A 144,179-nucleotide genomic window follows, 5' to 3' on the forward strand; every position below is an offset into this window, starting at 1 on the left:
AGTTTGCCTCCTGTTGGAAGTCCTTTTCTGGCCCATAGACAGTCGTCTAAAGGGGTCTCTGATGATCGTACTCGTTGAGTGTTCTAATATTGCAGATGATCTTCCCTTGAACTTTTTTTTTTTTTTTTTTTTTTTGGGTATATGCTGTTGCTTCATGTTACATAACTTTGAGAGCCTTACAACAGTAAAATAAAGTACCCTTTAGAATAGCAGTAGAATTTAAGTGTCAGTCTCACTGAAATGAATTTACCCTCTGGGCTAAGTTTCCCATGTGAAGTGCCCTTCCAAGGGAATGAAGCCAAGTACTACTACTTGTTTTAGATGTGAGAATTTGGGGCTGTAGTCAGGTCAGAGGACAAGGCACTATATTAGGTGAGTTTCTTAAGGACAGGATTCTGCAGAAAAAAACAACGCTATATTTGAAAAAAAATAACAGATGTTTCCAGAAGAATTCAATGTTTCTTGAAACTATTCATGCTTAAAGTGAAAATGTTACCAAAATTTTAACATTGAAGATGTCCAAATTTTCTAGATGTCTAGGCTTCACAGAGTCACAGAATCATTTAAGCCAGAAAAGACCTCCAAGATACTCAAGTCCAATTTTTACCAATCTCCATCTTGTCAACTAGGCCATGGCATTAAGTGCCACATCCAATTTTTTCTTGAACACCTCCAGGGATTGGTGACACTACTGTCTCCTTGGGCAGCCCATTCCAATCCTTAAAAACCCTTTTCATGAAGAAATTCTTCCTATGTAAAGTCTAATCCTCCCCGGCACAGTTTGAGGCTATGTCCTCTTGTCCTGTCTCTAGATGCCAGGGAAAAAAGAGGCTGATCCCCACCTTGCTACAACCTCCTTCCAGGCAGTGGTAGAGAGCAATAAAGGTCCCCCCGAGCCTCTTCTTCATGTTAAGCAACCCAACTCCCTCAGCTGCTCCTCCATGGACTCATGCTTTAAACTCTTCACCATCCTCGATGCTCTTCTCTGACACATTCCAGCACTTCAATGATCCTGAATTGATGTACTCAGAATTGGACACAGTACACAAGGTACAGCCTCAACAGTGCCAAGTACAGCATGGTGATCACTTCCCTAGTCCTGATGGTCACACTATTGCTGATACAGGTCAAGATGCCATTGGCCTTCTTGGCCATCTCGTCACATTGATAAATGCATTTGCAGCCAGCTGTTGACTTACATTCCCACATCCTTTTCTCTTAGGCAGCTTTCCAGCCACTCTTCCCCCAGCCTGTAGAGCTCCATGGGGTTGCTGTGACCCAAATGCTGGACCTGGTACTTTGCTTTGTTGAACTTCTTAAAGTCAGTCTCAGCCCACCAATCCAGCCTGTCCAAATCCCTCTGCAGAGCCTTTCTACTTTCCAACAGATCATACACTCCTGCCCAACAACTTAGTGCTGTTCATGAGTGGGCAACTGAGAGTGCACTAGATTCTCTCATCCAGATCATCAATAAAGATATTAAACATGGCTGGGCCCAATACTGAGCCTCAGGGAACCCCACTAGTGAGCAGCCACCAACTAGATGCAGCATCATCCACCACATCTCTCTGGGCCCAGACATCCAGCCAGTTCTTAACCCAGCAGAGAGTGCTCCAGTCTAAGCCATGGGCTGACAGCTTTTCCAGGAGAATTCATTGTGAGACAGTATTGAAGGCTTTGCTGAAGTCCAGGTAGACACATCCACAGCCTTTCCCCCATCCACTAGGTGGCATATCTGGTCAAAAAAGTAGATGAGTTTGGTGCCTTTCCTAAACCCATGCTGGCTGGGCCTGAGCCCTTGGTTGTCCTGTATGTGGCACCTGATTGCACTGAAGATGATCTGTTCCATCACCCTCCTGGACACCAGGGTCAGTCTGACAGGCCTGTAGTTCCCTGGATCCTCCTTCCAACACTTCTTGTGGATGAGCCATTGGCCAGCCTCTGGTCATCTGGGACCTCCCTAGTTAATCAGGTCTGATTATAAATGATAGAGAGCAGCTTGGCAAGTTTTTCTGCCAGCTCCCTCTTGTGGGTAGCTAGGCTGAAAGGATAGTGCAGGAGGGAATCTTTCCCAATGACTTGCAGCTGTACTGATCACCAAGGAGTGGAAACACCTGTGCTTGCCCAATCAGCTGGGGGGATACAAAAGAGTGGGTTAGCTGACCACTAGTTATAGGCACTTGTAATTTGAGTTGGAGCTTGAGTCTGAGAGTCTGCTGAAGTAAGAACAGGAGTCTGCTAGGTGCAGTGATGAGGTAAGGGACATGTGGTCATGCAAGAGATAGGCAAGGTAAGAAGATGTTGTGTGAGGGACAGGGTTAGGTGGCTGGGAAAGGGACAGCTTGGGTTTAGCCAGTTATAAAGAGTGAAAGGAGTCAATGCTATGTGGAGCTGCTATAAGGGAAAGAATCAGTACTGTGTGAAGCTGTCTATAGGAGAAGGGGTCAGAGTTGTATGAGAGAAAGAGGCCTGTGAAAGAAGGCATGTAGAGCTTGAAAATACAGGACTGGTAGGTGTGCCAGTAAAAGGGCTGGAGGTGATACCAGCTGTATCTGTCTCAATATAACTGCAACACCCTCTCATGAAATCTGTCTGAACTCATAGACTTATGAGTGTGTAAATGGTTCAGCTGGTCACTAACTGCTTCCTTCTGGATTACAAGGGAGCTATTCTGATCCCCATTCTTGTCTACCAGCTTGGGGGACTGGTTGCCTTGATGATAACTGGTCTTACTGTTAAAGACTGAAGCAAAGAAGGCCTTAAGTACTTCAGCTTTTATTTCATTCTTGGTTGCAATGTTTACCCTTGTGTTCAATAAAGTATGGGGACCTTCCTTGGCTCTCCTTTTTTTTTAGATGTATTTGTAAAAAACACTTTTATTGTCTTTCACAGCAGTGGTCAGATTGAATCCTTGCTGAGAAGGGCTGCTGCATTTTTGGCCCCAGACCTTGGGAAAGCCAAGCCAAGGTGAGAATGCACACCAAAAGGCTCTAGCCCACCTGCTTTATCTGCTGTGGAGAGGAGATTGATGCCAGAGAGTCATCAAATTTTTGTCTGTTTGCCTGAACTACAGCATGAAGTTCCTGTTAGGTTTCTTTTCCTGACAGAGAAGCTGGCACTATCTTCTACCACGTGGCATGAGCCAGTACTTTTTTTCCTGGCATTTTGGGGTTTTGTTAGTTTGATAAATATATTAGTGTGTTTTTTGTAGTTAGAGTGAATACTGTGTGTTTTGTAATGTTGACCTTTGTAAAAGGAGTTTTACCAAAGCTTAGAGTAATTTTAATCTGAATGTTGTGTTACGATGCTAATGTTGTTTGGGAATTGTTGTAATGTTAACATTTAACCAATGAAAGAATCGAGGCCCATTGAATATATTGAAAAGTAGCAGATGACCACAATGAGGATGACTGCACATGCTTTGAAGGGCGTGTTCTGGTTTCAAAGACAGGTGTTTGTTAAGAAAGGTAGGAGTCTTTCTTGAAATGGACAGTGTAAACCCCCTCCCTCCAAATTATTATAATTTTGACATTAAGGAGCTCTCAGGCAAAGATATAGGAATAGGAATAACAGCTCTTTACTAGGGAAAGTTAAAACAGAAATACAGTATTACAAAAAAACCCACCAAATCCTAAACACCGACAGTCAGAATACAACCAGACACTCCATCAGTCAGGGTGTTGGTAGGAATTGGATTAAATGGTGACTACAGTCCTCCTGGAATGACAGATGTGGTTCTGTTGAAGCAGTGGCCCTGTAGAAGGGTGCAGTTCTCCTCTGAAAGTCCAGTGATGTAGAAGTGTCTGGTTTTCCTCTGGAATCCAGTGGAAAGAGGCTGCTCTGATGTTCCAAATGTAGGAAATGCTTAGCTCCTCCCTCTGGGTGGAGAATCTCACAATGTCTTGATGTAATTTTATCAGTCATGCAATGGGACTCAATGGCCCATTAACAGAAGATAATTCCCTCTGGAGATAAGAATCACTGTCCCACCTAATTTCAACAGATGGTGATAGAATGCATACTTTTGATTGCATCCTCCTTTGTAAGCCAAGACAAGAGGAGGGACTGAGGAGGAACTCTGTTAAAATGATTGAATATGTATGACTATTTATGAATATATATTTGGCTGATGCAATACCCAGGGTCTCCAAGGGGTATTGCTGTGTTGACTGGTGTGCCTCTGGCTGTGGCTAAGCACACAGTGCTGTTCCTTTTGCTTTATTGACTTTGTCCCCGATAGTCTCTTATTAAATATTCTTTAAGTTTTAGCTAAGGAGTGGGCTATACTTCTCACAGTTTACGTGGGCAACCGGGCAATTTAATATTTTGACAATTTAATATTTTTGCCATGCCTTGTGGGCATTGTATTTGTTAATAAACTGCTTGTGGGGTTTTTTTTTCCACTTTCACCCACTAGTATTCATTTCCTATTTGTCAGGCAATGTCAGCGGCTTATGTACAAAAGGAGACAGAGGAATCCTATAACTATTCTAATAAAGGGAGAGGCCATGAGGCATTTCCCATGAGGTTTCTCAGATTGCTAGAGGATGTAGCCTCCTTTTTATCCTAATTTCGTGGCCAGATTTCCCTCTCTCTTTCCCAATTGGCTGAGGTACAAACTTCCTGAATCATGTAATAAAGACCCCCTTCTAATGTGTATCTCCCCCTGCCCTTCTTTCTTTGTGTTTTTGCTTTTTTTCCTTTAAGTCCAGGAATTTAGCACAGCCTTGGGTGAGCAAGTCCGTGCCAATTAATGGAATTCCCATGGAAGGTATGGCTCCTATCACTGCTTCTTTCACCTGTCAGTATCTGGCTTTATCTACCGGCAGGCCCACAATTTGTTTGTAAAGACACCTCCCTCTCATTCCTTTCATACTGGTGGAAAGGGATTCTTGGAGTCTTTTTAGAGGAGACAACTCATTCCAGAGTGTTTTCTCCAAAAGTTGTCTCTGAGACACCTCTGAGGTTCTGTTTCTGAACATCAGCTCTTAAAGAGACAGTAATAGTTTTGGATAGATGACACAGCCCAGCTAGTTATAGAATACAATAACATCTTGGGTTACACAGGACATTGGCCAATCTGCTTAACTCTTCTAAGGGTGAAGAATCTTTTATCCTCCCCAGTCAGAATTATTATTGTTTCTCTTCCAGTCTGTTGCTTCTTGTTGTGCATCTCAGAGAATGGCTTGGCTCATTCTTCTCTGTAAAACAACTTAGTTGAAGACAGCAATCAGATTTAGTCTTTTCTCTCAGCTGGATTAAACTCAGATCAGCCTCTCACTGTGTAAATTCCCCTAGTGGACCATTCCTCCTGCTTGTCAAGCATTATTGTGAATGACAGGCCTGCCTTTGCATGTCATGCGCTCCCTGCAGTTTTGTGTCATATGCCAACTTGCTCAGGGTCCTACGCTCCTTCTGTCCCCTTTTCCAGGCCATTGGTCATGATGTTAAACAGTCTCAGCTTCAGTACTAACCCTTAAGAAATCATGTGTAACTGAGCTGCCAGCTCTATGATCACTTTTAGTTAGTCATAGTGGAGTAATTTATCTTTGGCTGTCTGGTATATCCAAACATTTTCCTATTTTCTTTCTCTCTCCCTCCCTCTTTATACAGATATGTACACATTCTGCAGAATTAAGAGGATTTTTTACATAAAGTGACAGTAAAGGAATTTGACAAAGAATATTCTAATTTTTGCTTTTCTGTTCAATTTTCACCTTTTTTCACATCTTTTGGATTTTTGCTCTAGTATAAGACACTAGTTGAACTCATCTACTGGGTTATCACTGCATAGTATTCAGAGGGCTGAAAACAAATATAGAGGAGTTTTTTTCAGGAGAGTGTATACACCAGGACACAAAAAAGCTTGTTTTCTATAATCTCATGGACATTGTGTAGGAATCTGAGTGAGTCAACTTATAGTTCAGGGTGACAATGATATATTTTTATCTCCTTTCTCAAACTTTCTCCTTTACCACATTTTCTGATTGTTCTGTGCATATTTCTTCAATATTGCAATACCTCTTTTTTAGACCTTTTTCTCTCTGATTTGTCAGATACTGGAAAGCAGCTCTGTTGCCACTCATCATTGCTAATTTAGAGGTACACTTGCTTTTGATTATGAAAATAACTCAGAGGGGCTTTGGTTCTTCATTCTGTTACCATGACATCAAAGATTTTTTTTATGTGCAATTTCTGAAGTATCATTCTTAGTGCCTCTTCTCAGTGTTGGGAGAACATCCAAGTGGTAAATTATCTGGCATGGTCGTCCTGTATAGTTTTACTGTATGCAGTGAATTATTGCATGTGGTTTCCATGATAAAGGAAGGAGAGAATACTGGTTAGAATGATCTATTAAAAACCCCTCATGATTAAACTTTAAGAGATTTCTTGAAGAAAGGTTCACCCTTATTGCAGTAAATTCTATGCCGCAATATTGGTAGAATCCTCTTGTATTCTTTTCCTGGAAATTACATAAAATAGGAAAAGCTGACTAGAAATCACAGGATGTGACTACTCTTTGCTACATCCACTGTATGTCAGCCATACATGTGACAGATGAAATGGAGCAAGTGCTTGTGTGCTGGTTAGAGGTGTAGTTCTGATAAGTAGATTCATGGCAAGCCCAGTATGTTGGATTTCACATGGACATTGGAGATGCTTTTTGTTCATACTGGGGATCTCAGCAGAACATACCAGATTTTCCAGGCAGAACTATGGATGTGTATGAACTATTAAACTTTGAGGCAAGATACAGTTTATAGCTAAATTCTCTGCCCAAAATAGGTTGCCTGCTGCAAGCAAATTAGAAGTTGTGACAGACTGAAATGTTATAGTTAATGGCTTAAACATTGTTATGAAGGATATTTTGTTCATGATGGCAAAACTGTATAAAGGAGCTGCCACCACCTAAGTTCACCCCTCTCTGAATAGTCTTCTTGACTGGAAGTTTGGAATGTGAGTTAAGCCACTTCATGGAAACTTGAGATAAGATAAAGGTGACACTATTATCCAATAATCTCATGTCTAGGAAGAAGTAACAAGGCTGAGGGAGAAAAATGTAGCTACAAAGAAAGCCAAACCCAGCAGCTGTCCTGAAAATCAGCTCTGGCTGGGTTTGGGGTGGGGAGGCCATAGCCCACAAATTCATTGTCTGAGGCCAGGTTTGCCTAAACTCTATCCCAACCAAGGGGAGAGGAGGAGACTTTTGGGTGTGTGGCATAACCTCTGGTTAGAGAAAATGAACATCCATCCTCCCTTACACAAACTGGCTCAGTTGTAAACTCCCTCACAGCCTGGGAAGGCCCTACCCATTCAGGACATTCATATGAGAGGCAGCTGAGGAGAGTTCCTAAACTATTAGACCCTGAAAGAACCCCTCAGACTCATTCTCTGAGTACCAGAGGTCTGCACACTATGCAAACTGATGGAACAGATCCAGAGGCTGCTGCAAGAGACAATGTCAAACTTGCACCCTGCTCCCAGGGGTGTTAGCTGGGCATTCCCATCTAGCCCAAATGTGTATTAATCCATTGAACTCTCTTTTGCAGGACCCTCACCACTAAGAAGACTAGAAGAAGAGGATCAATGGGACACCATTGGGATCCAGGGGATGGTGATATTTTCTATTTAATCTGTCTTCTCTGTCAGTCTCTCTCCCCCACTCTTCTCCTATTTCTCTCTCTCCCCCGCCTTACATTCACTGTAAATAAAATCCATACTATTGACTTCAGCATATGGTCTCACTTGCACCTTAATTCAAGCAGAGACATCTCTCTAATAATTTTAATAACTGGATCATAACAGAAGTCAGCTGTCAGGTGTCCTTTAGCATAAAGGCCTTTGGTCTTATGTGCCAGCATGTCTTCATAGTATGCTGTGCACATCTCCCTTTCCTTACCTCCCTCTGGATGCCACACTGAAATGATACTTGCTCTATACCTGCAGACTGCTGATCTGTGCTTAGTTCCTGGTAACACAATGTGCTGTCTCTGGGTGATGCACATTGCCACCTCATTTGCTGCTTTCCAAACTGTTGAGAAATACATCTGGTCCTCAGCTTACTAGCTGCAAATTGAGATGCAGATTGTGCTCTGGGTAGGAACCTGAGACAAGAGGCTGTGAAATGCCTTTTGGATAATGACCTCTTGGATAACACATTTCTGTGTTACTGCGCCCTGAATAAATTGCTTTTTGGAACTCAACACTGAGACTCTCTTTTATGGAAAACCTGGGGTCAAAATGGGAAGGAAACCTGGTCTGACTGCATGTGAGTGGGGTCACCTTCACCTACTGCTGGAGCCACTTGCTGTAAAGGGCTTCAGTCCAAAGAGTTAAGTCTTTGCCACTGGGAGTGTGATTACCAGAGAGTCTCATACATGGGAAGACTGGGGAGTTTTCTTAACACAAACCAGACAGTTTTCATCACCTACTTAGGCCTGGGGTGGGGGGGGGGCCTGCTTATATCTTCCTTCTTGGACAGCAGAGCTGCTGCTTGCTGGAGCCTTCAAACCAAGGTGCAAACTTTTCGGAGCCACGTGGGACTGCTCTGATATCTCAGCAATGTGCAGAAAGGAACAGCTGCTGTGGGCACCTATATTTGTCTGGTTAGAAGGGCTATGTAGGGACTTCAGAACTTGTCTTTCATAAGCAGGAAAAACAGTTAGCACCCAGGACACCAGGAGCAAAGGCTATGCACCTCAGAAATCAGAAGCGGGTACAGAATTTCAACATCTGAAAAGTCATGTTTGAGACTCCCATATGGACACAGCCTTTTTACTGACACTCAGATTTCTCAAACCAAACTGACTGATTTGTTACTACAACCATGTTATTAGTACCCTACCATTATGGTAGGTAGTTTAAGTATAGTTTAACTTCTATTATTTTTATATTTTACTCTCTGTCACTGCTTCCTGGCCAGGACTTAAATGATCTTTAATTCTATATCACCTCTCAAAGTCCTTTCCCCATTCCTCTGTCCTTGGAGAAGGAGGAGCCAGGTTTGCATATAATATTTATCAATTTATGTACTGTCTTAGTGTTATCTCTACTTATTCTTTACTCCTTCCTTAGCAAAGTCTAATAATTTGATTTGCTTTTTTTTTTTTTTTTTTTTTTTTTTTTTTTTCTTCACACTTCTGAGCATAGCTAAAACATTTTCATTCAACTACCTGTCTTGTGACAGCTCAGGGCCCTTCCTTTTAAGTGTGAAGATGCGTTGGTTTCTTCCCACATAACCTGCTTTACAATGAGCTTCCCTAAATTCCATCTTTTTGCCCATACACCCAGTACTCAAAGATTCTTTTGCCTGCAGTTCTTCTCAGCCTGCCATTGCCTATGTTTCCCTAAATAATACTGCACTCTCAGCAGACTGACAGTGCCATTTCCAGATTCATGAGAAATACATTGCAGAGGTCAGGTTCTAAAACACTTCCTTGACTCTATTGATGATCTCCTTTTCCTGTGAAAAAGGACTATTGATTGTCTTATTTCCTATCTTTCATTCAGTTATTTACCCTGAAATTATTTATTTCTTGCCAGTGTAACTTTTAAGAGCTTTCAAGGACTGACCTCTCCAAATTCCTTCCAGAAGTCCATGGTCAGTATTCCAGGATCTCCCTTAGCCATGAGGGACCAGTATTTCAGTAGGATTGTGAGGCAGTTCTTCCCTTTATAAAAGCCCTTATGACTTATCACTATTACAACATCTTTATGCATGCTCACCAGTTCTAATCTATTTTACAGTTTCCACTAAATTGACTGCTATGGACATCAGGACTATACTTCTCTAAATTTCTTATGGCATTCTTTTAAAATCAGCTTTCAAGAGCCAGCTGTATCTGACATAACCCTGCCTTCTGCTACCAAATCAGTCTTGCACTAGAGGTTTTTCAGGACAGTTTGTAGTTCACTCCTGAATTTTTCTAGAATTGCTGGTTGTATACTGCCTGGTCCTTATGATTTGTTATTATTTATTTTGCCTATATGTTCCATAACCTATATGTTACATATGGAATCTTTCAAGACACAACCTCTAGTGAGTCCCCTCATAAAAAAGAAGAGCTGGCTTGGGAATCTTATCCATCTTTGCTGAAGTGAACACAGATGTAAGGAATTAATTTAGATTTTCTGTTATTTTCTTTGTATGCTCTTTTAAGTTTCTTTCAAATTTCCTGGTGCTGCAGTCTGTCAGGCAGGCAGACAGCCAGTGCCTGAATATTTGAGAGGGGATTTATTATTAGATTTTATTCCTTATGCAAGTTGCTCCTCAAATTCTTTTAGATAGTCTAATGGTGTAGTTTACTTTTTATCTGTCACAAGTTTGGATTCTGTTTTCAATTTTATGCCCAACTGTTGCTTTTGGAAGGATGTCTCTGCCCCCAACACCTTGGGTGTTTGTCTGGATGAGCTCACACCAACTTCAAAGGGTGCCTGCCCCTTGTTCTTTCTCTCACTGCTTTAAAACACCTGCTTTCTTTCTTTCTGCCTGAACTATGTTGCAGGTATACTTGTACCTAACCTCTCTGACTTTTACCCACTGTCTTGATTTCTGTCTTGAGCTGCCCTGTCACTACAGGCTTGCATGGCAACTTGGTCTGTTGCCTGGACTGTTGGTGAACCTACTTTGCTCTTTTTGCTCAGGTACTGAGTTTGCTGACTCTTAGTTCCCAGCTCTACATTCCACATGAAGAAGTCTGTCCCTGCTACATCCTGACAGTCATATGTTCAGATGAAAAGATGAAGCCACTGAGCAAAGAAATAAGTGTTAAATGGCAAAAGGATTGAAAGATAAATATTCAAGCATGACAAAGTAGAAACAAAATAAACAAATGTATGTTCTAAGAGAGGGTGTATGATACAGTGGGGAGATCCTTTCCACTATCACTGAAATGAAAAGAAGAAATTATGAGGAAAAGATAAAAAGGCTCTTTTGGCCAAACTAAAGAAGAAAATAAAAGCAGATGCCTGTAGAGAAATGCTGGACAGTTAAGTTAGGCTATCAGGAATGGCTGGAATTGACCCAATGGAAATCTAAGACAGGAAAGGAAAAAAAAAGCATAACTGTTTAGATAAAAAGGGAAAAGGGGAAACAAAGGAAAAACTGTACAGACCTAACCATTAGCAATTGTGCAGCAGAACATACAGGAAAATCTCCTCAGCGCTTTCCAGGCAATGACTGGTTTCTTGATGATAAAAAAAAGAGTGTGCATACTGAAGTGGTAGTGCTGTGGCATTCATGAAAAGCAGTGTTGAAATTTTGTAGCAGTTCTATAGAATATTATGGTCATACCTTTACAGTGGTGATAGAGAAGTTTATGGGAACTAGAGGACTAATGCAAGTTTCTTGACAGCAGCAGGAAAACCATACACCATCTCTGAAGGGATGCTACTGACACATACCTTTCTTTGTAGCCTTAGATGATCACCATGTTTACACACAGCAAAGCATTTCAAGTACATGGCATATCATGTAGCATCTTCTAAAGGACGTTGCCATACTGGTTTGCAGGCTTCCTTTGCAGCAATGGCAGGAATCTGGGGGCATTTCAGTAGCCAGTGTTTCTGCAATAATGCCCAAGTTCTTTAAACACTTTAAAGCCATGAACTTTGCCCACTATGAACAGTAGCACTATGCAGCAAGTGGAACTTTGAACAGAGAGTTTCATTAGGAAAGTGGGGTGTGGAGGTCAAAATGCAGACAGCCTGTGTGCAGCACTGCTCCTGTCCTGAGATGTTGTTCTTTGGAGTTGCTGATGTTGCAGAGCTATGAACTTTCTCTGCAGTCTCTGTAAAAATCAGCAGCTCTATAAAGCCTCTGAGCTGTTCAGTAGATGTACGGTAACCATGGCACTGCAAACCTCTGCAGGAAGGTGTGAATCATAAAATAGTTAAACACTGGTGCTGAAACCCGCAGTATGACGAATCATGCAGTTCTATGGAGTATTTGTAGCTGGAGCTAAGATTTGTCTGCAGCACCAGCTGTATTATGGGAGTCCCTGTGTGAACTTTTTATGTCTCTGCTACCTCCTTCAAGACAGCCTGATAACACATCCCTGCTTTCTATTCTGTGCCTAGAAAAAGCACCTCTTTTATACATTGGGACAGAGGGCAGAGCTGTCCTGTACCCACCCTCCCGCACTCGGCCCGCTCAGCCGGGCTCTGAAACGCTCGAGGAAAGCCGACTGCCAAGCAAAAGGTCAATTTATTGCCAGAGCTCGCATTTCTTGCTCACTGGTAATCTTCCTTTCTTCCTCTTTTGCGCTACCAAACAAGGCTCCCGATTCCCAGCTCTTTCGGGCCACCGGGGCAGCGGCGCTACTGGAAACGCAGCGCTACGCACCCCTGGACCCGCCGGGCCGCGCTGAGGGACCCGAGCCCTGCTCAGGGGGCCGCGCTCAGGGACCCGGACCCTGACCCTGCTAAGAGACGCAGGCCCGGTTGAGGAACCCGGGCTCTGCTCAGGGGGCCGCGCCCACGGACCCCGGCCCTGCTGAAGAACCCGCGCCCTGCTCAGGGGCCGCGCCCTCGCCGCCGCCCGCCCCCGGCTCCGCCCCCGCCCCGCCTCGCGCTCGGCCCCGCGCTCCCGCTCGCCGCTGCACTGCGCCTGCGCGCGGAGGGGCAAGGCTCCATTGGCGGGGGCGCCTGCGCGGGCCGCGCGCGTGCGCGGCAGCCGGGACGCCGGACCGCGGCTGGCGCTGGCATGGCGGAGGCGCGGCCCGGCTCAGGTGAGCGCGGCTGCCGCGCCGGGGGAGGGGGGGCTGAGGAGCGGGACGGCTGCAGGATTGGGTGGGCGCGGTGAAGGGGAGGAGCAGCCATCGCTGCCCAGCGATGCTAGCGGGGAGAAAGTCGCGCCGAGGCGGTGGCCGCCGGACGCTGGCGGGCCGGAGGGTGCGGGCTGCGGCAGCACCTGTTGCGGCTGCCCCGCCCCTGCCCGCCGCGACTTGGCGGTGCCTGTGGCGCCCAAAATGTCCGGGGTCGCCTGTGCCGCAGGGCCCGTAGGAAGAACTTTGCCCGAGGAGGAGCGTGCTTGCTCCTGGTATGTGACAAGCGTCCCTGGTAATGCCAGAGGAGATGCATAAAGAAGAGCTTGGTTACTGGAGAAGCTGTCTGCTCTCTGCCCACCCGGAACCCAGGTTTCAGGCTGCCCGCACAGAGCAGTGACAATGACAGCGTCTCAGGCGTGTGAACTGCTGTAAAACCGCGGCTTTTTGAGGGTCTCGGAGGGATCTCTCAGTAGAAGTCTTGGACATGCAGGAGGTTGCTCCCCAGAGCAGGTGCTGCCTGCTCAGAGGGTTCTAGGCAGGGGCTCAGGGGTGGAGAGCATCTTAGGGACACAGCCTGGACAGGGATTGAGGGCAACATGCCAGAAAACCCTTCTTCTGTCATTTTGCCCTGCTAGCTTGTATGGTGCAGGTTCAGATTAACTTTATTTTTTGGTTGTGGTTGCTGAGGAGTGGGGAGGAAACCTTTCAAGATCGATATTTCAGCCTTGCATTTAGTTATTTGTCCTGTATTCCAGGTACTTAACAATATAAGAACCCTTATGTAATTTTGTCACGAGTATGTATCTAGAAATAACACTGTTGCTGAGAGTAATTAATGATACTTAGTTTTTTCATCATGTTGCTTAATTTTATTGTAGTCCAGGTTGACCTCCTCTGGTAGTCAATGTCATATTGAGGTCGATTTATGATCTGGCTAATTTCATTGTTCATAGAGTTGTTGGATTTCTGTCAGGGAGAATCCTGGGCATTTGTGTTTTGGATAAAGATGAAAGTATCATTCTCTACTTTTGCAGCATCCTGATGTTAATTCAGATTAAGATTATCAACAGCCAGTGTCCTTAATAGCATCCCCTGTTCTTGGCAACCTGGCTATCATGATGGAGAAGTTATTTGAGTTCATTTTTTGGTGGTATGAGAATGGGTCCACAAGCTGCCTTGTCAGAAGTGAAATGGTATGGGACATGGTACAGAGAGCACAGACATAGCTTCAGTAATGCTGGTGCAGTCAAATTTCTCGTTGTCTGTTTATCTTTCGTGCTGTCAGGCTGCAGGTCAACTCTGATTGTGAAATCTTTTGTATAGTGTATATGTATTGGAATAGTCTTAAGTATAGTGGGCTAAAAATTGCTTTACTGTAAGGCAGTAGCTTAGTCTGGACGGGGCACCATTTCTACTCTTGCCTTATAATACTTAAAATACACAGATATTGTTACTTGGGATTAAGTTCTGGAGCTGGTTCATTTTTTGTGGTAATTTCTGTGCTCTCAAGAAAAATCTCATAGGTAGGTTTTGAGTTGTACATGTGCAGTATTAGAATGGCAACTGGGTTTTGCAACTTCAACTTCATGGATGGCGCAAGTGTCTGATTTTGAAAGCTTAAAATGGAAAGATGTTTCTGCTCTCAGAGTAGAACAGGGGTCAAAGAGTGACACTTTTGGGTCACTGCAGATGTGCTACCTATCCAGGATATTTTGTCAATAGTGAAGAGTTATTGAGACCCAGCAAATGATTATAAAAGACAAAGAGAAAAATAAAAGCAGCAAGGCAATTGTATAGTAATTCTTCACATTGGTACATCTTTCTAGTTTTACTCCCTGTGCACCTAGAAGGGACAAGTGTATTGTATCTAATAGCTGTTAGTGGATTTTTTCCCATCAGTTGCTGTAATTGCTGTTGAATGTAGTTTTGGTTTTTTGCCATCACAGTGACAGGTGGGTGTTATACATGATACAATGCATCATTAAGCTGAAGATAATAATGGAATTTCTATAAAAAATTGTGTAGCCCACTGTAAGGGGGAAGAGGAAAGTGAAAACTTAAAATATATTTGTTTTCCATATGCAAAATCCATAACCCATTTTGTTAGGATGATGAAATCACTTATGACAAAATCCTACTTTCAAATTCTCTCTCATGTCATCTTGAAATGGGCTGGCTAAAACTTTAAAATTCCATTTAAAGTGTGGATGCACTGAATTGGACATGAAACTGGATGATAGCATAGAAAGACAATAACACTGTACACCAATATACACAGGGGACTAACTAGCTGGAAAATAGCTTTGCAGAAAAGGTGAGATGAGGCCACCCCTGGAGCACTGTGTCCAGACATGTACATACTGGACTGAGTCCAACAAAGAGCCATGAAGACGATTAAGAAATTGGAGCATCTCTCACATGAGGAGAGGTGGAGAGAGATGGATATGTTTAGTCTTAAGTCTCAAAGTGATCTTAGTGCTGTGTATAAATATTGAAATGGTGGGAATAAAGAATATGGAAGCAGATTCTTCTTAGTGGTATTAAATTAAAGGACAAGAGGCCACAGGACAAAACATGCAAAATTCCAGCTGAACAGAAGGAAAAGTGAATTCTAATAACACTGGAACAGGTTGCTCAGAGAGGTCATGGCCTCTCTGCCCTTCGAATACTCAAAATCCAGCTGGTCGCAGTTATGAGCAACTGACCCTTTTTGGGCAGAATTTTTGGTCTCAAAATGAGCCATTCTGTAATTCTATGGTTAGGCTGATTTTGCATGTTATTCTCTAATAAGTTCTGGCAGGAGTTGTAGGAAGGGAGCATATCTTTTATGACATGAGATAATACAGTTGAAATAAACAATGAGTTTTGGGCATGCAGGTTGTTTTGCCTGGAAATGGGTTGCACTGCTTGAGTTGTTAAGCCTGAAACAATGTAATTCCTGTTTAGGAAGAAATTAAACATTCTGTAAATCTGTGTCATCTTGAAAATGATAAGATGCTATAGGTGAATGTATAAAGTGATCAGAGAAGACAGAAAATATGAACTTGGTAGTCTGGTTTAAAGCTTCCAGTGCTATGGGAAAAGCCTCAGATTTCTCGAATGCACCATTCCTTTTTTGTTTGTTTGTGTTTTTGTTTTTTGTTTGTTTGTTTGTTTGTGGGTTTTTATTTTGGGTTTTTTTTTTGGTTGTTGTTGTACTGTTTAATGCAGGCATTTTAAGAGCTGCAGGAAGTGTCTTCTATGTAACTTGCGCTTCGTGTGCAGCTGACTGAATCATCTCTTGTCTGGATATATGTAATGCTGGCACAAATAGATTGTTGTGTGCACATTCTACTGTCTTCTATCTTTAGGTGAAAGAATAGGTTATTAGAATTGCTTTAAAACTGAAGACATCCATCCTGAAATTAGCTTTGTTGTATAGATGAAAGACAGTATATAAGTTCTATTATAAATATTATAATTTATATAATATTCAATCTATTAATAGAATATTGTAAGTGGAAGGGGACTCACAAGAGTCATTGAGTCAAATGCTTGACATCATGCAGGGCAATCTAAAAATTAAATCAGATATCTAAGTGCATTATTAAAACAGTTCTTGAGTACTGAAGAGCTTGGGGTACTGAAGAGCATGACCACTTTCTTATAAAACTTTTTCCAGTACTTGACCACCCTTTAATTGAAATTTTTCCTCATACTTTCCAATCTGACCTCTTTGTGACCAAGCTTTAAGCTTTCCTTCGTGTCCTATCACTGGCCACTGGGGAGGGGAAATCACTGCCTCTCCACTTCCTCTCATGAGAAATCTGTAGGCAGCAATAAGGTCACTCCTCAGTCTCCTCCAAGCTCAACAAAGTATTTTCAGCTGGTCCTCATGTCATTTAGTCCTTTCACCATCTTTGTTGTTCTCCTTTGGACACATAATATTTTTGTATCCTTTTTGCATTGAGGAGCCAGGCACACAGAAATTACTGAAAAAACTGTTTTTGCACCAGTGTAAGGCACTATTTTTGGCTGAATTTATAGGTGTCTCATTAAAAGCAGTCAGTTGAAAGATGTCTGAAGTCCATTCAGAAAGAATGGTAATAATCAATATTGTTTGTTTCATTCCAATTTTGTATTGATAGGAAACTTCAGAAGAAAATCAGTTCTTCCTGTCTGGGAGATAAAGCTGAGTTAATTTAAGAATAAAGTACTAACTCCAATGCCTAAGGGGCTGTTCTGTGGACTGTGTTAGATCTTTTTCTGATTAAGTTTTTCATATTAACTTTTTTTTCTGATTAACGAATATATTTTTTCTCTTATATTTAATTATCAACTTCATACTAATTAAAGTACCTTATTTAATGGTTCATAAAAATCTAATTGAATCTAGCTTCCTGAAACTGTGAAACTCTTCAAAAATATGTCACTTAGGCATAATGTCTTTAAGTGGCACCTTCAGATGTTATCCTTAATGTATTCATGAAACAAGTACCTAAGCTATTGCTGTACTGTTCCCAAGTATAAATTTTGTTTTTGAAGATGAGCTTGTACTTAATAAAATGAGATTATTTATTAATTTGTTTCATATTTTTAAATGTGTCCTTATAAAATTATTTTTCTGAAAGATCGTTCACAAGGCCTACCTCTTTGTCAGGGCATTCTGACTCTGTCAACAGTTATTGCTGAAAGGGTTTAATGTTATGGCCCAACAGGCATGAAACCATATGGCTTTCATATGCTTCATTCTGATTTAAAACAAAGTTCCTAAGGATGTTAAAATTATGGAATCATAGGTTGGCTTGGGCTGGAAGGGACCTTAAAAGTCATCTAGTTTCAACCCCCCGGTGATGGGCAGGGACATCTTCCACTAGACCTGCTTGTTCAGAGGCCCATCCGGTGTGGCCTTAAACACTTCCAGGGACGAGACCTCTGCTTTAGGCAGCCTGTTCCAGTGCCTTACCACTTCACAGTGAAGATTTTCTTCTTTATATCTAACCTAAATATCTCCTCTTCCAGTTTGAAGCTGGACCCCCTTGTCCGGTGACTACACGTCTTTGTAAAAAGTTTCTGTCTGTTTTTCTTGTGGCCCCCTTCAGGTGCTGGAAGGTCGCAGTTAGGTCACCTTGGAGCCTCTTCTCCAGGCTGAACAAATCCAATTCTCTTAGCCTTTCCTCACAGGAGATATGCTCCATCCTTCTAGCCATCTTGGTGGCCTCCTCCACACTTGCTTCAGTTCAACAAGTTGATGTCCTTCATGTGCTGGGGACACTATAGCTGGATGCAGCACTCTAGGTGCAGAGTACTCAGAGCAGAGTAGAGGGGATGAATGAACTCATTTGACCTGCTGGCCACACTTATTTTGATGCAGCCCAGGATGCAGTTGGTGTTTTGGGCTATGAGCACGTGTTGTCAGGTCATGTCTGCCTCTCATTCATCAAGTCCTTCTCAGCAGTGCTGTTGTTCTTGATCTGTTCATTCCCCAGCCTTTATTGATATTGGAGGTTGCCTTGACCCAGGTGCAGCACTTTGCCCTGGTTTTGTTAAACCTCATGAGATTCCTGTGGGCCCACTTCTTGAGCTTGTCCAGGTCCCTCAGGGTGTCATCCCATCCTTCAGGTGTGTCGGTTCCACCACTGAGCTTGGTGGCATCTGCAAATTTGCTGAGGGTACAATATATCTCTTTGACTGTATAATAAATGAAGATATTAAGCAACTGCACTGGCTGCAATACAGACCTGTAAGGGATACCACTTGTCATTGATGTCCATCAGGACTCTGAGCCATTGACCATTCCCTCTGGATGTGACTTCCTAGCCAAATTCTTATCTGCCTAATAGTCCACCCATCTCTCTGATTGTGAGAGGAGGATATTGGGGGAGACCATTTACAGAAGTCCAGCTAAATAATATCTGCAGCCCTTCTCTTGTCCACTTATGTAGTCACTCCATCCTAGAAAGTCACTAGCTTGATCAGGTGGGGCTTGTCCTTGGTGAAGCTGTGCTGGCTGTCCCAAATCACCTCCCTATCCTCCATGTGCTTTAGCATAACTTCTAGGAGGATCTGTTCCATGATGCTCTCAGGCACATAGGTGAGACAATATAGAAGTTTTTTCTAAAGGTACTATGGTATTCTGTGTTTATTTTATAGAAATCCAGGCTGGAATTTAGCTTTGCAGCATCCCTTTTACTTTGAATTTTTGTGTATGTATGTGTAAACATGTCAGAGACAATTTCAGCCAGTGTTAGCTACTTATTATTACACTTGTACATTTATTTTGCAGTTTCTTGTCTTGGCAGACAGAAATCAGTTTTAGTAGAATTTACCATGCTGGAATTTTCTTCATTTTGTAGAAGCTGATAGCAAGAATAGGAATCTTATTGATGTAAAAAGTTCTAATGAATTATTCATATTTTGGAGGTGCCTTTAAATATCTGAATCCCAGTTTCTCATTTTTTTCTGCATTCTTAATAGATTATTTGAAAAGTGCTTTCAAAGTATTACTTCCACAGTTACATTTCAAATCCTGATTAGACTTCTTGGAGGCCATGCCCAAAGGTCAGTCTGACTGTAATTCCTTCATTCGTTTTACATACCACATCTCATAACCAAAGAAACAGCAGTCTTTAAAAATAGAATATGCTTTTTAGAGGCAAGCTGTGTGGGTTTTGCAAAACCTATTTTTATTAAACTTTAGCTATCCATCAGACTTTAAAATTTAGAGAATACAAAAGAAAACCTAAAACAGCTAATAAAATGGGTAGTTTCAGATAAGTTTTGCATGTAATTATAGGATTGCATTCTGTTTTCAAATAAAAATGTGTGAAACTTAAGTAGTCTATACTGAATGACTGCTGTTAACATTATAGTGTAAAAGAACCATAGTTTACAATTGTACTGCTCTTTATTAGTGATAGAAAAGAAGCTGTCAAAACGCTGGGAAAACTGAAAGAAAGTGTAGCTGCAGAAAATGGACAACTTTACATTTGGAGTTCTTTGCACAGCATACATATGCTGAGAAAAATAGATGTTTCTAGCAGGATGCTTGCAGTCCAGATTCTTTCATATGTATAAGCCTGATGTTGGTACCTACTTGGATTTGCACTCCTAATGATAGATTAGTACAGCTGGAAGGCACTTAACTGTGGTTGTTGAATCCAGACCTGACCACTAAAGGGCTGACCAAAAATTGAAGCATATTAAGAATGTTGTCCAGTTGCCTCTTGGACACTGGAAGACATGGGTTGATTGATCACCCTTCTGGATAGCCTGTTAAAGGTTTTGACCACACTGTTGGCAAAGAAATGTTCCCTCATGTTGAGTCTGAACGCCTCCCCATCCCTCCCCCTAACCTTCTGGAGGTCACAGCTTTGAACCATTCCCACATGTGCTGGCACTGGGTACTGGGAAGAAGAGGTCAGCACCTGTGTCTCCACTTCTTTTTCACCTGAGTTAAGATTGGTTCTTAACTCAGTCTCAGGCTGTTTTGAAGACTAGACTTCTGTCTGATTTTCTCATTCTGTTGTCTCAAAATCAGGTTAGTATTTCAGCTTTAAAAACCCCATATTTGTATTTGCCATTTGAATCTAGTTTTTTTATAACCTATAATACAGTAGAGAATGGCATATAATAATATATAATATACTAGTAACATATTGTCTTGTAATGTAACATTGTAATAGTAATATATATGGACATAGTAAATATAGATAATATTATATTATATATATTATGTAATAATATATAATACAATTTTTGTAAAGACAAGAAACCTCAAAGTTATTTCAACTGCTCTTTAAAAACTAAAGTATGAATTAGGCAATGTGGTTAAAACATCCTGAAATGGAATTTTAAATTCTTAGTTTTTATTAAGGTTAAAGCTTCCACAAAGTTGTATGTTATATTTTTTCCTTTGGCTGCCGACTTTCACATTGCAGCTATGACCATTCCTAGAGATTTAAAAAAAAACTTATTTAATTTGAAAGCAAATTAAATTCACTGGGGAAAAAAAAAAGTTAGTGCTTTGAAATGTTCTGGTTTATTCTTCTCTTCAAAATGTTGATCTCCACAATCTTTGTTGAAAATTAGTAGGTAGTTCAGGAACCTAGATATTAGCCTTTTGGGGAATCTCTTGGCCTAAGTGCTTGATTATTTGTTTCAATTGTTATGAACCAGGAATAAACTGTGCTCTGCCCTACTATGTGAGGTAACTTACCCAACCAGTAAAATGGGCACTATCTCTATGAGATTTTATAAACTACTTTTTTTTACATTACTGTGTAAGATTTAACCAACCTGCCACAACCAATTAAACTATCCCTGATATTCACCTAATAATTTCTGTTGCAGGCAGGCACTGCTGGCACAATATCACAGGAAATTGAGTTACATGGAATTTCTCTTTCTTTTATCTAGAGACATAGAAGTTACAGAAGACCTCTGAAGTAGAAACGTGGTTCATGTTGATGGTCTCAGAAAAATAATTTTGCACGGCTGCCCTGTGCCGTTTAGCATGTCTGTAGAGCAGTGTAATCAGAATTGATGCACGTATTTACTACTGCTATTGTAAATTTTTATTCAAAGTTCTGTATAATATTCAAATCTCAGATGTAGACATTGTATTTAAAGTGCCCTTTTTTTTCAGGTTCTTGTATGTATGTAAATATGCAAGAAAAAACTTTAGATATTAGACACTGATTATCACACTTGCATATCTTTTCTTCAAAAATTTTCCTTCACTTTCTATTTTTATATTCTTAACTCTGGGTTATCATAGTCCTTCTGTAAAAATGACAAGAAGGCTTCTACAAATCACTGTATGATTCAGTTCTAGTTTCTGAACACTTGTTTACGGTTGTTCTGTCAAGTGTGGGATTGATTGAGCTTCTGGACTTTTGCATGCATGGTAATTTGGTTGAAAAGAAGTATTTACTGTTTAAGTTTTATGAATTTGTTTTTGTTTTGTTTTGTTTTGTTTTTTTTTTTAGGTACATTGAATTTCAGTTCTGATGCTGCTGATTCTATTCCTGGAGAAAGACAACCTACAGATGCAAACTGGGTAAATAAAGATAGAAAAGGCTCTAACAGCAATCAGAACAGAAGTAATATACCAATTCCTAGTCTGTCTTCTGAAAGAAGTACTGATTATGAAAGCTCTTCTACAAAGCATCATGGCCTTTGTAATCCAGAAAGTCAGTATGGGAATTCTGAAGACTTCCACCAATATTTTGGTGCCAGTAAAAGTTTGAAGAATCGCAGCTTGCAAAGTCAGAGATTGCACAGATTAAGAAATGATAGCGCATGTGCTAGAAATAAGATAAGGCAAAGTACTACTGATGCTTCTACAGGTCCAGGAATTTCAGATGCTGCACTAATACCTGGTAGAAGAGCACCTCCTAGAGGATACAGCGATTTTCTCTCCTCAGAGAGTGACAGGGAGGTACCTAATCCGGATAGCAGAGGGGCAAAGCCAAAGAAAACACATCTGATGCATACATCTGGGAGAGGTTTCAGGGAGAAGGGAAAGCAGGTACATGACCGTGAAAAGCGAGTGAGCTCTAAACAGAAAGTAGAGCTGTTTGAAAGTTTTCCATCTTTGGATTTGACACAGTCTGACTCTTCAGAATCATCTGTTGGAAAGGCATTCTGTGATGCACCTTTTGGAAGTGGGGATGAGCAAAAAGGCTACAATAATGTAAACAAAAGATATCCCCGGAAGCCTGTGTGGAATAAACCCCCAGCAGAAAAGGATTGTCAGAAAAGACATGATTCTCATCGTAGTAAAAATACAAAAGTAGGTAAGAAATCTTCTGTTGCGTATACCCCGAAAGATAAAAATGAAAGGAAGAAAGAACTTGTTGCTCACAAAAATGATGAAAACTTGACCAGTGAAGTCAGACATCAGATGTCTGAGTCTCTCAGGTTCAGTGGAAGAAAGTTCCTGCTAAAGGGGGATCAAGTACCTTCACTTCATTTCAGCTGGACCCAGTACTGGAAAAAGCAAAGTGATGTACCAAAAAATAAAGAAACTCATACAGGTAAGTTTTTGAGACTGTCTTGGACTCCTGTATGAAAGATATGATCTTGAATAATTTAAACATAAATTCTTCACTTCAGCTCCTGCCTTGAGTAGCTGAAGAGGCTTATTATTTCACATTAAATTGGTATTGGTTTACAGAGGGTAGAATTAAATGTAAATGCATGGTTTCTCAGTGGGAACATAACCTGTAAGTTTAAAGTTTTCTTCTGTTTTGCTGCCAAACTGCAGACAATAACCTAGTCAGGTACCATATTAAAATGTGTATGTTATGGGAGTAAAATTCTGAGCATTCTGAACAATGGGACCTGAGAAGGATAATGCTGAAACTGACTTTTGTAGAATAGGTCTTCTCATGTCCTTCTTTACGTAGGAGTAGGAAAATGCTAGACAGAGAAACAGTATTCTGCTGTTCTAACTGACTTTTAGAGGCTTTTTTTTTTTTTGCACCTTTGCTGCCTTAAAGAATCTATAAATGAAACAACACACTCTTCTGAGATAATATTAGTATAGGAGGTAATATAAAAGCTGGTCTTTATTGTAGGAGGCCTCCAGGGACGAATATGGAAAATGTCCACAAAAGCCCCTCTACCCCCAATGGGTAGATATGGTTTTATAAGTTTAGAAAATTAGAATACTTGACAAAAATCACCAATTAGGAGCACAAGTGGTGATGCAATTCCTCCCTCAGTTCAAGCCCCTTCTAAAAACTCCCACTTCAGATGGGACTGAACCTTGTTGATGAAAATGTGTCTTGAAGAGCTGTTTTTCAAGCTTGGTTTCTACGGAGAACTAAGATAGCATAGAGGTCTTGGAATGTGTTTTGTCTTTCTGCCTATCAGGGCAGGGAAAGGTACTGGGAAAACTAGCTGTGAATGCAATAATAAGCTAAGTTTCAAATCTATGTGTGAAGAATACAGAGAATATATAAAAGAAAAAAGACAAAAATGTTAGGTGTCAACTCAAAAGGTAATTAGAAATAGAGGCAATATCTGGATACTATTTTTGGAAGTTTGAGGATAGAAACATGTTGTTGACAGTGTAAACCAGACCCACAGTTTTTGTCTGAGTGAATTTTATGCTGACTCATACCACAAGTGACTGAAAAACATTAAATGGAAATCAGCTGAATTTCTTCAGTGCTATGATACTGGGTTTCTGTTTCAGCAACAACTTAGGTAGCTTATTACTGTTTTTAAGAGGCTTAAATGTTCAGAAGCAATAAGGAGAAGCAACCGTGAATTATATTTATTTGTTTTTTACTAAGCATCTCAACCTTATCTTCTGCAGCACAGAATGATAGAGATAGGGAGGCTAGTTCCAATTATCTTAACTGTGATATCAAATGTATTGAAGGCTTTACTTCTCAGCATCTTCTGTTTCTCAGCGGAGAAAGTAATGGCATAATCAGGAAGCATAAGACATGTCTAGCTGGAACTTTCTTGCTTTAGGAGGATCAAGATGTTCCGTGATCCTCTCTAACCTAAGTAAATTAACTGTCATGCTCCTGGGTTCTATTTGAATCATAAAATTGAAGATACCTCAGTCTTTTCCCCAGCATTATTATTAAATTAAAAACATCACATGCAATAAGCAGAAAGATAATTAATAGTCTTTCCTGGGGAGCTTAAGGAGCTTCCCCCTTCAAAATATTTGCATGCTTTATTTGGGAACTCTTTTGGAAATGCTGTCTGCCACTGTTTTCAGGGATCTAGGATTGTGGGTTTTTAACTGTTTCTGGGAAAGCTACAGTTTCTGTATGGTATAGCTTTAGTCTTCGGGAGAAAAGTAGTATGTTTTACATTAGAATTTTCCTTTACAGCAGATAATAATTATGGGGTAACAACTAGAAATTACTCTTAATCCTAAATGTTGTGGGGCTTGATGCAGGAGGGATAGAAAACAAACTTGAAAATCATATTGAGGAGGGCAAACAATGTTAACACTTGCAAGCCATAGACTTGCTTGCAGTCACATGTGGTACAAGCACATTTTGAATTGACAGTAATTTTTATCTATTATTTTCCTCTTGTATTTCCTTCATTATGAATTTGAACTTTCTTTGTTGTTGTGGTCCAGTCTAATCACAGAGGAGCAAAGAGAACTCTCTGTGAATAAAGCTGAGCATACTTGGATTTTAATCCCAAGAACGAGATTAAAACACAAACGAGGTTAGATGTTGATACTTAAAAAGAAAAATGTATTTTACTTAATAGTAAAAGAGGCAAAAAGAAAGAAAGAAATAGAAGAAGGGGTCTGGAGGGGAGGACAGGGTGACAGAGACAGATTAAGGGGAAACATACCACCCCGCCATGGGTTCCAACAACATCTTCTTGTTCTCCTCCCTCTGGTCTTCTGGCCAGGTGGGAATGCCCAGGTGCCTCCCCTGAGGGGGGCAGATTTGACATTGTCCCCTGCAAGACTGTGGATCTATTGCATCATGTGCAGTGCTCTCTGGTGCAGGGTCTGGGAACCCCTTGGAGTGGACCTTTGATGGGCCATGACATCTCCTCTGCTGTCATTCACACAGATGTCCAGTAGATTTGGCTTTCCTGGGGTGGGGTGCCCTGCATTTGGGCAAGTCTGCACAGCAGTGGATGGGCATTCACTGCCTCTGACTAGAGGCTATGTCATGTATCCAAAGCCTCTCATCCTTCCCCAGTTTGGTGTTGGGGTCTTTGCAAGTCTGGCCTCAGATAAACCTGGGACTATAGCCTCCACCCCAAAGCTTCTGGACATCCCTGCATCCCGGGGATGCATGCTCTTTCAGTTTTATCCATCATTTCCCAGATGCTTTGAACAACAGTTTTCTTATCTCTATCCCTTAGGCAGTTTAACTCACAGTTGAGAGCCTCAGCCCATGGACCCCATTCAGAGGGCAGTGGTCTTCCATGCAGTTTTTGTTATACAATTTGCTGTAATAGGCAAAAATCCATAAAAATGTTTAAGCCATAAACCATAACATTTCAGTCTCTGACACTTGTCTTAAAATGGTACATTTTTACACTGTACACTTGTAGTTAATATATTTTAAAATCCTGTGGACATTACTAAGGTGTATTTGGTAGCCTTACCTTGGTGGGTGAGAAGTAATCTGACAGAAATGAAGCTTTATGTGGTGGCTGTTTTGACTTTAATGTGGGGTTCTTGCTTTATATTCAAAGTACTTTTTTGCATTTGTTCATGTGGCTCAAAAGACCCTGTACTGTTGTTGCCAGTAATTCTATTCCTAAAGCACTCTTTTATAAAGGGCTTATTCCCATAATCCAGGTCCTTCACTATTAATATTTGTTGTGTCATCTGGGAATATAGGATAGGAATTAAATGTAATTTTGGCAGAGATTTGTGTATGTAAGAACTTTCATCTTTTTGGTTTAATTTGTGTGCAAAGATGAATTTCCTATGTAAAGTGATGAGTAAAATCTCAAACTTCTGCCAGTCTTAACACAATTAGTTAATTCATTTATCAATTCAAGATCAGAGTAATTGCTATTTGTCAAAGTGGAATTTGCATTGCCACTTTAATAGCAATCTTATAGTCCTTCTTCCTGCTCTGAAGCTAAAAAAATGCATAGCAAGTATCATAGTCAAATCTGCCAGGAGTAAACTAATGCCTTATTTGTAGCTACAGAGGTAAAATAAGTTTTGCTATCATTTAAATGAAATCTTGGAATTTAATTTGGATTTTTATTTCTCAGCTAGCTGTTCTTTTATGCACAAGTAATATATTTTATTTGCAGGGTCATTGATTGAACAGTTGACCACAGAGAAGTATGAGTGCATGGTATGCTGTGAGGTGGTCCGAATAGTAGCCCCAGTGTGGAGCTGTCAGAATTGTTACCATGTATTCCACCTGAATTGCATCAAGAAGTGGGCACGATCACCAGCTTCACAAGCTGAAGGTTGGTATTTTCTCAAATGTATATTTTATATATATCCTATATTATGTATACATATTGTATATGTAATATATATTGTATATTCTGAAGTATATTTAATAGCCAAATTAATGTGTTGCTTATGTAGTGAAAACTATTTAGAAATAATGTTTAAGCTAACCACGTCTGAGGCAAGGCAACCAAGTTCGTTGTTAAAGGGATCCCTGGGGGTGGATTAAAGCAAAACAATACCAACTAATTGATGCAACAACAGATTTTATTAGAACTGCTTTGAAACCTTAAGTGGAAAAAAATTTAATGGAGAAGGGATATTGTACCCATTCTGAAGTTTATGATCACCCTAAGAGAGGAAAATAGGAGAGAGAAAAAACAAGAAAAGAGAGATCTATTGCCACCTGTAGCTCCAGTGGCAGGGCAGGGCAGAGGGTCACGGTCCATGGTCATGATGTGCAATCCAAGTGCATTGGAGATGGGGGCATGCATGCACATCAAAAATTGGGGTTTATAACCCTGGTTCTTCTAGTCAACACTCCAGTTCCTCCTCCAGGAAGTATGCAGAGTCTTTTTTCTGGAAGGTTCTGGCAGTGTCAAACAGAGGGCCTTGAGTTGTGTTTCCGGGTGTACCTGGAAAAATTTTCTGAACAAAGATCCCAAGTTCAGAGTTTTGCGGCTGCATGGTGGTGGCTTGTGATGCAGGAGAGAAATTGGCATAAAAACCCCCTCTCTCCTGCCTCTGTAGTATCCCTTCCTTAACAGTGGTTTCTCCTTTAGTTCAAAGTTTCTCCTTTAGTTAAACAAGCTTACACAGCTTGTTTAAGGCAGAATTTATCCATAAGTTGCAATGGTTCATTACAAGCAGTAAGCTATACACGGGTTTTAAATCAATTTTTTTTTCATTGTTCTGTGTATGCCTTATTCAGTCCTCGTAACTCATCTCTTTCCAGTGTTCTATCTAAACCTAATTTACAGATTTGGATACATAAGATCGTTGAATGAAATCAGTGCATCAGGACTCAAAATGCAGTTGCTGTGTTTTTACACACCAAGAAATGTCTCATCTCTCGTCTGTGCTTTGCTGAGTGGTCAGGCAGAAGATGCACTTCATGCATTATCTGTCTGCTTTTACTCAACCACTTTTTAGTTTGTTTCTCAGATAAAATACTCCTGAAATCCATCCCTCATGCCATGCAATGAAAGGGAATTCAAAGAAAACAGAAAGCTTCAGCCTTTTTCATCAGCTTAAACTATTTCAGATTCCTTATATTACACCGCTTTTTGAAGCTCTTAAAACTAGTATGTATGCCCTTTGAATCCTTTGATGTAAGCTAAGGCTGGATTGCAGCTGCTGCTCAGTTCAGTGGAGTGGTGTAGACACACTCTGAAGATGATTATTCTGAAGTAGGCATTATTTTTTTCTGTATCTTGCTTGTCAGTATTTGCCATTCTTTGTGTGTCTTTCCGTATCTCTCTGGGCAGGCTGCAGAAATACAATGTCAACTAGTTCCAAATGTTTGACAGAAGTTCTTACAGACTGTAAATCTCCTTCAGAAAGGATTGGTTGCAAAGTTCTTTTTGCAGAAGATGCATAGTCAGAATTCTTCATAGGGCTAGTGGTGAGCCCCAGTTGTCACTTGACGAGTTTATTTCAAAAGGGTTTGAGCTACTACTTTACCCTGAGGTGGGCACACAGGAGAAATGCAGCAAGATTCTCAAGAGGTTAAAGCCCAGACTTTATTGGCAAACTTTATAAGCCAAACTCAGAGTGACTGTTGAGTGACTCACCTTGCTTACAGGGGCTTTTATCTTTCAAGATGGTACCCTCAGATGCTTGAATCTTGAAAGCCTTTAAAAGAGCAAACTTTTGGGCCATTTGCTTTTCATGTAAGAATTTGTGGACTAAATATGTTATTGTATTCTGCATATGACAGAACTGGAGCTAATCATTAACTGAAGTTAAAGGTTGTGGCCTCAGTAGAACTGATGCCATAGCTCCAGTAAAAACACCAGTACATATTTCTTGACCTGCAAGGCTCTGCTACCCCATCTTGTTTAGATTTAGTGTTTCAGAGTGTATTTGTTTTACCATAGGTTGTTTCTGTGTATGTTCTACTTTTCAGGCTTTGGATAATAAGCAATTCACAGAATCCTGGCAGTTATTATTGTCTGCTGTAGGAGAAATGGGACACTGTAGTCTACCTAATTCCATAATTTGCTGGGTTTTGGAAGGAGAAAAAAATGTCTTTTTTTATTTTTTTGGACACTATTTCCTTTTATTCTGCAAATGTTATAATGAATTCCAGAAAATCTTATCTAATTCAGCGGCCAAACTTTTTGCTGGTACAAAGGTTTCACTTCCAGGCTATTTTGCTAGTAAGATGCGTTTTGAATGTTCATTTTATGTTTCACAGGAGCTGAGTGTGTCTTGGTTTGAAAGACAAGGGGAGGCAGGAACCTCTCTTGGAATGGAAAATATGACTCCCTTCCCTCCAAATTATTATAACTTTGAAATTAAAGGGCTTTCAGGCAAAAGGTACGGGGAAAGGAATTACAGTTCTTTATACTAGTATGTATAACAAGGCGAACAACAGCAAGGGCAGCACAACAAACAGAAAGAAGCCCCCCAAGTGCAGTGCCAGCCTTCTCTGGGCTGTGGGGCCCTTTCCCCTCTGGTGCAGTTCCGGTCACAGCCGCCAGGGGCGCTGGTGGCTCCCGGCCGGGCAGGGCGGGTGCGATGATTCCCCCGCGCCTGCAGGGGGCGCTGTGGGCGGGCCCAGCTGGGTTTCCCTCGTGGTAATGATGGGCAAGCTGGATGGTGAAATGGGCTGTAGCAGGAACCTTGGAGCAGCAGCTGGGATGGCAGAAACAAGCACACCCCCTGGGGTGGCAAACAAAATGTAAAAGAAAACTTCACAGCCTTCAAAGAGGCTGAAGGAGTTGCGTGGACACAGGGTGCTGGTTTGAGTGTAGAAAAAAATGGAAGGCAGTAGCATAAAGCAGTGGGACTGGGCAGCATCCACTGGACTTCTCCACAGCAGCTGTCATGGGCAGTCAGAGAGATGCACCCTCTGGGAAAGAGGGTCCTGGATTTTCCCCTGAGGCAACCAAATAGATGGTGGGGGTATTTTCCAATCAGATCAGGTGTTAGTAAGTAAGTTCCCAATTCAATGGCTGCTCTTAGGAGCAAAGGCTTGCCCACAGTAAGGAAGAAACAGTGCAGGGCTGAGTGCTGCAGTGGCAGTGAATTCTCCCCACAGTAAGCAGCAGCTCAACTGTCCTCGTCAGATGCCAAGAGTGAGAGAAAGGGGCTAAACCAGGCCACTCAGCCCCCAGCCAAAACATCAAAGTATCTCTTCCCTTCCCAAGAGAAAGGCTCTCAGGTAAGAGACTAGTCAGCTGTGCCCTTCTGCCACCTTGGACATTTCTTTTGTCTCTCTTAGGTATCAGTTGTTATTTTCTCTTAGCAGCAAATGGGACAAAATTCCATGAGAGAAAGAAAATGGAAAAAAACAAGGAAAAATCTTAACTTTCAGTAGTGTTTCAGTGAGAGTGGCTCTCCATGTAGGGCCTTGCACAGAGAGCAGCTCTTAACCTCTGTGGTTCATAGTAGAAGAGTGAAAGTGTTTATGTGTGTGCATAATTTCTCTCAACTTTTTGTGATCACCGAATTGGATCAGAAAAATCCTGAATACTTGGATGAAGTAGATAACATCCCTCATGGGGATCTCATATAGTTCCATCTTCCAGAACAATAGTGACTTGTGTCTGTTACAAGAGAAAAGTAGGTATGGAACCTTTGGGGGGCAAGGAACAATGCTCAGCAAGGGGAAGCTTTGGCATTAATGAAAGCAAGGCATTACCAGAATGGGAGCCCTGCATCACCAACACTAATTAAATATTGGGACACTATGCAACGGAATGCTTACTGGAACTGAAAAACAGAAGGAGTGTACAGCTCTGCTTTATAATTTGTGCTTATTACACATTGTACGTATATACCAGACTCACTGATGCAATGCAGGTGTTATTGTCTGAATTTTGAGATCCACAGCAGGCCATCAGATTGGCATTGATGGGTGGGTGCAGTTGAAAAGGAAAGCGAAGTATTCTGGGTTATCATGTCAGTGTGATAAAACGTGCTTATGGCTCTATGTACTCATATGGGAGGAAGCAGTGAACTGTTTTAGGTATAGATTTTTAGGTTCCAGAAACCAGGTTTCTGTGTTTCTAGAACTAGGTTACTGTAACAAAGTTTTCTCACACTCTGCTGTATCTCTCTTCTTGGGCTATATTGAAGATGTTTTCCCTCAGAGAATTCTTTTCCTTCTCTTGTTTTGACAGTCACCTGAAAAATGACAGCTGGTTTGTCCAAGGCAGGTGAAAGTGTCTCCTGGTCATCTATGGGGAGTCAAGGCTTTGCACTTTCTCGGTCTGCTTGCTCTGTGGTGTGTTAAGGAACCTTCCCAGTTCTCCCATTCACAAGACCCTCTAGCAGTCATACTCTCAACACCATACTGGGCCCAAAGCCCCTTCACAGTGGACAGCTGCAGTGAGCAGCCAGTGGGTGCTTCACTTGACTCTCTACTCTGCAGAACATCACACTGTGAAAAGCCAGTGGCTGTAAAAGAGAAAGAAGAGTCATGCAGCTTTATTCAGATGAAGGGAGAGAGTCCACTAGGCCAAACTCTTATAAGATCTCTTGAGTTTTTGGAGGATGCAGCCTCCTTTATCCTAAACTCCCAGCTTCATGTTGCCTTCCTCCTTTCCCCATTTGGTTTGAGGGGCTAGGAAGGTACAGACTTCCCAAACTGCCTACAAAATATTTCCCCTTGAAAATGTGTACTCCCCCCAGCCCCATCACACATTGTAGGACCATTAAGACTAGCTGTAAGCCCATCCTAAGTGGAGAAGCTAATTTCTGTAAGTCTATTTAGCCTGTGCATTTTCCCCCAAAGTTCAGAAGTTTAAACTGTGCTTGGCTCTGCAACAAACTTGGATGGCTTGATGTTTCCATGATGTGACCACCACACCCATTCTTCCAGAACCTGATTGGTCCTTTCAGATCGAGTCATTTGTGAAGACCTTAATACCCATTTCTCATATCATTAGGTTTGTAATGACTCCCACACCCATTCTTCCAGATGAAGCAATTTGTGAAGACATTAACACACATGTTCCCCATCTTTATTTCTACAGTGTAGACTATCAGCAGCACTCAGAACTAGAGAATGGATTTTTATTGTTTCTTAGAGATGTCCTGGTCAGGAGGAGGAGCTCTGCTGTGCTTCACGTTGACATCATGTGGAAAGTTTCTTTCCAATAAGGAAGCAAGCATTTTACTAACATTTTAAATTATGTCTTGAAGGAATGTGACCTTAAGGTTTCACACAGCTAAGGTCAATCTGACAAAAATACCTGCACTGCACATAAGATCTTTGTTTACATAGGGGAAATTGTTGTTTCTTGCCCCTTTCCTTCTTCTACTTTTAAAAACTGATATTTAAGTAGTGTTTAACTTGTGTCCTTAATTTGATAGGATAAAATTACTTAAATGTTTGTTCTTTTTTTGTAGAGAAGATAGTTTTACTGATATTTTCCTTTTGACTGGAAGGACTGCAGATATTTGATATTTGCAGATATTTGAGGTATTACAAGTGTCTTTTTCTGTTCTGCCCTTGGGCTCCACTTTCAAGTGTATCGGATCTGTACCAGTCCAGTACTGGCCTCTAACACAGCACTTCTAAACTTCTGAGTTTCAGTAGTCAAAATAGAAGTTACCAAAATTTTTGGTAAATAGTTTCAAGTAAGGAATCTTTTTATCATAGAAGGAATGAGAGGATAGCAATTACTAAAACAATCTCTAATAAAAGGGAATAAGGTGTCTTGATTCTGCTTAGATGACTGTCCTTTTGGTATCTTTGGGTCACTTCTGTTCATCAGAAGATTCATAAAAGTGGAATGTTCTTTCTGTAGGATTATCCTCATTCTCACTTTCTTTAATCAGGATTTGTAAGGGGTGCTTACAGGACCACTTCATACAAATGTATATGTCAGGAGTCATCCTACCATCATTCTGTACTACCGTAATTGCACCTGAATCCTGGAACAAAACTTACTACTTCTAATTTTGAAGGAGGGCAACCATGCACATGTCTTGGGAGTGAACATCCATTGATTTGCTTTGAACAAAGAAATCAGTGATGATCAAGAAGAAAATATGTCTTGCAAGGCTGTGTTTAATAGGTTCCTATTTTTGGGGACCTTCACTATAACTCTAGAGAAGCTGTTGCTTGTAGAGGACTAGGCATCCAACTCCAGGGGAGCTGTTGATAGGAGAGGTCTTCTGCTGGCCTTCTGAAGATTTTAGGGTAGACTTATCTTCACAGCTTTTGAAAACATAACATGGAATAAGATTGAAAGAAATTGTTAGTGCAGTAATTAAGTATAAAGTACCATACTATACTGTAGTCTCATAAGGCATCCTGTAGTATTTAGTGTGCTGGCTTTAGGAGCCACATGAGGTGCTTACAGTTTTGTCAGCAAACACACCCTTAGTTGTTTACTGTCTGTTTTGCCTGTAACTTTCAGCACTTCTCTTTGAGTTGCTTCTTCTGAGATCCTTCAGTTTCTAGCAGTCAAAAGAAAAAAGTCTCAGTCAGGAAATGCAGATTGGTCTTGACCATGAATATGAGAGTATATGCCTTGTGCCACTATCCTTGAGCTGCTCAGCCCATAATCATACAGATGTCTGCAGCAATCCTGGTGGCACAGTAATATGAGCCGGGATAAAGAGGGGTATGAATAGTCATGAAGTATTGAAAAGAACAGATGGGTATAAAATTTGGATTTGTAGACTGTCAAGGCAGTCTGTAATTTGGATCATTTCAGTTTGTGAAAATAATTTCCATTGTACATTATGAAGGGTAACAAGTTCAACCCTATTGAAGATGAGCCGAGGTGTGCCTCTCCTTGCACTGTAGTTCTTTTGTCATAGAGTTGCCTGTTTGCAATCCCTTCTGCTTTCATAACATGAAATGATCATGAATCTTGGTCAGATTTCTTCATAGTGAAAAGCAGCTCTAAAAATCATTTTTATTAATTTACTAGCACTGAATTGATTAAGAGAGACAGAAAGTGTTAATCAATTATTTTTCTTTTCAATACCTATACGTAGATATAAAACCATATCTCTCTTGTTTATGACCCCTTTTGTGTTTGGTAGTGCTCTCAGATTCATATTCTTAATAGCAAGATGTCCACTAAATGAAAAATCTTCATTAGTGTCACTTTTCTTCCACTTTACTATTCTTCCTATACTGCTAACCAACACCCTCCTGAAACACAGAAACAAGAAAACTTCTATTTAATAAAATAACAACTTGAAGAATAATGTCTTAGTCAAAATCTAGATATTATCAACTGTAAATAAATAAGTTACATTATTCTTGTTTATATAACACTAGTTTATTCTGGACGTGAAGCAACACTAAATTGGTCTTCTACAAAACACATGAACTCATGAGAGGATAGTGAAAACGAAAGTACAGGTGGTGCTTTGTGAGGTAATTATGTTTTCCTCACCAGTTTCCCTTTCTTAACACTTTTTTTTCTTGCAGCTTTAGATATGGTGAAGACTGTCTGTATTCTAGCTGTATGTCCTATAACAAAGCATATGATAATAGAAAAACTGGAAGTTTAAAATCTGGCTTTGCTTCATTAGAAAGTTGTAGCCTATGGAAATTAAATATCACAGCTGTGTTGATGTCAATACTGTATAAAATGTATTTTTATTAATGTATTTTCTCACCACTTCTGAATAAGTGGAAAAATTAATTTATTTGCAACTGTGGCAAGAAACAAAGTAGAAGAACTTGTTCTTGGCTTGCAGATTAGGTATTTTATTTACTTCAACTATTTTTTATCTTCTTTTAATCTACAGATGGCAATAGTGGTTGGAGATGTCCAGCTTGTCAGAATGCTTCTGTGCAAGTTCCTAAAACTTACACTTGTTTCTGTGGTGAGTTTCTCACTTGCTTTTGCAAAGAAAAACAGTTTTGTCTTTTTTATTATTTTTTGTTAATATGGATTTCAGTATTGGTGCTCGTTTGCTTACATGCCTGAAATTCAATTTTTAAAAAATTCTCTTGGTACTGGAAGGTGGCAGCACAGAGAATCATGTGTATGCCGCTTGAAAAATAAAAGGAAAATACTAAGTCCCTAGTGGTAAATATTTTCATATCATTATGCAAAAATAGTGATTTTTACAGAATAGTGATAGATTTTGGCTGGTATCTTGTGAGTGTTCCTTCTGTAGAAGTAGTGGAATAACCTGCCTGTGTTATGTCTTTCTTTGTGGCAAGATACACCAAAAAAAATACACAACTCAAGGATACAGCTACCTAAACCTTTAAATTGATTTAGTAGTTTTGTAATTTATGTTTCTCAGAGACACATAGAGCTTAAATAGGGAAGAATATTTATATACTCTGTGTAGATATGTATTTAATAAAAAAGGTAAATGGCATCAGTAACAGCCATAAATACAAAAAAAAAAAGTGAAATGAATTATGTTACTTAATTGCATAGATATGAATAAGTTTTCTTTGGAATCTTTACTTCTAAGATCTATATTGTTTTCACATAGCTTTCTTTTCCTTAAATCATAGACACCGGAAACTTTCACCTCACTTTCTAGAAAACAGTGTTCTGAAGTTGAGACAGAAACTGTCAGTAAACTTGCCCAAAAGAAGCTAGATTTGCTAAAATAGGAGAGTTTTATCTTTTTATCTAAAAAGATAAAAAGTGTCAGTGAATCAGTTAGGAACAGTGCAATGCAGTTAAGACAGTTTTTTTATGACAGTGCATGAAATCTTATGATTAGAGGGATAATAATTCAGTTATTAGGAATAATAATGCAGTCAATTAGAATGAAATTACCATGAATGAAAATTAGACCAAATGAAAATTGGACTTTTTAAGACAGGACATCTTTCTGTTAAATAGAGAAGAAATTCTCCTGAGCTAAAGACCGTTTCATGGTTTAGGAAATCTACAGTAAGAACCTTAAACTGTCTGCAGAATTATTACTCACAGAGCATCATGTAGTAACATAGGAGTTTAATCTTCTGGTGATAATTTTACATTAATGATATATAATTTGGACATCATCAGTCGCTTATGCAAAGCTATCTTCTATTTGATGCAAATTACTGACTATGTGCTGAGTGTGGTTAAGTGTGATTTTTTTTTTTTGCCTTTCACCCATGAGGAAATTTTTAGTTTATTTTTCTTCTGAAGCTTCAGATTTTTGTGACTTTGCTGGGTATTCAATTAGTTTAATTGGAACTCAGGTGAATAAATATTATCTGTAATACTTATTAATATTTTCCTAGCTTAATGCTGTATAATATGCAAAGATATATTAAAAAATTAAAATTACGTAACTTTGTCACCAAAAATACATTTTCTTTCTGCTTTTGATTGTCACAACTCAAATTTGTAACATTGGCTCAGTCGCTTCACTGTTAATTTAATTCCTCTTTTGCAGAAAGCCAAGGGAGTGTTAATGATGGCAATTAACCCTGATGACCATCTCCTGCACTTAGAGCTATTAGAGATTTGATGACAGTATCTCAGATTAATAAAAATGCGGTTTAGTGCTTATCTGAAATACAGAATACTTGAAGCTAACATACTTCTTGTTTAAGACTTCTGCTTCATTCATCAAAATTCATCAATCTTTAATATTTTGATTAATGTAGAGCCTGCTTCTTTTTATAGAAGTGACTCATAATTTGCCTATTAATTTAATTCCCAATTCCCCATCACCATACCAGTAGAGCTTACTTTCTGGGATTGCTGTCTTTTTACTTCGTTGTTTTTTTTTTACCTTCCTGCTGCGTTGAGACAGCAAGGGACTTTCACCCTTCAGTTTTCTTAGCTACTGTGTAGCCTGACCAGCTACAGGGGTCTTTTGGTTTTCAGTGGTACATTCTTTTAAAGAAGTTGTCTGTGTATCAGTACAGAAAAACATAAACATTTGTGCAATTTTTTTGTCAAAGAAGACTACTTGCCAGTATTTAAAATAACACTTGTCTCTTTGGTATGATGTTTTTCACAAGTGAAGTCTGGTATTCAAAGCAATAAATATCTTTTTGTGTTTGCCATGGTTTAGGTAAGGTGCAAAATCCTGAATGGAATAGAAATGAGATCCCACATAGCTGTGGGGAACTTTGTGGAAAGAAGAGGCAGGGTTTGGACTGTCCACATCTTTGCAACATGTAAGTAAATGTTTATCATACAAACATTGAAATGATTGAGAGAAAATTTCTGAAGACTGTATTTGCTTATTTTTTGTCTCCAGGATATGCTTAGAGATTTAAAACCTGTAGAGGTTTGTTGTTCAGCTGAAACCTGAAAGAAATGAAAAGCCTGAAAGCTATTTGTGTTGGTATGTCTAAAGTGAGTTTATATGAGAGCATGAACAGGGGGTCTACAATAGTTGTAGCAACATTTCTATCATGTTTTAGGAACTGAACCAGATATCTGACTTGGTCTCAAGAATTTTCATTGAAGTAGTGAAATAATAGTACCTGAAAGTAACTCTGAACATGGTCCACCAGATTTTTTTAACTGCTGTTGTTCATGTAAAAGTGTTTGAATATCTGAATTTGAAATAAGTGCTACTGTTTAAACTGAAAGACCACCTCTTTCCTTTGTTTCCTTTTCTTTTTTTTTTTTTTTTTTTTTTTTGGCTTGCAAACTGTTGAGGATAAAAGGGCATTTTTATTTTTTTATTTGTTGAGACCATCAGGTAGTTTAACCAGAATCTCTCATGGAGATTTTAGCCAGTTTATATAAGTCGTATTGGTTTTGCTAACATTTTATTAGTATAATTCATTGAAGAGAGGCGAAGGAGGTCTCTGTTCAATTTTGGATGTTTTACATTAGTTTTTTTTTAGTGGTGTAGTAGCATTGCTAAGATTAACACCATTATATGATCTTTTTCAATGTATAGATATGCTTGTTAGTCAGAAACAAATGATAGGTTGTTCCTATTGTATCTAGCTTCAATTTCCATGGAAGTTGGTCCTTAACATCTGTTCATATTTCTGGTTTTAGAAATTTGTGATAGAAGCAGTTGTTTCTGCTCTTGATACACAGTCAAAAACTTCAAATAGATTGTCTTCTGACACTTTTTTCAAGATTTGCTAAAGCTTGAGACTTTCCTAGAACTTTACTCTTAACTTTGCATTTAATATGTTCTGTTTAAAATATATTTCAGCATTTTATTGAATGTCAGGATAATTCTTTAATACTTCTTTCCTGTACATGAAAACGTTCTATTAGATTTCTTTTCAATATTAGATTTCATTTGTATTTATGCATTATGTATTTATGCACACAGACTTGCATTTTATTTCATTTAAGTGTCTTAGCTGTTTGCTTGATTTATAGAATGGTGCTAGATCAGATAAATTTTTAGACTACACTTGATGTAGCTGATACCCTGAACAGAGCACTGATTTTCTTGGAGACCAGCTGCAGGCCTCCACCTCAGGAGAGGCTTGTGTTTATGGACATATCTTTTGCCCAGTCAGAAATAAGCAGGCTTATTAACCGCTTTGAGAACTACCTGTCTGCAGTTTGTTGCCTGACAAACTTTCTTGTAGGGCCTGGAAGCAGATGTTCTTCTCTTCTTTCCTGTCCTGGTCTACAGCAGAGGCTCAGTCTTTGGAGTTCTTTTCTGGGAGTTCTTCTTGAAGAGTAGTGACAATATTGTGACATTGGGGGTGCTACAAATTCTTAATCTCTGAAAGTCTGATCTGCATAAAAGCTGTGAAAATTGTGTTCAAATTTGTGACCAGTTAGAGCATATTTTAAAATGTTATCTATTCAGCTTTATGTTTCACTTCAATAAAACTGTGATGAGATCATCCAGTCCTGGAGTTAAGGCAACAATAGGCATGCAGATCAAGATAATGGATGCTCTTGACACTCTCTAACTTATGATAGTGAAGTGGGAGGGAATGAACTTGCAACATCAGTGTTACCCACTTTTGGACATTCCTCAGTATGTTTTGGGCACTTCTTTTTCTCATACGGGAATCTTCGGTATCTGTGAGGACACAGGCTGCCATCATCTGCTGTATCAAAAAGCAAGTAGAAACTTGGTTACCTCTTGCTGTATCAGTGGTGGAGTTAGAGATGCACAGCTCTATTATTTGAATGTAGGTGATAAGTCTGGATCATGATCTATGTTTGTGCAGAGATTTTCCTCAGGAGAGTGCTCAACGTTAGATGTTGCCATCTGAGGCAGGATTCTATTTCATAATTCCTGCTTAAGTTTAGATGGTGTCAGAACTTTTTCTTGCAAGCATTTATTTCTTTGGATTGTGGATTTGCTGTGTGCCATTTCCCCCTCCTCCCACATGTTGCCATAAGGTGATAAGGTTTGAATCAGAACTGTCATTCTGTTTGCAGATATCTTAAAAGCTGTTTTGTTTCTCCTTTTCAACACTACACCCCATTTTGGTAAAAATGAGTAAAGGTAATTTACACTGGTGTTCTGCCAATTGACCATTTAAAGGACACAGACAGCAATGGAAAGAATGATCTTTTTTTACAATGAATATTAAGGTAATACAAAAGTAAAATTATGCATTCAGTTAAACCATGTGCTTGGCTTTAGCAGCAAGCAAAAATAAGCAAGGTAATGCACCTAGTCATTACTATATGAGAGAAAGGATAGTGATTGAGAAAGATACATCAGCAGTTGCCTACATACTTTACCATCATCCAGAGTCCGCAGTCACTGAGAAGTCCTCTTTCACAGTGGGGACCTGGAGAACCCTTCCCTGCAATTCAGAAAATTCCTACATGGTGAGTCCACCTGAGGTCTCCAAATTGGCCCCAAAGGTGGGTCCAGCTTTTATAGGCCCAAATCAATAAGTCAAAGTGACTTGATTATATTTTTAGCCCAGAAACACCTGAATCTGATGGCATACTTCCTGGCCAGCCAGGGCCAGGGCTTGGACAGAGCCAAGGCCTTGGCTGGGAGGATTTTCCCCTAAAATACCCTACAAGCAAGCCTCTATTCCTGTCAGTTGGGAAAATTTCTTAAAATGATACATTTCTTGCAGATAGTTGCACAAGGTTATGTGACAGTTTCTAAAGCAGGCAGTTTGGTGTTAAACAGTGAGCATAAGATCCCGGTCATCTGTTTTTAGCTAAATAAAGCTGATAGTGTTAGTCACACAGTGCTTGGGATCCAACTGGTAAGTCAGTTTGGCTTAGGCCTGCTGCTCAGGCCTGAGCACATCAACTGGTTTAGTAATAAAACTAATTTACTCAGACTTGGTGAAATGGTAACCATTTATATAGACAGATGATTTGGCTGTTTAGGAGCAGGCAAGCAGCTGTTTGAAAGGGGAATGCTTTGCAGACCTTTTGCTAGTGTCATGCTATGGCATGCATAGCACTTCTCAAGGTGAGTTCTCTTCACATTTTTAGTTTAAAAACACTGAAATTGATTTTGCGGTGTTAGGTTCTACATCAAAGAAACATCTAACTTAATCTTCAATAAAATGTTCCTGATAATAAAGTTCTCCTGCCAACTGGAACTATGTAGAGCCTTGAGAGCATTTGAAAAAGGTCTTACAAAGGCAGTAAATGAAATTTTCTCTCTGTTAATTTAAATTTTTGTAGCTGGAATTCCTTCATAGGTCTTTGGTGCTGTAACCTTTTCTACAGCAGTAGAAGTCTCTTTTTTGCTCAGTTACAGTATCTAGTATTTTCACTGTCAGGCAAATGGAAGTTTAATTTTTCCTCTGTCTAGATGTATCTATCTTCACAGCTTTCCTTACTTGCTGGTTCACTAGAGCAGCAGCAGTAAATTGCAAAATTATCCTCCATGCTTATGATAGATAATGAAATTTCAGTTAAAAAAACCTCTGCATTCACCAACCAGAAGTTAATACTGAAGTCTTCAGCCTGTCTTTTTGAGTTTAGTCTGCAACACTGTCATTTAAATTAGCTCTTTGCTTAATCCCCTGAACCAGGGTTAAGACTCTAAAGGTATCACCCATCTTTATCATCTAAGGTGCATTTTCTGCACTTTCTGTGCATGTCTCTGTGCTGAATGAAATTTGAATTTCAATCTTAATTGTTGTTGTATGGATCAAGTATATTCCAGAACTGTAGCCATACTGTAGCTTCTGCCTAAACTAAATTGTACCAGAGACTTCTGCATGTGTATCTGTAGAGATGTATAAAGAATAATTATTTCAAAAGTCAGAAGTCTGATTTAAAAAAATTAGTTTTTGCATTACTAGAATTTTTTTGTTCATATTAACAAAAGGTCAGAAAACTGTCTCAGGCACATCATCAGAACTGAGATATCTGAAAATTAATTGTGTGATACTGTTCTAACAAAAGGAATCCTGCTATAAGACTGCAGCCTACTATTACTGGTGCTTACAGTTTTAAAGCATTTGTGATCAGTATGAATTGCTATTGTATGATACAGTATCATCAGAACTTGTGCCAGGAGTGGGGCTATGGAAGAAGTCTTAACATTGCTTGTATATGAGAGTGTTGAGAGAAATAATACACCAGGTAAAAAGCTTAACATGGCAAGATTAATGAAGATGATACACCTTCTTACCTTTCCAAGTTATGATCTAGATCATAGTATTTTGAATTTATATCTACTTTAGTCTGATTCCTAAGTTCATAAGTTGGCATCTAGGTGAATATAGGCTAGAATTCTACATGGATCTGTGAGAAATTAAGTCAAGACAGTGAAATATATGGTGCAGTCATTTTACAAGAGGTGTTCTTGTAAGATAGATACTTTTTCTCCCTTTCCTTGTGCCTACTCTGGTGCTTTTTCAACACTTCACTGTGTCATAAACCTGACCTATCAAAAGACAGAGGGTTGTGATTGTTTTGGTTGGTTGTTTTCTGGATTTGCTTTGTGATGGGGGACTTTTCATTGTTTTGAATTGGTTTATTGTGTAATTGCTTGGCTTTGCCAGTTAGAAGTGGCATAGGTTGAGTGATAGATTGGGCCTTATTGTCAACTGGGAGGAGTGGTAGAGGAAGAAAGGAAGCCAGACCACTCTTGACAAGCTGGAGGCATGACTCAACTATATTGTGTATGACTGTAGTAACTGGTGTACTAATTAGTGTTTATATAGTTACTGTTCTTGAGGAATTTAGTAGTTACCATGTAGGTGGGTAGTCTGTGTTTATGGGTTTTCTGCTGTTTCTGGGTTTTATCTTTTTCTTTTGGCTAGGATGTCTGTGCTGGCCAGTCCTGGCCATAATAGTTGCTCCAGATGAGAGCTGCTGTTTTTGCAAATGAAGGGAACTGGGAGCTGGCTAAGAAAGAGTACAGACAAGATAGTTAAGTATAATTTACAAACCTGAGCTTGTCTATATGCAGCTAAGGTCTTACATGCAGATAGGGAGCATCTAGTGTTCAGCAATGTTTCTTGAAGGCAAGGTCTGATATGTAAAGGATTGGCATTGATGTCAGTCACAGGAAATTGCCCTTGATAGTAGGAAAAAACCTGAGGCAGAATTGCTGAGTCTCCCATGTGTTACAGAAGATGAGCAACACCTCTTACTGGTGGCACTAGAAGTGCTGAGTTCTGAGATAAAACCACCAGCTAAAAAGAAATGGTTAGAGAAGTTTTCATCTCTGTTGTGTTTAAGATCACTGAAGAAATAAATATATTAATAGTTTGGACAAAAGATGGTTGTTTTGGGTGTTATCAATGATGAACACAGTTGAGTTGATACATGTTTCCTGGTGAAATTAAAAATGTCAAATGTGTCAGTAGCAGAGTTGATTTGTTAGTAGTACTGTTGATTTGACAGCAGCAGGAATACAGTTTTTCCTTCAACATTACTGGCCTTTGAGACTGATACAATTCTAATAATCAAATATTTTTTTTCTTGTGTTAGGACTGCTTTCACACCCTTCGGGAGTGAGTGTGAGAGTCCTGTGTGATGTTCTGATAATGCAATGATGTTGGGTCTTGGTGGATTGTGTCTCTGGGAGTGTAATAAAGCTAAAGTTAATTTTGCTTTTTTGACTTACTTCCAAGTCTGTGCCACCCAGGACCTTGCCCTTCGTGCCCAGCCTTTGTGACAAAAACATGTGAATGTGGACAAACAAGGTAAGAATACTTCTATGCAAACAAAAGTTTAGTTATTATAAACAAACAAAAGAACAGTTTAAAGTTTTATATGCTATTTTTTTTTCTTTCTATTAATTTATTAAAAATATGCTGAAAAAGGTTTAATCTGAGCTGTATCTTTTATTTGTGGTTTAAATTATTTGGAGAATTTTTATTTTGAAAAAGTGCAGTTACTTTAAATTTTTCAAGAAAGAAAAAATGACAAGAGACTTGTCAATTTATGATACATGTACCTGAATTGTCTGAGCAGTCAGTGGGTTGATTTGATTTTGAAATCCCGTACTGGTATTTATTAATTTTATTTGCTAGAAGACTCAAAGAATTTAGTAGAAAAAGGTTCTCATCTTTTCTATCTGAATGAAACGAGGTCTTTAATTACTTAATTTCAAAAATAACAATTTCAAAAATAACATGCTTTTCTCAGAAACTGTGCAGAGAAGTCTATAGTGTATTCCAGACTTGAAAGTGATCTTTCCTGGCATGTCTGGTGCATATAGTGTCATTGCCAATAGCAGTATGGTACTGCTTATACTATGTGTGGTCTCTCATCATCAGTTGGCCTGAGTCTTTAGAATCCATTTTTGTGGTTATCTAGAACTGATTCTATGTAATAAATTGTTTGCCTGAGCTTTTTTACAGAACCAAAACAAATATTTCACTGTTAGCATTCTTGCTCTGGGAAAAAGTTTTTTTCAGATTTTTACAATTATTTCTCAGAGTTTGAATCTAATACTACACAATCTTAATTTTTTAGAAATTAATTTCTGAATTTCTGTGGCAGTATTTGTAGATAAAAGCACCTTGTCTTCAGTAGAAAAATGGATTGCTTGTAGATTACTGAATTTAATCTTCCATAGTAATATTACCTCCCTTTATTGCTTAGGGGTGTTGCCTTTTTTTGTTTGGGTTTTGTTCATTTTGGTGTTGTTTTTCTGCCTTCTTTCATTTTAAAGTTTAATAGATGCAACAACTTCATTTTATTTTTTTTCCCAGATGTCAGTTACTCCACTAGATTGCTGATTTTGTAATAGTACTTTGATAGTTAAAACCTGCTTCAAAAGTAGCATTTCATATGTACTGTATAAGCATCCATGGTGTATGGCATGGCATCACCAACTTTAGGATGTTTTAAAATTACTATTTCGAGTACACCTTTTACAGCCATTGTATGGGCCATCCAGAGTTGAAGAAAATAGGAGAGTTGATTTTGTCCATTTTTTGACAATTTAATTAAAAACTCAATTGTTTTCATAGACATCTGACCTACTGTTAAGGCCCATATCCCTATCTTCATTGCATTCAATGGATTTAGGATGTTTAAATCTTCAGAAACATGTCTGTATTGGAAATACCTGCTTTTCTGACAATACATACATGAGTTCATACATTAGGTTCAAGTTTTAGTGTCACCTTGAGTTGTTTTCTCCTGTTTTCTTCAAAAAAAATTCTGTAGACTAACTACTGTGATAGGTGCTTTACTCTAGTGAGGTGGAAGAGAGGAAGCAAGGAAAAAACTAGGGGTGTTATTTCCTAAAAACTTTCGTTAATAAATTATGCTGCCATTAGATGATTCTGGCATTTTACTGAAAATGCATTTCCCTTTTTATTAAATACTGTATAGATGTTAAGGTAGCTGACAGGCTATGGTGTCATTTCTTTACAGTCATTCAGTTCGCTGTGGCCAGTCAACAAAAATCCATTGTTCTAATGTGTGTGGAAATACTTTAAACTGTGGAAAGCACAGCTGTACTCAAGTGTGCCATGCAGGAAAATGTTCACCTTGCCAGTTAACAGTACAGCAAGGTAAGTACTGAAATGCTTTGCAGATATCCACCCTGTACAATTAAAACAAGAGGGTGGAAAGGATCAGTACCAAGAGGCAAGTGCCAGTTTTTATTTAACACAACCAAAATCTGTTGTTGGAATCCTGCCATAATGATTAGACTGTTGGAGCATGTGCCTTATTAGGACAGGCTGGTGATACTGGACTTCCTTAGCTTGAGAGGGCTGAGTAGTGGCCTTTCAGTAGCTATTAAGTGAGTTAAGAAGACAGGGGCAGGCTATGCATGTGTGGAGGATGAGAGACAATGAGCTTAAATTCCTTGTAACCAGCTGTAAGGGAAACCTCTTTTATTGGAATTTTCAAAACCAACTGAATAAAATACTTGAATAATGCGGTCTGATCTCATTTGCTGACTGCTTTTGGTAAGGGTTTGGACTAACTAATCCTTTCGTACCTGAATTGTCCTCTGATCCTACAGAATCTTTTACTATAATTACAAGAATTAATTAGACAGTACATGGAAAAAAAACAGAAAAAAGTATAGGAAAGCACATTTCAACAAACTTCTCATAATTTCTATTAAAAGTTTTCTAAACTTAGTCTTTAATGGAAATTAAATTGACTGAGTATGTATGCCAGTATAAAATAACTTTATAGAATAGTTTATACAGAAAATCACAATTTAATTTTCTCAACTATTAAGGTAATTATTAACTTGTTATGTAGACTGCTTTACTAAATAAACTTTTTGTGCACATAATATTTTATTAATAAGAATAGTGATGGAGTTCCAGCTTCTGTAGGTCAAAAAACTTCCATTGATGAAATAGATCTAAAGAGGAGCAACTTGTTCTATCCTTCTAACATTTTTTTTTTTGCCTTTTTGTATTTGCTAGAAGTGTTTTGTCACTGATATTCTCTTGTGTTGTTTTCTTATGGAACATTGCTTTCTTTCAGTGTGTTACTGTGGAAGCAACTTCAAAGAAGTATTGTGTGGGTCAAAGGAAGAATTCTCTGATGGTTTTGGGAGTTTCTCATGTCAGAATATATGTGGCAAGTAAGATCACTATAACTTAGGCTATTATAAAGAAAAAGATCATTTATTCACAATGACTTATTGCGATACTCTTAGATAATTCCCCTTTTAATTTTTTTGTGTTTTCTATTTTGTTTCTTTGATTTTTTTATTCCAGAAAATTAAATTGTGGGAGGCACAACTGTAAGCAAGTATGCCATCCTCAGCCTTGCCAACTCTGTCCACGACTTCCACAAGTTGTATATCGTTGTCCCTGTGGTCAGACTCCTCTCAGCAAGTTACTGGAACTAGGATGTGTTGAACGTAAAATTTGCACAGATCCTATCCCATCGTGTGGAAAAACATGTGGCAAACCTCTTTCTTGTGGTAGCTATGGTAATTAGAAATTTCAGTATCAGAGTATTCAGAGTATCTCATAGTGTCACCGAAAGTCAGGTGAATAGAACTCCTTGACAGGATGCAGCATTAAGAAGCAGGCATTCTTTATTGTGGCACCAGCTGCAGGGTGGATAACTTCAGCTAGTGTGCATTCCAGTTCTCTGCAAGCTTACCTTAATTACATACATATGCTTCACAATTCACAGAATTCTCACACATACTACAATTGCTCATTACCTTAAAACTCTCCTCCTGGCTCAGTCTTTTTATGATCTCATTTTGGCTGTGGTTGCATTCCTAAGCCAGATGTACTCACTCCCCCAATCCCTTTATCTTCCCTCTGTCCTTGCTCTGGAAGCAGGGCACACCTGTTTTTTTGTTAAAAGTACACAGACACAGTCTTTGTTCTTAGATTAACCCTTTGATGTCAATAGCTTTGAAAACAGAACAAAAAGTGGTCTTTAAATCTTTAATGTCAAGAAATAAGTATTTCACGATTTTGAGTTTTAACCAAAGTTATTGTAAAAACCACTGCAGAGCCTGCAGTCTGGATGTACGTTCATAATAATGCTTCAAAATAAGGAAATAAAACCCAGCTGTGCATAAGCTTAGTATCATTGACCAGTAATGCTCATAATAAATATGAAGTTCCACGTCATAGATTTTTAGAATTCTTAATATGTGTATTTTCATTTTGCTAGAGTTTGTTCATACGTGTGAAAGCCTTTGCCACGAAGGAGACTGTAAACCATGCTCTCACACATCGAATATTTATTGTAGATGTGGCTTCAAAAAAAAGGTGAGTGTGTAAGCACAGAAACAGGTAATCTTTTAAACTGCTTTTTAAACTCTGGAGAAAAAGGAGCTGAAGAAGCATAAAGAAGTTTGTGTTCCTTAGTTGCAAGAGCCGATGTTGTATACTAACTGATAGATGGTATCTAATTTATACTGTGAAGTGGTAACATGCTTTTTACTATTAAGGCATTTTTAAAAATATTTTGGCAGAGTTTGAACAGAGTTCTATTAGTGTAAGCATTCTGCAAAATCCTATATTCTGGAGTATTTTTTGTACCATGAGGAATTGGTAGTGTTGCCAAGAGTAAACTGAGAGAAGAAAGGCAGCCTAATTAAAACTTTATAGTAATAGCTTGTAGTCTCCATGTAGAAGTTTTTGTAGAGACTATGTTGTTACTGATTCCTGTTCTTTGTACAATTATACAGTCATCCTGTTATTTAGTAATTATTATATTTTTAAACTATGCTACTTTCTGTAATCATAGCTTTGAAATTTTTGGTTACTGTCACAGAAGCTTTGATGACTTTTCTAACCTGTTATATATATCATCTGCAAGTAGAGGTAGCTCTGGAGTATATAAGTCTGTAGGTGCATTGAAATGACTGAGATTTTGCTAGAGGTTGGAACATTTTTCTCCTACAAGTTTGATGAAGGTAGTTACGGGGTAGAAGGCTTTAGATTGCATTTTGAATCCTGAAATAAAGTAGTGAGGTTTTAAGTTTAGTTTATGAAGTTTGTCACACGCCAGGATGATGCTGCTTTAAAAAGAGTGAACTACAGTGATAATTTAAGTCAATTATGAAAAATGTGATACTCAGAAGTGACAGCTTAGGATATAAAGCTGTGGTGAATGGTTCAAATGTCAACAACCTTACTTTCATCCACCACATTTTATTTTCATGTTGAGGTCTTTAGGTGTAACTTTGTAGATTATAACATTTGGCTTCCTTTCTTCTGTCAGACTCACGTTTTTGGGAAAATTGGTCAAAGCACAAATTTGTGTACTCTTGTCAGTATTCTCTAGGAGAGCTCTTTCGGTTTCCATTACGCAGATTTCTGATTTCTTGGGACAAGCCTGATTCTCTCAGTTTACAGTGACACATAATTCTGCTGAATTAAGTGGAGAATACAAAACTACATTTTTTTTAAATTGGTATTGAATCTTTAAGGAACAAATATGGTATTAAAAGATTTGAGGATTTTTTTCCCTGTTTTTATTTCACTTTTGTATACAGATGTGTTATACACATGAAAACTGAATGTGCTTCTTTCATGTGACCAAGTGTTTTCTAGATAAGTATGTTTCAGTTTTTAAATCTATTTTAATCTAATGGCTCCTTGTTTGTTTCCTAGGAAATCCCATGTGCTCTTCTCAGAAATAAAGGTACAAGGTTATGATACATAAGTAATGAAAAATTGTTAAAAAATTATCACAGCCCATAGTAATTTGGGATTTGATTGACCAAGTTGGCAAACAGCTGATCTGTACTGCATCTTTTATCCTCACTTCTCTGCCAAGTTGGTTATTTCTGCTGCTCTTTCATGCTATTGATCATGCTGCTGTGTTTGGGAAAAGGTTGGAAATAAGCATCTTTAGTTTTCATTCACCTTCTACGTAAGGAAAGACTTCTTCACATTTGATCTCAGAGATGTCTGTTTTGTTTTCTGCAGTTTATGTCACCTGCCATATTCAATAGGTTGCCATCCCCCTCCTACTCCCATCATCTTGTATAACTTTTGGTCAGCTTGCACAGCTCAGATTCAGTGTAACAGTTTTGCTCTGATTTTGCCTCTGGTTCTGGCGAAATACAAGCTTTGATTCTGCTTCACATTGTGTGGTGCTGATCTTTGCAGCTGGTCTTTGCATCTGACCATGGCAGAGAATTCCCATTTGATGCTTCTTGGTATTCTGGATGTAACATCTTAAAAGTCCCCTCAGTGAAATCTTTACTTGATTGACCCCTGTCTACTGAGATATTTATTTACAAAATATATAAGGAAGTAATATGTATATTTTCTAATTTGAGCTTTTGTCTATGAAGACTTTGCTCTTATGGAATCCAGAAGTGATTCCCTTTTGTTAGCTGTGTATGGTAATAAGGATGGTCTTTGCTAGCAGTAGTTTCATAAGCACATAACAGTAGTTGTTTTTAGCTGACTTTTACTGCCCCATGAATTTAAGCAGTCTTAAATTAGATGTTCATGGTACTTCAGTGTATCAGAATATCCTGTTTTCTTTGTTCTATTGTGTGGAGTTTATGGTGTGAAGGTTAAGGGGAAATAAACTAGCTTCATGTATTCTGCTTTCCAAAATCCTTTTGAATAAGGCTTTCTTCAAAGAAAGGCAAGTGCCCACGTGGGGATAATTGTGAGGGAGAAAAAAAAATTGAAAAGTTTGCTTGCTGGTTTACCCTGTGTTTTTGTCTCCTAGACCATGCCCAGCAACAGCCTTAGCAGAATACTGTGATTGCAGGTTTTATCCTTTTTGCATACACAAAACCCTAAAAGTTAGGACTTTGGGGAACTTTCTTTTTTTTTAATAGCTGCTATTACATTCATGTGTGACAAGCGATGCAACAAGAAGAGATCGTGTGGACGACACAAGTGTAATGAAGTTTGCTGTGTGGTAAGTGTATCGGTCTTTTTATAAAATTACTTGATGTGATGTGATGTGATGTGTTTGATTTTGGTTGTGATGTTAACAGTCTTTTGTTCTTTTGTATCTTTCCATTTTTATGCATCTTCATTCTCTATTAGCTGTGTGTCATGCTCAAGAAGTTTGTGTGTGTGCAGTTACTTTGCAAGTTTTATTTTATATGTATCATTATAAATGTCAAAACACATTTCAGCCTAAATGCAGTTAAATTGGTGTCAAGGTGCTTTTTGTCAATGCAGTGATTCCAGGGAGAATGGAGAGGGAAAGCATATTAATAGAAGAAGCATAAACCTTTTAGATATGTCTGTAACAGAAGTCTTGACAGAATCTTCTTTAAAAATTGTGTATCCATACAGTAATGGAAAAACTGTATAGACCTGGCCTAAGCTATTTTTGTACTATACAGTTTTATCAATCTATTATTAGAAGTAGATTGCAATGTCAAAGAGAAAAAAATAACCAATGGGGTTTATAGTTTTTCTTTTTTGTCATCTCTTAGGACACAGAACATAAGTGCTCTTTGGTTTGTGGTCGTAAACTCAACTGTGGGCTTCATAGATGTGAGGAACCCTGTCATCGGGGCAGTTGTCAAACATGCTGGCAAACAAGTGAGTTATGTGCAAAAATACATAATTGTTATTTATATCTCTGTCAGACTCAGACCAGTTAATGTGATCTGTTTCACGCTGGTGAAAAAGAGAAAGGCAGGTGATATAGTTTGTAAGAATACTGTTTACAGCTCAAAGTGTCTTAACTGCAGTAATATATGTGTCTCTTCTATATTATATGCACGTGGACATAGTCAAAGACCTCCATTTTATGGAGACCAATGTTTTATGGAAACATCCTGGAAAAGAGGAGGTGCTAGAGCTTCTGAAGCTCACTGTGCTTGAAATGGCATTGTAGTCTGTCTTAATAGCCTATGAATATGATGTGCATGTTGACTGCATCTCTCATTAGAAAAAGAAATGTTTCTGTGACCAAACATTTCTCTTGACAAAGCAGAATAGTAATCTTAATGTCTCAGAGGTCCTGTTAGTGACTTCTGGTCTAACAGAAGTTTCATTTGGCTTAAACCCCTGTGTCCTTGAAGTTTCCCATTCTGAATCTGTCCAGAGGTTAATCAAATAAGCAGTATCCTTAAAGATTTCATTCTTGCTTTCTCTGGATGCTCTTTGTTGAGATTTCAGAGGCATACATTGTATGATTCTGTATGATTCTTACCCTGTAGTTGATGGTGAGTCCTTCTCAGCACTCAGAAGGCCATTCTAAACTCTGATTCACCTGTCTAGCCAGCACTTTGCAGTTGGTTTATGTTAGCCATGGTATCAAATGCCATGGTATGGTCAGCTGTAAGTTATTTTCCTACTCATTAGATTGGATTTCTTGCCCCTGCTTTCATCTTCACTGCTGTTTTTGCTAGGAATGGTGAGGGCTGACATCAAGGTGCAATACTACATTACATACTACAATACTACATACACAGAGCACTTCTATGCCTCTCTGTGCTTCCCAGGTGCTTTACTTTTCCAGTGTAATTTCCTCAGTGCTGGTAAGTGTGGTCCCCTTCTCTGCCAGGGTCTCTTCATGCCTACACAATCTACTTCAAGACAGGAATTCATCTCTTGGGGAAAAGAAATACTGTCAACCTTAGAGACAGTGCATTAAAAAAAAAAAAAAAGGTTTCAGATACTGTATTTCTGCCCTTTGGATCAGACCTCTCTGCATTCTGTCCCCATTATCCTGATTAGTGCAAGTAAGGGATTTCTCATTACAAAATTCTTCACTTGTCATTTCTCATCAATAGCAAGCAACCAGTGTAGCTGTCTACCATTCAGGTCTTCCAAAAACCTTGGTGTCTAGTCTTTCATCTTCCTGGACTAAGGAAGATTTGTAGCTTTGAAGCATAGTGTTACAGGTTGTTTCCTGTAGTGAGGGACAACAAAGCACTACTCTTTCCCATGCTTCCTTTCCACAGGAAGTCCGTGGACATTATGAATCTTTTCTACTTTTGCTTTCTACTTCTTTCTTATAACCCATAACGATTTGTTCTCCCTAGCATTATTATTTGCTTATTATTGTAATTTAGTCTCCTTAGACAAAAATTGCAGTTCTTTTCACTGGCTGCTGTACTTCAAGATACATGGACAAATGAGTAGGATCTGGCCTGAGATTTAACTGATGGAAAAAATCATAAAAAAAAAACAGATTTGAGAAATTTCTGAACATAACAAAAAACATTGAAAGCTGGAAAAAGTTTCAGATAGGAAATTTCATATCTGTTCCTCACCATATGGGTGAGAGTTATCTGAGCAAGGGTAGAACAGCAAAGCTTTCAACTTGACAGGAGCATTTTGCTTGCTCTGGTTCAAAATATTGATGTGAAAGAACCACTCTAAAAGCAAAGCATAATTCCTAACCAAGTCATCATAGTCTAGTTTTCTTGTACAAGCCATGAAAGCTAATTTCAAATATTAGTCCTTAATATTAAAAAAATGAAGCTGGAGTAAAACACCTGCATGTTATGTAAAGATTTCTCGTAGATGAAACATGCAAATAGATATAGCCATTAGGATATATTTGACTTTTTTTTTCCAGGTTTTGACGAGTTAACGTGTTATTGTGGTGAATCTGTGATTTACCCCCCTGTTCCTTGTGGCACTCAGCCACCAGAGTGCAAAAAAACATGCACCAGGCCACATGATTGTGATCATCCAGGTAAGTCAAGCTATTCAGTTTTGATTGGGGTTTTTTTGGGTTTTGTTTTTTTCGTTGTTTGTTTGGGTTTTTTGTTTGGTTGATTTTGTGTGGTTTTCGGTGGTGGGTTTTTTTTTTTTTTTTTAAATTATTTTAATTTGGGGTTCTTTGAATTACAATGTAGAAAAGTGTACATAGGTCTATTTGAAAATACATATCCAAGGGTCTACACTTAAAAACCAACCAGCTAAAGACTTGCAATGAATACTACTACTGGTACTTCTCACTGGTAAAAGCACTGGCGTTTTCTCTTTTTAGTCACACATTAAATGCTGTATTCCAAAGATCAAGTGCTCTGTTGAAGCAGTAGGACAATCTAGGGAACAGATACTTCCTGTGTTCCTTGGAATTACGTTGGCTGATCACAAAATAAATAGCGTGGGTCAAACAGTTTCTGACAAATTTTGCCTGAGAGTTTAACTCTACTCACAAGCTAGAAGATTACCTGCTTTTTAACTTAGAGTGTGTAGAGAATATTCACCTAAACACTTGGCATCATAATTTTAAAAGAATACATTTTTCTTTAATGATGCATCATCCTTCTCATAAATTGTGTAGTTTTGAAATGCACACTCACATTTAATGTGAGTGTTTACTGTTTCCTTTTATGCATTCAACTGAAGTATGCTAATAAAACTGTTATGACTTTCATATTTCTGTGACTGCAGTGTACCATTCGTGCCATAGTGAGGAGAAATGTCCCCCCTGTACCTATCTCACTCAGAAATGGTGTATGGGCAAGCATGAAGTAAGTCTGGACAATTACTGTTTTTGAATACTAAACAATTTTTAGGACTGTAGGCTTAGATTTTTGTGTTTTCTTTGAAATGGAATATGTTTCTGGAGTTGGAGTTTAATGTGATTAAATTGGAGAAGTGTGGCTTTTATTCCATATGTGTTCAAACCAACTGCTGTGTTGGACTATAGTATAAAACAAAACTCATTCTTTGACCTAAGATTGTTTAGTATTGAGTTTCTTATGTGGACAAATGAAGGTGTGAAACATAAAAGCACTTTGAGATTTCCATTGATAATTTTTACCATTAGTTGTCATCTTCTTCCGTTCACCTTTCAGCTGCGAAGTAATATTCCTTGTCATCTCACTGACATTTCCTGTGGACTTCGCTGCAATCAGATGTTAAAATGTGGGATGCACAAATGTAAAAGAATCTGTCACAAAGGAGAATGTCTTATAGATGAAGAGTGTAAACAGCCATGTATTATTCCAAGGCTATATTGTAATCATCCATGTATGGCTCCGTGTCATCCTTCTTCACCATGCCCAACAACAGCCTGCTCTGCAAAGGTTAGATACCCAAAGAAAATTCACTGCAAGGTCACAGGTGAATTGTATAGTTTAATTATCAGCCAGTTGGAACATGTTTGTATACTGATAGCATGATATTTTTTCCGTGAACTTAAAATACTGATTTTTTAAAAATAAAACTATTTTTCACTTTTAGTTAGTCATTATTCCACTAATATAGGACTTCTAAAATGAGTAAGTTTATATCCTTCACACCCCTCCTTGGCTATAAAAAGACAAAACTTAAAAATGCTGCTCACTTGTGTGATATGGCAGGTTGATCTTCAGTGTGAATGTGGAAGAAGAAAGGAGAGTATGATTTGCTCAGAAGCATCCAATACATATCAAAGGTTGGTACAGTAATAATTCTTTCAATTCCTTACTGGACTTACTGCTTTGTAGTTTGATTAAATTGCAGACTTGACTAAATATATTTAGTTCACAAGCTTTTTCATTGCTTTTTTTGTACTTTGAGATATGGTGATTTTGGTGGGGGAGGGTTGGTATTTGCCTGAGCTTTCGTGCTAGCTGTGCTGTATTAGAACACATTTATTTTTTTCCAATGTTGTTAGTCTAACTGTGGTGGTGTGTCAAAGTTCGACTCTCCCACATGTGGAACTCTATTCTGCCCACACAGAGAAATTAGATACAGATGAATTTATCAAGTCCAGATTCAGGCTCCTGAGTATAGGTGGTTGCAGTCCATGTGTGACTTGCTGTCCAAGTTTCCAATCGTATGTGATAGAAACTAGTCAATGAAGATGAGGGATGCTGAAGGATGATTTAAAGTAATTCTGAAATAGGTAAATTTAGGCAGGAGAGCTTTGGCACCTAAATCTTAGGGCTTAATATGCAAGCTGAGCCCTACCCAACTCTATTTATAGTAACAATCTCCAGATCCTATGTTGAAACTTCCTTTTCTCTCTCATAGGAGAGATAGCAAGGAATGGACAAGGAAAAGAAGAAAAATGGGGCTTTGGAACTTTTGAAATGAATATAGCAAAACACTAGTGGTGATGATGATAATAATAATAATAAATAGTATTCTGAGGCTGTGATTGAAAGAGAGTAAAAAAAAGTTAGTCTAGAGAGTTGGTATGTGGTCAGAGTTCTGCTCTGTATCCTACTTGTTAGGTGACCAAAGTCTGAAATTCTTCCTGTCTTTCAAAGAAAGCTTCTTAATGATGGTTTTATTTGGAACTGGTATCTGAGGGCCTTTTTTTTTTAATCCTAGCCCAGCTTAGGGTATGCTGCTTGGTTTCTGCTGAACACTGTCCATATTCAAGTTCTGACAGAAAATAGCTTAGCTTAGGTACTTAATATTACCTAATGAAAACAAGGATAAAAATGTGCTAATTAGAAACAATCAAGTACAGTTTAGGCAGTACTAAGTTGAATGCAAGATACATGTACAGAAGTTTGGTATTTTTGGTATTTTCATCACTATGAATACAAATCAGATGATTACCTGAACTTTGAAATACCAGTTTAAATTGACAAATGCATGTCATTAATGATAAGTTCAAAAGATAATATACAAGTCCAGATTTTTGAAGGCTGTTATTTCTCTGCTGTTTTATAGCTCAGGCACTGCAAAAATATTCATGCAGGGAAAATGGTTCTTTGAAGCCAATGAGAGTTCTTGCATGTGTAAGGTGAATACATATATATTTATTTCTCTAATCAGAGCCCAAATCTAGAGGAAGGGAAAGAAACTGTTCTGTTTAAAGCAAGTGTTTATATCAGTTAAAATGTATTCATATGTGCTTAAAATTAGTCTTGTCATGGTAACGAGCCAGCTAAGTTTGGTACCTCCAGTAGTTCAGGTTCCTGAAAGATTATTCTGATTTTGTGGAGATAAGTTGGCCCTTTTTTTCCTACCTATCACCAAACCAAAACAACAACAAAAACCATAAACAAAAAAAATTGCAGTAAAGATCAGCAAATTAGGGGAGTATCCAAGTTTTTCCAGAGATTTTACAGAATTTATGAAACATCTTTGGGCTTTGTCAGTGAATAAATTTTGAAAGAATGCCCCAGGGTACAGGAAATACCTGTGCTGCTATATTTGTACATATGGCACAAATGGTAATGTCATATCATCTAATGTCCCATTACCTAGACTTTGGCATCAGATGATTAATATGAAGTACCTCTCAATATTTTTTTTGTTTTATGTAGTGTGATTAGCCTCCATCCTGATAGGTGGTTGGTTCTTTGAATGTGATGAAAAGCATAAACATAGAAACAAATGTATCATTTTATCCGAATGGAACAGAAGAGAGAGTTACAGAGGGTACATAGTTTCATTTTTAGGAGTTTGTTTGACAGTTACGTGGCATCTTTCCATTAAAAATTCCTTTATATTTTAGTTATACAAATTTTAACATGCAAAGGAGACTGGGAAGACTTGTTATTGAAGGGAATTAGGAATAATCTTTATTAAGAAAATAGTAATGATCTCAGTAGGCATTTTGTCCTTTCCTTGTGGATTCTGTTAACCATATTTTCCAAGCAAATTTCAAAGTACTTTATGAATTCACTTTACAGGTTTTAGTTGCACACAGTTAAGGAAGAATCAGATAAAAGGATAGTTAAAGCTATATGATCAGCTGTCATTTGTATAATTAGCAAGTGAGGAGAAAGAGTATTTGCTTTGCATAATTTCAACTTGTATAAGAAGCATGTCCATTTGTTAGTGTTGCTCCTAGTTGAGGGAGAATGAGAGTAAACTCTTGATTTGTGTAACTAGATTAGACTGCTGAAGCTTGGTGATGTAGAAATAGAGTTCCATTCTGTAATCTAATGAGAAAATGATCAATCTGTCTTGCTTCTTCCACCTAGAGGTTAAATGTGCACCCCTGTGTACCTTTTTAGAAGTTTTATATGTTGCCTCAAACGAAATCTACCATATTCTTTTTCAGAATAGCTGCTATATCTATAGCAACTAAGCTAACAGATCTACAGCTTGGGGATTCAGTGGAAATCAGTAGGCTTATTACGAAAAAAGAAATGAAGCAGGCCAGGTAAGGAGATACATGTAGTAATGTATTTGAAGCCTTTGTGTTTACCTGAAGCATAGTGACGTGTAAAATACATTAATATGGTGATAAAAATGCCTTCCTATGCAGCCTAACTCTACTTCAGCAATACTGCTATAAGAGTATTTTGCAGTTCTGTGGTGGTTCATGGTTTTGGTTTCATGTACTGTGTTTTCAGAGTTTTTTATATTCGGCCAACTCATTGGAGTTCCTCTGGATTTTTTTTCAGATTTCTAGACAGGACAACAGACTTTATCTTCTGTTTCAGCAATCCAGTGTTCCTTTCTGGATTATTGACAGGCCATATTTTCTTCTAGTCATCATCTTACTATTTACAATATTTTTGTATTACCCTTTTTAGAATTTTTCACGTTTGTATTTTAGTTTGGTTGGTGTTTTGGTGTTGTCACCCTGGCTGGCATCACAACCTGATGTTAATTTTGTGACATAAGTTTTCCTGATGTTCCTCAGGATTGAAATAGCTTGTCCTTTTCATATAATTTCTTGATGAAGTTGTCAATTTTCTCCAACATCCTTCTGTCAGAACCTTGACGTACTGAAGTCTTTGCCTTTGAAGTCCCTAATCTCTGGTTTTAGTTTATTTCTATTACCATTTCTTCTTTATTTATATTGAATTTGATTATTTCAAAGTCAGTCTATTATTGTGTAAAGTCAAAATAATGACATTTCCCATATAGTTGCTTCATGACCTCCTGTATCAGAAGGTAGTGCCAGCATACCTAAGAACTTTTGCTGTTGTGTTGTAGTCACTAACACATATCTTTCTGTGTGGACAGACACTGCCCTTTCCTTGAACAGTTGAAATTACTAGAAATGATTTTTTTTTTTGTACAAGCCTTTCCTAATATGATTATTCAAGGACTGTCGGAAGAAGTATTCTCCCTTCTCTCTTTTTGTCTACTGAATACTGGGAAAAGAAATGGTGGTACATAAAATATTTAGTCTGAAATTTCTAGTTTACTGTCAAACTTCAGTATTTTCTACATAATGTACAAATCTGCTTCATTCATTTACAATAATAGAATATTTTCTGCAGGCTGCAGGGATTTTCTTTCTTTGTTTCACTGTCTTTTCCTGTCTGTAGACATTTCATACTTCACCTTAGATTTCTTATTAGAGCTTGGGATTTGACAAATTTCATTAGACCTAGAGTAGCTCCTCTAAGTTGGTTACATTCCTCTTTTAGTGAGGAGAAAATAATTCTTCAAGTGAAGGACTTTAAACAGTACCAGGTTGATGTTAAGAGTGCAATTATGTTAGCTTTCCTCTGTCTCCTTCAAGAAAGCAATCAGAAGTTCTGGATCCTGGTACTATTTATCTCCAAAGATAATACATGCCACTGAATAAACCAGTTTGAACCAGTTTCCCCTGTAGTTGTGTTTTGGGTTTGTTTTTGGGTTTGTTTTTGTTTTTTTTTTTTTTTATGTAAGGAATTATTATAAAGATGATTAATTAACTTATGCAGTCTGGAGGAAGAAGTTTGTAACTGCCACTGAAATTCTGGGGAACTCCTGACTCTCCTACATTTTTATCCCTCAAAGTAAAATTATGAAATACCTTTTAAAGATGAGACAGAAAACTGAAGTTCATAACTCTGCTGACACTAGAAGTTAGGGGTTCAGTTAAAATACTGGTGTTTATGGTTCACCTTAATCCTCCATAGACATGTCTGACTTTCCTCTTTTTCCTGACTGATAATTTTTCCTGTTTCATAGGAGTGACATCTTCTATTGCTGATTTCCAGTCCTTCTTAGCATCACCTCAGTGCTCCTATCAACTTCATTCTTCTCTTAAATGATAAAATTTACCAATATAACATCTAGTTTAGAACCTTTTTTTCTCAGTTCCTATACAACTTCGGTTATTACTGCTCCTGTTCAAGACATAGAGAAGGGATTGGGTGCTCAAAGATCTTTGCTTGTTGCTTATTTGTTTATTTTTAGCTCTGTCTGTTCCAATACAATAAAATATTTTTATATACTTTTGTTACTCTTTTAGACTGTGATAATGACACCAACAATCTACAGCTTGATAAGTATGAGTGGCAACAGTGATTCTAATTGTATTTTTCTTTCATAATTCAGGTTGCAATGTGATGAAGAATGCTTAGCTCTTCAGAGGAACAGGTGGGAAATTAACTGGTGCTTTTTTTTTTTTAACAGAAGTAGTCTAGGTTTGGAAAGTTAATGCTATGTGGAGAAGAAATCTTTTTCTATGTGACCTAGAGAACAGATAAATGTGGAGATGGTTCCTGTTGTAAAGATCTATATTTAGTGATCAGAAATCTTGCTTGAATATTCTAGTTCTAAATGAGTAGTTTCAAATGTAGAGACCATATCTTTTGCAAAGCTATTAATTTGTATTAGTAACCTGTAACTTTATTCTTTGATGACCTGTGTGGAAGGTTTGGGGGATTTCTGTGGGGTTTTTTTTTTGTTTGCCTATGTTTTTGTTATATTTTGGATTTTTTTCCTCCTACCCTCAAATTTAGGCGCCTTGCTGAAGCTCTTGAAATAGATGATAATTCAGATCCTTTTAATATCCGTTCTTCTGGACCAAAGTACAGTGACCTTTTAAAAGAAGATGCAAGGTATGAGTTTTAATGATGGCAGGTGTCGTAAGTCAACAGTGTTGAGAGCAAGATGGGAAAAGCAGAACAGTTCTGTTTACTCTTCTAAAAATAGCTACCTTGGCAGTAGTAGTTGATGTGCACTTCTCAAGACCTCCCAAATGAGAATCTGAAAAGTAAAAAGTGCCTGACAGGTTGCTTTTTTCTGTAATCAGAATAGATTTAGAATGGCAACATCATTTTACACCATTCTCACTGGGAATCAGTACCTGTACTTCTCGCTTTTCTACTGCTTTTAGTCAGAGCCAGCTTCCACTTCAGTGCTCCTTATTGACATTTCGAAACAAAGACAAGAGTGATGGCTAAATAATGAAATAAGCTCTCATAGCTGGCTGTTCTTTCCACCAGTAGCATTTATTTTTTTGCCTTACTGCTTTTATTTTAAAAATAATGAAGTGGAATTAATAAAAGGTTGGATGCAGAGCAAAGCCTGTGCAAATGTGACTGCATAGAGGTTGCTAGACTGAAACATCCTAAAATGAGGCAATGTGAAATCAAGGTAATATCAAAAACATCACACCAATAAATACTTTGCAATCTGGAATGACAGGGAGGGGTCAAACACATTTTTTAAAATATATTTAGATGATGTGTCATTTAAGAGTTTTTACTCCTGTATGTGCTTGTAGGCATGACACTAGTTTTTACCAGGTCTGAATTTTTTAGAACAGCTTAGTATGTTTAGTTCTTGCTCCAGTATTCTAATGCTGTATAAATTTCATGGTTTTGTAAGGCTATTTGCTGCTTGAAAATCCTTTATTTGATTTGCTGATATGTTGAGATAAGTGAAAATTTTACATAAGCAGCCATTCAGAATATGCTTTAACTTTAGGCAGTTAGTTTATCTGTGTAGCTGATACATTGTCAAGAGCTGACAATGAAGAAAACTTGAGAAAGCTGTAAGAACTGATTTTCAGGTGTAATCTTCAATTACAGAACCCTAAATCTCCCAAAATGCAATATAACTCCAGGTAACAGGAGGAAGATAAGCAAGTGTTAGCATGCCAAGTTAATATGTCTCCTTTGTAGGCCAGTGACAGGAGAAGGGGGCACCAGGGATAGTGTGGTAATGCTTCTGCATGCTAACCTTGCTGATGTGTCAGGATCTGATAAGGAGTCAGAAGAAGTCTCTCCACCATATAGCTTTACATGAGGAGATATTCTGCTGCCAAGGGGAATCCATCTTGTAATATGGAGATGGCTACTGACTGAGCATGGATCGGGGGGGTACAGATCCACTGGCTGGTCACCTCAGCACTGACCTTTCTAAGAAGCTCCAGAAATACACACAGAGTGAGAAAATGCTCAAGTTAATCTGTTGACTTGGAGGATAGACCAGCACAAGTATCACTGTCCAGTTGGTCATTGTTGATGTTGAGGCTGCTATTTGATGAATTTAAAACTACTGGAGAATGAGAGAACATCTGGAGTATCTAGCCACGTGGAGCTACACAGAAGAGAATTTTCTTATTTTGTCACTGGCTGTGCAGGACCCCTCTGTATGGACTATGAAAATCTCTTGTGAATCTCTTGTTTTATAGGCTCTTGAAGGGCTTTTATTATTTTTATTTTTTAATGTATCCCCCAGTGTGTTAGCTGGTTCCTTAGCATGCTTTTAAATATTATACATCAGATATTTGGGGACCCTCTGATTGGATTGTTGATACATTTTTTTTTAACCTGCCATGATCACTTCACCTTGAAATTTGGGTGTTCATAGTTGGCATACTGTGTAGTATGTGCTTTTTACCTCTCTGAGGTAAATCCTGAAGGCATCAGTGGGTTACGTTCAATTTTTTTTGTTGTTGAATTGGATTTTTTGTTTGGGGATTGGGGTTTTTTGCTGCTTGCATTCTTAATAGTTATGCTAGGTGAGCTGAAGACCAAAATCAGTCAACTTTGTCTTGGAAGTTTTCCACTCTGTTTACTCTTCCACTTTGCTTACCCTACTCGCATTTTTGTGTCACGTCTTATATTGTAATTAAGTAAATTAATGACAAGTAACTTAAAAACGTCAAAATGGCAACTTTAAAATCTACATTATTCATTTGTAAGTGTAGTAGTTTATTGTCAGACAATAGAACCATGTCATGGAATTTTATTCTGGGTTCCAGTTGTTGAAGAAGAAATAATTATATTTGTAATAGTGATGACACGCTATTTTAATGTGAATGAAGCTTCTGCTTCAGTCAGTTGTGTTCTTTAATTTTGTTCTTGTTGAAAAATACGAAGATATTTTATCTTTGTACACTCTCTTTCTTGTTAACCTAGAATGCTGTTCTTGCAGGAAGGATATAAAATTTGTCAGTGACATTGAGAAGGAAATGAGAATGCTTGTGGAAGCTGTGAATAAGGTCAGTATATGAGTTTGATATTACTAAACATTATTAATACTCATAGTTATGAGTTGACAATAGATGTGCTTGGGCTTCAATATAGTGCACAGTTCATTGTAAATTGAACAAAATTTTTGGGAGACCTAGTAGTTCAGGATCACTTTGGTGCCAAATAGCTTTTAAGGATTCAAGCAGTGGTAGGCTTTAATTCATCAATGTATTGTCATCAATTTTTGGATCTCCATTAATAAAATATTGTCAAAGATGTTGATTAAACATTCAGACTTTTAGAAGGACAGCCTAGGTACTTCTGATCCCTCTAGTGGAACTTGCTCACAAATTTTTTTATACCTTCCTATATTTGCCAGTGCATGAGTTATTTTATTTATTATTTTCTCCTGTAAGAAAACCTGGATTCAGCCACAGTGTTTGAGAGACTCCAGTATACTTAGAGAGGCTGATACCACAGATGCAATCGTATGTTTTTCAGTGATACCACCTTCAGGTATAAGGTTAGCTTGCTGCTGCTTCATAAAAGACCCAATAGATGTGGTTCAAAGGACCATGTAAACTATAATATTCTCAGTTGCCCTTAGCTCAAGAAGGAGCTAATATTCTGTAAAAAGCATAATTTTGATACCCCTAGGCCCTAAGGACACTTCCTAACTTTATTCCTTCCAAAAATCATGGATCATGTTTGTTAAACAATCTTTGTGCTTGTCTATCTGTCTCATGTTCTTGCTCATTGTTTTCATCATTAGAATGAAAGACTGAAATGAGTCAGTATGTGTCTAGTTATCAAAGGGGCCCCAGTGGGGTCATCCAGTCCAAGCTCCCTGCTCAAGCAGGGTCATCCTAGAGCACATTGCATGGGATTGCATCCAGACAGTTCTGTAATATCTCCAGTGAGAGAGACTCCACAACCTCTCTGGGCAATCTGTTTCAGTCCTCAGTCACCTGCACAGTAAAGAAGTTCTTTCTCATGTTCATGTGGAACTTCCTGTGCATTAGTTTCTGTCTAATGCCTCTTCTCTTGTTGGTGGCACTATTAAGTGGCCAACTGTTAAGTTGCCTGGTTCCATCCTCCTGACTTTCTATCTTCAGATACTTATTGACAAAAGAAATAATAATAAATTAAATCCTATTTGTCATCTGTTCTTGAGGCACAATAGACCCAGCTCTTTCAGCCTATCCTTGTGAGATGGTCCAGTTCCCTATCATTTTTGTAGCCCTCTGATGGACTTGCTCCAGGAGCTCCATTCCTGTCTTGTACTGAGGAGCCCAGTACTGGATACAGAATTCCAGGTGAGGCCTCATGAGGGCTGAGTAGAGGAGCAGGATCACCTCTCGTGACCTCCTGGTCACACTCTTCCTAGTGTACTGTGTCATTGGTCTTGCACCACAAGGGCACAGTGCTCTCTCATGACAGCTCATTGCCTACCAGCACCTCCACATCCTTGTCTGAAGGTCTGCTTTCCAGCAGCTCAGCCTGTACTGGTGCATGAGTTCTTCTTCCCCAAGTGCAGGTCTCTGTACTTCCCTTTAAAGAATTTCAGGAGATTCCTCTCTGCCCATCCCTTCCACCTGTCGAGATCCTTTTGAAGGGCTGCACAATGTTGGTGTGTTGGCCCCTCCTCCCATCTTTGGGTCATCAGTGAACTTGCTGGGGGGGTATCTGCCCCTTCATCCAAGTCACTGATGAATAAGTTAAAACAATATTAGAGCCAGTACTGACCCCTGGGGAGCACCACTAGTTACAGTCCTCGAGCTTGACTCTCTGCCACTGATCACAACTCTCTGAGATCTGCTGTTCAGCTAGTTCTCAATACCCCTCACTGTCTAATCATACGGCTGCACTCCCTGAGTTAACCTATGAGGATGTCACAGGACACAGTGTCAAAAATCTTCCTGCAGTCCAGGCAGACAATATTCAGTGCTCTCACCTTAGCTGTACAGGGGATAGATAATTGTTTTGTCATACAGACAGATTGGTTAAACATGATTTTCCTTTGGTGAATCCATAATGACTACCCTTGATCACCTTCATGTCATCCCACAATGACTTTGAGGGTGAACCATTCGCATCACCTCTCCAGAGACTGATGTGAGACTGTGTTGGTTTTGCATGGCCTGGGTTTTGGTAGCAGTGGGGTGGAGGGCTGCAGAAGTGGCTTCTGTGAGAAACTGCTACAAACTTGCACCATGTCCAGCGGAGCCAATCCCTGGTGGCTCTGAAGATGCCGCTGGCCAATTAGAAATGATGGTAACATCTCTGTAATAACATATTTAAGAAGAAATCAAAACAAAGGTGGTGGCACAGTGTTAATTGCAGCTAGAGAAGAGGAGGAGGAGGTGGGAGCCTGTGAGGGAAACAACATGGAGACACCAAGGTCAGTGGAGAAGGAGGGGCAGGAGGTGCTCCAGGTGCCAGAGCTGAGATTCCTCTGCAGGCTGTGGTGAGACCGTGGTGAAACAGCTGTGCCCCTGCAGCCCATAGGGATCCATGGGGAATGCAGAGATCCATCTGCAGCCTGTGTGGGAGGTGCCCACATCAGAGCATGTGGTTGCCTGGAGGAGGCTGTGATCCAGTGGGAGACCTGGTGGAGAGAGGGGTCCCTGCTGCCAGGCTGGAGCAGCCTGTCCTTGGAGGACTGCACCCCATGGAAGAGTGACCTCGATTTTGGAAGAACTGTTTGCCTATGGGAGGAATTTACATTGAGGACTGCTGCTCATGGGATTGGAGCCATGTTGGAGAAGTTTGTGGACAGCTGTGGAAAGGGACTCCACAGTTTTACAGGGAAACAACTTCTGTCCTTGAGAACAACCGGAACCAACCGGAAGAAAAGCTTGGGTGATGAACTGGCCAAAACCCTCACCCCCTGTCTCCCTGGGCTATTGGTAGGAAGGAGGGAGTGGCTGGGGAAAAAAGACCTTAAACCCATCTATTTTATTTCTCATTATCCTGCTCTGATTTTGTTAGTAATAAATTTACCTTCTGTCTCTGAAGTTGAGCCTGTTGCACACTTGGAATGTTTTTTTCTGGTCCTTAACTCATGGACCCTTTGTTAAATTTTCTCTCCTCTGCCCAGCTGTAGCAGGCAGGTGATGCAGCAGGAGAGTGAGTGAGTGGCTTTTCATGGGTACCTGGCATTTGGCCAGGGTCAAACCATGACAGACTGACTGGCCTTTAGTTCCTCAGAGTCCTTCTTGCCCTTTAAGAAAGGGCAAGACATCACTGGGGTGATGTTTGCTTGCTTTCTGTTTTCATGCACCTCTCCTGACCAACCATGACCTTTCAAAGATGGTCATAAACAACCTCACCATGATGTCTCTCAGCACTCATGGATGCATCCCGTCAGGGCCCATGGATTTGTGAACATCAAATTTGCCTAGGTGTTCTCTAACTCCAGTCCTTGACCAACAGAAACTCTTCTTTCCAATATTCCTTTATGTTGGTCTCCTGAGTCAGAGATTCTTGAGGGCTTATCAATGAAGACTGATGCAAAGAAGGTGTTCACATACTCCATCTTCTCTATGTCCTCTTACTAGAGTCCCCCCTCTGTTTGGTAATAGGTCCACATTATCCTTAGTTTGTCTTTTGTTTTTGTTTATATATGTGAAGCCCTTATGTCTGTCCTTGTCATAATTGGCCAGATGTAATTCCAGATGGGCCTTGGCCTTTATGGAGTAATTGCTTCTTACTCTTACAACTTATGTTCATTCCAAGTAGCCTGACTCTGCTTGAGTCTCCTGTGAATTTACTGCATGAGTATTAACAGGAGTTCCTAGTTCATTTGTCTCTTGTTCCTGTGCTCAGTTTCTTGTTCATTGGGGTGCAGATTATGCTAATTATACTCAGGTTGCTCCAATGTCAAACACTTGGAATTAGATGCATAGAATAGTCATTTGTTATCTATATTGTTTTACCTATCTTGTTTCACACTTGCCTAGTGTTGTGTTGCCTGTGGTTATCCTATTTTACATATTCCTTTAAACATTACCTTTATCATACACACATATGTACACAAGTGTGTACACATATATCTTTCTATATATAATTGCATATACCAAATATATGCTTATTCTAATATCAAACCAAGAGATGTAATTATATTGAAAAAGGGGCAGCCATAGGTCTTGAATCTGCAATTGAATTGCAACATGAAATATGCCAGAACCAGAGTACCAGAGAGCTCAAGAGCATCTCCAGTGCTTTAGTTTTCAGTGCAAACCAGCTATTTGTTAAATAATGATCCTACAAAGCAGACAAATAGTGTCTGTTAAGGAGCATCTACATTGCCAAAGAGAAGGCAAATACGAAAACAAACCACATGTCAGTCTTCTCCCTATCTGACCTAAGGGGAGCATGACTCAGTATACCCAGCTTTTATCATGATCAGGATGAACCATTTAGGGCCACATGACAGTTGAATACCTCAAGGATCAGTTCTTTACCATCCTACTCATCAGGCTGTAGGGAATTGCTGTTCCATAAAGGTATGAGAAGTTTCCAGAAAGCTTCCAGAAATCAAGTTATATTTCAGAAGGGAGATTTCCCAGGGATACTGAGGTGAGGCTGACCAGCTTGTAGTTCCCTGTGTTTTCCTAGCCTGTCTTGAAACTAAAGTGAGAGTGTGTGGAGGCTGTGTTCTGACTCTCTTTTCTATGAAAATTGTGGCATATAGGGTGTAAAAGGGAGTATTTCCCATGCACTGTAAAGTTAACTTGTCCTAGAACTCAATTCTTCTTGCACAACTTTTTATTTCTGTAGAAGACTCAGAGGCTTTCTTCTCTCTCTTATGAGAGTCAGGTTTCATCTTCCCACCCATGGGTTTATGTAGGTAAAGATTGAATTAATATGTGTAACATGGCATTATGCAGGGAGACCGGTTTTAGTTGTCTTCTGCTGTGATCCTTAAGTCCTCTTTATTCATGAGTCTGTTTGTTTATTATGATTCCTAAATTTCTCTGACTTAATATGTGGCTTGTTTTCTTTGTTTCTAGATGTAGAACTTTCTTGTATTAAAAGTATTTTGTATGTTAATCTGTCAAGCATTCATGTAGCTCTGCCTGTATCAGTACTATATCTTTCACACGGATTACTGTTACTTAGGCTTACACGTTTTGCTTCTGCTTTTTAATTTTTTTTTGCATTTTCCCTTTGGAGATGCCCACTTCATCTTAACTGGATAAATGAGTAATAAAAAGGATTTTAGTACTGAAAAGTTTTAGCATTAACATGATTCCGCTCTGTCTATCACATGACTTTGCTTGCCTCATAAACATCTCTTGCCCTACACTTACCAGTATGTATTCTATCTAGCATAGCAGAATTTTCATGGTTGATATATGTAAACAGAAAAGACAGAGGATATATATATCCAGCTCTGTCTTCATAGGGACAAGAATTGTGTTGTTCTTTAGAGCATGGAGCCATCACCACTTTTTTAAAGCAAGCGTGCTACTTACAAATAGGTACAGAATCTATAGAGTTCTTCAAATTCTTGTATCTGTGCTGGAAGTGTTGTAGTAGCTGGGAGGTTTATTACTGTTAGTTGCAAAGTAAAGATAATCTGTCAGCATGTGATGCCCCTGAAGACTTAAGGAAATGATTGTCCAATTTCTGGTCCAGTTGTTATTTGTAACTTAGCAATTTCATAATCTAAGAGACAGATATTAGGCCTCTGTTTTCAGGGTAGCTGCAATGTACCCCTGGTGACTTGTTCTATTACACGTGGTTGTTTTTACATTAATTTTGGTGGCTGACCTTTTGTAAATCCACATTGATTGTTCTCAGGGACTTTTCTCCTCCAGATTTGAAACAGATTTGAATTTTAGCTAATCAGACAATAGTTCTTGGGTTCTTTCTTTTTGTTTGTCTGTTTATATATATATATATATATATATATATATATATATATAGTTACAACAATTACCTTTCTCTAGTCATTGGGTTCCTACCCTATTCTTACAATCTCTAGGAGGTGATGGAGAAGTGGGATATCATCCTGGTCTCTCAGTGACCTTATGTACTGCCTGCAGTCCTAGGAACCTGTATAGATTGGGATTTCTCTAGAAGTCCCTGACTCAAACTTATTCTACTAGGGGTAGTTTGTTTTCCCCTTGAATCCCTTCTATTGACCCAGAGACCTAGAAGACTTAATTGGTGATCATGAAGGCAAAAGTTGAAGCAGTGTCCTGAATCCATGAAAGCACTGACTGACTCATCTTTATATGCATTTGTTACAAATTGATCCATCTTGTTAAAGGCATGAGCTCATAGGGCTCTGCTTTTTTATTTGTTCTTTTACTGTTGGTATAATAATCAGTTTTGAATCAAGCATTATCAGTCTTTATTAACGGATTAAAAATAGAACTTTGTGGTTTGATTTAATAAAGAATCTACATGAGGGACTTGGAGATAAATAGCTCCTTTGGTAGAGGGAAATGATTTATAAATTTGACATCTTTGTAGCTATCTGAAATAGGTGAATTGTGAAGCCAGTCTGCAAAATAGAATTGGATCTGATGTGAATTTGGCAGATCATTTTGAAAAATACAAATTCTGATTAAAATAATTTTGTATTGCTTTTTGGGATTGAAGTAGAATGACTGTAATCACGATTAGTATTTCAAACTAAAAATACCCCTATGTGGGTGTGTGTGAACTTCGAGGTGATAAAAATATACAATTTAATTTTGGGGAATTAAATGAATAATTTCAGATTAGCTTAATGTCAGTACTGAAGTCTTAGCAATTTGTGGTTTTGATTTTGTTATACCAGCAAAATTTTAGATGTAGAAACACTTTTTTTCCTTGTTTTATTCCCCCTGGCTCTCATGAAGGAAAACTTCACCTTTTTTTTTTTTTTTTTTTCTTTCTTAACCTCTTCTGTTGAAGGGCAAGCATACAAAGAAGAGTCATTGTTACCCACCAATGAACAGAGATCACCGCAGAATCATCCATGAATTAGCTCAGGTTTATGGCATTGAAAGTGTGAGCTATGACAACGAACCAAAGCGCAATGTTGTTATCACTGCAGTGAAGTATGTAATTCATTGTTGTTTTCAAATCTTTACAGTATAGTTTAAATAATTGGATGGGTTTTATCACTTACCGAGTTTATTTACAGTGCAATATGCAATATGCAGTAATTTCCAGTAGAAAAATTTTTAAAGCAGTTTTCAAATTAATAGTTTCATGGGGTCATTTACTCAAGTAAATCTTCATAGAAAAAAACACTATTAGAAGTAAAAAACCTAGGAAAATACTTTGCAAGATTGTTTTCCATTCCTCTTAGCAGTAGCTTTTTGTCATCAGCTAGATTTGATAGAAATATCAAAAATAATGTGTGTGATAAAATTTTGTGAAAACTAATTGTTGGGTTGAGAAATCATACTTATATTTATACCACCTTTGAAAAAAATCTGGTGATTGTAACATATTAATCCATCTCTATGAACCTCCTCCCTCTTCAGTTAATGGACAAAAAGGGAGCTGGAATTACTGCAAATGGAAGAGATTTCGTAGCAAATATGAAATGTTTTGGAGAACGCTCACAGAAAGCAGTTACTTACTCAGCAGCATATTTAGTTTAGCGCTGTCAAATTGTGATTATTTGACAACCAGTTGTTTTTAACTGTAAATATTGACTGCAGTCATAAGAAATCTCTAATCTATCATGCTATTAGAGTTCCATGAGCTATTCCTGAACTTATTCATCAGTTGGTAGCTTAGCTACAATCTTGATTTCTTCCAAGAGAGATGGAATATTACTTTGATCTTAAAATATAAGATACTTTTTGTTTCAGGTGAGCAAAGAGTTTATATTTGGAAAATCTTATTTAAAAAGATTAAAGAAATAGGGGGAGAGGAGCAGATGAGAAATTAGTAAGGATGATAACAGGAGCAGGGCAGATGATTATGCTTTAAAAGCGAAGGGATATTCTGCAACTTGAGAATGGGAGGCCTTCCTCTATATGGCATTAGGACAGATGGTACACTTGCTCTTTCTCTTGTGTTTTTCAGGGAATAGCATACTGTGCAGAATGCATATGCTTCTATTACAATACTGCCACTCCTAAAAGACACTTGAGTGGTCTACTGAAATTGTTCTTCAGCTGCATAGCAGTATTTCTTATTTTAATGGATTCTTCCAAAGCTTATTTGAATTTTCTTTTTATTTGTCACTTCTTCAAGATATAAAAAACATATCCTCACATGAGTAATAGCTCAAGTTCTAGGATGATATTTTTTGATATTTATTGTTATTTTTTTTTCCTTGGTGCTAAGAGAGCTTCCTTCAGCCAGGCTTTGTCCTATTCCAGAGATCTAGGGGCAAACTTTGCCCTCTGCCTCTGTCACCATCAGTAAAAGTTGGTCATATCACCTGCATTGGAATCACTCAGTCATCGATCAGCATTGCTCTTACATAACCACAGAGAAGATCATTCCCAGTATTTACTGTTAAGCTTGATCTGAATTACAGTTCTGGTGTCATTTGAAATGTAAGACCCATAGTGAATACTTGCAAGTGCCTTTCTCTGTGCTTACCTTTTGGTCAGCTTTGCAGTCACCATCCTTTGAACAGTTGCAATACCAGATTCTTTCTGAACTAGGTTCAGACTGCTATGATGAGAAGGGGTAAAACTTTCCTTTCAAAGTACACACTTGTGTTTCACTGTACCTGTCAGTGGTTTTTTGAAGTTTTTACTCAAATGAGTAAAAATTTCCTCCTTCTCCAAATAACTCTGGATTCCAGAGCCTGTTAATGGGGTGTCTGCTTGTTTTTATGTAGTGACCAGTGTTTAAGCAGCTTGTATGGATTTGAGACACCCTAGAAATGGTTTTGAGGGCAGTCATAAGGATAAGACCCATCCTTTTCCTGTTACTTCTAGGAAGAACATTAGGTTCAGTTTTTCCTCATGAACAAGGGGAGGACTTCTCAAGAAGGTGACAAGGTCCCACATGGTTCTCACGGACAAAGTCACATGCTGCCGTAATTTTTTTGACATATCCTGTGTTTTGGGGTTTTTTTTTTGGCACTCAGGATTTTATTTCCTTCCAGTGAAGTCAGTCTGGAAATGGTTTCGAAATGGTTACCAAATGTAGGCTGTACAAGATTAGCAGGATCAAAGACCTAAAGAAATTAAAACCCCTCTAACCACATGAAACATCCTTATTAGATCATGACAGTTGCATCACAAAAAGAAAATTCTGCACATCCCAGTACATTTAGCTACAAATACTGCTATAAGGTCGCCAGCCAAGGTGGTTTTAGCAGCAGTCCTGCTTTAGGAGGAAGCTACATCTTTTTCTCACTGTTTTGTTCCTTAAATGTTGACACATGCCCTGAGAATAGTATGTGCTGCTTCTGGAATGCTTATGGCATAGAATATATGAAGTTTAAACAATCAGGAGATTGTTGAAGAATCATTTGCTTCATTATTGCACCTCAACTGTTACCAGTTTTTGGAGATATTTTTCACAAAAATGTGCTCTGTCTGAAAGATGGTGGCGCATTATTACAAGACTACATGGAATAAGTCTAGACAGATTGGTGGACAAAGAATTTTGTAGTAGTTCATACCAAAACAGTTCAATGCTGATCAAACAAAAATTGAGCTTGAAGTCTTGAAGAAGATAAATTGAGTCATGATTTCCACATTTCTGTTTTATACAACAGGCCATCCTGTCAGTACTACCACTACCTTAAAATCAACAGATAGTTTATGCTTTTCCCTGCACTGCTGTTAAAAATGTGTCATCTCAACTTTTGCTTGAGGCAGACACTTGACTTTTCCTTACTTCAAGAATAAGTTAATGAAATGAAGAATGGCAACTTTGATATCAAAGTGTCCAAAATGCTTGCAGAGTCTTTGGTTTTCATACCAACAGTTCTTTCACAACTGATGATAGATAACCGTGGCTGGTTAGATAGGGTCTGCTTTCTTTCTTACTTCTGGTAATTAATTAATCAGAAGCTTTTTTCCCCCTTTGTACATCTGATTAGTTGAATTCAGTTGTTTGGGGGTTTTCCACATGGGCTAAATGTGAGTGACTGTTTAATCTCTTTTTTTTTTTTTTTTTTTCTCTAATCAGTCAATGTGCCACCAATGTATACAGAAAGTGGTGTTAATTTTGCTGGAGTGTAAGTTGATAGATTTTTGGCTCTAAATCTCCTGTGGTTTCATGACATACCAATTTGTTGGTATCTCTTCTGCTTTTTTTTTGTTGTTGTTGTTGTTTGGGATACTAAATTTTGTCAAAGCTAAAACAGGTCTAGGCTTTGGACCAAAGCAAATTTGGTTCTAGGTTCATCTCTAATTGTTCACAAGGCTTTGATCTCACCTGATTTTTAAAGGTTTGCTATATTAACTCTATGTGCTGGGACCATTTTTAGAGCAGAACTGCTGATTTACTTTCTTGAAATGCAGGAACATTATCTTTTTTCAGCAATTTTTTTTTAGCTAATTAGTATAAAATTACTGCACGTGTATTCTTCCAAGTATTCTGTTTCTGGCATTTCAGAGCTCTGATTTATTTTCCTTTTTACTATACAAGCGAGATTTAGTCTCATATTCTAGGATAAGGACAGACACTTACTTTAGTTGTTGTAGGCCTTTCCAGCCTTTCTCTTTTTTTTTTTTTTTATTTTTGCTTAATTACCTTCAGGCAATTTACTTTCATGTTTTTGCAAATCACAGTTGATAAAAATGAAAGAAGACAACAGAATACCCTCCCATCTACCACGGCTGTCTTTTTCCAGTTGGAACCCTGCAGCTGAGTTGTAATTGAAGTAGTGTTGTGAGCGTTTGGCTTCTTATGGCAGGCTTAGAGCTAAGGGAGAGAAGGACTTTTTAACTGTTGTAGACAGGAGAGGAAAATCAGCTGTTCTCAACTAATAGGACTGTAAATTGCTTGTTGTTAGAGTGTGAATGTAAACATCATATAACCTTGAAAAAATTATGGCCCGTGACAAGTAACCTTTTTTCCAAATAATGAAAACTTTCACTGTTGGGGGGATGGGAATGCTTTTTGGTGGCCTATGTTTGTAAGATTTTAGTTTTTAGTTAATTGGAAGACACTATCAGTACTGTTTAAAACAATACTGAAAGGGGATCAGGAATCACCACTTAATATTTTAGTGGACTTTTGACTTACCTTGAAAACGTTGTGGAAATTTTCATCTGTGTTGCCAAAATATCACAAGAATTTGCCTTTAAATACAGACTGATAGAAACAAGATGTTTGAAAATAAAAACTATAAAGATAGTGGAAATAAAACAAATGCATAATTTTTGTGAGCTCTGAAATAGAAGTGGTGATCATCTGTGTGCTGATGTGAGATTTCAACTGCTTAGAGCTCTTGGGGAAATAGGGAAAAAATATGAATTATCAAGTATGTGACAAAACATGGAACTCAACATGTGCACATTCATGGAATTGTACCAATATGCAACCCGTTGCTTTGCAGTGTTGTTCCTATCCAGTATGTAATTTTGAAAGAAAGAGGATGAATATGTTGAGTAGGAATTTAATGTAATTAGCAACTAGAGAGAATCTCATGATCTGGAGGACTATATTTAAAAATACACAAATAAAGTAAATAAGGAAGAAACATCCTTATTTAGTGCTCAACATAATATCATGTAGGTTGGGAAAAGACCCTTAAGATTATTTTGAGTCCAGTGGTATTGTCAAGTCTACCATTAAACCAAGTCCCTAAACACCATATCTATGCATCTTTTTAATATCTCCAGGGATGGTGACTCAACCACTGCCCAGGGCAGCCTGTTCCAATGCTTGGCACTCCCTGAGTGAAGAACCTTTTGCTAATACCTAATAAAAACCATTAATGAAAGCAGTTTAAGTTAGTGTACAAGGAGTAGTCTGAATATGTCAGTAGCATAAGAAGTTGACCTTGATGAGGTCTAAGAATTTTAATTTATTCAGCTTATCTGTCTCCAGATAAGATGAAGAAGAAACTGTGAATAGGAAAGATGAACAGTGGAAGCTCTTTCAGACTTGCAGTTAAATCATCCAAGTGAAATTAGACAAACTCACTCTTGAAAGTGTCTCATGAATTTAGAGGAAACTTTAAGACATCTCCACAACCTCTTGGAGATAACAGTGTATTTGGTAATTATTTGGGGCTTTTTGTTGTTTTTTTTCATTTGTTTGGTTTTTTTTAATTTTTTTTTTTTGTTAGATGCCTTTTTGGAGCTATCTTTTTAGGACTTTTTTTTTTTTTTCCCTTGGTGTTGGGGGTTATTTCCAAAATTTTTATAGACATATATATATAATCTGCTTCCTCTTTGTCCAGCGATTGCAGCCTTTGGGCAGACTACCAACTGAAGTTGAGTGTGATTCACGGCCTAAAATATAGAAGTATACATGCTAAAGGACATTGCCCTGCTATACTGGAGAACATACTGCCCTGTAATCATAGCCAGGGAGTGACTTTTACACTGCAGATGGGACAGGCACAAGTGTGATGCTTCATTGTTTGGTGGCAATAACATTAGTGAGGAGAACAGAATAAGCTGATTTTTTAATTTCCCCACTCTAATGCATAATGTTTTTCTCTGATCTGATTCACCTGGAAGTGCTTACAAGGAAGAAGCAGTGTTGTTTGAGATAGTGCCTCTTATACTGCTGTGATCAACAAGTTTAATGTGATTCACTACCAGCATTTGAGAAGGTGCTTCCAAAATTTTAGATAGTATGTTGTAAAGATTCAGTGAACTGTGTTCTTGTGTGCTGAGTTAAGCTATTAAGTTGTTCCTTCTGATTTATATCTTTTTCTTTGAAAGAAGAGATAGAGTATAAGTATTCTAGTTTTGCTATTTTAACCACTGATTTAGGGCACTTCATAGTAGAAAGGAGTTGTGGACTTCACATGCAGAAAAGGAGTTTGGGTACCAGTGCTCAAATCTAGTAAACTACTTCTGCATCTTTTATAGACAACAGTGAAGAGACATTTAGAATACTGGATAGATTGTTGGTAATGAAAATGTACTTTTTGCAGTGTTGGTCTCTATGGTTGGAAAACTAAATATTTGAATAGATGATTTAAGAATACAAGCGTGAACTCTGACACTAAAACTACTACTTACAAATGTTACGCATTCTCAACTTGTTAATGAGTATTATTTCCTATTGAACTAAATATCTTTCTTTTATTTCTTTAGAGGGAAATCCATTTGTCCAAGCAATACCTTAACTTCTGTGCTAGATAAAGAAATGCAGAGCAGGCCTGCACCGCCTCTTCCTCATTACAAACAAACAGATAAGTAAGGAATTTGGATTTAAAACCATATTCTTTAATTTTGTGCTGAGTTCCTCAGGGAACATATTCCTGACCTTCAGCTTCATATGCCCTGTTTCTTCTTTTTTTGCTAACCCACACACAGCTTTGGAGCTTGCAGCATGCTCTAAGATGTTCTTTCCACAGAAATAAGCCTGAAATGAAGTGATAATAAAACTTGGGATTGGCTGTGTGGTATAGGAGTAGTAGTCTAAAAAAAATTATGGTGTTTTAAAATTATTAAATATTAGATATTAGATAGTTGGGACAAGAGTGCTGTTTTGGAGGTTTGGGCATGCTTTTTTTTTAACCTTTAACCAAGAGTAATGTCTTGCTGGCATAAAAGGATTTATTTGGATGGATATTAAATGTATTTTTTCGTGTGAGGATATGACTACACAGTTGATTAAAGGTGAACTACCTATTTTACTGAAGATGGGATATATAAGGCATCTTTTTGAATTGTCTTAAAAGGACAGTCTTTACGTTGTATGACCAGCTTCTGATACTTGTAGTTATCTCACAGTTATGATTTTTTTTTCTCAATTGATGGCTTATTATTTATTCAGGTTTACCTTCCAGAAGAGTTTTCCTCACAAATTTTTCCTAGATGAGCATCTGAAATAATGTTCAAGTACCTTTTGCAGAAAGGGAGTGCTTAGTGTTGCAGTAACTACTGTTGGTAGGTGCTGCTAGAATACCAACTAAGCTGCTCTGAGAAAATTTAAATTGTTTCAGAGCTAAGCATCTAGAGCAAAACACATTTCTAAAAGGATTGCTTAAGATGTAATTCAATGTCCATTTAATAGGTTGCTACTCTTCATTTCCACTTCTGTGGGATTGCTGTCTTCAGCAACCCTAATTAATGCCAAGGAGTTATGTAGCAAAATTGAATAAAGGGCTTTAGCCATTTCTTTTTCATTACTAGAAATAAAATTTCTTTAGAAATTTCTAATTCTTTAAAATCTTTTGGAGGATCTCATGCTGTCTTACTTAAAAAAATCTTTACAGTGTTTGGGTTTGCTATGGGCGTATATTTTTTGTTACTCTTGCTTTTGAAAGCAAGCAGATTTGATCATCAGCTTTCTTTAACAGTATTTCTTTTGCTGTTTCCTTTAAAAAGGCATTTTGAACATTTAATCTTCAGTACAGTATCATTTTTGTATAAAAATTACTGATAAATTATATTTTCTGGTAAAACTCCAAAAGGAATTTTATCCATTCAGACACATGTTGATGAACATTAATTTAATAAAATGTATGTTTTTGTCAAAATTCAGTTAACAAAAGCTTTCTGGAGCATTAAGGTACTTCAAATAAACCTTAATTTAGAGGTGCATGCTATTGACCAATTCAGTGTGTATATGCACACTGAGACATTACAGGAGTTTGTGATTCTGTTTGTATCTTGTTTTTCATGCATGTAATATCTAATATTCTTATAATTTCAGGAGTAGTGGAAACAGTGGTTTATCCAAACCATTAAAAGAAGAGCCAGTAATTGACTACTTTGATGTCCAGGACTGAAGTGATTGATGTAGAATCATTCAGATGAATCAGAATCACATAGATTATGATACAGAAGCTTAGAGGTGAAAATACTAAGTTATTGTGTGAGGTGCTTTTTGATTATCTGTCACATGATCAGTTGTTTAACATATTCATAATCTAACATCTAAAGTTAGATTGATATGCTAGTTTAAAAAGTTAAGCATTTCAACAGTTTATGTAACTGCATAATACCTAACAGTAGTATGGCTTTTTAAATCTGGGTTTGGTGCAATTTTGTATCTAATGTGCTGTCAGAATAATGTAGATTTTCACTGATGACTTTGAAGCAAGAGAACTGGTGGTAAGCAAATATATTTTTGGAATATTAAGAACAACAGTAAATCTCAAATATTTATTTTGATGTATCTCACACAACTTAAAATGGACTAGAAACAATCTGTGACAAAAACACTGGTTGGGGTATTCTTGAAGTATTTTCATGTTTTATTAATTCACTTTTGTGTTATTGTGGTAAATTTGGGAATTTGAGTTGCTGTGCTACATGAAAAGAAATACAAAATTTAAGTATAAATATATACATAAATGCCTATTATTGCTTTGGAGTCTGAAGAACCAGTATTTGGGGCAGGTGGGGAATTAAAACTTACTCTTACTTATCTCAAATGTGATGTGTTTAAAAAGAGAAACAAGCAAAACAAAGGAAAAAGCCCAAATCGAACAACAACAAAACCAACACCACAACATGACATTATTAATACTACTACTACAACTACTTTTTTATTCAAGACCTTGAACAAAATCAGACTTCATATATTATTTTGGTGTTCTCTGCATGGTTTTGTTGTGGTTTATATTTTTTCCTGTACTGTGCAAGCTTAAGATAAATGTGTGAAGTTTGGTTTAAGTATGTTTTGGATTTGGGGTAATACTTGTAAAATTTAGAAGACCATCTACATAAACTATTTGGCAATGGAAGATCTTTCTTTTATGGGAAATGCCATTAACAAAATGGGATGACAGTTTAAACACTGAAAGACACTGGAATGGTCTCAGGATGGTGAATTGCTTCCAGATCTTGATTTAAGGTAGGTGAGTAGCTCTCTGGGAGAGGAGATTGTAGGTCTGATCAGAAGAGGGTGTTACAGCTCTGAATTTGAGTAATATCTGTTCTCCTGAGGAGAAGGTTTTTTGTATTAATAGCTTTAGGAACTCTGACACTGATGCACTCTCTTTCTTGTTCCTTGTGGCTGCTATGAGTAATACTAGAGGTGAGTCCCCTGTCCAGCATCAGAGACTGCTGCTGAAAAGGGGCACATTACATTGCAGTGTGAGATTTGTTGCCAAAAAATGGAAGGCATTTACTCATGCTTAGATTCACTTAAAGTTATCATATGACCCTGAGCCTTAACTATGAAGCATTCCATGGCTACATTTCAATTGTACAGCTCATGAAACATGGAAAAACAAGGAGAAAACTCACAAACCACATCTGTCCCACCAAATATTTTGAATATTAAAATACATGCTATTATTGTATATTTTTGTAGGAGTTTATCATTTCACATTTTTAAAAATGCAGTCTTAAATGTTACTAAACATTTGAAGTGTTTCAGGTAAAGCAGGTAGCTTCATGAGTGTTCAAGCTTTTAATTCGTATGTTGTGATTTAAATTTGTTTTACTTTTTTTTTATCTGGTACTTTGTGAACAGATATGAAAAATAAACCAATGTCTTACATTGCCCTTAACTTCTTAAGCAAATTATGGTTTGATCCTACAAGGTGTACTGCTAAGTTCAGCTGAAGAAATGTTACAGGAATGTGTTTCTTCAATCCCTTCCTTGTGAGGACTGTATCCGTACCAGTGCTTGCAGAGAAGTGATGACTCAATGTTGCCAAACCAAGGCTATTCCTGGTTTTGAAACTCAGAGCTATGTTAACATAGCACTGAGTTAAAGCTCATAAGACCTCCAGGAAGAATGTATGTAGCTAGGCTGCAAAGGTAGGTTCTAGACAGGAGCTGGCACACGTCCAGTGAACTGAGTCAGATGCATGTATACTGGAGCACACACAGTTGGTTTACTATAGGTAGACCTAACATTACAGAAAACCAAAGTGGTTTAGTTGATAATAAATAGAATAAAGCTGAAGCCTATTAACTATTCGCAGTTTCACATGATTTTAGTCAAACCCATCATATTTGCACCTCTGATTTGAAATTTAAAACCTAAAAGGTTTTCATAACATTATTTTCAGCTCTGTTTAGTGGAATTTTTATCAGATTATGGCATTAACATATAAATGAGAGCTTTGGTGAGATGCACTTCAGCATTGAAGTTGCCACTGCTTGTAATAAGAAAATGGAGGTAATCTCAGTTTCTCAAGATAAGATTGAAAATTGTTACTGTATCTGTTCATACTGAGAAGTCATACTTCTTACCACTTGCCTCTTAACTATGTGAATGTTAAAATATTTTTATAGAAGTATGTTACACATCTCTAAATCATGGCTTTTGGAGCCATACCTGTACTTATGAAGCAATTCACAAGTACAAATTTTTTATTTTTTATGCATTTTAGTAACTTGGTTAAAAATATGATACCATATGTTTACCCATGAAAGTGATTTTTCCCTGGAGCTCAGCTGCATAGCCTTAAGAAAGAATTCAGCAAAGGCTAACAGTGGTGCTGTTCTCTCTGTTTTGTTTTGCTTTTGCTGCAATGTATCAGTGACTTTCATATGAAATAGTAATAAAGGCTGGAGTTTTGATATATGTGATAACTTAGCTTCATATTGCACGTGTGCCTTGTGGAAATACTTCTCAAATAGCTATTTTTTAAATCTGAGCTGCTGTTTACACCTTTTATCTAATAGAAAAATAAATAGATAAAAGAAATCTTTGCATCAGTGAAGTCAGTGGCAAAAATCATGGTGACATCACTGTAATTTATGACTTTAGCTTCAGTGTGCTAGCAATTTTCCACAGCCCTAAGGATAATATTGTCTCCTGTAAATATATTTGAAGAAAGTACTTTTCAGTAAGCATCTTTTGAAATAAGTTATGTGATACCAGTTGGAATTAATGCAACTTCATGAAGTGCTTTCAAAATTGTGTTTAAAATAGGCAGATTGTTTGGCATTTGGGCTGTGCTGTTGCCTGTCTGTATAGTTTAACATATTTAAAGTGCTCTGAATGTTCAGTATTTGGGTTTAACCTAAAATTGTATAAGATACATAAGTAGACTTCAAGATTGCTGTTTCTGTGGCAGTTTTTACTGTATCTGCCTTGAAATAAGCTAAGTTTTTCTACAACACTTGTCATTTGTTGAAAGATTTATATTTAGCTTGATTTTGTCAAGTTACTGATGTAAAATTACTTTCTTTATAAACCCAAAATAAATCTAAATTTAAAGTTCAGTGCTTTGGAATTGTTTGCAAACTTCATCTTGGTATTTAAGAGTTGGAAGACTGAGACGTCACAGAGAAATAAGAGTAAAGATTTAAATGGACATTTGGGAAGTTTCTTTTCCTCAAATTTTTAAATAAAGTATGTGGTTTCCTGGATTTGAAGTGATTTTTGAATGAATGCTGTGTGGAGAATGAAGCAAATAAAGAGGGCTCCCCAGAAAATGGAGAATTCTTGGAATTCAGAGCTACAGGAGAGATGATTCTGGATAGAAATGTACATTTTGGTTATATGAAACACTCTTTATTATGTCAGCCTAAATGCTACTTGGCAATAAAATATATGATTTTAACTTATGGTCCCTTCATTGTTGTTTGTTCATCATTAAGTTGTATGGTGACTGTAAGGCAGGTGGGGGGAAGGGGAAGTTAAAGTCCTGTGGGCATTAGATATAAAATATTCAGAATGATATATGGGTGGTTGGAGGGAAGATGTAAGAACCTTGCCATCACAGTTCAGTAAGTTCAAAAAGCAAGCAGTCTGAAAATCAGAAGTTTGAAATAATTTGGCTCCTCCCAAAACTTTTAACCCAGGTCATGCATTTTTAGCAAAAGCGTGAGCTGATATTTCAGGTGAAGTGCAAGAAGGCTCATAGAAATTCAGGAAGTGATCTGAGATTGAAGAGTCTTGAAAGGGATTAAAACCTTTTGTCTTTCTACTTCAACTGCCTATAAGTTTAGACTTTATTTCAGGATATTTTTGGAAGATGAGGATAGCATGATGCAGGTGTATAAGCACTAGAAAACATATTAACTGGAAAATCCTTGCCTGAAAAAAACACTTGCACTTTGGTTAGGCCTGTCGTGGACTAGAGGGAGACCAAATACATCTTCCTTGTCAGGGTGTGCAAATGGCAGCAGAAGAGACTATCAGTTTTGCTTTCTGTTCACTTTTCCATGTTTGGAAATCAGCTTAGATAAATACTATTGTTCAAATGTTGAGTTTCAAGTATTTTAGCCTTTGTAGATACTGAATTCTAGCAGTAGCCTTCGTATTTAACAAATACTGTTCTCACCCATTACTAAAATGCTGAATTCCTAAGATGATTGATGTGCCAATTTTTATGTACTACTTAACCGTAAACCAGAATATTAGAGCCATTAGAAAGGGTTTATGTGGAGAGGCTGTGCTCCTGACCTTTTAACCAGGTTTCTTAGTCTTTGTCATCTCAAGATTTTTGAAGGAAGTAGTGCAGTAACTTGAGCAGATGGAGAGACCATGTTGATACTGTCCTGCAGGAAACAGGACACCATGTGTGTGTGTCCATGGGGACATGGATTCTAGGAATCTTTTGATATTGTCCATTGAGCTGCTGTTTCAAGCACTGTAATTATATCATGTTTTTAAGTCATGGTGTCTAAAGTTTCTGTGGGAAATACGCATCTCTTTCAAAACAAAGTTTTTTTTTACCACTGAAAGAATCTTTTTAATAGCACAGATCAAGGCATACCACCTTTCTGGTATTTCAGACAATCCTTTTGCCAGTTCAGGTGCTATTATGAGCTACTGTTGCCTTCTTTGCAGATTATTTCAGTGAAAGGAATAGGGGCAAAATATGTCTGTTGTGCTGAGCTCTGCTATGCTTGCCCTTCTCAACTTTACTTTCTGTGACATGTTCAAGAACTGCCCTCTAGTAAATGATTTGGTTTTTGGATGGATCTAATATGGGCTTACTTTGGCATCCAATCATCCTACTACATTCACATTTATTCCCTTAAAGTGTAGAAAATATATTCTAGTCAGGGAACTAGAGGACTTGATTTGTAAGGAGATATAAGAAACTAAACTAAAAGCATCAGCATAAAGAAAAAATAAACTTAATAGAACATGCTTTCTATGCTAGACAAAAGGCTGACTTTCAATATGTGTATGTAGGGTAAGTTAACATGTTTTCCTAGGGAGTGTTACTTATAAATCTGTGTTCTAGGAGGTAAAAGCTGTGGTGAAAACTGTTGGATGTTGGATAGTCACCTATCAAACAGTACAGTCAGGAAAGTACATTCTGTTCTTTCTAGGCACCTAGACACATTTTTTTTAACAATCAATTCAAGGAATTTTCAGAATTTACTGCTGTCACAGTAAGTTAGATATCTCTTATAAAGAAATGCTTTTTCAGGAAGTATTAATTAAAATCTTTGGTCACTGCAGTAACTCATGGTACGAATGGACTCAGGTTGTTTAAATTCAGTATGTTGGCATCAAATATATAGGTGCCGAAGTTTCTAGTTAAGTGTGATTGCTTAGGAAAGACAGTTTAGCAGCTTCAGTTAAAGTCTGCAATTTTAATTCTATTCTATTGAAGTAGGCAATGATTAAACAGGAATTGGATTGAAATATCATTAATTTTTCTGTAAGGTGTATTTTTGATAACTATTAGGCATTTAAGGAGTGTATGTCTTGGCTGTCTGCTGATACCCAATTACTTACTTAGTAATATACTTACAAGAACTGATAAAGCCCCATATGAAGTTAACTTTTTAGTCTATGGTTTTCCTGTTTTTTCCAGTCCTGGCCATGAGAAATTACTTTAATCTTCAGCCTAAATGTGTACAAAGCGATGGACCTAGAATGGAATAATCTAATACAATTGTACAGGCTGGAGCTCATTGTTTTGGTTACAGCTTTATGCAAAAAGTACTGAGTGCCAGGGGATCCTGGTGGACAGCGAGTTAACTGGGAGTTAGCGGTGCGCCCTTGTAGCAAAACCAGACATGTACTCTGCCCTGGGTGAGTAAGCACAAACACAGCAGGTCAAAGGAAGTCATTACTCCCCTCTGTTCAGCACCTGTGAGATGACTTGTGTAATACTGGGTCCAGCTGCAGCTCCCCAGGACAAGAAAGACCTGGACTGAAACAACTCAAACAGAAGACCACTGAGTTGGTCAGGAGGCAGGAGGACATAATGGAGAGGTTGAAGGCACTGGATTTGTTCAGCCTCAGAAGGAGCACTGAAATATTACTTCTGTCCACAAATATGTAATGGGACATATAGACAAGGCAGAGCCAGAGTTGTACTGTAAAAGGATGAGAGGAAATAGAAGTTGAAACATGAGACACTCTGGCTTGATACCGACTTTCACGAGGAAGGTGATAAAATACAGGATGAGTTTACTCAGATATGTTAAAGAATTGTCTTCTGTGAAGACATTAAGAACTATATAGCATAACTATATGATGTCCTGAACAACCTTTAACTAGACATGCTTGGAGCAGGAAATTAAACTACATCACCTCCCTGAAGTCTCTTCCAACCAATACGATCCTACAACTCATGGCCAACGTAAAGAAGCTATGCTTTTGACTCAGTTTTGTCCTTGAGCTTTAGCAGTTCTTTTTCTACATACAATGTTAGCTGTCAAAGGTGTGTGTAGAGATAAAGTTCTCTCCATATCTTTGCTGGGTTGTCTTGATCTCCCTGAGTTCCCTTTTGAACAGGCTGTTGATTCTCTTTATCATCTTAGTCTTTTTATGCACTTTTTTGAATGCAGCATACAGTCTCCAGAAATTATTCGCAGTTCTTTTAATATGCTAATATCTGTGATACATTTTTCAAAAATACCGTGATTGGTTAATTGATGAAAGAGGTTATTGTTCAGTCACATTGAGGAGTTCAATGCTAGTACCTCCTTGCTGGTTGTTCTGTTTCAAATTTGATAGCTCCTGGTCTTTTGTTGTTTATTCTGATACAGCTTTTGTACTCTTCTAACGTTTACCTTCAGTAGTTTTTACACGTTTATGAGTAAAATATTTTCTCATAGAACAGAAAGTAGTGAATGAAGGGAAATAAAATTTTCACATTTTCCTAGGATCTTATAAGCTGTATATGCAACATTGTAACTCAATTATGGTAAGGCTGTAATTTTTCAGTTGCTGCAGTGTTTGCAGATTCTGACTCTTATAGTTAAATTCAAACATTAATTTTGGGGATAACAATAAGAGCAGCAAATTTTAACATTTATTCTTTCTAAGTGAATGAAAAAATTATTTTACTGCTTCATAACATTTCTTTTGCATCAGAGAATGTATAAAATTGAAATAATTTAGAAACACATTCCCTCAAAGAGAGAACTCTTGGTATTCTGAGATTAATGAAGCATTCTTTAAGTGTTAGCTGATATTTAATTCCTTAATAAGGACATACTTTTAATGGCCAAACAGCATCAAAAGCTTACTGAAGCAAGGTCAGTTTATTCTGTGGAATGGACATCTTACCATCTATATCAAGAAGTTATAAAAAGGCTTGTTTTCAGAAGCAAAGGGATTTGCAATTAATGTAGTGATTGATGTTTTCCTCTTCACATGAATATACACTAAAAACTGCTACCCTGTAAAATATTTTTCAAAGCATTATCCAGGTGTATAAATTGAAAATATAATTATGTGAAAAAAATTACTATCAATAAAAACTACTTTAAAACTATGCACATTTAGAGCTAAAACATCCCCTTTTTTCTACCGATATCATGGTTGAAGAGTGCACTTTTGGAATTGCTCCATAGCACACTGGCTCTAATCAGCTACTGATTCCTCCTTGGTTGTTCAGTTCAAATTCTGTCCACCAGTAATGTAAGTAATGTCTTTTACCTGCTCCAGGAATTAGACTCCCTGATTGTTACTAGATGGGAAGTTTGGGCATTGCAGGTGCAGAGTGGGAGTAATGGGCCCGTATGAATCTGTGACAGGAAGAGTTTTTGAAAAACAGATTTGGCAAGAGAGAGAAAAAGACATGGACTCAGGTTATGACTGGTGGTTTTAATTCCAGAGTTCCTGCAAGATTTTCTTATACTTGGCAGTCTTGTTGTCGTACAGATTGCCAAAAAGATGGAGAACACTAGAAGGGTTCACTGGATAGGGATGATTGATTTCTTTATGCTTGAAGATAAGAAGGTAGTAAGAAAGGCAGCATACATCTCTAGTGCTGTAGATGAATGCTACTGGAAACTAGTCTGGAGTCATATGCATGGTACTGTTTAGCTTGGCTTCCCCAGAATAGGTCTAAGGGTATAAGACAGACAGGAAAAAGCAGTTTGGTCTGAGATAAGGGAGTAAGAAAGCAGGAGGGGTAGCATATGTTCTCAGGAACAAAGGCATTGTCATTCCAGCAGCCCAGGAGTTCATGAAGTATTCAGAGGAGGTAGTGACATGGAATGCAGAAAATGTTGCTCTGGCATTTTCTGCTAAAAGGGTGGAAAAGCAGGCTTTACTCTGTTTCTGGGAGGAAATTGTCTCACAGTGATGAGAAAAGAGCAGGGCAAAGTGAGGAAAGGGATGCATAGTCAGTAGTATTCCTGAGCATTTTGCAGCCAGGACAGCAACTGACGATTGCAAAAGAAATTAAGCTGGCCCAGGCATTTGGGAAGTGTGGGCAGACATTCTAGTGGCACACTGGGGGACAAAATTCCTTGAAATAAGAAGGGGAGATTTAGGCAAGCATGTGCTAATGACTGAAGATTTTGATGAATGGAGAAATATAGTTGAGTTATGCTTGAAGTTCATAATTGCACCAAAGGTGAAGAAGTTTTGCATGGTAGACACTGGAAGAGGGGAGAGATTGGAATGATCTATTTCTCCAGACTCTACATGTTTGTTACACTTTGATGACACACCATTGGTAAAACCTCCCTTCTTTGCTAAATGTGATGTGGACACTCAACCAGAGCCTGTCCTCCTTTAAAGTGTAAGCTAAATCACAGAGGAGTGGATGGGAATGTGATATGCTAACAATTTAGGGGATTTTAGAAGTTCATTTCACATGGGGCTCTGAGTTCTGACAGATAAGCCCAGGAGAGGCACAAACTACTTCTCAGGTCAAGTACCAGAAGACTCCCTGGTTTTAAGGTGGACAGTGTGTCAGGTAATTGCATGAAGTTACAACCTATCAGGAAACAGAAAAAAAAAAGTTTCAAATTTGTCATTTAGAGAGAAAAATTTGTTTATCCTTAAGACCAATGAGTATTACATGGACCAGTGAATTCTGGCTGATTATCACTAGTCCTCTCACTGTGGATATAAATTCCATGCTATTTTTGCAGAGCAGCCAGGGATGACAGAATGGATCCTCTGTTATCTCTGTGAGATACTGTTCCTTTCACTAAACATCTTCATTCATATATTCCTGTGGTTATAGAATATTGCTTACAATAGCTGGTAACTTACTATTTTCACTACTATTGATAAACCCCATGTGATTTTAATCTATTGAGATTTAAGTTCTAAGGCTGGGCACAGTGGTTGCTCAACAGCTTGTGCAGTTTTCAATGCAGATGAACCAATGCTAGAATTAACAAATTCAAAAGACTGCTCATGTTTTGGATTGTCCTAATGACATTCTATTTGTTGAGCAGAGCAGTAGAATTGTGGCTGAACTTCTGATATTTACAGGGCAACAGGAAAGAAGACAAGTAGTATTGTTTGAATACACAGGGAGGGGAACCTCAGGACAAATTCCTCTCTCTTATTAGTGGAAGGAGAGAACAGACATTTGCACTCAATTAACAACCCTATGAAATTTTTAAGTTTTGCTGCCATGGGTAGTAACCCTAGTAACCATATAGTATATACTACAGCAGTGGTCTGGGCCATCTGGGGGCTGAAAAGCCAGACTGTCACAGAAGGAGAGCTGTATGTTTTACAGAAGTCCTTATGAGACATGAGTGGGCAGTCTGAGCCTGAAGGGCTTTCCATAAAAGACCACATGAGCCGGGGCCATGAACTGAATTTCAAGTTTCATTCTGAGAATGTTGGTTGTGGGGGTAAGCAGCCTTTACACACAGCTATGGGGGAGATGACAGCTTGTAGGACTAATAGTAGTTGTGCTGGAAGCTTGTGATTTTGTTTGATGTCTCAAATGAAAAACAAAAGACTCAGAATGAAATAAAGACTATACTGTTAGACCATAATTACTAATTATCACTGCATAATTACTGTGGAAGCAGCAAGACCAAGGCTGTGGGTTGCAGTCTACAGACACATGGTCTTGAGACTACGGTGACAGCTCAAAACTCAAGGGTGCCAAAAAAATGGTGGGGTTTTTGCAGAGCTGAAGACCATGGTTGTTACTGGGTATAGAGGAGTAGCATCCAAGGTAGAAGGCATTAAAATGCTGGTGGTGCAAATACTCTTGGCCCAGCAAAACATACAACACTGTTACAACTAAGAATGCTCGTTAGTTAAGGCTGAAAGAATCTACATCTTGCAAGAGAGTGTTTGTGGCAACTCTAAGTCCCACAAGTGTAAACTGCTTTTCTGAGTCTGCTGGGCAGTGGACATGTGTTCTTCTAGAGAAAGAGTTTCTGGAAAGAACACCCAGGATACTGTGCTTACCTTATAGAAAAAGGGGCTATACCCAATGTAGACAAGTTTACAATGACTGTGTCTGCCAGGAGAGCCCACTGGCAGCACACTCTAGTTCTGAGGGGGTATTTAAAAGCTCAATGTTACTTTTACACCCAAATGTAGCAGCGGAGGTAGAGCTGGACTCATCCATGGAGGATGTGTGGCAAAAGAATTGCCTCACAAATTGGGGTGGTCTGTGCATAGGAAGGTCATATTGATTGAGATCTCCTTGCCTGAAGACCCACTGCATGTTCTATCACAGGGGGAAAATGTGCTGGGGTATTTTTTAAGCCAAACAATCACCACAGATCTCCCAAGACCTCCTTCCTCCTTTCGCGTGATCAAAATTATCAGAGGGTTTGGGATGTCGGAAAGTTACTTAGGGCAGGAAATTTTTGTGCTGCATTTCTATTGCAGGTAGTAACTTGTCTATAAAGACATATTGCCAGCTGTGCTTATCACATGACTCTGCAGCTAATGTGAATGTGAAAGTAACTTGCCCAAGCTGCAGACTGATGTCTGGGAATATTTGCAGAAGCACAAGGCCCTGGCTGCTAGAAAACAAACTGTTAATTTGCTATGATTTTTTTTCATGAGAAATGCAAAGGTTGCATGAAAAAATCAAAGATAAAAGGGCTAAAAAAGTGAAACATGTTATGGAAAGATCTGTAACCTAAACAAAACCTCTGCTTCATTCCCATGTCAAGAGAAACAAGAGGCAGGGACATGTTATGTTTTTGATGACATAAAGTATATGCAGAAAAGTGGGACTTCCAACCCTTATTTAGTCCTATTTACATCATACTCAGGTCCTGCACTATTCCATACAACCTCATTAAACACCTTCCCCTTCCCATTCTTTGATATAATACAGAGATATTGTTCCCTTAGTCTATAGACTACCCCTGCAAAATGTCTGTAAAATGTGTTCAAAATGTCTGTTGAATTCATTTAGTCCATTGCTTTGGGCTCTATTTCTTGCTGCATGTTACTGGGCACCAAAACCAGCTCAGGTCAAGTCACTGCTTTCTGTAAGGCTTCTCTTCCACTGCCTCAGGTGGTTTCTGCTGTACTAATTCCTTTACCACATAATTCAAATCATAGTTTACAACAATTTAAAGGTATATCCATTACAGTCTCCATCCCTAGACCTTTAGGGCCAGGTTATAGTGTTTAAATTGCAATGAACTGCTCCCCTTGTCCCCAGCCTGGCTAACAATGAAAGGTTCCCACTAGAGTCCACTGTTAGTGTAATCCACATCACAGTCCTGCATGGGCTGCAGCAGACAGCTGCTTCACCATGGTCTTCATCATGGGCTTTGAGGGAATCTCTGCTGCCCCTGCTCCAGTGTGGGGTAGCACCCATGGGAGACAGTCCTTGAACTTCTCCAGTGTGGGGCCTTTGCACTCTGTGTCTTTGAAACTGCAGGGCCCCCCATGGGGTCACAAGGCTTTGTCAGCAAACCTGCTCCAGTCACAGCACCTCATGGGGTACAGCCTTCTTCAGGCACTCACCTACTCAAGCACAGGGTTCTCCATGGGCTGCAGGTGGGCCTGTACTCCCTCATGGACTTACTCATGTCATAGTCCATTCACCTCAAGTTCACACTGGAATTCCACCTGTCCAGTACACAGCAACACAGAAACAGCAGCAGCACCCTGCTAGCAGCCTGCTAGCCCAGGCACATCCCCAGGGCTGTTATCAAAATGTTCCCAGGCACAATACAGGGAGGTGATAAGCAGTACAGCAGTGCAGCAAAAGCAAAAAACAACCACGAGCACTAGTCTAATACATAGTCATGGAAGGGAGCCCCATGGCAAGCACAGGAGGTTGCTGATTACCAGCTAAACAGCACTAATAGCTATAAATTCAATTTAGCACGTCCCAATCAAATCTGTCATTATCTTAAACACTTTGTGCCCCACATTGAGTGCCAAAAAGGGCTGTCATAGCTTAACCCCAGCCAGTATCCAAGCCCCACACAGCCTCTTGCTCACTCCCCTACCAGTGGGATCAGGGAGAGAATTGGACAGGTAAAAGCCAGAAAACTCCTGGATTGACATAAAAGCAGTTTAATAGGGAAAGCAAAAGCCATGTACGCAGTCAAAACAAGTAATTAATTCACTGCTTCCCGAGGGCAGGCAGGTGTTCAGCCATCTCCAAGAGAGCAGAGTGCCATCATGCATGACAGTTACTTGGGAAGACAAACACCATCACTATAAACATCCCCCTCTCTGCCTTTTCCGCCTACTTTATATAATAAGCATTATGTCATATGGTCTGGAATGTCCCTTTGATCAGTTTTGGGTCACCTGTCCTGGCTGTGTCTCCTCTCACTTTCCCACGTACTTCCAGCTTCCTTGCCAGCGTGGCAGTATGAAAAGCATAAAAGGCCTTGGCTCTGTGTAAGCACTGCTAAGCAATAACAAAAACATCTCTATTATCTAATCACTCTACTCAGCATAAATCTAAAACATAGTCCTATGCCAGACACTGTGAAAAAAGTTAAGTCTATCCCAGCCAAAGCAGCACACAAGACGTGCTTTCACACCCACGTTAAAAGAAACTAGAGGCAGGAAAGTGCTATGTAATGATATAAAGTGTATGCAGAGAAGTGGGATATATGTTCCAAATTATACTTTTGCCATGGAGTTAGCAGCAGGACCACAGTAGGGTGCTGTCTGCCCTGCCTCTGCCCCTCTCTACCCCAGCTTCTAGTCTGCTAAGAAACTTGCAAACTTCTTAGCCAGCACCAAAATGCCCATGGTCCCCACCTATACATTCTCCCAATGCAGGCCTTTTTTCCTCTGTTTTTCTGTTCCAGTGTGCAATGTGGCCTGTATCTTGCTGCCCCAGGAACTGGCATGGTCATCCTGGCATCTTGATTAGAGTACACAAGGTCACTTGATGAGACTCACAGGACAAACCTCTTTGCATGGGGCAGAGCTTGCTCGGGGATTTCTTGGTGGCCTTCTAAGATTGGGGCATAGTCTCTTTCATGTTCTAACTTGTTACTGTTCCAGTATGTTTTTAAGGTTAGGGGACTACTTCCTGCCTCTGTTATTACTGCTAATATTACATTAATTTAACAGTGTCAAATCTGTAGACAGCATTCTTGTTACAGTGTCACAAAAAATATATAAATTGTGGTATTGACAAATTTCAGGAATACCAGAGGAAAGGCATTGGGTGCAACTCTTCTGCCTTTCTTCCCTGCCCACACATGGATCAATGCTGCATCCATTTCCTGGCTTTTCCAGGTTTCCCAGTCTCTCAGCTAGAGAGAAAGTCACCCATTTCTGTCCATTCAAGCCTAAATACATGCTATATAATTATGACAATTGGTTCCTCCCAGCTTAAATCTATGTAATCTTTCTTGTGGACAGTTTATTTCACCCATGCTCTTTTATCCCATTGTAAGGCTGTCTTCTTCTGTCTTGTTTCTATTTGAAGGGGAATCTTGCAGTGGTTTCTGAGCTAATTGTGCAATTTCTGACTCCTTTCTCTGATACCACTTGCGTGGGTTTAACAGAATGAACAATCAACTCTGACTAAAGAGATATTCCACTCTCCTTATTGAAATCCTACAGGAATGATAGCTAGATTCATATATCAGGGGGTCTATATATACACACATTACACACTTTATAAATTATATACATATATATCAGGTAATTAAGTTTACAGTAACAGTAATTTTATATATTTCAGCCCTTAATATTTAAAGGAAAAATGTATTCTTACAGGCAACAAAATATCTGGAGTGGGAGTGACTTAAGACATTTTTTCTCTCCAGATGTATAGTTTTTTATGTAGCAGCATGATGAGCTGAAAGTCAGCACATCCTAGTTCAAAATTATGCATAATTTCTTTGACTGGGGCCATTTTCTGGGGTCCAAACCAGCTCATATTTCATGAAGAGCTACAAGGCTTGTCTCAGCCCACAGCCTTATCACAAAGTTTCCCAAATTTCCATTTAGAAGACAGCTCTAAATGTAATGATTTAAAGGATACTACAACTCAAGTTAGGACTTTCTTTTGCATTACAGCAAAAGCTTTATTCCTGTAAGGCAAAACTGACTGATGTTGAGAGCTTATCTCTAAAGAAAAGCTGAGAAAACACATTATTGTAGAGATGTAGACAGTTTTTCTAAAATCAGTTAGCATTTCTTAGTCAGTTAGCTTGCAGCACAGTCTCTAGATAAGTGTGATCAAAGTCCATATAGCAGGCACAACCTAACCTGTTTTCCTGGGATCCACCACAGTAGTGTGTGTCACTGAATGACAATTAAATTAAAAAAAAAAAAAATCTTCTAAAGCCTGGCTCTTTTTCCTATGTTCTTTGTTCACCAAAAGATGCCATTTCCCCACCAGTTGCTTCTCTGCTTCAAACCTGGGTGAAAAGTTTCTCTTGGTTCTTAGTTGGAAAGGTGCTATCAAATCATGCTTTACTTCCTCAGTCTATTCTGAGAGGTACTGTCCAACTGTATTACACTGGGTGATAGTATACAACAGCATGGAGACACTAAGGCAAAATTAAAAAAAAAAAAAAAGCACTGAGATTACATATTCCCAAATATTGTGAAAATTATGATTTTTAATTATCAGTAAATCGATTACAAGTTTTTACATTTATTTAGTTGAACACAATTCTACAAAAAGAATAATTAGTATTAATTAATTAGTATTTCAGCGTGATAAGGTATATAATAATTTTAGTCAATATTCAAATTTGAAGCTGTAACTGTAGCTATTATGGTTTACAGAAGGATTAACAGTTTTCTATTGGTTTGCAAGATCATTATGTTGGCTAGCTTCCCTGATACATAAAATATATTTGCTCTCTTTATTGAGAAATAATTGGTCAGAATCAGCTTGTTTGTGTAGACTCACTTCACTTCAGACAAAACAAAGAAGGTCCTAATTTTGCCCATGTCCTCTGAGGGTCCTCATTCAGCAGACATATTAAAGAATATGTGATTTAACAGTCACCAGTCAGTTAATTAAAAACAGAAGGTGAAGCGCCAAGTTTTAGCATAATAACATGCTGTTTGGAGTGCACCAGGAAGATTCTAAGTATTTATTGCCTAAAGGGATTCAACTGCTATTTGCCATGTCCCAAAATAACATCCTTAATGAGTGTGCAAGAAACTACTTCCCACCCTTTCTGCTGAAAACATAGTACTGTCCAGCAGAGAACTCACTCTTCCAAGGAGTGCATATCAGTGTTGCTGCTCAGTGATGAGGGCTCTCACTGGGCAGAGGGACTCCTAGCATTGAGTTGAGCATTACTTCCCTGCGGAAGAAAAGCAATGTAATTGGATTATGCAGGGTTTTTTCTGCCAAGTACTCTATGTCAGCAGAATAATAAAACACAGTTAAAGCACAGTCACATTAAAGCAAAAATAATACTGACTTCTGTTTTATCATCTTAGTGTTTTTACCTGCCACTCATTTGACAAAGTCTTGTTCTTTAAGGAACTCTTTACATTTTTTATATTTATAACATATTCTATGTTGTCCTCACTTATTTGGCATTATGAAACTAGTTTCACAATTCATTTAAATCTTGGCAATGATTAACCTACAGTGCTTATGTTGCAAGTCAGCTCAATTGTGTCTGCTAGCAGATGCCATTGAGAGGACAGAGAGGGCATTCATTTTGTCAGAGAACGACTTCAAGAGATACGATTGTTTTAAATACTTTCATTATGTTTTCCCTCCCTCAGTTCTCCCTCTCTCAGAGTCGTGGTTCAGCAAGGATGAAGAGGAACAGGTGTATGTGAAGGTCATGCTGGTGTAAGCAATCTTTTTTTTCCTACTTCAGCCTGAAGAGAGGTTTGTACTTTTTTAGTTAGTAAAAGAGGTTTATTTCATCACTTCTGTAACTAATAAAATTTGCTCCAGCTGGCACAGACTTTGCAAGTCAGAAAAATCCACTGTGTACTCTAAGGGTGCATCTCCACAGTTTTTGGCGTCTTTTCCACACAACAACCTCTCAGCTCAAGGAGTAAGTGAAACAGTATGTCAAGTGGACAGAGAGGGAAAGTATGGAAAAGTTAATTCTGCAAGTGATGTTAATAATGCAACAAAAATGAACAGAAATTAGAACTCGAAGAGTTCTAAGATATCAGTGCTGTTATAGGCACCATAACACAAGCTTAGGTTTTTTCATAGCAAGAGATGACTTTAATTCTGTTTTATTGCCAGGAAAGACAGAGCCTGTTTTTATTAATATTCTATTAGTGTTTCCTATATTGCATGGCAAACTACAGGAGCTAGGTTTCATGACATCCCCATACCACACAATACTGACACAGTGAGGCAAAAGTAGAAAAGAGAGAGCAGAAGTAGAGGCTGGGGGCAACAGATATTTTACCAAGTTTTCTAGTTTCCTTCTATTTTTCTTCTATGTTAAAAATTGTTGTGGGCTAGTGGTTGCATTTTTACAAAATCAGAAAGAAGTAGTGTGTGAAGAACCTTTGGAGGTCATTTACTGCAGCCTCTTACACTGATGGTGAACTTCAAGGGTAGAGCAAATTATTCAGGGCCTCATTTAGAGGAACATCAAGGAGCACTCAGGCCTGTCTGCTGCCTTTGGGAGAGAAGCCAAACCACAATAACAAAAGCTCATATAGCAGGAGATTCTCCAGCCACTGTTTCAACAGTGAGACAAGCAGGCCAGGCTCTGCATAACAAAGCTCATGGTGAAGCAGAACAGTGATGGAACTTCAGGCAAGTCCATCTATACCATAGATCACACAGGGACAGAAGGCCCAGGCTTAAAATTAAAGGGAGTCCCTAGATCCAGGGACAGAGAAATGTGAAGGCAGAAGTGTCTCTGGTGAGGCTGGTCAGTGCAACTTTGGCCTATTGGTACATTTAGGGTCTTTGAGAACAAGCTTTAAATATCACTAAGATAGAGAAGGATAGAAACAATATCTTTATTTGCTAGGTTTCTTCATAAATGAGGATGCTACATCACATGAGATTGCTCTCCAAATAGAGGAAATTCAGCTCTGCTGGTTGGAACAAATCAATCTGAAGGCACAAAAGAAATTTGCCTACTGTGGCACTTTCAACAATCCTGATGGACAATTAAGCAACATCATATGACATTCCTGGAGTTAAAATACATAATGTGGTTCCTTTGCATCGATTTTTTCTGTACCTTCTAAGCATTGATTGTTGGTGCTGGTCCTTGGGACAATATTTATCCCTTACCTTTTGGGGAGTTTGCCAGCTTGTCTGCCTGCTATCTTGCACTTTGGAAACTCCTTCTGTTGACCACTGTAAGTTGCTGTCTAGAAAGACAGAATGCTTATTCCAGGTGCCAATGTCAGAGAGGCCCATGTACACACCTTTTTGCTTCATTGTTTATCCATCTCATCTTTGTGACAAAATAGACAATATGCAGGTTTTCATAGAGTAAACTGAAGCCACAAATTTAAGAAATGCAGCTATCTGTGACAGCACCTCAGGACTCTATCCAACCTCATGGACTAAAAAGCACCACAAACTATCACCATGTAAACTTATGACAGGCCCAGCTCAGTCTGAGGATTTCTCAAAGCTCAGCCATGAGTTTTTTGCTTTAGCAAACCAATACAACTCTTGAGTTTCACTCTTTTTACAAAAGCCACGGGAGTTTACTGAAAAATAAAATTTTCATGCAAAGCCTACCCATGAGCCAACAGCATTGCTCTGCTAGCAACTCAAGTACAATCAAATATGTGCATTTAATGAAAAGTGGCTCATTAAAGGATTACAAAGCCAATCTCAATTTCACAGAAAGCTGTGTGGTGATAACAGCACATGCTCTGGCATATCATTACTCAGCAAACATTTTGGCATTGTAAATATATGTGATACCCCTAGTTTCCTCAGCCTTTGGTTAGCAAAGATTTGTATATCTGCTGAATGGAGGTATAGTTGTTGAATCCAATTTTGTTCCAAGCCTTTTATAAATACAAAATACTTGGCACTATCTTTAATAATTATATATATATAATATATATATATAATTATATATATATGGGTTTTGGTTTTGTGATGGTATGCTAAAATACTTCATACTGTAGTGGGTACAACATCCTAAATATCCCATGAAAGGATCCTCCAGTGTTCTCTTATCAACGTGTTTATTATTTATACAAGGAGTCAACAACACTGCTGGATGTTATTATTTCAGCAGCATTCCACCTTCATACCAGTTTGTGCTCTTCTATAAGCATGCTCTAATCCTGGAAGGCTTTCTTTAATAATGGAGAGGTTATACAATGTTTCTGGAGCTGCTGCTGTGTATTTCGTGTTCACAAAACAGTGTGAATACACCACTATGGTCTTGTTCAACCTGCCTAAAAAGTAACAGTTCACTACTTGAATTGACCGGGTTGGCAAATACAAATTTAATCAGGTTTTCATAGAATACTATTTCCATGTGCTCTGAATGCAAGACTGACATGCAATCTGTACTGTGCTTCAGGTGTGTCTTGATCACCAAAGATATAAAAAGGCACTGCAGCTTCTCTGCATGTCTTAGGCATGAACATTTGGGCAGCTGACACTCTTTAGCTCTCACAAAGTTAGATCACTGAAATGTGTTGGGATAAACTGTGTTCTAGAAGACAGAAATAACAGACTGTAAGGAATCAGGTAACAGGAGGTTATGATGTCTCTCTTCTCTCATTGAGGAGGCACAAGGAGCTAACAAACCAAGCCTTAAAACAATATCACTTGGCATGGAGCATAGGACTCTGAAAAACACTTGTTAGACAGCAAATAAAAAGCACAATGCAGCTGGCTTGCATTTTAGTCGCAGGAAAAGACACAAATTCCTGAAGAGTCAGGAATATTAGGCGAAGGTCAAACTGACAAGGTGTCGGACTCAATTTGGGTTACACTGTATCCTTTTTTTGAGTTACTGCTTCCCAAGATGAATTTTCACCTGCTGTAGTCCTGATCTTCAGATGTATTTATGACTGCATTATAAAATTTTTCAATTCAGATTACAAACATTTTCTGCCATTACTTACTGCAATCCTTGTGACCCATAGACTTTACAAGAAAATCTAATGGCTGATGAAAATAGGATCTGAAAAAATCCTAATCTTCCTCACTCCTTGTCTTTTCTTTCTGCTTCTGCTGAGAGCTTGAGATCTTTCAGAAAGCAGTTTTTAAATATATGGGAACTATACGCTGTTAATTCCATAGAAATTTCCAACCAATTTTCTGTTGGTACCAAATTAAATAAATGCCTTGGCTATTTTTCATGTGGACTGTAACACTTCAACAGTTCAGACAAATTATCTTGTCCCCCAAAATATACCAATCATGATCATCTTTCCTCAAAACAAAATTATCATTAAGCCAGTTAACTTAACTTTCCTGAGCCACTCTTTTTCTTCTTTTTAAGTACTGATGACTCAATATTGACAAGGACAGTCATTCCATCTCATAGAACTTTCCCTATTTTTTCAAAATTTCTAAAGATTTCGAGGTTTCTAAAAATGCAACATTCCTGAGTCCAAAAAGTCAATGGCTAGTTTATTTCCAGTTTCACATGCCCAAACTGCATTAGTCCTGATGACTTGAAAATGTGTAATATTAGTGGTTTTTTTCACTCACATAGACTGTTAAGCATTCTTCTTTCCTTCTTTGCTATTTCTGACTTGAATTTTTCTGTGGCAATAAATATATTTTTTTCCTTCTAGTGATTTACTTCTAATATCTTAATAACATCAAAGATAGTACAGATTTTTAAGGTATTGGTGTCTTAGTGACATCATTAACTTCCTTAGACAGATATCTTGTTCTAAGTCACAATCTTAGTGTTAGCATTAATTCTATCCTTTTACTATTCTTGGTATACAAAGTAGTTTCCTATACAGGTCTTCATGTGTTCCAGTTTTTACTTTATTGTTTAGGGGGTATTGTAGAATATTCATCAAAATCCATTTTTGTTAACAAGAGGAATGACTTCTAAAGTTCTGTCTGGATATTTCTGTTTGAATTGGTGCTGTCCTGCTGCATTCCTCTTTCCAAACAGAAAGATGGTGATGGTACAGAACTCTGTGTTTTCAGGGAATGTCACAAACTGAAAGATTTTCCCATTTTATTTTATTTTTTTTAACAAAATACTCATGTAATATTGTGATACCATCATTGTACTTTTTAGACACAGTCTTAATCTTATTCTACTTTGCTCTTTTATATTTCATATGCCAAGAAGCCCACCATCAGTGTAGTCTGTTGTTAGACCTGGCAGGCATTACAACACTACTTACCTCGTGCTATTTCAAAGGAAATGACAAATAAATGTAAGAAGTGAGCTACTTTTCCCAGTTAAAGGTCATCATTGTGCAATAACTTTTGAAGAGGTTCAAGACACACAGCTCTCACATTACAGGATGTCCCTGTAATGGGGGACAACCCACAAGCCCATAAGAATTTCTTGTATTTGCTCCACTGAACTGTGCCTATTTTTCATCAGACAGTTCTCCATGGTTATGAGAGGAAATAGAAGAAAGCTGGAAGAGAAAGTTCTGCCTCTGATCATTAAAAAGTAGTTTGGCTCAAAACTCGTTCTTTGGCTCATAGCTATTTTAAACAAAAAATAATTGTATCAAGTTGGAATAAAATGAAGGCTACGGTCCTAATTTGTCCACACTCAACCTTTTGTGCATGCAGTATGATGTAGTTCTCATCTTTATTGTACACGAGTTTCCTTCAATAGACTTCTCAAGGCACCAGATAAATGCTCCTTTAAAAGTGATCAGCTATTGAAAATTTTCTTCTCAATGCTCATTCATACATGACCTCATACCAAATACACTGCATGCTGTTGCCATGGTTTAGGAATGGTATTCCCAATTTAGTAGTCTCACTAAAAAGAAAACCACAAGCTGCTCCACTCCCTCCCTCTTCTGTGGAAAATACAAAAAGCAGAGATTCCATGTTTACTGGAATCAGCAAGGAGAATGAAGAGTGACAGAAACAACACTAATAACAAAAATGTACAAAGAAAGAGTGATTAACATGCAAATAGGCTCACCAAACCTGGGACAATGAAAACCAGTTGTGGACAGACCCTCCAGTCATCAAGCACACCTTCTTAGAATTGGGAATCCCTTACTTCTGCCCTGGTGGTGACAGTGAAGGGATAGATAACCTAGACAGCTCCACATAGCTCCAGGCTCCACTGCCTCACAGTCACTGTGAAACAATAGCTTTGCCCTGGACAAAAATCAGTCCTTGTTTTGAAGAAGAAATTATTATTTTGTGTATATGTTTCAAAATCACATTTACTATTCTAATTTAGCATTGTATCTTATTCCTTCATGGTATTCATTTTCATAATAGTTTATACCATAACAAAATGAACTTTAACATTAAAAACTGCCCCAAAGCATCTTTACTTCTGCAGATAACATTAATACTGGAGATCAGCTATCATTAGCAATGAAACCATTCCTGTTGCTTTTTTAAGCTTGGAAAAACTGAGGGAGGCTGAAGAAAATCTTTTTTCATGTAGCTGCTATTCTCATTACTGTAGTGACACCATGGTTTCAATGGGAAGCCCATTACCAGGTATCAAAATGTCACCATGCATATCTCCATGTCCTTTTCTTGCTCCACATCTGCCAGCTTACTGCCAGCTCTGATGACCAGAATCACTTTGCCTACCCCTTCTCTGAAGGTCTTTAAGCTATGGGAGAGATTGTAGTGTTACATAGACATCTGCCATCCCAATGTGGTATGGGACCCACAAAACCACCAGAGTCCTCTTCCAAAAGACACAGGTACAGACTGACTGATTTATTCTAGTGCTTTGCTGGGAAGGTAGAAGAACAGGAGACCAAAAAAATGCCCTTGGCTTCTAAATCTGTTTTCTCTATTTTTGGAGTGGAGATGTTACAACTTCCTTTGAGACGGAAGCTGGAGGTAACCAAGAGCTATATCTCACCACTAATGCTACATCATTAATATTTAATTTGATACACTGCTCATCCACCGACTCTTTGAATCTGCTGCACTGCCGGTCAGAGTTTAAATGCTGACTCCAGCCTGAATCCCAGGACCTTGAGCCGCCCACTGCAAACCAGGGCTGCTGCGTAGGAGAGCAGACCTTTATGTCCTGGTGGTCCAAAGGCACACAGCGGACTTTTTCCACTTGTCCAAAAAGTGGCCATGAATCTCCCGCTTGGGCCTCCCAGATGCTGTCACCCCCTCAGTGATGGAGGATTAAGGTCCTACAGCGCGGCTCTGATTTCCTCCGGAGGGCAGTTTCCTCTGCCTCACAGGAGCAGCAGCCGGGTGGTCTCAGCGCTGCGGGGACACTGCCAGGCCGGGTCTGAGGCCGAGGGGCTGCCCCGGGGCCGTGCCCGTGCCCCGGAGCCGCGGCCCGGCGCCGTCCGTCCCCGGCGGAGCCGTGAGGGGAGGTGGCGCGGAGCCGCCCCCCCCGCCGCCTGAGGAAATGGCTCTCACGTGAGGGAGGCGGCAGCGCCCGGCTCACCCTGCCCGCTGCCCGCCGAGGAGGGAGGCGCCAGCGGGCCCGGGGCCGCCTGCACCATGCCGACCAGCTTCACCGTGGTGCCGGTGGAGGCGCAGGGCGAGGGCCGGCAGCGGGATGGGCAGCAGCGAGACGAGGAGGAGGATGAAGGCGACGAGAGGGAGCGGGGCGCCGGTGAGAGAGCGGGGGAGCGTCGGGGGTCAGGGCGCGCAGAGAGCGCGGGCTCCGTGCGTGCGGAGCAGCGGGTCTGCCGCCCGGGGCGAGCCCCGAGCACTGCGGAGGGGCCGCACCGCCCCGTGCAGCCAGCGATGCCGGGCTACCTGCCCAGGTGGAGAGGCGCGCTTCGGGAGAGGGCGAAAGTCTGGCGCCTGGGGTGGCTGAGAGCTTGTTTCTCTTTGTTTCCATTAGTCAGCGCCGCCGGCCCGAAGGAGGAAGTTCTCCTGGGCGGCTCCAGCCGGGGAGCGGAGCAGCCCGCGGCCGGGCGCGGCGCCTGCCCGGGGCGGCGCGGGGCGCGCAGTCCGCCTCCCGCCGCCACCGGAGCGGCGCCGCCCACGGCGCGGCAGCAGGCCGGGAGAACACCCACAGTCTGTCGCTTGAGCTGGGAGAGACCTCTGAGATCAGACCATCCAGTCCAACCACTAGGCTCTTTTAAAAGCTAGCTGCTGTTGGAGCTCACTGGAGGGAGGGCTGAGAGGAAAGATCCAGACTGTGGAGAAGAGCGCAGTTTCACCTGGCTTGCCCCAGGTGTTTGTCCAGCCATGTGCTTTCGCATCAGATACAGCGTCTAGGGTTGAGGAGGTGTTTGCTACGGGATGCGGTCGCGCTGGGAGCCTTGCTTCCCGCTAGGCCTCGCTCCTGGAGCCTCCTGCGGGAGCAGGACGAAGCCGGAGGAGGAGCTCGGGCACCGCGAGTGAGGGTCTGCTCGGGACAGCCCCTCTGCAGGCGTGCTGGTGTCTCTCCACCCGATTGCTGGGGAAAGGAGTGATTTTTCACTTGGATGACAAGGCGCTGCTCGGAAAGCATTAATTCTCGTGTTTCTTAACACTTCCTTTTTCCGAAGCGTGTTGCAGCAGCAATACCAAGTATGGTGTGTGAATCACTGCTAGCACTACGAGAACTAGTTCACGTCTTGCACTTTATTTTGGACGCTCTGTTACAACCTTCTGTAAAGGCGTGGGTGGGGGGGATTAACTTTGTTAGATGATAACAGGTGAATAGATGGGGGGCTGTAAAAGGCATCTTATTTTTGTAGTACAGATGACAGGTAAATAAGGCTAATTCTGTGGGATGTAGAGATAAAAACAGATATTTTGCAAACTTAATATATTTACATTATTTTAGGAAGCTAATATAATAAAACACCAAGCTGACAAAGTTGGGTTATTTTCTTTCAAAGCTTTTTACTCTTAAACCTTATTTACCCATAAAAAGATATATACTGCATGTAGTTGCCTTTCCCTCAGTATATGCAAATGATGACTAAGTGTTCCAGTAACTAGTAGTTACTAGTAAGTGCCACTTCTTTTTCCAAACTAAATGCAATAGAAAAACCAAAACAATATAAGCTGTGGCAACAGTTTGTTTCTTGTACTTGATGAATGACTAGTATACAGCATTAGTCTAGACAAATTTTCTTTTGGTAGTAGAAGAGCTAGTCAGAGAGGCATGGTGTATGGTGTTTACTCAGATGGCATCTCAAAATACTGGATGTACATACAGGCATAGTTAGATAGGATTTGTTAGACTGTATGTATATATGAAGCATCTGAAAAGCTTGGAACCTTTTTAAATCCTGGGAAGGTGAGAGGAAGAATGGATATAATGGTTTATCACGACCCTAAAGGCCAAAGATTAAAAAAAAATAAATAATTATTGATGTGATTAGGTAGTGTTTTGGGAACTTGTAGTTACAGTTGCAAGATATGTTTAAATAATTTATGTATGACTCTTCCTGTGTGTCTGCAAAATTGGAAGTAGAGAGGAAAACATTGAAAAGGGAAGACATTGATTTGTACATAAATTCTAGGCGAAGAGCGCTGACTTTGTGAAGAGATTAAATGCTACCCTCTGACAGAGAGTTTTGGGAGTGAAAGATGCACTACTTACTGTTGCTTTGGTTATCATATGGAATTGTTAAGTTAAAGCTGTGTAATCAATTAATTGTTCTTGAGTTATTCTTCTAAGCTAAAAAACTAAAGAATTCTGAAATGTTAGTACAGCTAAAAGCTGCTGTAGTTAAGCCCATCTAAAAGCCTGCTGCTCAGAGAAGGACTCCTCTTGCCCTTCTCACTGCTCCAGCCTTCAGAAAAAGGTTAAGAAGTAAATTATTTCTTTCCTTGTCCTCCTTTGCGTCATTGGGTTTGTTTCCTTTTTCCTGCACTTGATCATCAGATACTTCACTGGCCTGGTTCAGCATGCTAAACTGAGTAAACTAAACTGCTGCAATGGTAAAAGGCATGCTTTCCATGTTTTTGAGTTGAGGGGAGTGCCACAAAAAGTGAGAATGACTAGGGTTGTGTCAAGATGAGGGGTGGGTAAGGCTGAGAGCAGAAATGAAAATAAAAAAGAGGAGAATGGGAACTCCCCATTTGACTTATCCTTAGCCTTTATAGCTCATCTTGCTATTTCATTCCAGTTGTTTAGAAATCTAGCATGTTATCAGTTTTGATTGAATTGTCTGTCTTAAAAACCAAGTAGTTTTTCCTTGACTGCACTATTACCTTTTCTTAAAAAAACTCCAACCTGCCAAACACACAAAAACCTGACAAACCTGTCACATCAAACTCAATGCTAATTTTTTTGAGGGAATCAACTCTATGCTGTCTAGTCACTAGATCAAAAATAAAGTAGTTTTGATTCTTATTAGCAAGGCACTTATCAATTAGTGCACAATTTTGTGCATTTATCCCCTTTCAGACATTCTTGCCTGATAGTCATCTTTGTGGTAAAGGAGTAACCTGGGATGTTCTTACTCTATGATCTGCACCCCTTCATAATATTCTGAAATTCCATAGCAATTCCATATGATACTTTGATGTATGTGAAGGAGGGGAAGACATTTGTGAGTGGCTGTGGGGCTGGACTGTAGCACTAGTCACAGCAGTACTTCAGAAGAGGCAGAACGGAAACTAATACTTCAAGCGAACAGCATAGTTAAGGGTGCAGCCTGCTGACTCAAATACAAAGTAGCAGAAAGCAGATGTGCCTTTTAATGTGTTTATAATATACTACAAAGAAAGGGTAGTCAGGGGTTAGTGAATGGTTGAAACAAGAGGAGGAAATATGAGTCTGTAGGCAGCAAGGTATGAAGTTTTATAGGAAATTTTTTTGTTTGATTTGTGTTGGGTATTTTGTTTATTTTCTCCACACATATTTGTAGTGACTATCTAGATAGACCTGTAAAAATTTGTGAAGTTGGTCAGCTTTCTTTAGCAGCTCTGTGTATCAGGTGTTTCAAGGCATAGCTAGTATTTTCAGCATCCCGTAGTATTATTTACCTCACCACAGGAGTTTCTCATTTAGAAACTAATGTGAGAACTAACTCCTGCAAAATCTTTTTAAAATTGAGGACCTTCAAATGCAAGGAATAGTAATGACAAACTTGATCATTTACAAAGAAGTCATCATATAACTAATGAAGCATGGATGCTGGGAATTTCTGTAAAATGTTTTTTATTGGAGAACCAGAGACTAGTTGGCACAGGGGTGTGTGTGTGTGCATATGTGCAATGGAGGAGCATAGGTTAATCTCACTGAGAAGTCTAGTGTATTTACAGTCAACCCTTCAGCCTTTACAGACTTTCCACAGTTGACCATGCTTGTGGCAGAGATGTTTTGATCAGAGAAAAATAGATTTTGGATGTTATTCAAAGATTTAATCCCAGGAGCTAGTCTGTTCCTATCATTAACATCCACTTAACGAAATTGAAACACTTTGTATGAAGTTGTTTAAGACTGGTATAGAATGTGTAATATATTAATGCATATTATGGCATATTTAATTTGAAAGAGAATGAACAAATTCTGCTGCCAGTCTTAAAAATAAACCTTTATAATTTAATTTTTTTTTTAAAAAGAGCTTACAAAATTTCTAGAATTATATTTTAAAGTGTTTATTGCTACGTCTTAAGTAGAATAAATGCCAACTATTTCTACGTAAAATCAATAGTTAAAAACTAACTGACTTATTTAAGGTCTGCTAATATGTACTTGGTACATATATTTACTTAAATATGTACTTAAAATAGTTTTTTAATAGTAGATTGGTCTTTGGAATAGGTTAATACTATGTGTTGCTAATCTCTACTGATCTGTTTAGTGGAGATATTTTAAAGTGAATTTATTTGGTAGAAATAAAACTTTAAAAGTACTTACTAGATGAAGATGTGGGCTATTTCAGTGACTCGATCCTTCCCATTTCACTAAGCAGGGTGTTAATTGCTGATGAAAATCCTTCAGCTTAATTCTCTTTAGAGAGTTCTAAATGAGAGTTCTACATAACATGACTGTCATGTAGTTTGTGTCATGTGGGTGCTTCATGCTGCCTGAAGCCTTAATGACTTGTTTCAGGATTAATCCAATGCTAGTAAGAAACAGGATTTGAGGTCTTACACTAAGCTGGGAGGAAGGAACTGTTGGTTTCTTGTTTCAATTCTTGATACCTGAAGAATCAGCAGAGGAGACCGACTTAATTTTCTTTAATCATGAGAGAACAAGATTATGAAGAAAATGGGCCAAATCCAAGTGAGTCTCTTTAAAAGACAATACTGTGGTTCTAATATTTTTCTTACTGAAATAGGAGATTCTGGTACTTACAGCCGTATTTTAAAGAATTTATAAAGAGCTTTTGCAGTGTTTTCATTAGAAGTAAGATGTGCTTGATTATAATAGTAGCCTAAGTAAAGAAAATCTAAAACTTGGCAATGTTGATAACATTGGTGATGGATGTAATATTAGAATTGTCCTTTATGTAAAGAGGTTTATTTACAAAGGACTTAAATACACTTTGTTCTGCATATCAAGATAGCATATAGATTATGTAATCATCACTAAAAATTCTGCAAGAAATTTGTGATGTAGTAAATATATTTAGACATTTAACTGCTAAAAAGAGCCCAATAACATGAAACTTTGAATTAGGTTGCACTGAATTCTTAAACCAATATGACACAAAAATTGAGCCAAGATGGGTTCAAACAAGTTTATTGATGCCTTTTTCAGGATTTGCATTATAGCTAGGTAGTGGCTTTTAAAAACTTGACTATATAGTGCTTCAATATGTGGATTTAGGTTGGAAGTGTTAAAACATTTAATTTATAAGATTCTATGACTTCTCTTTACTTGCCTGCCAATCAAAACCTTGAACATACAGGAAGTAAATATGCATGATAGAGAAGATAGAATTGCAGGTTTTGCCACAGTCAGCTTTCTTGGATGCAACACTCACATACATCAGCTTTACTGACTTTTGAACTGTATGTATTTTTACCTTAAAAACTTTTGTTACATTAGCATTAAATATTTGCTGTCTCTTGTGCAAACAGGCTCTCATTTTCATATTCTCAATTTGCAGTGGTTTGTTCTTAATGTGACCTAATACTATCTGAATGAAAATGTTACCACTGTTTTTTTAAAAAACTGATACATTTCACCTGTATGTGGCTAACCAGAACCTACCTCAAGGTACATGGACTGTGATTAGGCATTGCCCTTTGCAAACTATGAATAGTTAGAACTTTTCTGTGAAGGATTATTCTCCAACTGCAGTTCTGCTTTAGATGACAGCATATAAAATTAGCAATTTCTAGTGGGAATCAAAGCTTTTCTAGTTTTGCACATGTACTTGTTTGGAGAACAGTTAGACATTATCATAGCTGAGCTATTTTATTTGAGGTCATGTGGTTCAAAAGTTTATATAATTCTCACTCCTTTGAACAACACCTGTATTCTTTTGTCATATGGAAGCAATCTGCTTTTATTTTTTACATAGATGTTAAACTCTTATAGGACGTCAGGAGAAAAAGGTGCTTGCTTCTTTGGACAAAACGTGTTTGCATACAAAAGTAAATAGCAGCATTAGGAGCATTACTTGGATATGGATAATGATGGCAGGCACAGTGTGGGACAGTGAGGATGCAATGAATCTGGGAAGGATTTAGGGGTCAGACTGGAATAGAATATCATGAGCTTGGTTTAATGCTGTGGTAAAGAGGGCTAGCCTGATCCTTGGAGTAGAGAGGTGACGATTATACTTCTGTAAATAGCATTGCTGAGATGGTGTTAGAAGACTGTATTTGATTTTCAAAGTTTGAATTGTTTTGGTTTTGTGTAGCTTAAAACCTGTACAGAATGTTTCCACAAAAATAATTTAAAAGTTAGAAAGATGCTTTAGGAACTTAACTTCTACGAGAGAGATAGGTTGAGATTATTTGAATAAGTATGGTTACCTTCACAGAGAGAAAATACTTGTAAGTGGTTAAATTTGGAGGCAGTTACTAGGATGTTATAGCTAGAAGTTTGAAAGAGCCAAATTTAAATAGAAATATGGAAAAATTTGAGATGTTTTCAGTATTAAAAACTCTTAATCTTTAGATAAATCAATAGGTTTTTTTTCTTATTCCAGTTATGAAAACATCAAGAGATACACTGCTTAAATTTCAATATGATTTTTTTCCAATGTTATTGAGCTTAATGCTCAAATAAAATTCCGCAGCCTGCGGAAAGGTGGGAAATCAGATTAGGTAGTCAAATATTTTTGTCCTAATCTCTTGAACGCATCATAGTGTAAATTTAGGATCTCTTATATGGTTGTTTCCTTGTCTACCTCTAGCCTTTCTCTGTCACTTTTTCTGTAACAAGAAAGTTGTAACATATTTTTTTCATACTCTATTGCTTGTGGTTCAGTGGTGAGGAAAGAAGCAGAGGTGGGAGTTTAGTGTGATTGTCATGAATGCTAAGGAAGTTGTTTCTCTTTGAGTAATCCCTTATTCCTATGCTGATTGTCTCTAGTGGCAGCGTAGGCATTTACAATTAATAGTTCAGTTCCTGCGAGGAACAGTATGATACAGGGGTGCAATGGGTGAGTAATAAGCATGAGAGGGGAATTGCAAAATTGTTGAGTTTGAAGGGACTTCTGGAGATCATCGGGTCCAACCTCTGAATAAGAGGATGACCTCTTTTGTGAAGGTGGCATCTGCATGTTTAAGCAATCCTGTTGGGCTCTGTTTTACACTATATAAATTGGGCCAGCTTGGATCAGCTTAGAAATTTTTAATTGTTAACATACCTTAAAAGTAATCTACTTGTTGGTATTTGTGACGATCACTACTCTGAAACTTTTGAAGAATATGAATTTGGACATTGTGCTGTCTTTTGCCTCTGTGACCAACACTGAATTGTGACATGCAAAAAATTTTATCTAAGTTTTGTTTGGTGTGTGGAAGTGTTAATAAGCAATCATCTAATGACATTATCAGAAAATTTAAGTCCAGCGCAGCCCTGGATAGTTTTAGATTATTTGTGTGGGTTATACAGCATTGGTATTTGGGGGACTGGAGTGTATGGGAGTGCAGATTGTGGTGATCTGCATCAACACACTGAATATTACCTTGAGACATATCTCTTACCTTCTCTTCTTGCAGCTGTGTGTCTTGTTTACAAAAGAAAATGTCACTGTTGCAACTAATTTCCATGTAACCACTCATCACAGTGCTTGAGTATCTGTAGAAATCAAGAGTAGGGCTTTTTGCATGTCTCATCAACACAGCAAATGCCACACTAGCTTTTAGGAAAAGTACATTAGTTATGGCTTTAGTTTGTCTACTGGTCCAGCCATAAGCACAGAATTGTGCTAGGTTATATGAACATTCTGTATCAGATTAAAAATTGTCATAATCATTTTTAAGATAGGTGTGGGGTAGAAATATTTTTAAAACTTAGGCTTTGATGACTTGTGTTGGGTGGCATGGAGTATGACATCAACAGGCAATTTTTTTTTGTGTCAGAAGACAGATGAAACATAGCATAAACAGTTACTTTCAGAAATCAAGCAACAGGAAGTATAAATTTTTGGAGTGCTTCGGTTGCAGCAACTGCAACAAGAAATGCAGCCTAAAGGCATGTCTGAAGCTGCATCAGAAGTTGTAATTTTTATTTTATGTTCCACTGAGCTCACACTTGAGAATTGTTTGAACAGACACAATTTCAGAGAATCCTAAGGAAAAGGTGATTTACTTGGCAGGCATTGGAATGGGCTGCCCAAGGAAGTGGCTGAGTCACCGTCTCTGGTAGTGTTTAAAATGGGTGTAGGTGTGGTGCTTAGGGACGTTGTTTAGTGGTAAATTTGGCGTCGTTAGGTGAATGGTTGAGTTCAATGGCTCCTTCCCCACCTACATGATTCTATTATTTGACTATCTCAAAGTTTCCTCATAGAATTCAAAGGGATAGGGTTAAGATAAACCATAGGTGGCTTGAGACTTACTAGTGAAATGAAATATTTAATCCTTTTGTATTCCATTTTACCTCAGTAGAAATAATTGAAATAGCTTTTTCTGTTGTCCACTTGATGCATGAGGGGCAAGATTTACAACATTTGTGAAGTGTTAACCCTATCTTTATTTAGTTCTGTTTTTCTAATGAATCATTTTTTTTCCTATTGAATCTTCTTTTGAAGAAAGGATGAGCTAAAGATCGAGATTGTTTTTTGGTTAATTTCACCATAGATGTTGCCTCTGTATTGAGATTCTGAAACTAGTTCTTTCTAATTAATGATATAATACATGTCAATTTGTCTTACATGTTAACAAGACTCACTGTAAATTTAAACATATTAAATAAGCATACTTCAAAAGGTGATGTTTTAAAATTTGCTTTTTTTTTTTTTTATTTTGTTGGCAGCAGTGATGAAAACGCAAAAATTTTTCCAGGTGTTTTTATGAATATATTAACAATGAAAAGAGGACCAAGGAAAATCTATCCTTTATTGGATGTGAAGAGAAAAATTGTAACAAAGGATGAGGAAGTCTGAGGTGCCTTCTTTGCCTCAGTCTTCAACAGAAAGAAGCTTTATCCTTTGGCAGCCAGCCCCCAGAGCTGGTAGAGAGAGATGGGGAGCAGAACTGACCCCTGTAATCTAGAAAAAGTAATCAGTGATCTGTTGAGCACTTAGGCATTCACAAGTGTATGGGGCAGGATGGGGCCCACCAGAGGGTACTGGGGGAGCTGGCAGAAGAACTTGGCAAGCCCTTCTCTGCCATTATTGTTAGTCCTGATAAACTGGGGAGGTTCCAGATAACTGGAGGTTAGCCACTGTGGTACAGGTATGAGGTTCAACAAGGCAAAGGCCCAGGTCATGCACAACAGCCCCATGCAGCTCTACAGACTGGGAGAAGAGAGGTTTGAAAGTGGCTCATCAAAATAGGGCCTTGGGGTGCAAGTCAACAGCTGGTTGAATATGAGCCAGCAGTGTGCCCAGGTGGGCAAGAAGGCCAATGGCATCCTGGCCTCAACTGAAAAGAGTGTGGCCAGCAGGACTAGGGAAGTGTTTGTTGCTCTGTACTTAGCACTGTTAAGGCTATACCTCGAGTTTTGTGTTCAGTTTTGGGCCCCTCTCTTCAAGAAAGGTGTTGAGTTGCCAACTGTGTCCAGGGAAGAGCAATGAAACTGGTGAAGGGTCTGGAGCACAAGTCTGATGAGAAGTGGCTGAGGGAGCTGGGGTCATTCAGCCTGAAGAAAAGGAAGCTCTGGGGGTGCCTTATCACTCTCTGTAACTAGCTGGAAGGAGTTGTGGCAAGGTGGGGGTTGGCCTCTTCTCCCAGGCAACTGGCAATCAGCTAGAGGAAATGGACTCAAGCTGCATCAGGGGAGGCTGAGGTTGGACATGAGGAAGAATTTTTTTACTGAAAAGGTGGTTAAATATTGGAATGGACCGCCCAGGGAGGTGGTAGAGCCACTGTCCCTGGGGGTGTTCAAGAAATGACTGGTTGTTGCACGTAGTGCTATGTTAATTTGGCATGGTAGTGTTCAGTCAAAGTTTAGACCTGATCTTAGGGCTCTTTTCCAACCTTAATGCTTTTATGATTCTATGGTTCTAATAATTTTTTGATAATTGTAGTAGTAAGCAAACTGCAGATGACAGAGTACTTGTCAGTTTGCTTTTGTCTTCACTTTTTAAGCATTGATTCTCTTTCAAGTGAAACTAAAATAATATTTGACATGATCAGCATTAACTATCAGAATGCTGTGCCAAACATACACAAATACAAAAAGAGATCTGTATTAGAGAAACAGGACTTTATTGCAATCTGTCACTACCAGACTGTTTTGAAGACTATCGTTAGAAAGCTTTGAAATAGGCAGAATATTGGTTGTAAGCATTGAAAAAGGTTTCCTGTTCTTCAGATCCTAATTTCTGCATTTTTCTGTTTGAAGCCTGTTAGGTGCGTTTAACAAGACATGTTTGTTAGAGATGTTGTGCTCTGAGCTTTTTCCTTTTGGAGCAAAGCCAAGTAACTATTTAGAAATGCAAACATATAAAGGACAGCTTCACTATTCTCCTGCCTACAATTTAAAATACTTATTATGTAGTGCTGAGATACTGATTTTTATGTCCAGAACTGGTCAGCCAAAACTATAGTCTTTAATCTCAGAATGATGAATACTGATTCACGTTATTTTTTTGCTACCCTTTTGGTGTTTAGATTAGTCTGATGATACTCACTGAAGGAATGACTCCAGTGACATTATACTCTATATGAATGCAAAACAATAATTGAAATTTCATTTTTTGAAGAGTAATCCTTTCTGAAGGGATTGGAAGTACCTTGAAAAAAGCATTAATATTTAGTTAATAATTACAGATACCAACTGTCAGTTGGTGAGAAAGTTGGTAGAAGCGTGGTCTCAGCAAGACTGAAATCAAGCAAACTTATTTTTATTTTAACTTGGGAATGTACCTTTTAGTGTACCTTTAACTTGTGAATGTACCTTTTAATGGTTTATAAAAGCTTCAGCAGAAATAATGGGATGATTTCAGGAATGGAGCTAACAGAAAACCAATGCTTGAAAATCTTGGAAAGAAAATGCAATGTCTTAAGCAAGAAGTCCTAGTGCTCACATGGTTGAGCAAAATGATAAGAAGAAGCAGGATGTATTTTTTTCAGGACAGAATTTCTTTTTGTTGTCTGTGAAAAAGCTAATTGAACCTTTCTCTAAGCACAGTGGAGCCCATTAAAGGATAAATGTCAATTTCTCAGATAATCTGGTGTGAAACCAACGTGTTCCATATACTGTGAAACATCCCAAGGTGTTAGTTCATTAGGGAGATTCTTTAGTGTTCACAGTGCTTCTTCTGCTGGCCTTGCATTAACCTTTGTTGGAGGAGGGGCACCTAACCAGGCTGTAGGACTTGAAGTAGTGAGAGACCAAATATGAACTGTAGAGAAACAGAAAAATGAAAGTTTGTGGATATGGAGAGAAGGAGATATATTGGATGTGTGAATTAATCACCCTTTCTTCTCTGGACTGAGGAGCTAACTGTAGAGCCCTAATTTTTAGGAAAATTGTAATCTTTTGTGTCTCGTATGTGGTTTCTATGCCATGATACCAGCAAGTATAGTGATAGTGTGAGAGTGACAGGAAATTAGTGGTGGGAAATCCATAGACCCTCTTATATTTGAGATACTGAGATCTATTTCTGTCTGGTTTACAACCAAGATAATACGTTGTGCTGAGACTAGTGTACACATTTGCTAGAGCTTTCTTCTGGGATTTCATATGGGGATAAGTGTCCTGTAAGGAGCAGAGGAAGGAGATGGGGAAAAGAGTACAACTTGTTCTCCAGCTGTTCTTTAATTCTGTAGTGAAGAGACTGTGTAGGTGCTATTGCTGTAATCTGTGGATATAAGGGCAAAAGGGCAGACAGGCAAAGTGGCACTGGCAAGGACTTGAGATTATTTGGAAATGCCAGTGTTGGGACAGTGTCAGCATGTAATAGTTTTTGTAGTTCGTGGGCTGAAAGGCAGTGAAAGTAATGCTGTATTTTTGGAGAGATGTACCAGAGCAGCTCAGTAGAGCTACAGGTTAATGCTATTTATATTTCAATAAGGAATATATTAAGTATAACATTCCAGGGAAGAGTCCCCACAACCTTTTCAAAATAATTCCTTTTGCATTGTATTTCATAAATCCCTGCTTCAACTACTGGAGGTTTTTTGAGGGAGTCAGTAAAGTAATAAAAATGTTAGCTGGGGGGATTATTTTATTCTATACCCAAAACCTTTATGTGAAGTGCAATTATCAAGTGTTTTTAGGGAAACTAGAAATGGTAGGGGAGAAAGAAATGTGTGAAAGAATAATTCTAGTTAAGAGTTAAGAGATGGAATGCTATAGAAAGACTGTTAAGCTGAAATTAATTTCCTTAAATGTTTAATGTCCCTGTGTCTGAGATAAAAACTGAGTTTGCAGCCACCTATGGTGTTATTTAGAACCAGTTCTTAAACCAGAGTCTTCTGACTATTTCTTTTATGGTATAATGTAGACTTCCCCCCACCTTTGTCTTTTATGGTATATTCTCTCCTCCCCACCACTCTTTCTCTTGTTTTTAATTGTGTTGCTTTTCCACTAGGGGATGGGAATGCCAGAGAAAGTAGTCCATTTATTAACAATGCAGAATTGGGCAGAGAAAACATGTATGAAGGAAAGAATATGGCTCTCTTTGAGGTAAGTTAAATACTCCAAAAACATATTGTACCTTTAATGGAGGTGAGCAATCACCTGTTTTCTTTCGGTCTTAAAATTTGAGGGTGGGGGGGCGGGAAATGAGTCTTGATAACATTCACATAATTTGGTTCTGCTAACATTCTATTTCAGTGGGTTTGAATGATATATAGGTAAAAACAGTAAATATTGTTGTGCATTAATGTGGAGATATGAAATATGTCTTCACGCATTTAAATTTTTTGGACTAGGATCTAGACATTGTTAGAGAAAGCCGCTGGAAGTTAAACCTGTTTTTTTAAGAAAGCAGTATTCTGTTTTAAAAGGATTAGCAAAATAATTTGTTCAACAGAGGAATTACAGACTTTTTGTAAAGCAGCAAAGCTATAAAAATTATAAACCATGACTTAGTTGTATTGTTCAACTACAGTGTAGAACACACCATAGCAATCGTTAATGTAAACATCTACTTTATAATGGATGTTTCATACCTTCTTACTCAACTGAATGATTACAAGCAATTAGTGAAAAAAGCATATTAATTTAGTACTTTTAGGGGCCACTTTTGCAATTAAGTAGTATTTGTAGTAAAAGCCTTAGTTGTTCTGCTTGAGCAGCATCAACTGGTCTTGCCCTGATGCTTGCTGTTAACAAAAACAAGGTGCTTCCAACATTGTTTAGCCACCCTGCTGTTGCATTCTTCTCAAGGTTTACCTATGTACAATTATGTGTGATATGCATATGTGTGGGAATTTTCAACAAGTTAACACTTGGCAATTAGTATGCCCGGTGTGAGATAAAATATGTGAGCCTTCAGCAGTAGAGAGATACTTAAGCAGTTTAGTGCTTGAGAAATCATTTGAAGTCACTCTCTAAACACAAGCAAGATGCTGGAAAAACACCCTAATGACTCAACCCTACCAGTACAATCCACTAAAGATTGTGTTGTGATAGACCACTGTAATTTTAAAAATCTATTTTTTTCTCTAGGTTTTCCTTATATTTGAGCTGCATAATGTAAGATAGTGTGAAAATATGAAAGAAATGGTGCAACATAGCCATGTAGAGTTAAACTTCCAAAAAGAATAGAACTTTCTTGTTGTTTGGAAGATGACTGGTATTTTTTCATGCTGATTTTTTTATTTGGCTGAATCAGGGCTGATTCATGTACTGTTGAGTGTGTGTTTGAAGTAGTATCATAAAATAATGACTTAAAAAAAAATCTATTTAAAAAATAAATACAGTATTCTTCAAAATCCAACAGGAAGAAATGGATAGTAACCCCATGGTGTCATCTCTTCTGAATAAACTAGCAAACTACACTAATCTGACCCAAGGAGTGGTGGAACATGAAGCAGATGACGACAGCAAACGAAAGGAAGTCAAGGTATTTATATTTCTGATAATTCATCAAGACAAAGCTAGCTATAAGAGATGCATTTTTCAGCCTGGAAAGAGAATATGTGAACCTAAAAATTGGAGTAAGATTTGTAATACCATGCTTAGAACTGAAGCATTTGCAGCAGCACTTGTGTTAATTTGATGTTCTTGTTAACATATTTTAGCAAGACTTGGCTATAAAACCCCTAGATAAAATATGTGCAAAGCTAAGATCTGGTACGTGGAGTATACCCAGTTTCTTCTTCTTTCCTTTCCTTCTTCCTTATGAACTTGTACAAGCATCAGTACCTGTTATCTATCTCTAGTGAGCATATAGAAGGACTTTTTGCAGGTTTATTAATATATTTTAACTGCTTAGGTTCTTAGGGAGTTATATTAAGGCAAATTTGAGATGAAACAGGTCACTCTTTTAAATCTATAATCATATTTGCACCTCTTAACATGACAGTAGTTTTTTTTGAATAGCTTTCTTTGTTTTTTGTGATTAAAACTTAATGGATGCATTCTGAGAAAATGCTTTGTCGCAAACATCAAAAATATTTTACGTGGGAGAAGGGAAGGCGTATGCTCTGTTTGACACATTGGTAAACACAGTTGCTAGAAGTGAAGTGAATTAATCAAGGGTTGTCTGTCTATTGGATACCAAAAGTGTGTATCTGTGTCTGTAGAAGTGGAATGTATGCCACAATTGGAGTCTGTAGTGGCATGTTGGATTGATCCCTCTATGAGCAGGGGCTGTTTCAGAAGGAGAAAGCTTGGATCAAAGCATATGACCTGACAGAGTAAAAAACTTATGGCAAAGGAGGGATGATGAGCTGCATAATGAGCATGGTGACTAGGAAAATTAAGGTAGATGCTGGGAAGGGACAGGGCTAGGAGTCATCCGTCTGTGTAGGAGAAGAGGTGCTGCCACTGAATTTATCTGCTGAGCTATGAAGAAAAGAGAAGCACATGAGGATGAGTAAAAGGGAAATGAGCACAGGGCAGAAAAGACAGAGATGAAAATATGTTTGAAAATAAGCTTAGAAGGGCAGTTCATTTTAAGCTCCCTTCAGACAGGAAGGGAGATTTTGAGTGGAAGTTGGACAGTGGGCAAGGGTCAGGAATAAAGTCCAGCTGTTAGTTTAACTTTTTGCTTATCCTGCATTTGCTCATGAGCATGCTTTCTTTCTGTTTGTCTAGTTGTGCTTGACCTATATTTGTTTTATTTCATCTGAATATAAACTTCAGATGTGAGAAAAGTAACACTGATCTTCTCACACTTTCCTTAATATGAACCCTGTTGTCCAATCAGCTGCTGTGTAGAGGTTTTTGTCAATGCAGCACCGTATTACTCCCTCTGGAGCTGACTAGCCAAATGAACATCGTGTCCTCACTTGCACTTGATCTTGTTTGTGTGCCATGTGGTGGCCTGATAACACAGTTTTTATGTATGTGTCTTAATTTCATTTCTGAAATTGTGACAGTTAAGTAGTAGCCTGTCAGAGTATCATTTTTAATGGTGTGATTGAGACAGTAGTGTTGATGCTGCACATGGATAATTCCCAAGATGGTAAAAATAAAAAATATAGTCTAAATGGCATTCTTCATTCCTTCTACATACTTCAAAATTTAGTATTTTCATAATAATTTTGATAACTTCTAAAGCATCATTGGTTGTTTATTTATTTAAATTACTTGCCATTTTTCACAGCCCAAGATGGGATTTAAGACCATCTTGTGTAACAGGAAAGCTACTGTGTATAACTGTTAATTCTAACTAGAATATTTCAAAGCCTGATTTCTCTTCATAAGTGTAGGAGATTGAAACTTTAGTGATGAAGCCTGAAGGCTTTTGTGTGTGTCTTGACCTATGATGATCACTAGCAAATAAAAAGTATATATATATATATATATACTGTGTCATGGCAGGTTTTACAATTTTTAAAAAAAGAAATTATAGTCAGCTCTGCATTACTTCTTGCTCTGTCTTATACATTGTGTGTCTTTTTCAAAAATTGAAAATACTATTGAATATAATTTTTTTGTGACAGCTGTGTGGCAATTTGTTATCAACTTTTTGCAGAATACAAATGTTATTTTTATTATGGCAGTAATTTGTCTTCAACCTGTGACTTTAGCCTGTAACTGGTATTTCAGAAAAAGCTTGTAAAGTGTTACAATCAACAGATAAAGGGCCATCTTATCCCTATCAAGATTTCATCCTAATTCTTGTGGAACAAGAGAGTTTGCTATCAGAAATAGTTTTCTCTCTTTTCAGGAATTTCTCTTCATAAATAGTATGTGAATATTTGCAAAACTGGACACTCTGAAGCTACCATTCAGCTTCACTTGGCATTTGTTCAATAAGCATTTGTGATATGTGTTTATGGAATAAACTGCTTATGGATTTAAATTTTTTAGTGCAAAGGAATTGATGTTCTCACGTTGTTTCCAGGGTCCACGAATGGGCACTTTTATTGGTGTGTATCTTCCCTGTTTGCAAAACATCTTGGGAGTCATCCTTTTCCTGCGTTTAACGTGGATTGTAGGAACAGCTGGAGTTCTTGAGTCTTTCATCATTGTGTTTATGTGTTGTGCTTGTGTAAGTTAACTTTATTTTACTTCTTTTTTAAACTCTTGGCCAAATCCTCTGTTTGAGGGTACTGATATCTTCTAATATATGAGTATCAGGGAAAAATAACCATATTTAATTGTATTTGTTAAATTGAACTTATATTTAACCAGTATGGTTGAATTGAAAGAAATAGGTTAAATATTTAAGCAGTGAGTGTCAAGTGTCAGTCTAACCAGTATGGACATTGTTTTCAGTTGATCAAAGTAAGCTTTTGTTTCAAGCATTATATGAGTTTTATTAAATTGGCCTTTAGCAAATATTTCATTTTTTGCTTTGAGATTCTGAACTGTTCTGCTTTTTACAACTGAATAATAAACTACAAATCAAACCACAGCATTTCATCCATAGAGTAATTTTTTAGAATGTGAGACCACTAGTAGATGTTATCATAACAATGTTACAATTAGTTTTCACTACTTTTTAATTGTAATAATGAACATATATTTTAGTATATTCAATGGTCTGTATTCTTCCAGTTATTTTTTAAAGACTGTGTCAAATATCTAAGTTAACTAAATCTTCTGCTGAAAAGATGAGTTGCATGGATATCCCAAATTAAACATCTTGGGGAAAAAACAGTCTAGTTCCATTTGATTACTGTTTTGCTCAATCTTTCAAAAAACACCTCCAAAACTCTGGTAATTTAAATTTCCTCTATTTCATCTTTCCACAGACTATGCTAACTGCAATTTCAATGAGTGCTATAGCAACAAATGGTGTAGTTCCAGGTAATGAAGAATTTTATCTTACATGGCAAATTCTCTAATGGTGGAAGTTTAAATCTGGGATAAGAAATTCTTATAGTTCTCAAATATCAGAAGTAATACTTTTGTGTCAAATGCATGTTTTCTTTTAATTGATTTTATAAATAACTTTTTAATGTGAGATGCAGTCTTTAACTGGGCCTTCTGGGAATTACTATCTGCAGCACATCTTTGCCATCAATCATTTGATCCTGTTTTAATCAAAGATAAGATAAATGATACATATGGGAGGGAAAGTAAGAGTGACAAGAATTGAAGAACTTAGGGTCAAAGTGAATAGTATATAAGTGTACAAAGCAATCCATCCCTACCAAACACCTTTAAACAGTACTAAAAACATGTGCTCTGTGGTGAAAGGGGCAATGGTTTCATACACAGAAAATAGAAATAATCAGTAGAAAATATTCTGTTTTGTCCTGGTCTCATAAAGCAATTATTTTGCAAATTTATTGTTTGATGGCTTAATGTTAGAAGCTAAAAATTCATTCACATCTATTTATACCTGTATATCCTTTTCTAATTTACCTCTGTTTAGCTGGTGGAATTTTTCCTATTCTTTCTTTAGTCTTCACTTTCTGTTCCACAGAAAATGCACATGGGGATATTATTATTGAAATATACATTCTAACTGCATAGATGGTATAGACATTGGTTACAGTGTTGGCATGAGCATGTCAGTGGAGACACATGCAGTGGTTATCTTGATTGTGTTGATTGAATGATTCAAATATTTGTTCTCTACTGCCATCTTTAATCTGAAGACCTGGAGGTGTTTTGTGTGTTTGTCTTTTTTTTTTTTTTTTTTTTTTTTTTTTGTTCTGTTAAATTCACAGCTGGAGGCTCTTACTACATGATTTCAAGATCTTTAGGGCCAGAGTTTGGTGGAGCAGTGGGACTTTGTTTCTACTTGGGCACAACCTTTGCAGGAGCAATGTACATTCTTGGTACCATTGAAATTTTATTGGTGAGTACTAGTTTCTATTAAGACTAAATGTATTTGGGCTGTTCTGGGATATTGCTGATGAATGTTTTTAATGGTCTAAAATGCATTCTAGTTTGGTGATTGTTAATGTTTTGATACTCCATTTTCAGGATGTTGATATATATTCTTACTCTACTCAGGACTATTTGAGGAAGTTAAATTCTTACCAGTAATATAAAAATAAATTAAATGCTATTTGATGTATATTTATTCTACTTAGTGTTCAAACCAAGAAGAAATCCTCTTTTTCCAAATGATAGTCTGCAAGCCTAGATCAGACAAGCATTACCACAGTAACTCACTGCTGCCCAATGAAAAGTTGTGAAGAACATGAAGGGCATATCTCTGATGGGGCAATAATAATCTATCCCACTTCCTCATTTCTAAACTACTGACTTTGAATTTTCATATATTTGCAAAGATGCTGTGGAAGGCTGCCTGTATGGCAGTGGCCTGGCTACTATGGCTTTGCTTCATCCAGGAGGGTCCAATAATTTGTCATCATATCAGAAATTGAAGATATGCACAGGAGTTACTTCAGAATCTTTCTTGTTACTTACTATGATCTATGTCATCAAATCCAGGCTTTCTAAAATTTAAATTAGAGATAGTCTTCACTAATGCTTGCTTGTGTAATCTGATCTGGCTTATCTGATCTTCAGTAGTAACACAATCACATGTTGAATTGTGGATTGAATTTGATGCACTGTTCTCCCTGTTAGAGCCATGCTGGGTTTGTGTTGCTAGTGAAAATGGATGGAATCTGAAGTAAAATGATGCCCAGGATATCTGACAAAGACCTCAGAATAGACCCCTGACATAGCCAGCAGGGCATAAGTGTTGGGTTTTGTTTTTCCTCCTGGATTGTTTGGAGAAATAGAAATCAGTCATCTGCCTTTTGTTTTCCCTGGCAAAAGCTGTGAACAGAAGGGGAATAAAATCCCCAGGAAAATCTTCTGGAGTAGCTCCATAAAGAGCCTGCAACTTCTGCCATGTCACAGTGTAGGGTTTTCTAGCAATATATACTCTATCTGTAATAATTTTTTAGCTTGCTTTCTTTTTCTTCCATGATGATGTCACAATTTTCATTTCTTCCAGCATTCTTGTAAATAATAATTTACTAAACTTATATTTAATCTAAGAAAACTCTGGTAAATAATTGTCTATGTCTATTTTTGGGTTTTGCTTATGAATGTATCATGGTAGCCTCCTGCTCAATGTTTCTTCTTGCCTTTAGAAATAATATTATTGAAAAATAGTCATTTTAGCAGTTTTTTTGAAGGACTAGAGTTACCTCAAGCCCTAATAGTCAAGTCCTGGCAGCTGAGCAGAGAAGAGGCTTTTTTGCTAGAAGAAGGAATATAGATATTGTTATGTAGTGTAGTACACTAGTGTCTCAGAACTACAGATCAGTTTGTCTTCTCACATGCATTTATCAGTAAAAGTGCTGTAAACAGTTTCCAACTTTTTTTGAGGTAGAACACACCAAAATTTAAGAAAGAGAGATCTGTAAGAGAATCTTGTTTGAAATTGCAGTAGTTTGATTTAGCACATTACTAAGCTTTTTCACACTAATCTTACATTGTGCTGTTGCAACTTTAGATTAAAATGTTATGAAGATAATATAGGGTCTATAATACTCAGAACACTTTTGGCTTGTTATACTTGTGTTTGATTCTTCGTATTTGTATATATTCCAATCAATGGAAGTCTAGTTTATGGTTTGGGTTTTTTTTCTTTTGTTTTTGTCATGCGCTACTTCCTTTTCCCCTAAATTCCTTAGCAGTTTTTCCAGTTTGGCAGACAGATGAATTTGAGGAGTGGAAGCTCTTTAACGGGATAGAAGAAGCTGGAGCAAAAGCTGTATCCTATTCTCAAAACTTGTTTTTCTTCACCCCCGCCTTTTCCTCCCTTTTATCTCTTCAGTTTCTAAATGCCCAAATTATATGGCAAAACTCATTTGTGAAAGTAAAACTGATATAGAGGGTTAGATTTTGTAGTTCAAGTAAATGATTTCTTAGTAAAATGTTCATTATTACATGCATGATGGCTTGCCAAATCTCTTGCAGACCTATATTACTCCAAATGCTGCTATATTTAAAGTGACAGATGTTGCTGATGAACCAGAGGCTATGCTGAACAACATGAGAGTCTATGGAACATGTATTATCATTCTGATGGCCATAGTGGTTTTTGTGGGAGTAAAGTATGTCAACAAACTTGCACTGGTCTTCCTTGCCTGTGTGATTCTTTCCATCATTGCCATATATGCTGGAGTTATTAAGAGTGCTTTTGACCCTCCTGATTTTCCGTAAGTGCAATATTGAAATTGTATGGGTTATTTAAGAGAAAAAAAAAAAGTGTGCAGAGGGAACAGCTACTGTAACCATTTCATGCTTTAAGTTTCAAAATACAACCTCATTGGCTTCAGTGGTAGGTTTGTGTTGTTTGAATCCTGATGTGCTCATTTTTTATTCTGAGTTACATATCCGAATATTTCTCTCATTTTTAATAAGATATGATAACTTTAGAAAATGTTCTTTGAAGTTTAAAATTGCTGCCTGTTATTGCATCCACACCTAAGGAGCAAGAAGGTCAGTTTTGCAGACAGTAAATGTAACTGCTTTATCTAAAGATTTAAACAAAAGGCCTATGGAATAAAGATAAAAGGTCAAAAAGACATTGTAGCTATGAACCATAGTTATGACAGAAACATATTTTTAAACTTTCTGTGTTATGAAAGTTTAAAAGAAAAAATAAATTTTTGAAAATTCAGTTTCTCCCTACTTAAAATTGAAACATTGAATTATTTAAATTCACTTGTGTTTTTGAAGGCTTCCCCATTAATAAAATGTTATTGTTGTTTTGCATGACACATTGCTTCTCAAGGTCCTTGATGTGTGTAATTCTTAGCTCAATAAGAGTTATTTCTTTACTCCAGTTATTAGTTGCATTTTACCCAGTTATGTGAGTTGCATTTTTGTGCATCTTTTTCTGTTGAAAGAGGAAACAAAATTATATTGCTTAAGATATGATCAGAATAGGCTGATAACTTCATAAGTTATCCTTTGCTGTTTGATTATTATAAAAGCAGTATTGCTTTGAAGTGTTGGTAATTACATTACAAATTGAGCATTAGAACAGTACTTGTGGACTCTTCTGAAACATGATTTGAAATGTAAAATGTTGACATATTTCTGAATAAAACTCATGTTTCTTACAGTAACTTCCAGTGGGGAAATAGTAGTATCTTTTTGTCACCTTTATAGGTAAAAGAGGGTTTATGTGGATATGTAGCATAGGTAAGACTCTACCTGGAAACTTTAAATGTGGCTGCTACTGTTGTATTATTGTATTGGGGGGAAAATAGAAAAAGAGTTTATTTTCCACAAATATAATGGTTTGCATTTAGAGTCTGCCTCAAAATGAGAAACTTAAGTGCAATTTTATGTGATGTTAAGACTGATCTGATGGTGGTCGTTAAAAAACCCAAAAAAACCAGCTTCCACATAGCTGGTTAGTTAGGTTGATATCACTAACCTCCATTAAATTTGTTCATTGTATAGGTGGTTAAATAGTTTACCTCAAGATCTCCCAGTTGAATCAAACTGAAGGAAGTTTCCATTGTTTGTATCATTTGACCTTGCTGCTATTAAGTCATCAAATCAGTAGCAATTAAAAAGATAAATAAGCAAGGGAAGTGGCAAGACGATCTCTCTAGCAACAGTTTTCTGTTAAATCTTTTCCATTTCCATGTGATGCAATACCTTGAAGCTGGTGTATCTGCATAATCCGCATGTTTTATTTGATGTTCCTTCTTTTGTCTTCATAGATATGTATCATTCCATTTTAAAGCAAACCTGGAATCCTAAGCATCTTTTGTATAGTTTAGCAAAGGAATATACCTAGATCCTTAATATTCTGTGCTGGTATGAATTTGCTTTTGACAACTGTTCGGGCTTTTCTAATTTTCTTCCATTCCTGAAAGAAATAATTTGCTTCCCAATATATGATTCTCTAATTTGTACTCCCATCACTGTTGTTAAATTTTGCTGTTTAACCTTCTTAGCTTATTTCCTACCTTTTGGATTATAATATTTTTGAGGATAATATAAAATTTTTAGTTGCTAGAAAAGGGAGGGCATGATTTACTTGATTAATCTTACTTTTATATTTTCTTCATCAGACTCGTCTTTTAAGTTTTTGAAGTATTACTTAAATTTTACTTCTTCTGCTAAAATTTAATTCTTTCTTGTAGGACTGAATGCATCATGATCGCTGTTATTTAATAGTCAAGCTGCTTAAATTGATTGTACTTTCTAAAGAACAAATCAGGAGGCAAAATAGCTGCCAATATCATAAAGCAGAAATATTTTACCCATGTTTTGAAGACGATGATAGTTTTAGCTATAGAAACTATATACTGTTTTAGTAGATGTAGTATAGGCCTTAAGATAGTGTAAATACCAGGTTTCTGAAGAAGTCCAGTGGACAAAAAAATGGCTTAATCCACAGCCTTGTATTGCAGGAACACTGATTTTATTTTTTGTTTATAGTATCTGTCTCCTTGGAAACCGTACATTGTCAAAACGCAACTTTGAGGTCTGTGCCAAATTTACAGAAAGCAATAATGAAACCAAGACTACACCTTTGTGGCGTCTGTTCTGTGATAGTCCTCTGCTTAATGCTACATGTGATGACTACTTTAGTCGCAATAATGTAACAGAAATTCAAGGAATTCCAGGAATAATGAGTGGAGTTCTAGCTGGTAAGTTGGAAAGTTCAGTAATTTAAAAGTTTTTGGATATTATTAATTTGGCCAATGGCTGTTCAGTAATATAGTGATCTAGTCTGTCACTATTTCTTTACCCCTAATCTGTGTGAATGATTGCTACCTTGAGCATACTTCTATAAAATTTTCATCTGGCTTTAGAATCTTAGTATCAAGTGCTTTAATTTGGGGGTAATTGGAGTTTTATAGATACTTTATCCAACACTATTTTTCGATCAAAAAGGTAATAAAGTGCTTATCACAGCTTTTTTTTTTTTTTTATATGTATGCACACATTTCAATAAGCCATTCATTAATATATTTTCAAACTCTCCTGAAGGAGAACTTGTTTTCAGTTCACAGGTGGTGCAATAAGAATGAAGTTCTGTGGATTGTCCAATGTTTACAAGTTAGTGATTAAAATCAAGAAAAGCAGTTTTCAAAATCTTCTCTTTACAGATCTGTATGGTTGTGGCAGCTTGGAATTCAGATTGCATTGAGTCAAATGATTAATCTTAAATGTGTAATAATTTGTATTGTACACACAAAAATAATGTTTCTGGGAATGAAGTGTATCCTCTGATACCTCTTCTTTTCATCCCTGAAAATAAAGTTTGATTTATATAAATATGCTACATAGGGATACTAGACAATCACTGCTGCTATAGTACTCCAGTTTAAAATACCACAATTAAAGTGTACAAATACATTAAGAGATACTAGATGAAACATAGGCTTCTCTGAATCTAAATTTGTGGGTTTTTTAAAAAATAATTTTCTCAATGAAAAATGAAATTATTTATTACAAAAGATGTAACTTAGAGTTTGTTCTCTGAATTTTATAATTTTCCATATTCATATCTACAATTTTTCATGATTTTATATTTTCTGCCCCAGCTCACAAGTCATCTATATGTTAAAATTTTTTGCTACCCTGTCAGATTTAAATTGTTCTTTTACTTTTTGGAAGTTTCAGGCTGAGTTCTAGTTATTTTTTTTTTCTTTTTTTTTTTTTTTTTTTTTTTTTTTTTTAAAGATGTACTTGTGTTCCATTCACTATTTAATATTTCATTGGGCAAGCAATCCTGTAGAAAAGGATATTTTGCTGATTTATTCTCACTTAATGCTAAGATCTCTAAAGGCCAGGAATCAGCTGACAGCTCAGTGTGAGCTTTCAGTATTCACTGCTCTTAGCTTACCTGTAGTGAATTTCATCAATTACATTATGTTTACTCACTGAGTCTTTTTTTTTGGGGGGGTGTTATTTTTTTGGTGTTGTTTTCTTTTGTTTGGTTTAAGATCATTGCAGTTTTTTTCCTTCTACAACTTTGAATTAACTGCAAATTGCCAGCAGGCTCTCATCTTGGTGCTGACTCCTATTTTTGGGCTGTTTGAGTGCACTGGATAGCACTGGTTACGTCCTGATGGTCATTCTTGTAGAAGCTTACTTTGTTTTCTCACATATGATAGGACAACTTGTCTCATTTTCAAATAAAAATCAGTGTGGTCTGTTCTCACATTCTTATCAAGGTACACAAATCAGTGTTTTCCACAAATGTAAGCTCTCAAAAGTTCCTGGCTCTTTGACATATCAGTCTTCAAACAAACATGCTTACTTTGCTGGGGAATTTGAGCTATATTCTGCTGGGGTTTTTTTTGCTTATCAGTGATTATCCTGCTTGGTCACCATATGTAAATCTTTTGCCATGAACAGCTGAATCCTGAACTGTTATCCAGGATTATTCTGTACAGGAGGTCTCAAAGAACTCAAATTGCTGTTAAGTACCATTTCTTTTTCGTAATGCTTCTCAAAATAAAAGAACAAGAAGTATTAGTATATACTAAGATTCCCTGAACCTGGACATAAGTTTTGTTATTTTTTCACAAAAGTACATCTGTGTGCCTGTGCAATGTAAGTGTACATTCTACAGATATGTTAGAATTTAATTCTAAAACTATAGTTTCCTTTAAAGGAAGGAAAAACTTTCTAGGACACATCTCACACTACTGCATTTTTATGTGCGGACTGGAATGCCCACCTGTTGTAATTGGTATTAATCATACTTGGAAATGTCATGGTTTTTGTGTAAGAAAAAGGCACCTGATTCCTAGGAGTATTGCATTCTCACTAGTTGATATCCTGAACTGATTTTGTTTTTTCCTCCACCTTCTAGATAATCTCTGGAGTGCCTATTCAGAAAAAGGATCAATAGTTGAGAAGAAAGATCAGCCATCAGTTGCTGGATCAGAAGACTCAAAAATGGTTGGACTTCCTTATGTTTTTACAGACATCATGACCTACTTCACAATGCTTGTAGGGATTTATTTCCCATCTGTGACAGGTAGATGCAACTATTTTTCTTGTGTGAGGATGTGTACTTATATCTGGGAAAAAAGAATTCCTGTGAAAATTTTTGGTTTTCACCAATCTCATTGGTGACTCATGCTGTTGCTAGTTTCTGTGTCTGAGGTTATATACCTAAAACCTTCTGGTGCTAGGGAGACATAGGTCATGGCTGATGACTTTTGGAGGTTATAGGACTTAAACAAGAAATCTGTTTAAGAGTCATTTCTATGCCTGCAAAGAAAGCAAAACCCTCATGTGTTACTAAGTGCTTATTCAAAATAAGGTGCATATCTTTATAACACCTTAATCTTCAAAGGCATGAGAGAACAGTTTATATTAAAATGATTCTTCCAGTGTCCAAGCTGCCCGGTTAACTGCCTGGGATGTGTTTACATGTCCAATATTATTTTGCCACATTAACTGTGTAGACTTTTTTGTCAAGATTAGACTATTTCATTTTCCTCAGATCATGCTTGACTGAAAAAACCAGATGTTTTCTTCTTCAGAAGTCCCAGCTGAAGTAGCTAATTGTAGTGTCAAGTAACAGAATAGAACTCTAATAGGAAGTTGCATCCCTATTTGCTAGTTCATTATGAAGTGGAAGCATCCCTATTCACTGTTTGAACCCCACTGCTCCCATTTATTTACTTCAGATTCTTACCAGCATTTCATCATATCTGAACCCATGGTTAAAGCTTCATTCCATGGAGTTTGACAATGTTGTTGCACTGGAGCATCTTGACTTTAGCTTCCATGTTTTTGCTTCCAGTGGTCAGGTCAATTCTAGGAGAGATGGCAGAATCAGTTATTGTATAGGTTTCTTTCCCTCCTGTCACACTATGTGCTACAAAATAATTCTGTTCTCTTTTTAGATTCATATACATGCATACATGTGATTTTTCTAACCATTCTTTTTCTTGCCTGCTCCTTTCTTTTTTGCTTCTAAGCTTTTACTTGTTAGTTTATTGATTTGCTTGCTTACGTTTGCTTGTTATTATGACGGTCTGTTTAGTAGAAAGTTAGTGCATCAGGTCACACTGCCTAAAATTGCAAAATAAGTCCCTATTAATTTATAACATCCATTCCCAGTAGCAAAATTGCTACTCTTTGTATTTCTTTATTTCAAGAAAGATTTAAAAAAATATTTTTTAAGCATTATCTCAGAATCAATCTTTTTTACTTACTTTTATAGGATTTGCTTATTCAAGTGGGTAGCAACAGAGATTTCTGAATAAAATGAAGGTATAAATTGAGGATTTGTATGGGATTATAATATACTTCTGTGGCCTGCTCCATTGCTAATCGTCAAGTTAAATTGGGCTAAAAATTTGATATTGTTATTTTATTAGTTATTATAATGGAGTTATTGTTTTTATGACATAAATTTTGTCTCTTTTTAAGGTATTATGGCAGGTTCAAACAGATCTGGAGATCTAAAGGATGCTCAGAAATCTATCCCTACTGGAACCATTTTAGCTATTTCAACTACGTCTTTTATTTGTATCCTTTATATGGTGACTTTTTTTCTAGTCTGCATTCTGTAGATTCTGTAGGTATAACAGGCTTTTCACTGGAAAATCATTAGAATTCCCTGAGTATAAAATGAATGAAATCTAAACTGAAAAGAAATATTTTATATTTGTTGAAATTATCAGTATTATTTATAAATTTCGTTAGAATATGTCAAAATTTATTAACAAATATATATTTTACTAGTGCATCAAATTCAAATTTATGTTTTTGGTCAAGTCATCCAAAGGTTTTTACCATTAGGCTTCAGTTGGCAGATAGTTATCTTACTCATTATAGCCACATCTTAAACCAAACAACCTGCAATAGAAGTTGTGGGCCCTTCAAAACCTAGAGTAAAGAAGTACTTCCTTCCTTGTATGAGGAAATACCTGTTCTGTTGCATGATATATGAACTGGGTACTTCTAATACTTCACAAATCACTGTGAATCAAATACCGTCATAAAGAACATAAACTAAAAAATCCTAGTAGGGAAGAACCAAAAAAACAAACGAAAAAGCAACCAGGAAATACACACACATACTTTCTTGTCATGGACATTTTCATTTCATGCCTTGGTGAACAATGGTGGGGTTTCCTCTATGTGATTTTTTAGAGAGTAATCTTCCTTCAGTCTCAGTAACAGATCTCTCCTGTATAGTGCTGTTTGGTGCCTGTATAGAAGGTGTAATATTAAGAGATAAGTAAGTCATATTCAACTTCTAATATTGCATATATATAATCATAGGTTATATTAATAGGACTTATCAATGGCTCTTCTGTGAAATATCTGTATTTCTTTTGCTGGGCTTAAAACTAGAGGGAAAGCTTGTCTGTTAAACTGAGATGGGTACAAAAACTGGTCAGGTTATTAGGATATATGCCTTCAAGAGGCAGAAACAGAATCTGAAGCTGAACCAGCCTAACAAAATGTTCTTAATGAAGAAAATCATAATTAGTATTTTCAGAGCTTATGGATGGGGATAAGGGGATATTACTTTAGGAGAAGTAATAGATTTTTGAGGAACAAATTTAAAAAGGTGAGAGTTCCGTGACAAGGGGTGTTTATAAGACTTCAGTGCTCCATTAGACCTATGATTTCCACTAGACGTGATTTCCATGTTATCTTTTGGTTTGAAATCTCAGTAGTACATCAGGAGTCATGTCGATTTTCAATCATGTTAATTGCCTGACAAATTTAAGGCATAATCTGAAGAATGAAGGGAATAAATGGGATGGACATGAGTATGAAGAGAATCTCCAAATTTTGAGCAATTTCTCCATTTGGAGAAGTTGGTTAATATGAAACTGTTGTCAGGTTTAATAATTGTTTTCTTGCTGGTCTCTGGTTCTCTTTTCTACTGAGGCCCATGTTTGCTTATGGTGATAAAACAGTGTAATTGGGGTGAAGTTGATGCTGAGACAACTTAATTCATTAGTTTAGAAGGAAAACCATAATTTAGAAGCTGGATTCTAACCAAACTAATACAGGAAGCAGCAGGGAATCCATGAAAGTCTTTTGACACTGTGGCTTACACCATCCTCATAAGCAAACTCAAGAACTGTGGACAGTGAGGTGGATTGAGAAGCTGCTGACTGGCAAATCCCAGAGGGTCATGATCAGTGGCAGATAGTTGAATAGTTACTAGGCTGTAACTAGTTGTGTCCCCCAGGGTAGTGGTATGCCTTTGTGGCCAAGAAGACCAGTGTAATCCTGGTTTGCTTTTGGAGGAAGAGCATTGCCAGCAGGGCAAAGGAGGTGATTCTGTCCCACTACTCAGCCCTGGTGAGGCCACATGTGGAGTGCTGTGTTCAGTTCTGGGTTCTTCAGTACGTGAGAGCCATGGAGCCTCTGGAGGTCCAGTGGAGGGCTATGAAGGTGATAAAGGGATTGGAGCATCCTCCTATGAGGAAAGGCTGAGGGAACTGGGCCTGTTCAGCCCTAAGAAGAGACAACTGAGAGGTGACCTCATCAACATATTTAAATAACTGAAGGAGGGGTGCTAAGAAGATGGATCTGGGCTCTTGTCAGTGGTGCTAGTCAACAGGCCGAGAAGCAATGGGTAGAAACTGATGCACAGGAAATCCCACATGAATATGAGGAGGAACTTTACTATGCAAGTGACTGTGTACTGGAACAGATTGCCTGGAGAGGTGGTGGAGTCGCCCTCACCAGAGATCTTCAACTGTCTGGACACAATCCTGTGCAATGTACTCTGGCATGACTCTGCTTGAGCAAGAAGGCTGGATCAGATGACCCACTCTGGTTCTTTCCAACATTACTTGTTCTGTGATTCTGTGATTTTTACTTTAAAATTATATTGTTAAATCAGTGAAAATATCTGATAGTTTTTTCTTCACAAAAAAATACAAAAGCCAAATCAAACTGCCTAGGAAATAGTAAATGAATTCTGAAATAAGAAATTAATGCAGAGCTAAACTCTATTTTTAAAATTTACAGGGCAAGGGGAGGTAAGGGAATTTTGTAAGTTGTTAGCTATCATTAGAGCAGGTTGCATTGTAGCAAGAGCCTTAAGTCCATGAACTTTCATTTTCGTTGCTGCCAGTTCTTATTTAGCTGAAATCCAGCAGAACAGTAAAGTCTATGGATTTTTAGTCTGATCTAAAAACTGGGTTTTGATGCTCTTTTCATTATGATTGTCTTATCTGCAATGGGAAAAAGTAGGTTGTGCATTTTTCTGTTTCTTGCATCTCTTGACGTTCTTCCTATCCTGTGTTTAGTTAAAAAATAGGCATTAGAATTTGAACTAAGAATAAATACACAGTTATAGAAATCTTGTTATAGAAGCATAATATGGGTTTTACCCTATAATTTCGAGGAGTGTGATTAACCTTTTTTTCCCATCTGCTGCAAATAGTATGTAGGTGTGCATCCAAACTTGGTCATAAGCAAGAATTTGAACAGTGGCATATTATATCCACTCCATTGCTGTGTTTCTTGACCCTGTTTTAAAAGCAGATCTGAAAAGGCAAAAATAATTTAATTTTCATTAGTTTTTCTCTTCTTTCATTTCTGTAGACTTTTCCTTTTATTTTGAAAAACCTGAGCGCATTTGGAAAAAATAATGGTGATGTCACAGTAGAGATAGCCTTAAAATTAATTTTGGCTGTTTAATAACAACAGTAAGATGAACTATAAGAACCTTACTTGCTTTTAAAACAAAACTGTCAGTTTGAATAAGGGGGGAGGGAGTAATAAGCTTTTTGTAGTTTATTCAAGTCATGCCTAAATTACATAAAGTTAGGTATCTGAAAAAAAAAAATAGTGGACGTAGTACTGGATGGGGCACTCAGTACTGTAATGAAAGCACCTTTTCCTGATTTCTACCCACTTGTTTGCTGTAGTACATTAAAAATTGCATCAGGTTGCACAACAGCAAGAAGATGTGGAAAACTCAAAATGGTTGTGTCTAGTAATTTCTCTGTTTAATTGTTGTATGTCGGTGTCACATTTTTAAAAGGAAAGGCTAATACTTTTTGTGAATCTTCTGCTTATGTCTCAGAGTATACTTGTATTTCTAGCAGAACAGATTTCTGCAAACTAGTTCCTAGCTGTCACAAGGATTTGTAAGGTACATATGTACATACTCCTGCTATTGCTGTTAATTCAGAAAAGTTTGCCAAGATATCTGATAATTGCTGCATTTCTGCTTAGAGGCAGCACTTAATGTGAATTGATTAAAAACGTCTTCTTTAGAACGGCACAATAAAGAGAGATTGCTCAATCGGGAAATCCTATTGTGCATATTGTAATGTAATGTTTATTGTTAAAAAGCAGTTGTCCAGAAGGATTGAAATGTGGGTGTTGAAGCTATAGTAAAATGATTTTAATGCATACTGATTCTTTTTTATTATTATTTTTTTTTAATAATTTTTTGTTTCTGCTGCTCTTTCCTAAGGTTTGGAGAAGCAGTTAAAGGAAATCTGGTGGTTGGTACACTGGCCTGGCCTTCTCCATGGGTTATTGTGATTGGTTCATTCTTTTCAACTTGTGGTGCTGGTCTCCAGAGTCTCACTGGTGCACCCCGGCTGTTGCAGGCCATTGCAAGAGATGGCATTGTACCCTTTATTCAAGTGAGATTTTTTTGTTCTTGTTGTTACAGTACTTCCAGTGTAACTTCTATTTTGACAAAAAAAAAACAAAAAAAACAAAACAAAACAAAACAAAAAAAAACCCAACAAACCAAAAGACATGTTATTTGTGCATGTTTTAAGAAGAAATAAATTATTTTTCTCAAAGTAAGGAGCTGGCAAATGATGAGAGAATTCTTGCTGGGCTGCTTCTGCAAAACCTAGGCAACTACACTTGAATTAAGAATAAGTAAATAAAACTCCAAAATATAATAGTGTCTGTAGAGCAAAGCTCTCTATGGTGAAGTTTGGAATTTGAAAGCTTGCCTCAAGACTTCAAGACTATCTGAACCTGTAACAGGAAATAAATACACTAAGTATGCTAGGGCTGAATAGTGGTGGAGTTTGACTTGTCTATGAAAAGGGGTTATAATGCAATAAGTTGTAATTTCTGGGTAGTAGAGAAAAAGAGAAACAAGGAAAATCTACTTTTGCCTGAAGCAAAAATTTGGTAGAGAGAGGGTCACATTATGATTACATGTCTTCAGAGTTAAACTTGAAAGGAATGAAGAATCGAAAGGAAAGATTTTTGGTTTGGGAAGTGAATGAGAATTGATGAGAAGGAGGATATTTAGAGAGGGATTTGACACTTCAGGATGCACTTGCTGTATTGGAGTGATATGGCTACTGCATAGACAATCAAGGAAATGCAAGGAGATTATTAGAGAAACAAGAGTATGGCATATTTAAGGAAAAAACCCAAAAGACTTGAAACTTGAGGAGAAAAAAAGGGGATTTTAATATAATAGTAGGAAAATTGATGGATCACAGGAAGCCAAAAGAAGAAGACAGCATGGGGAATGAATGAGGACTTAATTTCTGTAATTGAATGGAGGAATATGGAGGAGAATAAGTACCACTGGAACCTCAGGCAAAGCATTTTGCCATCTGTCACCAGTATACCTGTATAGAATTCTCCACAAAAGAAATCACCTCATGTCAAATGGTGTTTGGTAGGGCTCTGTGCAGGATCGTAGTCTTATCTAGTTTCTCTTTAAGGGTTAATATTCTGTTGATAAGTATTGAATTGACACCTAATTTCTGTGTTACAAAAAGTACTGGCCTAAACTATATTAGCTTTGTGCTAGGCATAAACCTCTTATGCATATGTTTTTTGATTTTGTTAAGAATATTTCAACAACAGCTGCCTTAGGACTTTAATGTTATGTAGTCATTGCTTACTTTAGTAAGCAATATTAGTAAGCATATTTCATGTGTGTTTTGCAATTTTAGTTTTGGCTTTTCATAGAATAGATTGCATCATTTTCCTTTGTAACTAATGACTACTTTTAGTTCCAGTTAGAACTAAATAAGTTAGTTCATGATTTGCACCATAGTTGATTACTGTATAATGAACAGCTTTCCCTAATCTTACTGTCAACTTGAATTGAACTAGATATTTGGTCATGGAAAAGCAAATGGAGAACCAACTTGGGCTTTGCTCCTCACTGCTGGTATTTGTGAAATAGGAATTTTGATAGCCTCATTGGACAGTGTAGCACCGATTCTTTCAATGTAAGTATGAGTGTGGTGTTTTGTGTTTTAAAGTTAAATAGTATTTTCTTTTAAAATTACTAGGTAATTATTTTTCTCTTTGAAATAATACATGTTAGATTTGTTTTCTAGCAGTATATATTCCTACTTGATCCTGGAGATAACATGAATGAACAAAATGTTTTGGCTGAACTAATTTCTAGGCACAAAAAAGTTTTTCCATGACAGAGGTCTGGAATGCTAATAAAAATATGTCCAACTTTTAAAAAACTTGGATTTTAAAATAGCTATTACCTCTATTTTAGGTCAAGCACATCTAACAGAGACAGACAAAATTCAGTATTTTAGACTATGAGTAGAATTTAATTTTATTGACTTTGTCCAGAACATGATACCATCTGAGCTACTATAGAAAGAGAAGAAAATTATCTCAACCAAAAATGATACACCGTGATTGTCAGTTATCTGCCATATTTTGTCTCCAAAATATGTGTTTGAGTCTCTATATTTTGGTAACATCATATTTGGAGGCCTAATATTCTGTAAGTAATCTTAATGTATATCTTGTATTTTCTTGACCACTGTGAACATAGTGTACAGGAAAATGTGCACCTTCCTTCCCTTTTTTGGACAGTGTTTACAATTTAATGCACATCTAATACATTTCTCATTAGAAAATGCTCTTTCTTTCTTAACAGGTTTTTCCTTATGTGCTATATGTTTGTAAATCTGGCTTGTGCAGTTCAGACGCTTTTGCGAACTCCCAACTGGAGACCTCGTTTCAAGTACTACCACTGGTAGGGAGTATTTCTACATTCAGAAGGGTTAAAACTAACTATACAGCCCTAAATTGTTTATTTTATTGCAATAATGAAACAAAATATCCTTTCTGATTTAAATGAGTTATGAGTAATACACTATATAAGAGCATCAATTGTTTTTCTGTGTTTAGAATAGCTCCGTAGTAATAACAGTGATCATGGAAACGTGGCTAATATAAATAGATTGGAAAGGGGTTACAGGATAAGTTTTAACACCTTATTAAAACTTACTGATTTTTTTTTTTAACTGTATGTTAAAAGTACAAAATTTAATTAAAAATAATTCTATTGAGAAATGTTACTGCTGAAGTAACTTTAAATTCTAGAGCATTTAGTAGGTAAGCTGGAGTGCTTCTAGGATGTAAGGGTTCCTTATGATTTTTGCGTATAAAGAGTTAAGTGAAAATGAAATGTTGCAGCTTTAGTTTTGAAAAAACTTGTCGAATCTGCTCAGTAGTTACATACTAGTTTGACACCTAACCCTCCAAATACTAATATTTGGCAGCAATTCCATTTTATATTTTTCTAAGACATCAGTGAGGCAGCTGACTCACTGTGTGACTACTTCTAGCCAAAGCAGGTGTTGGAATGTTCAGCTGGAATTGGGATGGCATTTTATTTTTTAAGTGAAAGTTGAGTAACTACAAAACTGATGTACTCAGAACTGGTACAAAGCATTCCTTTAGTTTAAAACTGAATTTAGTGCACTAAAGTACCAGACTAAAGGTAGCAAACCAAAGTTGACTATATTGACACTTTGTCAATATAGCCAAAGTTAGCTCTAACTTGGAAATTGGGTGAAAATGAATTTGAGAGATTGTATATTACTAAAAGTATCCACAAAATTGTGCATTTTGAGATGATTTACATTTATATTTGATAAGTGTGGATAAACCAGGCATATAGACTTGTTTGGAAATGCTTTTGTAATTTTTTCAGCTTACAGTAAATTCTTCTTTGAAACCTTAGAAGATTGTTTTCTATATTCTATTGGCTTGTGTTACTGGCCAAGAGACAGACCACAACAGAAGTGAAGAATAGAATTGATGAGTCAGTTTGAATTTAAACTAATCGACTATTTTTGCTGCAAGTAACAAAGTTGTTTATAACTATTTGAATTTTTTTAGCTTAAATTCAAATCAACAGTAATAAGTGACATGTGTTTTGAAACTGACCTTATTTGGAGGTGCTGAAATTTCAATACTAATAAATGCAGTAAATCTTTTGTTATATCTATATAAAATAATATATCTATATATAGCTAGTTTAGATGCATTATATATGTTACACAAAGGTTCTGAATGCAATTTTTTTCGTATCTGCTAAAATTGGGACAACATATTTTTTATTTTATCGTAGCTAAAAAATAGCCTTTGAAGGAGAAAGGCCTTTCTGGAAGTTAACTTAAATAAGAAATTATCTTTGTAGAACATTTGCATGCCTATTTAAAAAAATGGAAAAAAATGGTTTCTTTTAGGACTCTTTCATTCGTGGGGATGAGTTTATGTCTTGCCTTGATGTTCATTTGCTCTTGGTACTATGCTTTGATTGCCATGCTAATCGCAGGATGTATATACAAATACATAGAATATAGAGGGTAAGACCATATATCTTATTTATTCTATATTTAATATCTTTACCATTCAGCAAAAAGCTCTCTTGTGTAAAATAGATACAACTGAAGTAATAAAGTTCAGAGTATTCTTTGAAACAAGGTAAGATCTGATATCTGTTAAGAGTTGTAAGTTTTCAGATGTGAATTTCTCTGGAAGCTCTATCACAAACTTTTCAACAGTGAGAACTGACAGAAATAAAAACCAATAAATCTGGGAAACTCTCATTGGAGCAGAGATGAGGGTGTAAACTTTTGGTATTTCAGGAACATTACTGCTCAACATCAAGCAGCAGCTATTACAGAACTAAATTATTATTACCTTGTGCAGAAGCTCAAACTCTATTTTTTGTGTGTGTGGACTTGGTTACTTTCTAGAATTAGTCTTTAAATTGCAACATACTTTGCATTGTGTGCATTTGTCAAGAGATAGTCATACCTGTAGGACATGCTGAGCAGCTGTGAGTCTTAAACAGCATGCTGTGTTCATTAAAAAACTCCAGAAAACAAAACCAGCAAACAAAACAAAAAAAGACCCCAACTCAACAACATATACAAACACTACAGGTAGTTATGATCAGTCAATGTGCATGCTATCCCTTTCTAAGGAAAGATATCCTATGCTGAAAGAAAATAGTAACATCTTGGAGCAGGAAATTGAAGCTAGGCCACTTGTCTTGATGAGTGATTAGGCACAGTTCTTAAGTGGATCAGCTGGTATTAATTGTTCCACCCTGTGGATTCTCCATCTCTTAATAACTCCATTTCCAGATTAGATGCTTTCCTGGATTATAACATCTCAATTTACTGGGCTAATGATAAGGAAATTAATTTCCTGATTTTAGTGAAGAAGTCAGATCAGATGGTAACAATTCTGCGTGAGTGTATATATATATATAGGTGCATACATAAAATGATGCATAACTTCAAATTCATAAATAAGTCCTACTAATGTTGGCACATACCAGGACATTTACCATGTTGAAGGAGATGCTTTAATAGAGGTAGCAAAGTTCAGAGAAAATTAATGAGTGAAAATCAGAGGGAGGGAGGGTGGGCAAGGGAGCAATGGACTCCTTGCCATTTATAGAATCTATTCTCCTGACCACTTCCAATCACCAATATTCTATATCGGAATTAAAAGGACTGGGAAATGTAGGAAAACTGAAAATGGTCAGGAGAACAGATGTAGCTTTAGGCTTTCTGGGAGAGAAGCTGTGGAAGGAAAGAAAGTGGAGAAGGCTATAGTTGTGGTATTGAGGGCAAGACAGGCTATACCATATCAAGTCAAGTTTCACTTGCTAATTTTGTTGCTTTAAATTAATTCCTTTTAAGTATCCTTCACTTACTCATTCTAGTGCTAAAAAACAACTTAAGTAGCTCTCACCATTACAAAAATACTCCTGAAGTATGAATAAACTAGACCATAGTAAATATTTATAAATACAGAAAAAATTACCTTGAAGGGGCTTGGAACTGTTTCACTTTGGTTAGTCTTCAATCTTGATTTAATTCTACAAGACAAAGTTTTTTCATGCAAAAAAAGAGCAAGCATTTTTTACATAAGAAAAAGTACTTGATTTGTATGAATAAATGGGACCCTGTTAATTGAATCCTTTTGTATCCTGAAGAGCGGAAAAGGAATGGGGCGATGGAATCCGAGGGCTGTCCCTGAACGCAGCTCGCTATGCTTTGCTTCGTGTTGAAGACGGTCCTCCTCACACCAAGAACTGGAGGTAGAGTCCTCTATCTTTTGGGGTCACTTATTTCTTGAAATATTTGGTATATGTTTGGAACACTGCTGGTAAAGCAATGAAGTAAAGATAAAGTGGAATTCACCTTTAAAATAATGTTTTAACTTGGGTGTGCAGTGATGTCATTGTAATACTACTGTTTTACTGAAATGGAATATGACTTGTGGTCAGCATCTAATCAACTTTGAACTTAAATCCATATGGTGTTGAATGGTTTTTAAAAGTGCAGAAGAATTGGAATGTTTGATTATTTATAGACTTTTCAGATTCAAAGAAACAGTTATCCTTGAATCTCACTGTCTCTACAGAAGAAACACTGCAATTCCATAAGTGCAATTTTTTTTTTTTTTTGCTTTTGTATATGTTCCCTCTGAAATACATTGTACAAGTCTACAGAGGACTCTTTGTTTCAATTCATTTTTGTGGTATTAATTTTTATATAGCTTCATTCAATAGTAACACTTTCTAAATTGCTTAGATGCCATTAAAACAAAATCTCACATTTTACTGTAGTGGAGTTAGATGTCCTCTACTGTTATTGCGATTTTTTTTAACTTGTTAAATTTAATTTTCCTCAAAGCCAACAAAAAGGAATTACTTAACATTTAAAAATTAAGGACTTTTCCACATTATCACTTCTGATGAATGTAATGTGATGTTTAATTCTAGTCACTGCTCAGGGATAGTATCATGGGGTGCATGCACATGCAGTGTTCTGTTGTCCTTCAGTATAGTGGCATTATTTTACCACTTTTCCTGGGTCTGATGAACTTGGCATCTCAGAGACACCAAGATAATGTAGTATTGACAACCCTATTAAATATTTGACTGCTTCAGTTCCAAATGAGGTATCTTTCTACTGTGCCAATGCAATTTCTAGAACTGAACCATCTTGTTACATCTTAAACTGTGCTAATTTTGAGGTAGGAAGTATGATCCAACTTGTAATCAGTCTTCTGAATTTAAAGCAATGACAGGAAAAGTATTAAATGGTTTTTTGGGAAAAGTAATTCAATTGAATATTGATTAAAGGAAATAGAGTGCATCCTTATCTAGTATGCAGTGGAAACTAAACTTTGGGTACTTTTGGTATGATTAAGGGGTTGACTGTCCTTTTGTATGGACGTACACAGGTAGAGAGATGGGTCGTTAAGAACATAATGAAAATCCAGAAGGATAACTGCAAGTTCAGTACCTGGCACAGGCATATTCAGAGCAGTGATACAAGGCTGGGCAGCTGCTCTGGTAAAAAGGACTGGTGGTTCCCAGTAGGCAGAAATCCAGCAGTGTGTCTGGGCAGTGGTATGCTGGACATTATTGACAGGAAGATAGATAGTACATTGAGAAATAAATAAATTGGGAGATATTTATTTTTGTTTAGCACTCATTAGAATACATCTAGAATATTTCCTCCATGTTTATGTACCATGATGTCTACTCGAGTAGATACAACTACAGATGATGGTTGGAGCACAGGAGCATCTCTCCTCTGGGGAGAGACTGAGGGGAGCTGTGGTTATTCAGCTTGGAGGAGGCTGAGGAGGACCCTAAAATCTGTTACAACAAACTTATAAGCATGCAAAACCTAAAAGAGGGTTACTAAGAAGATGGGGTGAGATTTCTTACAGCAGGTTAGGATAGGAGAATAAGAGAACATGATAAAATAATTAGGCATTGAAGAGGTGACCCAGAGGTCTGTTCCTAGAGGTTTTCCAAATCCAGCTGAATGAAGCAGTAAACAATGTGATGTGCATTCAGTGTTAAGTCATTTCAAGCAGAAAGTTGCACCAGATGATGTTGGAAGAGTGACTTTATAATTTTCTAGGTAAAATTGGTCTTTTAGGGAGCTTTTCAAAATGACATTGTGATGGTTTATGTATTCCATACCTGAACTTTTATTGCTATTGCAAATTATGGCTTACCTACTTAGGAGTTGGCTGTTTGCCATTGAACTAAGCAATTAATCTACATTTTATTAATTGTTAATTTTAATTTTCCAGTTCTTCCTACTGCATGTGTGTGTGTGCACTAAACTTATTTTTTTTTTTCCTTTGTTTGGCAGACCTCAACTTTTGGTCTTGTTAAACTTGGATAATGAGCAGTTAGTGAAGCACCCTAGATTGCTTTCTTTTACCTCTCAGTTGAAGGCTGGTAAAGGACTGACTATTGTGGGTTCTGTGCTTCAGGGAATCTACTTAGATAAATGTACAGAAACTCAGAAAGCTGAACAGGTATGTAAAAGAGAACTTACAAATACTTGTAATTTACATTAGTATTTAAATATTAAATCTGGATAACTCGTACGTTGAATGAGAACAGACTGTTGTAAAACATTGGATAAAACATCTATTTTTGCTTTGAACACAATCAGTGATTATATAAAAAGAATCAATTGTTGTATGTAGCAAAATGTTTTAAAACATTTTTCTAATATGATGAGATAGTACTGATACTTCCTAACTTTTTCTTTAGTATTGAGAGCCCTGGGCTTACAATTAAATTACATTTAAAATAAAAAAATAACCCCCTCATCCCCAAAACAAAACCATAAACCAGCAAAACAAACAAACCAGAAAAACCCCCCAAACCCACAACAAAACAAAAATACACACAAAAAACTACAACAACAAAACCCCAAACCCACCCAGTTTTAACAAAATTACCTTATAAAGAAAACAGCTTATATTTAACAAAAATATCAATGTTTAGCTAACAAATCCAAATGTTTTATATATCATCATCCTCATTATGTGATTTTTACATCCTTCTAGAAATACATAAGTGAATTAGGATTAGGTGTAGTCTTTGCTGGAAAACAGTGAACAGGATCCTTCTTGAGATCCTTTATTTTATTTTTCTATTTATACCATATCTCCAGAGAAAGTAGGATAGGTAGGAAAAAATAGTAAGTTGTCATATAATTTACAATTACTTCCAGCTATGCTTACAAACACAAGTGAATTTAGTTCTAATATTTCTTTAATACTACTTGTATTTACTTACCTATGCAAATTCTCCTCCTCCTATCTTTATAGAGTGGGGAAGTTTGGAGAAAATATCATATTTCCTGTATTTTATTGAAATGTCCAAAAGTAGGTTTTGATTGTCGTTACATCTTCCATATTGATTGATTTCTGCAGTGTTGTTCAAAAGAGTACCAGTTGTTATGTCTAATTTTTTGACCCAAGTAGTCTTCAAAGCTGTGTAAAAAACTCTGTGATTTTTTCAGACCTGGTATCTCTTAAATAGATGAGCATTTATAATCTTGAAATGGACTAGCAAAATAGCTAACTGCCCATTTCTTCACAGGTTTCTTTTTCCTTCCTCTTGGTACTCAGACTTATCCATAATGGTTTTTAAAATAACAAAGTATAAAGATAGAAGACCTATTTGATATCATATGAAAAGATTCTAAGAGACCAATTAACTTGAAAACAAATTGAAAAGTCCAACCATGATATATTGTGAAAGTAGTTGTTATTAAGCTGTTGCTATCAACATGTCTGAGTAGAAAACAAGATGAAGAATACAAAATCAGGCCTATGAAATAAAACAGAAAAAGAGAAGCTGTCTACCCACAAGAATTTGAAATGTTATTTGTAGATGGCCTAACTTAGCTGTTTTTCTGGGAGATGGAAAATGCATGAGTTTAAGGGAGGCCTAATCTCCATGGCTTCTCTAGAAAGTTAGACCTGGTGTTAAGATTCAGGAAACTATTGCTTTTAAAATGGAAATGAAGATGAATTGTAAGTTTCAGCATCTGGAGGCCTCATTGATTCTGGAAAATTTAAACTAAAAAGTTTTTCTAGGAGACCTGTAGGAAATAAAGATTTCTTCTGTCTGTCTTTTTAAAAACCCCATCTGTTTAAATGGATAAATCCTCACAGATATTATTTGCACAGGCATACTCGTTATCTCTGCTAGCAAATTCTCTGAAGACTCTTTTTTTTCTCTGTCAAATGGAGGTTCTAATGTGAAGCCACACTGAGGCAGTAGCTGGCACTCTGTGATTCAATCTGCTCCTGATGACTTTTGACAAATATTGTTTTTTTGTAAAATTCAAAATATTTATGTATTAGTTCTCCCTTCTGAAAAATGTTGATCTCCCACATAAGTCAGTGATGATGATGGGGGATTTTAAAGTTATTTAATCAGAAAATAATAAATGCCAAAGCTCATGTTCCCTGATCAAGCTTGATACTGGTTTGAATGCTTCTTTTAAATTAGCTGAAAATGTGTCTTCATGTTTGTCAGTGTTTAAGCAGAGGAGAGCCATTCTGAAATTCAAGGGGCATGGGGTATTTAATCTTGTCTGTTTATCTTGTCATTATTTGGACAGTGCTTCCAGTTTTCTCCTGCACATCTGTTTTTCCATGTTGGGAGCTGATAAATAATCATCCTCTTAATGTCAAAGGTATTTAAGGAACTTTGGCAGCCTCTTCTTAAGTACTTGGCATCACACTTCCAAACTCTTCCAATTCCAAAAGAAAGGACTGATCATTACAACCATATGTTGTTTTGTCAGTCACTGATTTTGACTTTACCTGAAGCAGTGTTACTTCATTTATATTCATGTGTTTTTACTTATGTCTTGTTCATTCTTCTTTGGAAATGAAAGGCTGAATCACTAAAATGATGAAAAAAGCTGTGTGTGTCTTTTAGGGTAGTAGCAATTTGGGCTCTAGTTTTCACAGAATCATGCTCACTCTTTCGGAATTAGTGATTTCTTCACGTTGGTTATACATTGTTGATGAAGTTTTGCTATTATTTAATGTTGTTACTCCTTCTGGTGTTAATTATCAGTGTTGCTGATTTGTATTTCCCTATGTGTAATTTTCCTATCCAGAATGTTAAGGCCTTAATGAGTGTAGAAAAGACTAAAGGATTTTGCCAGATTGTGGTGTCTCCCAGCTTCAGAGATGGAATATCCTATTTGATTCAGTCAGCTGGTCTAGGAGGGATGAAGCACAACACAGTCCTGATGGCATGGCCACAGTCATGGAAGCAGACAGAAAATCGTTTCTCATGGAAAAATTTTGTGGGTATGTGTTTGTTGACTTTCTCATTTGCATTTGTAATTCAACTCTGTAACTAATGTATTTGCTGTGTGGAGGACAGTGCTACTGACAACTGAATATTTATTCATATCTGGTTTTAACTGGATTTTCTCAGCCCTCTCTAACCACGGGTTTGCTTTTTCTTCTATGCAGGTTGGTAGGTTGGTCACTAAAATCAGTGTCATGGTTTAGGAATGCTACTCAGCAGTTTAGTGCTCCCACTGAGACTTTCCAAACCACTGCTGCTTGCTTGCCCCTCCTTCCTCCTCCCCCACTTGACTTGGGCTGGGTTGGAGAGAAAAATTTGAGGCACAAAAGGTACAGATCACAGTTTGAGATAAGAACAATTTGCTGGAAACAGCAATGAGATAAGAAAATGAGCAGTAAGAGCAACAGTATTAATAACAAAAAGTATACAAAAGAGAGTGATTCACATATGAAAATATCATTCTGGAGCACAACTACAGCTGTGCCACACCAACCACTCCCTCTAGCTCAGAACTGGTGCCACTCTGCCATTCCTGCTGGATTTGAACTGGCTCCATGCATATTCAGCTAGAAGAAACCTCTCCTCCTTGGAAGAAACTCCCTTATCCCTGTCCCTGGCAATGACCTAAGGTGGTATAGAATAACTTCTGGGTCCTAGGCATGCCCCCTTCTGGCTGTTGCAAAAACTAACCCTGTCCTGGTCCATTTATGTCATGCATAGATCCTACATTTACCAACTCATATATATATATATATATATACACACACACATATATATATATATATATATATACACACACATATATATATATACACACACACATATATGTACATATATGTACATATATACACATATACATATACACACACATATATACACACATATATATATGTACACGTATACATACATATATATACATATATATACACACACATATATATATGTGTGTGTGTATGTATGTATATATGTGTATGTATATACACAAACAAGTATAATTTCCACCATTGATATCCAGTTTTCCAAGCTGTATTTCCAAGAGTTCATTTTGTCCATGACTGTGGGTTCTAAGTGTCTTCCAGAGCAGGAGGGCTGGTTGCAAACTGCATCAGGAGCTCACAACTGCTGTATCTGTTATAGTCCATACTCATTGTCTGTGGTTAAGTCCACTTCTTGATCACAGGCCCATCAGTATGTTGCATCTCTTTCCTGATGATCTGAGACATCATTGGCCCACTGAGCCAGAAATAATTCAGCCTATGTTGCCCACCTGAGAGACTTCATTCTTGGCTGCCCAATGCACTTGTCCATTGTTGCAATGTACTTCAATATCCTGGCTTTTGGGTATGTGTGCATCTACATGGCACGCTTTTACAGCCAACTTCTCTATCCAGACAGCAATGTCTTGCCACAATTCAGCAGCACAGCTGCCTTTACCTCTGTGCTGCCAATAGGTCTTTTTCCATAGTTCTAGCTATCCCCACAGAGCATTTGCTACCATCCATGAGTCAGTATAAAGCTAGAGCGTTGGCCATTTCTTTTGTTCAGTGATACTTAAAGCCAGCTGTAAGTCTTTCAGCTCTGCAACCTGATTGGGTCCACCTTGTCCCTCAATAGCTTCTGTGACTCTCTACATAGGACTCCACAAAGCAACTTTCCATTTTCTATGTATCCATACAATGTGATAGGAACTATCAGTAAAGAGAGCTTAACACTTTTCTTTTTCAGGTAGCTGATTATATGGTGGGGCCTCCTCAGCATGTGTCACCTTTTCCTCCTCTGATGTTAGTATGAAATTTTCACCTTTGGGCTAGTTTGTGATGACTTCCAAAATCCCTGTGTAATCGGGGTTTCCTGTTCAAGCTCACCATGTGATCAGCGTGACCCACTTACTCCACATAACATCAGCAGCATGATGTGTGGAAGGCATTTTCCCTTGGAACATTCAGCCCAGAACTGGCAGCCAGGATGCCAGGAGGAGCTGTGCTTTGGTGCCAGTCACTTCTGAAGAAGCTTGAACCACTTTATAATATCCAGTTATAATGCCAGTAGCCCTTTCTCAGTAGGGGTGTAACAGGCTTCAGATCCTTTGTATCCCAGATTCCTGAACCCCAGGAAATTGTTGAGTCTCCTCAGGTACTGTTTGCCAGAAACTCCAGGAAGAAGTAATTTCCCTAGCTGCAGTGTAGAGCCTATTTTTCACATCTTGTCCTGTCCTGACTGGCCAAGGGCTACTGCATGAGCAGTCTTCTGTTTCGTTTGTTCAAAAGCCTTTTGTTGTTCAGGACCACACTTAAAAATCATTCTTTTTCAGAGTCATATGATAGAGATTATCATGACTTATGACTTACAGTTCATATGACTTATAGTAAACTTATGATTTGACTTATTCTGGAATATGTGTCTTCCAAATACCCACACTGCCTAGGAAAGCC

At 37.7% G+C, this 144,179-nt stretch overlaps 2 protein-coding genes across 5 annotated transcripts in view; both read left to right on the forward strand.

The window, feature by feature from the left end:
• The first annotated feature begins 12,623 nt into the window (after positions 1–12,623).
• NFX1 (nuclear transcription factor, X-box binding 1) lies at positions 12,624–80,206 on the forward strand. Of its 3 annotated transcripts, none has more exons than XM_056484111.1 (24): positions 12,624–12,728; positions 21,737–22,786; positions 26,526–26,687; positions 34,621–34,698; positions 36,856–36,961; positions 42,797–42,868; positions 44,553–44,692; positions 45,630–45,729; positions 45,866–46,083; positions 46,788–46,885; positions 48,236–48,266; positions 49,426–49,508; positions 50,038–50,146; positions 52,137–52,256; positions 52,964–53,043; positions 53,371–53,601; positions 53,878–53,951; positions 56,526–56,627; positions 58,748–58,789; positions 59,155–59,253; positions 61,580–61,646; positions 68,530–68,675; positions 74,823–74,924; positions 76,390–80,206. In XM_056484111.1, exons 1-24 carry the CDS (start codon positions 12,704–12,706, stop codon positions 76,463–76,465), a joined length of 3,411 nt encoding a protein of 1,136 aa, XP_056340086.1. In that variant the 5' UTR covers positions 12,624–12,703; the 3' UTR covers positions 76,466–80,206. The 3 variants fall into 3 exon arrangements, with proteins under 3 accessions (XP_056340086.1, XP_056340087.1, XP_056340088.1); XM_056484113.1 differs by lacking the exon at positions 12,624–12,728 and adding an exon at positions 12,942–13,039; XM_056484112.1 differs by lacking the exons at positions 68,530–68,675; positions 76,390–80,206 and having other exon boundaries at positions 12,634–12,728; positions 74,823–74,923.
• Positions 80,207–99,725: 19,519 nt separating this feature from the next.
• Positions 99,726–144,179, forward strand: part of LOC130249511 (solute carrier family 12 member 7-like) — a 56,993-nt gene continuing 12,539 nt past the window's right edge. Inside the window, exons 1-18 of one of the 2 annotated variants that reach the window (XM_056484363.1) lie at positions 99,726–99,935; positions 112,384–112,478; positions 113,740–113,862; positions 116,314–116,460; positions 117,167–117,221; positions 118,091–118,221; positions 120,309–120,550; positions 122,796–123,007; positions 125,185–125,352; positions 126,759–126,857; positions 127,515–127,572; positions 130,789–130,963; positions 132,417–132,535; positions 133,213–133,311; positions 134,813–134,932; positions 136,579–136,683; positions 138,764–138,932; positions 141,548–141,743. In XM_056484363.1, the coding sequence (XP_056340338.1) occupies positions 99,821–99,935; positions 112,384–112,478; positions 113,740–113,862; positions 116,314–116,460; positions 117,167–117,221; positions 118,091–118,221; positions 120,309–120,550; positions 122,796–123,007; positions 125,185–125,352; positions 126,759–126,857; positions 127,515–127,572; positions 130,789–130,963; positions 132,417–132,535; positions 133,213–133,311; positions 134,813–134,932; positions 136,579–136,683; positions 138,764–138,932; positions 141,548–141,743 (2,428 nt within the window). In that variant the 5' untranslated portion in view covers positions 99,726–99,820. The remainder of the gene's footprint in view (positions 99,936–112,383; positions 112,479–113,739; positions 113,863–116,313; positions 116,461–117,166; positions 117,222–118,090; positions 118,222–120,308; positions 120,551–122,795; positions 123,008–125,184; positions 125,353–126,758; positions 126,858–127,514; positions 127,573–130,788; positions 130,964–132,416; positions 132,536–133,212; positions 133,312–134,812; positions 134,933–136,578; positions 136,684–138,763; positions 138,933–141,547; positions 141,744–144,179) is intronic. The other variant, XM_056484364.1, reaches the window with a different exon arrangement.

The sequence above is a fragment of the Oenanthe melanoleuca genome, chromosome 2 (genome assembly GCF_029582105.1).
Source record: "Oenanthe melanoleuca isolate GR-GAL-2019-014 chromosome 2, OMel1.0, whole genome shotgun sequence".
Classification (NCBI taxonomy): domain Eukaryota; kingdom Metazoa; phylum Chordata; class Aves; order Passeriformes; family Muscicapidae; genus Oenanthe; species Oenanthe melanoleuca.

What these genes read in the sequence shown, in the direction of transcription:
- NFX1 (XM_056484111.1), top strand. Translation starts at nt 12,704, where the DNA reads ATGGCGGAGGCGCGGCCCGGCTCAG. An exon ending in ACCAGCTTCACAAGCTGAAG is followed by an intron (nt 26,688 to 34,620) that starts GTTGGTATTTTC and finishes TTTAATCTACAG; the next exon opens with ATGGCAATAGTGGTTGGAGA. An exon ending in TGCTCTTCTCAGAAATAAAG is followed by an intron (nt 48,267 to 49,425) that starts GTACAAGGTTAT and finishes TTTTTTTAATAG; the next exon opens with CTGCTATTACATTCATGTGT.